Raw genomic sequence first — 144,179 nt, 5'->3', positions numbered from 1 at the left:
CTGTAATGGTGGATGCATGCCATTGTACATTTGTTATACCTATTGAATGTACAACACAGCAAATGAACTCTAATGTAAAAACACGGACTTTAGTTAACAATAATATATCAAATTAGCTTATCAATTATGTGTCCCATGAATGCAACATGTTAATAAAAGAGGAAACTGGGGTGGAGGGAGGGGTATGTTTATAGAAACTCTTCCCACTTTTCACTCAATATTTCTGTAAACCTAAAACTGCTCAAAAACATAAGATCTATAAATTCAACATTATTTTAAAATGCTGTTTGATAGAGGAGTGATAAAAGGGAGTGGCTGGAACTTGTTTAGTAATTACTAGTGCTCTGCCTGGGGATCACCTCTCTCCAAGGGCCACCATAAATGCTAACTTATATAAATGATGCTCTCTAGATTTATGCAATACTTAACTACAAAAATGTATGAAATAACATCTTAATCTCTTCTTAAACTAAGAATGAATACAATCCAGGGCTTGGTTTTTGTTGCTTTTTGAACATAGAGACTAGAGATTAATATCTCCATGTGAACATGAGCTAAATAAGTAGATATCTGGGAGAGATTACCAATATAAAGGAAAAATGACATATACTAAATGAAGCAGATTTTAAATCAAAGGATTAAAAATAACCATGTTATTTAGCCTTATGTATCTAAAGGAAGACACTAGTAATAAGAGGCTGAAATAAGATTTTATTTAAACGTGGATTTTTGGTATATGAAAAATATAATGATTGAAGAAAAGAAAATAATAGATGGAATTTTTAAACATCAGGATTATTACTACTGAAGAAAGAATTATGGATGGAGCTGTAGGCCATTAATCTAAATGAAATAACTCAGAAACAGAAAATCAAATACTACACATTCTCACTTATAAGTGGGAGCTAAACAATGGGCACACATGGACGTAAAGATGGGGAAATAACAGACACTGGGGACTCCAGAAGGGGAGAGAGAAGGAGGGGGTTGAAGGTCGAACAATTATCTATTGGGTACAATGTTCATTATTTGGGTGATGGATGCACTAGAAGCCAAAACTCACCATAATGCAATATATCCACATAACAAACTTGAACACATATCCCCTAATCCATAATAATAATAAGACAATCCTGCAATGACAGGCAAAAAATAAATGAATTCATCTGGGATATCTGGATTCATGTGACCCAAGTGAAGACTGAAATTTATAAAATAATTATTAAGTCTTGCCAAAAAAATTCTTTAAAAAATGATTCTATAGAGGAATTCACCATTTTTGGATTTCCTTTCACCTGTATCTTGGAGTTATTTTCTAACAAGAAATTCACAGGCAAAGGAATGAACATGTATATACTTCTCAAATAACAATCTATTGTGGGAAATCAAGAAATAAAAATAAGGGGATACGGTTTATATTTCTTTATGCCACAGTTGATTTGTAAAATTAACATGTTTTATATTCATGTAATCTATCGATTCTAGGGCAGAGGTGGTACTTAAGACTCAAGGTGTGAGAATCCTTGTCTGTCACAGGGACAAATTCTTACCAGGAGAGGATAGGAAGTGCCTGCAGGGTGGAGTTGCCAAACTTACCAAATAAAAATAGAGGATACCCAGTTAAATGTGAATTTCAGATAAATAATGAACCTTTTTTTTAGAACAGGCATTTCCCAAATATTGCATGTGTTTTTCGTACTAAGCTAGCCCACCACACACCTACTGAATCAGAATTTGTGGGGAAAGGGACTAAGGCATCTAGTTTGTATAAAAATTCGTCAGTAATTCTAATAGGCAGCCAAGGTTGAAGTTCACTGTGTTTAATGATTATTTATCAATCAAACCTCCTATAAGATATATGAAATGACATTTATGAGGCCATGACCACACAACAAATCCAGATATGGATAAACCTCAGCCCATGGGTGTCATGTTGACTATGATATTCTGCGTTGGTTGAGGACTGATATCAAGTTTTCAATTTTATCTTGGTTTTCTTTTTCATACATTGGAGAACAAGCTACAAGCCCCAGTACCCCAATAATTTCCTCATTTTCAAAGTCATCAGGGAATGTGTGCACAAATAAAAATAATGCCTGCTATAAAACTGTTTAACTACTGTGTGAAAAATTGAATTTCCAATATAATGCATATTATGTTTCATCTCATAAAACATGAAATGGTTGAAGATGCTAAATATGGCACAGTGGATAGGAAATTGATTATATCGGGGAATCTAGTCATCTGTTTCCTGGCTATGCCATTTAACTTCTTTGGGCCTCAATTTCTTCACCAGTAAAACTCATGTTTTTCTTGTTGACTGCCCACTTTTAAAATTCTGTAAGATTTAATGTTTACAATGTCTCTTGGAAACACTAAGGTTCGTATTCATAAGTTATTAGAAGGTCAGTGTCTTCTGCCTATTGTTTTAATAAGAATGTTGTAGAAAAAAATAGATTATCATCTGTATTTATGCCCTATATTTGTCATTGAATTCAAGTATATTGCATTGAATTCTTACATGCAATTCAATGTAGATTACAAATTTGCAGTATATAATTGATAATCACACTGTGAACCTTCCAGGATATTGAAACTCTATTTTAGAGGAAACAAATGTGTCTTGCTTTAAGCTTACTTGCAGAAATAATCAATACCCTATTTAGGGTCAGGAAGCAGGGACAACAAAATGTTCATGAATATTAATTGAGATTTAGCTTGCACAATGAACACAGAAACATCTCTCTGATACTGCCCATCTTTGAGGGACTGACACTAAATTAAGGCTTTCATTTAAATAATATTTAATAGACTAATATACTCTTTTTCCTTCTAATTTTTAAGCTAGGATAAGTGCATTCCACATTAACAAACTGTTCTCTTTAAAAAACTTAACTGCATACGGTGGTGATGGATGATTACTTTTCTTCATTTCAAATTTATTGGATCTATCTCCTAGTTTATACATATGTTTTAAGCAATGCACCTGATTATATTAATCTCAAGATGAAATAAATGTTCCATTAAAGTCTGTATGTAAAAGAATAGTGGTAAAGTTATGAAAATAGGCCAGTTCTCAATTACATATAATTTTTGTTCACCATTAAGTAATTTATCACTGGTTCATTATAGCCTACTTGTATATTTAGTATTTATGATTCAAGTACATTACATTAGTCCTTTCTAATCTGGAGGTTGGCTTTCCATAGTTAAATTACACACAGGCAGCCATCTTCTCAAAATATTAAAATTTCCAGAAATAAGCAATTCATAACTTTTAAGTTGCATGCCATTCTTAGTAGTGTGATGAAATCGTGCACTGTCCTGCTTGGTCCTGTCTGGGATGTGAATCATCCTTTTGTCCAATGTATCCACACTGTAGGCACTACCCGCCTATTAGTCACATAGCAGCCATCTTGGTCATCAGATTGACTGTCATGGTATCACAGTGCTTGTGTCCAAGTAACCCTTATTTCAGTTTTATTACAGAATATTGTTATGGTTGTTGTATTTCATTACTAGCTATTATTGTTATTCTCTTACTATGCCTAATTTATGAACTAGACCTTATCATATGTATATATATAGGAGAAGAACATAGTATAATTAAGTTTCAGTACTATCCATGGCCTTCAGTCATCTGCTAGGTGTCTTACTGCCATGGAGAAGGCCAAACTACTCTACTGCATTCAATTTATATCTTCATTATGTGCTAAATGAAAATGATGATTATTATTTCTTTTGAGATGGAGTCTCCCTCTGTCGCCCAGGCTGGAATGCAGTGGCGCCATCTTGGCTCACTGCAAGCTCTGCCTCCCGGGTTCACGCCATTCTTCTGTGTCAGCCTCCAGAGCAGCTGGGACTATAGGCGCCCACCACCACGCCCAGTTAATGTTTTGTATTTTTAGTAGAGACGGGGTTTCCCGGTGTTAGCCAGGATGGTCTCGATCTCCTGACTTCGTGATCCACCCACTTCGGCCTCCCAAGGAAAATTAATTTTAAGAAATGTCATATAAAACTATATTCACATTCTCTTATGTGGCTTTGTATATCTAAAAATATTATAAATATTGTGCTGATACACAAATACAAATTGTAAAATGTGTCCTATATAAATAAAGATGGAAATCAGAATTCAGCAATATTACAATGGTATGCCATTTAAAAATACACATGTATAGTCAATGAATACAATTTTTAAAATGCTATATTTTTTTAGCCAAAGCTTTTGTCTTTCATTCGAGATCTTAAAGACTGTCAGCAAATTTCAAAGTCTTTAATCATCCAAAGTTTTTTTTTTTTTTTTTAACATTCCAAAGTATTAAATATTCCAAAAGTAAATTTGAACTTTCTTTACCCCAACTCTGCTTTAGGAACCCAAGTTTGGTCAATGATTCCCAAAACTGAAAATTATTTTAGAAGCAGAAAGTCTTCTTTGAGATAAAATTTTTTAACAAAAATGTAATCAAAATATGACTTTTAAATGTTATCTGGAAGGGAGAATATGGTATGTTCATTATAGAGTTTATGTACATATTTTGAAGCTTACTATAAACTTTGCTTTTATTTGTTGATAATTATTATATGTGTTTAACATTAACTATCCCAACACTTATTTTTATAATTCTTAATATTATTTGTGATATCTTTCTAATCAATATTTTTTAGTTTTACCCATTTTTGTCGCATTGCCTTGGTTTTCTTTTTTGTTTCTAGTAAATTTATATTCATTGTTTATTTTTGTTAAATTTCCTTCCTTCTACTATCTTTAAAGTAATTGTTTTTTCCTGATTTTTAAATTAAATTATTAGTGTAGTAGTTTTATATACTTCATATATATGTGCATGATATAAGATCCATTTCCTATAATTTGATTTTTATTTTGTTAAGCTTTATTAAGATTTTTTAAATCTTTGTATTTGGTCACAAACTCTAACATTATTGCACTGTGAGCAGGTAATAAGGTCTGCTAGCTATCTTGCTTATTATATTCCCCCTTTACTGGAATTTAAGATGTCTGAGGGCAGGATTTTTTGACTGCTTTACTCATTGTTATGTCCTATGAACCAGAAGAAAGCCTGGCACATCATAAACCTCAGTAATTACTCGTTGAGTAAATTATTTCATTCTAGAGGTTTCAGCTATCTTAGACCAATTTTTATATTACTTTTTTTTTTCTTGCATTTCTATAACAAATGACAGTGTAAATTCAAGCCATCATCCACTTTTCATACAGACTGGCATTTTCAAATTCTGAATTTTTTTTCACCTCCACTTATTACTTGTGTTGGATAGTAAGTTCTCTTAATATCAGTATTACTTTGTTCTGATATGCAAAGCGGCTGTAGGTCTCCAGTTCACAGACTGTAAAACCCTTAGATCAGTTGTATTCAGGGCCCATTTTCTTCTCTCTGACTTGGGAGAACACCAGATGTCTTCTGTTTCTGTAACAGTCATTAAAATCCTGTCCCAAGCTGGACGTGGTGGTTTTTGCCTACCGTTCCAGTTACTTGGGAGACAGAGCTGAGAGGAACTCCTGAACCCAGGAGTATGAGGCCAACCTGGGCAACATAACACCTCCATTTCTAAAAAAAAAAACAAATAAAAATAAATCCTAAACTGCAATTTCTGGAAAATGTTCTAATGCATATTTAAGCCTGTTACTACTTCAGTTGCCAGTGTTTCAGCTAAAATATACAATCTGTCTTTAATTTCCTTTTTATTTCTAGCCCTAGGGATTTCTATTTCTTTCTTTTGAGCTTAGTTAAGTTTTAAAATTTTCCTTATCATGTTTTATCTAGCATTTTTATGTGTTTGTACTAATCAATCTTGTTTAAATCTCACAGTCTTTAAGTCTTGATTTAAAATGAATATAGCCAAATCTTGCTGGACTAAAACTGTTTCATTTCTTTGAGAAAATGTGAACAAATTAAAAGGTCATTTTCTGAAAGCAACCATAATTTTCTTATTTCAGAATTCCTACAGCTCTTTGTTAGACAAAAAGATTGAGCACCACCAGGTCAGAATTTCTCATCTTAAACATATGCTTCCTTATTCTCATGAAAACACTCTGTCTTTGTCCAAAGAGATTGTTCTTAGGATCCCAAAATAAACATGGTTCACCTTCTGAAACATATTTACAGTCTCAATAATAAACATCATGTAATAATGTCATAACCTGATAACTACCAGTATAGCCAAAACCAAGATTATTTATTCAAAAAATATTTGTTGCACTTTGATTATTTGTCAAGCACTATTTGTTATGATGTTAGGTGCTGGAAGTATACATTTAAATAAAGTAGATAAAATCCTTGTCATCATAGATCTTATTTTCTGATAGGGAAAACTGTCAAGAATAGCAAATCCAGGCTAACCCAGACCCAACTGAATCTTTCAAAATGTCAGTAAATACTTCTGAATTTCCTCCTATGTACCAGTGTGTCAATGAGCAACAAAATAAGAATTCCTATTGTGTGTATCTTATAGTCAAGTAGGGAATAATGGCACTAAAATCTTGCAAAGAATTAAGTAAATAATTGTAGCTGTGCAAGGTATAGACTGAGAGAAAAATGGAGTGTTTTAGAAATTCTAGCAGAATGTAACCCAGGTTTTACAATGAGCCCATCTAGCTTACCTAGACTGAGCTCTGACCTTGAGACTTGGTAGTCTTTACTGGTTATACTTCCTTTTTTTTTTTTTTTTTTTTTTTTTGGTTTTAAGAATCAGAGGATTTAATACGCAAAAAGGGGCAAGAAGGAAGGAAGAAGGAAGAAGCTCCCCTGTACAGAGAAAGAGGGGTGTGTGTTCCAAACAGAACCCTAAGTGGGGCGGAAACCAGCCAACTGTATATATAGAAGCTGGAAGAGGCAGTGTCTGATTTGCACAGGGCTCAGGGGATTGGTTTGATCAGGCATATCATTCACCTAGCCAGCGAAAAATCTGGCCCTCCCACTCTAGTCTTTTAATATGCAAATGGGGGCACCATGATGTTCTATACACATGGGGATGTGGGGGCAGTCATGTTGCCAACAACATGTGGGGCAAGGGCACTGGTTCTACTTTTTATCATGTTATTCATTCTATCTCTCTTGACCACCATACTGGGGTCCCCACTGGATCATATTAGGTAATTTCTAATTACTGATCTTGATTCTCAGTTAGTCCAGGTTTACCTCTCAGAGCATCTAGTCCAAGTGTTATCTGTAAATCTTACACCCTTCTTCAAAACTTAATGTCTCTCAACATGATTTTATAAAAAAAATTATTCTTTCCCCAAGGGACCTGACCTTGGCATGGTAGACTGTTTCTTGGTTAGAAATTTAGCCTTCTTTGGAGCTACTCTAGTGATAAATCCTGGGGCTGGCACTCAGCTTTCTCTGACCTCACTCTGAGGAGATGAGGCCCTTTTCACATGCTGCCAAGATAGTTTGCTGACTTTCACTCTTGGCTTTCAATTACTTGTTAACCACCCTTAGCATTTTGTTATCCTTTTTCTAGAGGTCAATATCCTTTTCTAGTTTGGCAATAGCATGCAATCCAATTGCTCTTGAAGTTACTATTTCCCTCACGCTTTTCAACATCAAACCAGTTAGTAGATTCCTCTTTCACTGATATACCATCCCAATTCACCACCAGTGAAAGTTGCATGATTGTATGACTCCCTCGTGCCAGTAGAATCTAGTGTTCATGTGCTCAGTAGTGCATTCCTCATTGGCAGCTAGGCAATGAGAGGTCTAGCTTAAAGAGTACTTTTATCACTTGCATTTTCAGAAAAACTCCTGACATAAATTACCATATTTTGGATTCATTATTTGATTCTTATACATGATTGATTGTTTGGGTGGTATAAAATTTGAAAGACATTTTCCCTAAAGTTTTGCAGGCATTGTTCCCTTGACTTATGACTTCCAATATTATACTTGAGAATTTTTACTTATCCTTTGCATATCATTTTTTAAAACTTTGTTGGAGAATTTTTGTTTTTTCTCTATCTTGAAATGCTCAGAAAATATTTTCTGTTTTCATTTGAAAATTTGAAATGGTCTCACATTATTCTGATTTTTTCCAGGCCTTTGTTGAGTCCTTCACAGTCTAAAAATGAATGAATTTTAGTTTCAGGAAACAATAATGAATTATTCCCTTTTACTTCCTTATTCCTGTTATATCTTTCTGAAATATTAAGAAACAGATGTAAACTAATAATATGTCTATATATTATGTATAGATAATAATACATATATATAACATTTTATAATATATATAAAAAGTATAAATATTTTATTAATTTTCTCATCTTCTCATTTTACTTCTGTGTGGCTTTACTTTTGGGGGAGAACTTGCTTTCTGGGAAATCTGCTTAATTTTATACTGCAAGCTTTCTCTTTAATTTTCAATTTTTTCCTAAGCTTTCAGTTTAGAGAAGCTCTTTTTCTGTATCTAGGTTTCCTTTTTACATCATGCCCCTTTGTAACTGTTGTTTTTAAATAGGTGAATATGCTGCTTGTCTGAGTATAATAATTATATTTTTTAAGTCTTTTTTCTGTTTCCTACATTGCTTACAATTTCTCCCTCTTTAATGTTTCTGAGTTTTTTTGTTTGTTTGTTTTAAGTGTTAGGAGATTTATCCAGAGATCTAACAATCCCAATCTGTCTGCTCATACTTAAGAATAAGAAACTAAATATAAGATTGGAAGTTATTTAGGCATTTACAGAATTTTAAGGATCTGGTACAGATTAAGGTGACTAAGGAGGGATCCGGCTGTTTCAGTAATGCCTCTGACTTTTAATTTTTCTTTCCCTGAGGTAGGGGGACTGGTCCTACCTACGGCCTGGAAATTAGAAGCTTGAGTGACTGTGATTTGGCAGCTGAGTAGGAAGAGAGGTGTGGACCTTCAACACTCAGTGTGTAGACCTCCATTAACCCCAATTTCAACATGGCACTCCCACCTCTAGTGGTGCCTATTGTTCAAAATTGCAAATTCCTTCCATTTTAACATTTCCAGAGAAAAACTTTTCAAAATGCTTCTTAGGTGTCCATGTGTATGTTTGTTGCGTGAGACATGGTATAGGGGATAACAATGCTTGGAATGGAGAGTGTATCCAGGGGTCCAAATGCCTCTTAACACTGATATTCAAGTGACTTCCCGTTTCAGTCCATCCACAACCTGGCCTTAACAGGCAGCAAGTGCCTCCAATTCTCCATCTTTTAAAGAGTTCTTCAATGGCAGTTTCATTTCTTCTTAATTTCTTCCCCTGTTGTCGCTTACTTCTCTTGTCTGCAAACTAAATTACAAATGGGCATTTTTAATCACTTAATTAACATCTTTTCTCTTGTGACTTCCTGTCCTTGTCTCTTCTTTGCTTTATGGAATTATGTTTTTAAGAAATATTGTAATCGTTATTTTGTAGTGTTTGTGGAGTTTGTAGTGGTAAAGACGTGTTTAATCTACTACTTGTAACCCAAAACCCATAAATCACCTCAATAAGGTGACTGCAATTGTCAGCCTCTCATTCAGCACCCCCATCCAGTTATTCAACAACTTATTCAATTCAAACACTGGAATATATCTCCAGTCAGCCCAATAATCTCCATTCCCTATGCTACTATACAATGTCAAGCCACTATAGTATCTGACCTAAGTTACATTTCCTGTCTTATCCTATTCTATTTTCAACTGAAACAAATGTATTTATCTTCCTAAAAAACAAATGTATTTATCTTCCTAAAATGACTGTTATTTTCCTTCTTACAAGATTTTTAACAATTTTTCTAATTCCTAAGAATATTTTCTAAACTACTTAGTAATGTACACAAACTTGAGACCCTGACTCTCAGCCATCTCTCTTTGTGCCTGGATTACATTCAGTTTATGATACATCCTTCTGCCTTTCTTAACCAGAGGAACATGAACATGGGGCGAAGCATGCACACACACTTTCTCTCACATACACACATGCTAACATGCTCCATCAATATTCATGTACTTGCAAGTCTATAAACATGCAAGAATTTTTTTTATACTACACTACCAACCACCAAATCCTCCATTAAAATCATGTTTTTCTTCATATTTTTAATATCATAGTTTAGCTGTAACCCATACCAAGGTGCCCTTCCTGATTCTGTGTTAGACAATATGTTCACATAATACTTTCTATTTGCCCCAAATTATCATTATCACATTATTTCAAATTCTCTTTCTCCATCCCCTGTACACCACTTCCTGTGCTCTAATCTCAAGACTGTAAGCCTTTTTTTTTTAAGACTACTAGCTCTTTAAAGAATCCTTGTGTCTTTTCCTGTATTTAATTTTAATTTCTGATGTACTACACAGCACAGCAGATGCTCAGTAAGTATCTCATAAGCCAGATCCAAAGACTACTACAAGGAAAGCGATGGGTTTCTAAAGTTGTGTCATATATATATAAATGTCAGAAAGCTAGGGGAATATGAATAATCTTTGTTATAACTAGTTTGTAGCGGGAAGCAATATATCATTAGATTTCTTCTTCTTTTTTTACAAGGAAGATAGAACAAATAAATCCTTATAAAAACAGCTAATAAATCATTTATCATCACATTGATTTTCTCACTAGATTTTTTTTTTTAAGAGAAAGTTTATTTGCTGGAAGAAACAGGAATATTTTTTGCTTTGCTTTCGTCAGTAAAAACAACTGAAAAGAAAAGAATAGGCTGTTTGTTTATAGTCACCAAAAAGACTGCAAAAAAATGACAGAAAGTAGGGAATTAGGTCTTTAAATATCTTTTCAAATTAAAGAGTAGAATGGATCTATGAATACCAAACCTCAGCGGCATGTAATTTACCCATGTCATAAATCTGCACATATATTCCCTGAACCTAAAAGTTGAAAAACAAATAAAGTATGGTAATTATGTATAGCATTTGAATGATGACCAAATCAAAGATGAATTAGGAATTCAGTTAGTTCAATCATAAGACATGAAGGAAAAATACGTGCATCTAACAATTAGCAATCACCAGATGAGATACAGAAAAAAAAAAAAACTTGTTATGACTATTTTTATTTCAAATAAGTGACTGAAAAGAAATAAATTCAGTGGGATTTTTCCAATAAAAGTTTTATTGCACTAAAACCAAGACAAATTGCAATAGAACTTTCATTGTAGATTTTAAATAAGAGTAAAATCATCCGACTCTGGTTTCATTAAGGCCAAATGTAGACAAAGGAAATAAGAACATGATCACATTTTATTCTCATCTGTTTCTTACTTCTGTGTAAGGCTTAACTTGTAGAAGTGTTATCATTTCAAAGATACAATTGCTGGTATGTATTTGAAAGGCAAAGTAAGAACAAGGTGGCATATTATACAGAAGCATTATTTTTTTCTTATTCTTTTTATTTATTTACTTATTTTGCATTTTTCTTAATAGAAGAAGAATGAAAATGCGGGAAAAAATTTTCTCTCTACATGATTTTAAAACATCTTGCAAATTATACTTTAGAGTTCATTTGCAAAATTATGAACAATATTTAACATGCAGTTTTTCACACGCTGAAAACATCAGTTTTTACTTAATCTCCTTACGCTGTTTCTTTCTTCCTTCCTATAGATGAAAGCCTAAAGTGGGTTTACATGGATTACAGCTTTTCTCATTCTCCTTTCATCATAGCTCATTGTTTTGCATAATGAGCATAAAATAAGTGTAATATATCAAATCCATTTTGGCCTCAGATCAGAACAAGTATTTAACTTTTACAAGTTCTGTAAAAGTTTGCAAATTTCAGTCAGCAAGACAAAAAAAAAATATACATTCTAATGACTTTTAATTTGGTAAATAAATGTTAAAATTAATACATGTGCACACACACATACACATACATTAGTTGTTTCTTCATTAAGACCTAAAATTTTCCATTTATGCACTATTTTATTCACACAGAAAGGGCGTCAAGCACAAGGTACCATAAAGTTGTTTAACTTCTCCTTAATTGGGAAAAGTAAACTCAAAATATCTAAAAGGCAACTTTAGGACAGAATAGACATCTACTATAAAAGCAACATTTTCATGAGTATTTAAAATTGTATCTACATTTTAGTAGCTATTTGGACAGAAATGTGTAACCAAAGAGAAAACTTAAGAGAAAGGCAGCATGCAACATTGAATCAGTGATGAATTAATTGTTGACAGCAACTACAACTATTTTTTTATTGTTTTGCAGTTAAAAATGTTTTAAATGTGTGTAAAAAATGTAAACTAATAAATACGAATTGCTTTAAATACCTAATTCAATGTTTCCTAAGCTTTAGACACATATTAAAGGAAAAATTATGCTATGCCCCACAATATTGCATTGAATTATTTCTAGAATGTCATTTAAATTAGAATATACATAAAACATGGCGTTAATCCTACATATGTCTAGTTTTTATGGAACCATATGACTGGAACAAAATTTTAATATAGTATTCATAGAACTACAAAAGTAACGAAGTTTAAAATAATAGTGCTATTATGTGGTCCATAGCATTGTTTTCTGAATGAAAAACCATCACTCACAACATTACTATGATATTCATCATCCTAGTGCAGGTTCTGTTGAGCTCATCCTGTCTGTACTGCATTTTTTCCTTATAATGACTCAATTTTCTCACACTTTTGGGTATTCAAATTACTGTTAAGCCTTTATTCATCCATTATGGTATGATGTCAGGTGGATATAAGTTGGCTCCACTTTTAGATATACATATTAACCTTGCCCAAATTATTTCCTATTAACTTCTAATGATGAAAGTAACACCACTAGGCAGCAATATGATGGTAAGAAGAAATGTGTCTGTAACTCATAATGTTCTGGATCAGCATTAGATCATATAGTTACAACCCAAATAGGAAATACTTTTTAAGACATGTATAAATATTAAAATATAAACCTTAGATTGTTACTGTGGAGAAGTTTTAGACACCAAGTTTATGATCATGGGTCTGCATTTTAAAAATAGTACCAAAATTGTACATGCTGTGACAGTTAGTTTCTACCTAAAGTTAAACAGTACCAAACTGTGAAGAGTTAATTTTTAAGATTAACATTAATTTGGAGTTCTACTATGAGATCAATTGCCATGGAAATATTGAGAAAACATAACAAAGATATGATTAATACCTAAAACTACAAAGCACAGGGAAATTCAAATATTTTAGGTAGATAAATCTGTGTTCAATGCAGCAAAAGCAGCATGTACCCTTGTCCAAAAGTTGTTTATTTATTTGCCATAGTAAGCTATTATATTGTACAATGTCAAGGTAAGAATGAGTTTCCAAAGGAGGACTCCTTTCCGTCTCGGACAATATCAAAAACAATCTCGATGTGTGTGTGTGTGTGTGTGTGTGTGTGTGTGTGTGTGTGTGTGTGTAAGATGTAACATTAAGGGAAGACCTTTAGTAATTATGACTTTGTTATGGCTGATTTATTAGAAGAGTATTTCCAAATATCCAACATATATAGAAATTCATAATTATATGGAAGCATAATTTTTTATGCATATTTCAAAATTGATGTATGAAAGCCATTTAGCTAATTAATGAGTCAGAATCTCTTCCTACATTTGCATTGCTACTTGTCACTCTATGACTTTAGAAAGAAAGCCACCTCCTAGTACTAGTTATAAGAACAGATGGAATATGAAGAGTCCAAAAAGAGATGATTCTTTACTGGATATTTTCAATAAGTATGTAATTGGCTTAACCTTTTTATTTATTGATATAAAAGAATAAATTCCAATTGTAGCTAATTTTAGCTATATTCTACTACATGTTTTGGGTAAATTATATGCTATAAAATAGTTGAAAATCAAAAATTTAAGAATTTGATAGCTAAAGTATCACAAAATTTAAAAAATTAAGTATGATCTGAGAGGAAGAGTACTGTGCAGTCCTTAGGAATGCCCTAATATCGAGGATCTTAAGTAATAGTAGGGAATGTAAAAACATTGAGTTCTGTTAGTAGATGAATAAATGCTCAAATGCATATTCGATAATTTTACCTAAATGTGGCTTTAATACACAGTTGTAAATTTGCTGTTGCAGATGTAACTAGATCACTTGCTAGACCTGATCAAAAATACATTAAGTGTTGTAGCTACCTGTTCTTATTAACAGTTTCAAATTCAACGGCTTGAGTTTCAGGAATAAATATTCCAGTGAATGTCATTGCTCACAGTTGATGTCCAAACACTATAATACATTTCCTCTTCTTCATCTGTTTTATTACATAAGTTGAAATTAAAAAAAAAAAATGTTTACAAATGTCTTTATGAACAATTACTTTTCCATCTATTTTTTTCTGTTTGTTTTGTGGTAAGAATATTTAGCATGAGCTATACTCTCTTAGCAAATTTTTAAGCATACAGCCCGGTATTTTAAAGCACACAATATTTTTAACTCTAAGCACAATGTTTCCAGATCTCTAGAACATATTTATTTTGTATGACGAAAACTTTATTCCCATTGAACAGCAGCTCCTCATTTTTTTCTTGCCCCAGGCCCTGGTTAATCAACCATTCTACTCTCCGTTTCTACAAGTTTGACGATTTTGGATACCTCATATAAGTGAAATCATAAAATATTTGTTGTTCTGTGATTTGCTTATTTCACTTAGCATAATATCCTCAAAAGTTCATCCATCTTGCAACATATGGCAGCCATCCCACTTCAGGGTATTTAAACAAAGGAATTGAAATTAGGATCTCAAAGAGAATTTTTTACCTTCATGTGCATTGCAGCATTATTCATAATAGCCAAGCTGTGGAAACAATCTAAATGTCTGATATGGTTTGGCTCTATGTCCTCACTAAAATCTCATATTGAATTGTAACTCCCAATGTTGGAGGAGGGGCCTGGTGGGAGGTGACTGAATCATGGGAGCAGACGTCTCCCTTGTTGTCATTGTGATAGAGTTTTCACAGTATCTGGTTGTTTGAAAATGTGGAGCACCTACCCCTTCTCTCTCTCTCTCTCCTTCCCACCATGTGAATATGTGCTTGCTTCTCCTTTGCCTTCTGCCGTGACTGTCAGTTTCCTGTGGCCTCCCCAGAAGCAGAGGCCTGACCAGAGACAATTAAACTTCTTGTCTTTATAAATTCCCCAATCTCTGGTATGTCTTTATAGTAGTATGAGAATGGACTAAGACAGTGTTCATCAACAAATGAATTTAAAAATGTGGCATATACATACATAATCAGCTTTTTAAAAGGAGAAAATCCTGCCATATGTGGCCATTGTTTTTTATTCCTTGAAATGGAACAATTTAAATAACCAATTCCCATTACTATGATTTTCTGAAAAAAAAAAAAAATCACAGGATACATAATTGAGATACAGACTTCTATTATACCCCACCAAACACCCACACACATGCACACTGCCCAGTGCTAACCATTTGTTCTTTTCTGTATCTTGGACATTTATACTACAGGGATAGAAATAGACATTTCCAACTGGGTGCACTGGCTCACACCTTTAATTCCAGCACTTTGGAAGGCCGAGGCAGGTAAATCACCTGAGGTCAGGAGTTTGAGACCAGCCTGTCCAACATGGTGAAACCCTGTCTCTACCCAAAATTCAAAAATTAGCTGGGCATGGTGGCAGATGCCTATAATCCCAGTTAGTCATAAGGCTGAGGCTGGAGAATTGCTTGAACCCAGGAGGTGGAGGTTGCAGTGAGCCGAGATCATGTCACTGCATTCCAGCATGGGTAACAAGAGCGAAACTCCGTCTCGACAAAAAATAAAAATTAAAAAAAAAGTAGGCATTGCCTTTTATTTTGAAATTATACATGATATTTGTGTTTCCTCGAAGTAGATAAAGCAAGCAAATATCATTGAAGAAAAGCAAGATGAAAGGAGTGGTTGAAGATAGAGAGGAAGTAGATACCCCGAGTGTGAGAGAAGGAACACCATTCTTGGTTGGAGAAGATATCTATAATTGTTTTTAGTAGGATTGTTTTATGTTTCCACATATCATGCTACATTTTCATGCAGTATGAAATTTTGAGGACTGCTATTGGGTACTTCATGGAATTGAATTCTGAGGACCAAAGTCTTCAACTTCTTCATGATTAATCTCTGCATCCAGGATTGGCATCAAACTTTGTGACGTTTCATGCTCAAGGGACCGTGTAAACATAGGTGAAATACCTGGAATGACCAGAATATTGTTTCCTGATTGTTCTTGATTTAATACAATTTTTGACACTTTTAATGAACTATAGTGGGCAGGTAAACTCAATGGCTGGAATTTAGTATCCCCTAGTGAGCTGTGACAGAATTTTAGATTAGATTCAATTTGATTTGGAGAAAAATAAACAAAGAGTCGTACTTTTTACAAACACATACATGCTCAGATCTGCTATATGTGAGGACCTCATCCAGATGTGTGCAGAGGCTTTACTGAGGGTTTATGCATTGTAGAATGATAGCAATCTACAGAAATTGAGTGAGATGCTTTTGAGACAAGAGTGTTGACCCAGTTGCAGGACTTTCATACATGGATGAGTCTACACTGAGAAGTAACTACTGATTTGGAGTGTAGCACTAACCTATGCTGAAACTAAGTTGATTAAAAACTGCTTATGCATGAAACAAAATAAAAAAGCATACATCTGGATGTTGAAGCAGTACTGAAATAAAGAAGACAATGCTTCTGGAAATCCAACCTATATCCAACTCACATAATTATTTATTGATACTTGTCCCACAATAGAAGATTATGCTTTTAACATGGAAGTAAACTATCTCTGGAATCCTTTAGTGCCCCAAATTTATATGTAGCTACTGGGATGGGCCATACTTTAAGAGACTTATAGGTTTACTGATGAAAGGGGTTGTAGAATAAATAGTGAGGAGAGAAACATCTGACCAATTGCTTTTCTTCTACTACTACTTCCAGGAAGAAAAGACTAGCAGTGTGTTTTAATAACCCATTAAGGGGAGATGATATAAGACAGTCCTGCGGGAGTAGGAGACAAGAGTTAGAGATTTAGTAGGGCAATCAACCACTTAAAAAATTTTTAGCATGAATCCCAAGTTATTTGACATATAGTTGAGTTTAAGGCTCTGAAAATAATGGATACCGGCTTCTAATTCCTCCAATTCTGCTGGAGAAATAGCAGAACCACAGGGAGAAATATCAGACCGATACACACAGAGGCTGTATTCTGAGGTATCCGAACTTCCGTATTTGGCCAAGTACTGTACATTGAACCAGAAAGAGCAGAGCTGACTTTCCTCAAATTAATGATGTGGAGTTGAATATGAAAATTTCTATTAAAATAAAGAGTTGCTCTTTTGCATATCCTAGACACCATTTAAACCTCTGGTATTTTTGTGTGACACAAAGATATGTGAGGGATACCAAAACATATTACTGAAGTTCAATTTTACACCATTCTTGTAATTTGGGGCTTAGGGATAATTTAGAGAAATTAAGCAATGTAGATTATTTTTCACTGGGTTGCAGTGAAGGAAAACTTACATTAGTTATATTTTCTTAGTGAGTGCTTCCCATAGTAGTCACAAACACATCCATTTCTCCAATATATTGCGGAATTTCAAACAAGGAGAAAAATCTGATGGATTTCAGCTCCTGCCTATCAAATTCTAATCAGGTTAATCAATATCAGCCAGTTCTACCTTCAAAATACCAAATGTTGGGACATATGCTATGCAGAGTTTGGCAGCAAACAATTGGCCAAAAAAATAAGTAATGGGATCAGATGTGAGGAAAGAAAGAAGAATAAGTATAATAGTAAGAATACCTGTACTCTTTAAGAGGTAAGGCAGAAGAATTAAACATTAAAGGCACAGAAGGGATTGACAAAGAAAAAAAAAACTGACATTCAGGGAAGGTTCTCAAGTCAAAGATGTGAGATTATTGTTCACAGACACTTTATGCCTGAACAGTTTATTATCTAAATACATTTTCATATACTTATAGGTTTGAAATTAAATGGGTGAATTTTCAGAGAAATCCTTAGTTTTCCCAGTATTGATGTCTCCCCAAAGAATACTATTATTATGTTTTAAAATAAATGATAAAAAGGGTATATTTAACACTTCATATATTATAGCTCACCTTATTGACCAATTGCCAAATAAAGCTTATCTCCATTTTTTACTGAGTTTAGGATTATACTTATAAAATAAAGATGACTATAAAAATATGTTTTTATTTCCCATAAATACTTTTGATAAGACATTTAAAGCAGGTTAAAACCACAGTGCCTGGATAAAAGTGCTTGAATCTCCTAATCCTCCATGTAAATTTTAAATAAGCAATATACCCGTGAGATCTTTAAATCCACAAATGCAAACTGTCTATTCATGTTGCCAGCAAGCCAGATGGCATTCAAACTTAAAAAAAAAAAGAAGAGCTTCCTCAATACCCATGAAACACCTGCTTGCTCCAATTATTAGGTTTTCAAAAGAAACACTAAGTAAAGGATGCTATTTAATATCTCATATATTATATACATTTTATGGATAAACCAAGGTATATATACATATATGAAAACCATTATTTTCTTCATTATATTCTTTATATTCGTATTGATATAAAGTAACAAATAAATATTAAGTAAAAAATTCAGAAGTAGATCACGTTTTTCTAAAGGAATCAGAAATTATCTCACACCTACATATGCCTGCACAGTGTTTGACTTGGAATGATACAAAAGTCTTTAATTCATCAATTACACTATTAATTTTACTCATATCTCCCTCAAGATTTTCAAGGTTGCTTATCTTCTTTTTCATAAAGATATTAAAACATAATTAATGGCTTGGTGAATAATTTTAATCCATAGGGATATAAGAAGCTTAGGAGATACCAAAAAATATGTTTAAAAATAAGCTATTTATGGATCTACAGAGTCCTTCCCATATGTTTTAAGTTACATTAAGCTTTTAATTCTTGAAATATGATTAATCTGAATAAAAATAAAAAGAAAGAAAGCATATGTGACGGATGCCATGTTATCCATGTAGTTCTGTGGATATTAATTCTAAAATTGACTGTGTTCCTAGGTCTACAGACTTGGTTTGAAGATTCATTCTGCCTGTTTCTCTGGTTTTTTTTTTTTTTTTTTTTTTTTTTTTTTTTTTTTGCATCGTTAGCTTAAAACCAGTGAGTTAATAACTCCTGGTGAGTTGAACTCCTCATCTCCAGCCCAAGTGGAAGAGAGCCTCAGTCTCCTTCCTTCCATAACTCTTTTCCCACTTGGACAGGAGATGATGATCATTGCATAAATGCTCAGGATATTTTTGCATTTGAATCCACATAATTACCCCAGCCTAATTAAAGTAGTAATCATAGACTTTTCATTCTACTCCCACATTTAATCAATAGCAGAATATTGTATTTTTGCCTTCCAAATTTTCCCTGGATCCTACCCTGTCTTCTCCCATTATACTGCTTTTGCTGGACTCACATTCCCCTCACCTTGATCATTGCAGTACTTGGTACTTTGTCTCTTTAAACAGATAAATGTCTCCCAAAAATTATTTTTCTAAAATACAAATTGGACCATTTAACTCCTTTACTTACAAACTTTGAAAGTTACAGACTTCAAAAGAACCCTCTCTCATTGTTTATAGAATCAATTTCATCAGTTCAATAAGCATCTTTTACAAGTTTCTGTAAGGTCTGGCTCCATCCTACCCTGCAAATCCTATTTTATTTTACCTCTACTATTTTTTTTTAATTTAAATGATGATTGCTTGTAATCCATCAAATCTCATCTTTCTTTACTTCCATTTTTTTTTTTTCTTATGCTTTGATACCAAATATATCAATGTGATGAGTTCATCCTTTGAGATTGAGGTCAAAGCATACCTCCTGTTGAAGCCTTATACAATCTCTCAAAATAGAGTAGGTTTAATCTTTATTTTTTCACTGAAACTTGATGTATTTGTAGTGTGTCGCTCTTACATACTCTATTACATTTGTTTACACACTAAAATATTGTAAGCTTATTCATTTAAGAAATTTTATCTAATGTATTCATATGTCTTTAGCATATGTCAGTTTGAAAGCATCTAACAAATATCCATTAAGTAAATAGTTAATTAAAAAAATTGATCTATGTAGAGTAGACCATATATGATGCAATATATACCTGTGCAATTCTGAATATATGATATATATTATATGTATCTATAGCATATATAAGTACATATATACTTAACATATTTATATCTATGTGTGTATCTCTCTATCTCAAATAAAAAATGTTACAGGAGCCAAAAGAAAACATTTGTAGTTTTAAAATTTTTCACATATTTAAGTATCTGAATACCTACATAAATAAAGTATAATTGGACAATTTAATCTGCAGTTTTTTGAGAGTAAGCAAAGTGAATATCTTTCTATTTCTACAGAAATGGGAAATACTAATAATATTCTCTGACTGTCTTTCTTTGTCTCTCTATAATATACATGCTCACACACAAATACACAAATACATTGATCTTTCAAGTTAAAAAAACTCAAAATATAATCCTTTTTATCTTCCAAAATATCACTATCAGGTTTATAGTTCTGCTGAACTGAAAAATTTTGCAAGAAGCTTGGAAAACTTTTATGGATAAAGAGAAATCAAAATCCTGCTTTTAAAATTGGAAAGCAAGAAGAGTTTTCAGCTATATAAATTGGTCTACAAAAGGTATTGCTAAAGAACTAAAGTATGCTGCAAATGTACACATGCCCTGACCTGTGGAGATACAGTAATTCCACTGACAATAAGAAGCATGAGAATTTTTTTTTTCTTTCCTTACTGCCCAATGTCTTTGATGAAAAAGTACTATCAACCTAGACTACAGAATGTGGCATTAAAGTGTAATTCTCTTCAATCAGGTAGGCAGAGATCAAATTCTGACACTGGCTTTTACTGTGGAAGAGTTAGAACTTTCTGAAAATTTCTTTTAAACCATTGAAGCAAACCAAAAATGTTATGAGAGCCAAAAGAAAACATATGCAGTTTTTTTTTCCCACATATTCAAATATCTCCACACCTACATAAGGAAAGTATAACCAGAGAGTTTAATCTATTTTTTTCTAGGGGAAGGTTTTTTTTTTTTTTTTTTTTTTTTAAAGTTTAGTCTTGCCCCTCATTTAACTCTTTAGATTCCTGTCCTGTTTTTGCATTAACACAATTGTATGAGTAGGCTTTCCTATAAATTAAAACATTAACAGCAGAAAAGTAAAATACCATATAATTCCATACACTGACATTAGCTTTTTTACTTTTTTACTTAAATAATAAAAATAAATAATCATATCGATAGAAAGCTTTTTGTTTTCAATGTGAATAGGACTTATTCAGTGTAGCTAAAATTTAAAAATCTAGCTGCAAGCATGGGTTACATTTTTGAAAACAATGAACAAAAGGATCTGAATTTTGAACATTTTTTTTACAATTGCACATGTCAGATTAATCTGCCATAATAGAAACACACATTAAGCACAATAAAGAATCAGTGTTCAAAATTAGTATTTCTTTACCCCCCTCTCATCTGAATGAACTGTTTTTCTAAATAATGAGACATTTATCTCATTGTTTCTTTTAACTAATTCTACTTCAATTTTTATAACTTTATAGTTCTGAGAAATACATCCTTACTTTCAAAACAGCATCACTTCCAGAAAACATCTGAATGTTTTTAAAAAATCATCATTTTAGGGCCAGTCATAAGTTTAAAATATTGAAAAATAGCACATGCATATTTGCAGAAGTCAATTTTTTTTTTTTAATATATATATAGGGCAAGCATTAAGCACTAAAAATAATTTAACAAAGATCTACTTCTGAAGAAAAAAGAAGTGTTTATATTTTTCTCACCACTGATAACTCAAATACAGACTAAAAACCACACCATTCTAAAAAGAATTGCTAAATTATATACACAGAAAAAAAAGTTTTTTATCAATTCATTCAAATAATATACTATACAGATTATAGAGAAATGCAAATCAAAACCACAATGAGATAGCATCTCACACCAGTTAGAATGGCGATCATTAAAAATCAGGAAACAACAGGTGCTGGAGAGGATGTGGAGAAACAGGAACACTTTTACACTGTTGGTGGGAGTGTAAACTAGTTCAACCATTGTGGAAGACAGTGTGGTGATTCCTCAAGGATCTAGAACTAGAAATACCATTTGACCCAGTCATCCCATTACTTGGTATATACCCAAAGGATTATAAATCATGCTGCTATAAAGACACATGCACACGTATGTGTATTGTGGCACTATTCACAATAGCAAAGACTTGGAAGTGGCCGGGCGTGGTGGCTCAGTCCTGTAATCCCAGCACTTTGGGAGGCCGAGACGGGCGGATCACGAGGTCAGGAGTTCGAGACCATCCTGGCTGACACGGTGAAACCCCGTCTCTACTAAAAAAAAATACAAAAAACTAGCCGGGCGAGGTGGCGGGCACCTGTAGTCCCAGCTACTCGGGAGGCTGAGGCAGGAGAATGGCGTGAACCCGGGAGGTGGAGCTTGCAGTGAGCTGAGATCCGGCCACTGCACTCCAGCCTGGGCGGCAGAGCAAGACTCCGTCTCAAAAAAAAAAAAAAAAAAAAAGACTTGAAAGCAACCTAAATGTCCATCAGTGACAGATTGGATTAAGAAAATGTGGCACATATACACCATGGAATACTATGCAGCCATAAAAAAGGATGAGTTCGTGTCCTTTGTAGGGACATGGATGTAGCTGGAAACCATCGTTCTCAGCAAACTATCGCAAGAACAGAAAACCAAACACTGCATGTTCTCACTCAGAGGTGGGAATTGAACAATGAGATCACTTGGACACAGGAAGGGGAACATCACACACTGGGGCCTACAGTGGGGAGAGGGGATGGGGGAGGGATAGCATTAGGAGATATACCTAATGTAAATGACGAGTTAATGGGTGCAGCACAGCAACATAGCACATGTATACATATGTAACAAACCTGCACGTTGTGCACATGTACCCTAGAACTTAAAGTATAAAAAAAAAAAAAAATGGTGTGGAATATTTCACATCCAAAGTTACTTATGTATAATTTAACATGTTTTTGTATCCACTTTTTAAAAGAGGAAAAAGCTGCTGAAATTGTTACTCTGGGTTGATGATAACTGACTCTGTAAATTTCTACCTTGTTGATTAATTGAACATTTTACAGATATTTAGCCATTATGTGTTTTTCCAATCTTTTTAAATGTATTTTATTAAAATTCTTTTATTTAAAATGAAAAGGCTATTAGGTGTGTCAGAATTATATCAAAGAAAAAAGAGTACAAAGAAGAGACAAAATCATACGATAATTTTATTCGAATTATTTCATAATCACCTATGACATAGATTGGCAAGCCAGGCTTCATGAGGAGAAATAAGGAAGTGGAAAGGATAGAAAGAAATGTACCACACCTGTCTCAACTAGTTGCTGAGGAGAGATTCTCTAAACAAGTTTATCTTTGCCAATTTATCTTTGCCTGCCTCATGATGTTCCCTGCCACATTCTGATGAACACTGGATTAACATTCTGATTTCACACTACTAATTTATCTAAAGTGTTGGTGCAAAATTAGTGTAGACCATGCTATTTAATAAATGAGACTAATTTGTTATGAGAATTATAACAAATTTCTTTTTAAATTTTTTATTATTTATTTATTATTGTTTTTTGAGACAGAGTTTCGCTCTGTTGCTCAGGCTGGAGTGCAGTGGCGCGATCTCAGCTCACTGCACGTTCAGCCTCCCGGGTTCACGCCATTCTCCTGCCTTAGCCTCCTGAGTAGCTGGGACTACAGGTGCCCGCCATCACTCCAGGCTTCTTTTTTTTTTTTTTTTTTTTTTTTTTTTTTTTTTTTTTTTTTAGTAGAGATGGAGTTTCACCGTGTTAGCCAGGATGGTCTCGAACTCCTGAACTCGTGATCCGCCTGCCTCAGCCTCCCAAAGTGCTAGGATTACAGGAGTGAGCCACCGCGTCCGGCCGAGTTATAACAAATTTCTAAGCTTCCTAAACAGTAACTAAACAAGGTTTTTGAATGTGTAATTCTTTCCGTTCCAGTACCCTTGCTCTTTCCTGGTAACCTTCTCTTATCAAATGAAGCAGACCTATAAATATTGTAAATGGCTGCCACCAAAACAAAAAACAAAATAAACTTAATTTTATATTATCCTAATTCATAAAATTCTTTTAAATTGATACTTCTTCATTCATATTTCATCTTTTCACACTACTAATTTATCTAAAGTGTTAGTGCAAAATTAAAATATGCAGGTAAGTTATTTTTAGCATCATCCCTTCTCTGTTTATTCTCTATTAATTAAACTATCTAAAGATGAAGGTTACCAGTAAGTTCCCTGGTCAAAATCAGTTATTTGCCAGTTTGATTCATGTAAAGAGATTTTATGTATCATCTATCTATGTGTCTAATCATCTGTCTATCATTTATCATCTATTTATCTCTTAGTGAACATCTGCTGAGATTAAACTGATTTGCCACAATTATTTGGCTAAACTGATGGTAGCTGCAAGCCCTCTGGAGTGGCTCTTGTGAAGACACCAGCTGCTGTGGTGGGGTGGGCAGCTCCAGGCGCTGGCACAGATGCCAGCTCCATGCAAGGCTACAGCTGGACCAGATGTACTGCACGTAGTTCCCACTACAGGCACCCACATCTGGACGAGGGGAATGCAGTGGTTCCCAGAAGCTTGGAGATGTCACGTGGTCCTCAGAAGCTTGGAGAGGAGCTTCATTGAGCAGTAGAACAGCTCTTAGGAGAGAGACACGAAGTGGGTAGTTCCTTTCTGCAGGCAGGTTATCCCAGGAGACCCAGAACGGGTAGCTCCTTTCCAGCTCTCTGCAGAGAGAAAATCTGGAGTGGGTAGCTCCTTTTCATAGGCAGGTTGTCCCTACAAGTCAAGGAGACTCAAATTGGGTAGCTCCTTTCCACAGCTGGTCGTCCAGATGTCTCTCTGAGTCTGGCTGAGTAGGGGGACTGAAGGTGTGTGGCGGGGGTGGTTTATAGACTTCAGAAGGGAGGAAGTGTGTGCTGATTGGCCGTGGTTGTGTCTGGAAAAAGCACCATGAGTTCTAAATCCCGCAGTAGACTCCACCCAGAACTGACAGTCTGGACCCATGCTTCAGGCCTTCCCTGGCTTGAAGGTGGGGCATCAATGGGGACCCACCCCTTCCTGCCCAGAAGCCTGTCTGCCTTCCGCTACCATCAATCATGTTGTCCAAGGCACTCAGGCTGTTCTTGTGGAGGGGCATCTGCGGGTCCACAGGGAGCCACCCTCAGCATCCCCTTGGCCTCCCTCTTGTGCTTGTCAGCACCCAAAGTCTGGAGGGGGCCAAGGTGGCAGAGGGCTGGCATGTCAGCATAACCCCAAGCATGGGCACACCTGGCCGGTCCTGACAGCACCTAGGCTTGGCCTCAGTCTTGCTCCAAAATTGGAGCAGGTGCCAGGAGTGGGGAGAGTCCAGGCAGCAAGAGCAGGTACTTCCAACACTGTGGGGCCATGGGGTAGGTTTCCCAGGGCCCCCAGAGCACAGGGATGCCTGGGTTCACAGCCACGGCTGGGTGGCTGCAGCTGCGCCCGGGAGGGCAGGGCTCCCACCCAACAAACTTGGAAAGGGGCGTGGTTTCTGCCTGTTCTGTGGAGGGTAACCCTGGCTGTGCCTCACCTACTGCAGCTAGTGTCTTTGCAGTGGCTGGTCCAGATGGGCCATACCTACAATTAAAATTATCTGGAGGTATGTAATTTATTACAGTAAACTTGTTATTGATTAAAGGCATCACATTTTGCATTGAGACAGCCATTTGATATTTATCAGTTAAAATAATTTGAACTCTTTCTCTAGAAAATTCAGTATACTTGGTATAACTTGTTTAGTATTATTAAAGATTAACTTTGATAGGAATTAGTAAAGTGGTATAGCAATTAATAGTAAAGATAGTAGAACTGGACATCAATATTTACTTATTTTCACAATCTATTTAGTAAATTAAAAGAAATGTGACATATAACAATTCACTTTTATTCTTACCAAAATTTAAATGGTGAAACATTTTTTAATATTTCTCTATCTTGCCGCAGAAAACCACCAAACTCATTAACTGTCTGGTAATTATGCCAAACAAACTATCATAAAACCATAATTATTAGTGTCACAACTCTCTTTAATATGGTTAAATTGTTTATTTTCCTTCATTTTTCCTTTTGATTTCAAGAAATACAGAATTGTAATTAGTCATGTTTGATCCTATGGATCATATATGCTCCTCTTTGGCTCTTGGAATCTGACGATATAGTAAAGCAACCTATGTTTGATTAAAGGTGTTTTAAACAATAGAAACTTATTTCTACTTCATCAAAGGAAAGGAATTTGAATATATCTGTGTATTTATTTGTGAAGCAATCACAAATATATTTTAATATACACAAAAAATTCACATATTTATGATTGGAGACTAAAACTAATTTGTAATTTTGAATGGACATAATCATCCTATTAAAATATATCACATACATATTTTCTTCTGCTAAAATCTATTTATAAGAACTTCTGAAGGAAATACAGGTACAGCTATGATTTCTCAATTTTCAAATTCCAGCTGTAATGATTTTTTTGTACATAGTAGTTTTCCAAGAAATATTTGCTGAATTAAGTTATAAAATAATTAGATGAAACATGATATTAACTTTTTAATCTTATTTTGAAATCAGTTAGTTGCCTAAAACAATACAGCAGTTGCCAATTTTCAGTATAATTTTATGTGGAAATCAAATACTCTTTAATGTAAATTCACTTGGTGAATTAAATGAGTAGTCTCATTTTATTTTCTACTTATGGTAATAAAGTGATCTTAATTGTATCCCCAAATGGAATAAACAGATGTATGTTTAAAATTGAACTTGATGCTGTTGAGCAAACACTGTTTGTGTTTTATAGAATAAAATCTATTATATTGAATGCACAGGCTTTTTCTGTTACTCGTTTAAATTTTTGATTGAACATGTGATCACTAACTGTGGTTTACCATCACAGTTAGTGCAGTTGACATTTATTTTATCTAGAAAATAATCTAGATTTACCTTTCAAGAGTAACAATTTGATCATAAATTATTGCCAGGTATTTTGAAAGGCAAACCATAATAAATTCTCACTACTCAAAATATATTTTTATTTATTTATCTATGGAATGACTAAGAAAAGTAGAAATCATAACAGGACTAAACAGGAAAGGTGTATAAGGTATTATATTCAAAATCATTTCCAAAGGTTATGCAAAAGCTGGAAATATAAAAATTTTAATGCAATTCTAATTTATTATTTTATAATAATATGTATTTAGTAAAATTATATTTTAGATTGATTCAATTTGTTAATAATATTTGAAAAATCTGATAAGTATTGCAAAAATTCTGATTTGGAGAACTAAAGTACAAAAATACATAATTTAAAAAATCCTAAGGAAATTTGAAATTCTAGTAATTTTATTTAAAACATGAACAAAGAAAAATATTCAGTAAGTAATTATAAGTAATTATCACATATAATTATATTATATGTGATAGTTTAGGAGGTCATCAGAAAAAGATTTCATTATTATGAAATGAAATTATAAAAAAAATCTTACATGTGAATATAGGAAAAGGCCTACTAATTTGATGGATAAAATATAATTTTAAAATTACAACATAATTACTAATAAGAATACTTTATATTAAAAAATTAAAATAGGTTGATGTTTTAAATTTCAATCTCTCCATGTTGTGAAGTAATAATTTAGTCATAAATTTAGAGTGTTACATGTTCCATCTTTTATTTTTGAAAACATAATCTCTATTTAATAAAATGTCACCTAAACTACGGCTGTTAAAATACCAACATCTTTTTTCAAGTTGTAAAACTAATTAACTTCATGCTAAGTTGATTAATGAGAGTTGAAAATGGATTAGTGTACAATCAATATCTCTACCCTGTAACCATGATAAGTTACCTAACTTCTCTTAGCCTTTATTTTGGAGTTTTTTATCAAAGCATATAAAAAAATAGCATCTGTCCTTCCTCAGTATGATACCAGTATGGATTACTTCTCTCAAATAGTTTGTTTAACAATATCATAGGATATTGTTGTCCCTAAGAATATATAATTAAAAATAATTCTCTTTTACTAATTTTCCTGCCATCTTTTTAAAAAGAAACTTGAAACTGTGAGGAATCAAACATTAAAGCTTACTAATCTTTTAATATATAATTACTGTGAATTAATTATGCTCATTTCAAGGTAGAAAGAGTAATAAAACTTAAGTAAATAATAAGGACAAGAACATGAAACACCTAAAAAATATGGAGATAATGACCAAGGAGAATCAAATCTGGGAAAAAAATCATATAAGATTAAAGGGAAATTTGGAGCTGGATGGTGGGAAAGTTGTGGGGATGGATGAGGACTCTGTAAGGCAAAGGCAGAGAGCACTATGGAAAAAAAACAAAATGCCTGGAACGGGGTTTAACATATTAAAAACAAACCAACTATCTTTGTGTCTCAGTGCTTTGTTTTATAAATTATTTCCTAAATTCTGTGTGATCTACAGATTGAAAAAAGTTATATATAATGTTTTTGCTTATTTCTGTAGTCCTCTGCTGTGTGAGCTTAATTTGAATTTTAGTGTAATTTCAACATAGTTTTTATAGTTTAATAAAACTTACATGCATTAAAATGCTATTAAAGTGTTACACATGGTTAATAATACTTACGGATTTTTGAAAGCAGACATTATTACACTGAACAAAGTCATTAATGTCTTTAAACTTTGCACCAGGAAATAAAATGCAATATAGATGTTTAACTGCAAGGAGAATAGTCATGATATCTGACTATAAATATTTCTTCTCTTTTTACCATATATTTTTTTCTCTTGTATTTCATATTTCAAATAAAATATACTATAATAAAAATAAATAAGCAATGCATTGAATTCTGGTATTGACTTTCCCACTGATTCTGACTTCAGTTTTGATGATTGACAGAGTTCAAACCTCTTTAGGCCTTTGCCTTGTCACCTATGTAATAACTAGGACACTAAAGGTAATCTCTATAATCTCCCTCAGCCCTAAAACTCAATTGAGTTTACAACTAGAAATGAAATCATCAGGTATTATATTTTCTGCACAAAAATATTTTCAATTATTTTAAATTAAATACAGTTTGGGAACGGCAAAGACTTTGAAAATCTTATCTATTATTTGTCATGTAACTTTTCTCTACTTCAGATGTGCATATTATTAGATTGGCATTTCTTCATTAAGTAATATAAAGTCAATCACTTAAATGTTTGGATTGTCTAAAACATATATTACTAAAAATAAGTTAGGTGTTTAAAATGTCCATTCACTTCTCTATAAATCACCTGAAATATGGTTATAGAATGATATGTTACTGCACACCTAACATCTAAGTAACTGTTTATCTAAAAGAAATACTAGCTTATTGTGCTTGAAACAGTTAGCTTTTATTTTATTTCAGTATGCAAAGCAATACTGCCTATCTATTTGTCCACAGTAATAAGGAGACTAACTATATGTCAGTGGTTCATTCATTTTACTATCCAGAGTCACTTTCCAAACAGTCAGGCTTAAGTCCTTCCTTCCCTTCCTTCCTCCCTCCCTCCCTCCCTCCCTCCTCCTTTCTTTACTTCTTTCCTTCCTCCCTCCTTCCTTCCTCCCTTCCCTTCTCTTCTTCCCTTCCTTTCCTTCCTTCCCTTCTTCGCTTCCCTTCTTCCCTTCCCTTCTTCCCTTCCCTTCCCTTCTCTTCCCTTCCCTTCCTGTTTAAAGAATCTACCTATGATCATTATATAGCACACTAGGGATTTACAGTATGGAACATGCTTTGGAAGAATTATATTTTCAACTGGCACACTGAAGCAAGGGGACACTGACATAGATAATGTCATAAGGTAGCAACATCAGAGTGTATCACATTAAATTAGCATTTAATGGTAACAATTCAATTAGGCTTATAGCTTTCATTGAACTTTAAAACTTTTTTATAGTTATATAACAACAATAAATATAATGGGTTTATACCTAGCTTTATATTTGTATATATCAAATACATAATTTAACTGAGACAACATGAGGTTTATTTTGCTTTGAAAGGACTCCATATAAATCAACTTATAAATTTACAAATCTGTTGCACAGAATATAAATTCCTAACAGGTTCAGTGGCTCTACATGTGCCTGAGAACATTAGACAACACCATTGAACTCAAAGTGTAAAAAATTATATCTAATCTGGGTTTCTTGGTAATTTTTTTTCTTCCTGCATCAAAATAAAACTCTTCTGTATGTATATCTGTGCTAACTACCATAACAAATGTATCCTTGCCAAAAAACAAAAAATCTACCTATCTTTCAAAATTTAGTTACTGCATTAGGAAGATTTTTTTTTAAATGAATACTAGCTATCTTAATTATGTACCATTTTCTTAGTTCTAAAATAATTTAAAATAACAAAATGTTTTCATGAGAGAAATCAGCAATGAACGAAGTGTAAATCTGATACACCTCTGACCTGGAGAGGTCCAATACTCAAAATTTAACAATAGAGGAAGATTATTAGACTCATATTTGTGCAGTAATTTGATCCTTAGACTCTGGCAACCACAACACATGTAGTAAAAATAGGCTTTCATGGGTGTTCCTGTGTATTATTAATGCTTGCCTCTGCCGAGACACTTAATGGTTCAGTCTTATCATTTAAAATAGTCTAGGAGACACAGAAATAATTCAATAAATAAGAATCTGGCAAATAGAGTTAGGATATGAAAGTGGTCTTCTGATATATCTGGGTAATGACCATGAAGATCAATAAAGCAGGGATACAAAATGGTAGAAACCGACACTCTGAGTCAACGTAATTCTGTAACCATAAAATGATGAGTTCAGCTATATGAACTTTGAAAAAAATCGAACTCTTGGAATAAACTACTTTGTAAACAGAAGATAATAATGTGGCTTTTTAAGTGGGTGTTACATTTACAATGAATGGAAATAATGAAAAACTAAGGTGCATTAAAAAATAAAAGAGTCTAAAATAAGAAAATTTCAGAAAAACTGGATAAAAGTTTGAGAAGTAAATAAAAATGTGAGAAGGAACAAAAATATAAAGACTGAAAAAAGTGAAATACACGAAGGACAGAGTTTTAAGTTGTGTTATTCACAATAACAAGGATATAGAATCAACCTAGGTGCCCATCAACAGTGGATCGAAAAAAGAAAATGTGATACATATACACCATAGAGTACTATGCAGCCACAAAACATAATGAAATTATGCCCTTTGCAGAAACATGAGTGGAGCTAGAAGCCATGATCCTAAATGACCTAACACAAGAACAGAAAACCAAACACCATACGTTCTCCATGTAAGTGGGAGCTAAACATTGAATACACATGATCATAAAGATGGGAACAACAGACAATGAGGATCACTAAATGCAGAAGGGAGAAAAGGGGACATAGGCTTACGGCCTAGGTGATGGGATTTTTGGGATCCCAAGTCTCAGCATCAAGTAATTTACCCCTGTAACATACCTGTATATGTGTCCTTTAGTCTATAATAAAAGTTGAAAATTTTAAAAAAGGAAAAAAAAAATTTCATCAAAGAAACTTTTGTAACGTGTGATATACAATATGTAAGCAATATTGCCACCCAAAGTAGAATGCAGAAAGAGTGAATCGGTATCAATCTGCATAAGACAAATAGAATAATAATTTAAAAAAATTCTCCCGACTTGAAAAAATAAATAAGAGAAACATATGACACCACATATTTTGAATAAACACTTAAAACTCCAGAAATAAAAACAGAAGGGAATTAAATTATAAGTTCTCTATATGTCAGTCATTGGAATAAATATTTTCTATATGGTTTTTAATTAAATAAAAGTCATGTTAACTTTTGTGAAAGAAGTGAATCAACTGAATTTATAACATACAGCATTCAGGAAAATAGACCATTCCTTGGTTTCATTTTTGTAATGATGGAGATGAAAGCAAACTGACAGCATTTACTGTATCATCCTCAGTCAAAGATAAGATCTAAGAAATTTACATTTCACCAAGTTAAAATTAATATGTGAATCTTACAACACGGCAAAATATTTTAGGTTGGGAATTAAACAAATTACAGGCAATTTAAAAGGGTAGTGCAGTCTTTATCTTTTTTGTTTGTTTAATGTCATTCAGTGTTAAACTTCAATTGGAAACAAATTCTAAAATAATTATAAGAATAAGCCTATGGAATATTCTGCAGGTCATTAAAGGCTGAAATATTTTAATAAAATAGTTTTCCTCGCAAGTAAGACCTCAGGATAAATATCCTTAAGGTGCAAAGTTATAAAGTTGAGTAATTTTCCCAATTAAAGTCAACAAACTTTAGCAAACTCATTAACAAACCAGCAACAAGAATGAAGACATTAACTTTTACTATGATTGGCATAAACACTGAAGCAAAAATAGTATAAAGATAATAACAACAAAATATTTTACCAGGTTTTTAACAGTGACATGATTCTTTTTAATTAAATTTAGAGAACACAAAATAGGACTCAGAACAATAAGTTCAGTTTCCTTTTCTAAATATCAAATAATAATTTTGTTATGATTTTACATAAACATATTATAGATTAACCCTTAACCCATGAACAAATCTGATAATTTAACTTGAAAAGCACTACCTCCTAGAATATGAGTTTTCTTTGGTAAGTAAACTATCTAAGGACTGTGTTGACTTGGCACCAACTGTAGCATGGAGTCCCAATAGAAACTGCACCTCCCAAGGCATTACCATTGACAGATCTTCAGGGGATTTTAAACACATTGAATCAGCAATGATAATTTTGGAGACAGATGACTCATATTTAAATACAATTTGAATAACTTTATAGCAGTAATGAATGCCCATGCTTGTTCCTGGGAAATATGCCAAGAAAAGAAGCGGGCATCTTCAATCTGAATTCCACTGGCTTCATGCTGTAAAAAAAAAATGAACCTAGCTAGCCCATAAATAACTTTTCCCTAAAAGGAATATTTATAAAGGAGCTTGCTATGGTTTAGATGTCCACACCAAAACTCAAGTTGGAACCTTAATTCCTAGTGCAGCAATGTTGGGAGGTGGTGCCTTACACAGTGAATAGACCTTTAAAATAGATTAAAGTGTTTCTCATGAGACTGGATTCATTCTCTCAAGAAGGGATTTGTTCTGGTTAGAGTGGGTATCAGAAAGCAAGGTTGCCTCTCCTGTTTTGTCCTTTTTTCATTCCAGCTTCCACATTCACATCTCTGCCATCCTATGGTGCAGCATGAAACCCTCACCAGAAGCCAAACAGATGCCTATGCCATGCTCTTGGGCTTTTCAGCCACTTGAAACATAAGCCAAATAAACCTCTAGTCTAGTCTCTGTTATTCTGTTATAGCAACACTAAATGGACTAAGAGCTCTTACAGTGCTTGATTTAACAAATACTAACAGATTGTAAAAATACACATTTTAGGTTTATGTTTACTTATTTTGATAATCAATTTTTTTTAATGAACAAAATGTATTTCCATGAATTGAATTCTGATTTTTAACACTGTATCCATCAGAAACACATGTTCAATTTATGATTAATGATTTAGTCCAGGCAATTATTAGGTTATAACCCTGATAATCCTTGCAGTGGTCATTTTAATAATTTTGTTTTATATAATTTCCATTTGTATAAAAAACATGTTTATTATATTTTATCAAACTATGAAAGTACAATAAACAGAAAGCATGTTCAAAACACAAGATATGAGAAAGAAGGATTTAAAATACACACATAGGTACACACACATGTCTGGCGCATGTGTATAACAAACAAAAATGGCATGTTAGGCAATGTGTAATAACTAATATCTATGTCATAATAATAAATAAACATTGTTTGCCTATGCTAAATGTAAGTTAATATTCTTGAACTTATATGAAATTAGCATCTATGTGTGTCTTACTAGAGATATATACCAAATAAAACGATACAGTAGATATCAAAATATAAAAATAGGCAAAACACTCCTTAGATATTGAACAAAGAAAATAGGGAAGAGACAGTACTGTATAGAAGACAGAATATATTAGTGTCTTAAAAAGAAATAATAAAATATTGAAATGATAAGTATACTTTACTAGTAAATAACTATATATCAAGATATACATGGCAAACCTGTCAGTAATTTAAGATATATGACAGAAATACAGTTCAAAAATTTTAACTTAACATCTCCTGGCACAAATGAGACTGAAAGGAGGTAAAGTACGTGTGTATATTTTTTAATACCTGGGTTCAGTTATTATTTTACAAGTTGAACAGATAGTGACTAAATTCTCAAATGACCAATCAATTGGATATATTATATAATCAGAAATAACAAAGGGAAAAATATTCATCTCCTAAAAAGTTAAAAACTATACCTTTAAAAAGTGGTTTAAAAATATAGTGATAGAATAATTCGCTTTTATAACTCAAATAAAATTTTTATAACTTATTAAGATCTCAAGAGATAGGCATAGTAGTAACAGAAATGAATCTCTGGCTAGGAATTATGCTATAAATGTGAAATATTAACAAATCATTCATTTGGTATAAAATATTAGAGAAAAAGGATAAAAACCCACTTTGAGAAAGGAGAAGAGATAAAAACAATTATAAAATGAGGGATGATTTAACTGGGAAAGGAAAACATGGGCGTGATATGAATATACGATATTTGGAAAATATAAGCAATGCCATTTTGTAACTGTTATTTTCTAAGTTGTGCATATATAGATATATATATGAGATAAAATCTTACTTGAAACCTTAGTATTTACATTGCAGAGTGAATTACTAGTGGGATGTTTATAAGCTCTCCTAAATATATATTTACTTACTTGTGGGTAAATAAATACTGACCTGCAGTCAAAAGTGTGTCCAGGGCCATCAACACAAATCCCTCCATTAAGACAGATGACTGAATTAAGTTCAGGCTCAGCACAATTATCAATGCTTTTTTCACAATATGCACCAGTGTATCCACGTGGGCAAATGCAAATAAATCCATGTGCTGACTTCTGACAGAAGCCTTCATTCATACAAGGCATGGATGTGCAGTCCTAGATTAAGAAATAAAGAATCAAATTTGATTATTAGTATAAGGCTGACCATTTTAATAAAATTATATTTTTATTTAAACATAATCTAAAAAACTGATGTGCAAGTTTGTTTGACATTTCCTTCCTCTGTTAATTGAAATATATGTTTATAATAGTGTTTTTTTTTTTTTACCTTTTATTACCAGAAAGACTCTGTCAAATATTCTATTGCTGATTTACCAAGAAAAAAATCATTATTAATCTTTATAAAAACATGTATCATGTCAGAGAACTGCCCCTGCCCCCAATAATGGTGCTAAAGCAAATTTCCTCTGCAGATAATAACAGAATTCACTAGCCCTTAGTGTCTATCATACCTCTGAGTTTTCCCAAAACAGCCCCAGTTCAACTCTGCTCTCCTAGGGTAATGATTAATAGTACTTCCATGAAATTTCAAAGGATTTCTGGGCTTGATCACATACTTAGAACAAACACTTCACAATAGATTTATGTCCATGTAAAATACCTAAAACTCCTGTAACAGCTGAAGTTTGAATCCAATCATAATCTTTTAATTACCTACTTTTTCCCATGCATTTGTCCAAATGTATGTCCAGCGTTACTGACACCTATAGCTGCAGAAGTGTAAATGTCTTGTAGAGTTAGAAGAATCTGGATAATACCTATTACTTTTTATGCTTAAAAATATTTTAGAATTTCTCATAGCTTTACTTATTTATTCAACAAATGGTATTTTATTTATTGTAACTACATTGATGTGCAAAATGGCGATAATATCACCCACCTCATATGGTGTGCTATGAGACTTAAATAAAATAATGGCACTGTGTCTTAAACATCATATGTGATCAGTAAATATTATCTTTCTTTCTTCTCCACTCTGAAGGCCAAGGGCTCAGTCAGCCTCTACTTCAATGTTTTGGCACTTAATTTGAACAAGAAATATGTTTCTCTGTATATTTAGCTTCTACCATATCATACCATATGCTTTTAAGTTTACAGTTTAGGGTGTGTGTATATATATATATATATATATACACACACACACACACACACACATATATACACACTTACATTGTAGAAAACACATGTCATAGTACCACAAACATGGTATGACATTATTTTTCATAATGTAAACTGAAAAGATTTGCACCCATAATTCTGAGAAATAATTTATGGAAAGTTATGACATCATTAGTAAAACTGATTATTTTCAATGAGTTATCTAAAGATATCTTAATGAACCTAAACCAACTTGAATCATTTTGCACTCTAGGTCTTGAGTTCTTACATTCTCAAGGATAATTGCGTATGCAAACATAAAATACTTCCTCAGCATTTTACCTTGAAAAGTGATAATTTTCTAGAATTATTATTCATTAATTAACACCTATGCTTACAAATATTTAGTGACTTTTAAAAAGTGTTAACAACAGAAACTCATACTGACAAGACTATTATGGATGCCATTGCATTAATATCATTTATCCACTGGAAAATTAGATGATGTTAAAAATAATCCGAGAGATTAATTAGTGTCATCCTCAATTAGAAATGAATTGGGCACTTCAGTATAATATTCCAGTCATGCCTGGAACTTAGATAGTAATCTTGTACACCCCCACCCCCCACAAGTGATAGAATTAAGTATGTTTTTGTAAACAAATGCTATGATATTTGTTCCACTTTTGCTGAAAATTTGAACTTGTTAAGAAAAACCAAGGGCACATAGTAGACTATCCTGTAGGTATTGCAGTTTTATTTATGGAATAGAAATGCAGAATTCCACAGGGAGTGTCATGGAAACAAGTTTCTCCCTTAGCTCTATTTCCAGATATGTATGGAATGACTTATTAGAAAACATTACATAAACTAATTGAACTGTATCTACCACGGGAAGACAGGGATCGTTTTTAGACTGCCAAAAGTTCTGTCTCCAGGGTTTCAAGAATCTTTTACTAAATTAATTAGAAAGCTTAATGGGAAATACAAAGGCAATTTCTTTTTAGAAGAAATCAAATTGTCATTTAAAGTTCTTGATCTTTCCTGGTTTAAAAATTTAAAAGGATGCCTTTCCTTTTGTTCATCATCATTTCTATTGCTTTGCTATATTCTATTTAATATAATAAAGTGCTTTCCCAAAGAGTTCACTAAAGTAATTTCAGAAAATAAGATATATAAAAGGTTGAGTATTTAGAGAAAGAGATGGAAGCCGGGAGGAATCCTGCAGACCAGGGCAATCTAGACAACTGAGCTTGACCCCAGTGATATATTCATTCAACTTGTACTGAAAATATTATGCCAGGAAATGTACAGGAGCATGAAAGGAACAGGGCAGTGATATATTCATTGTGAAATTCTTAGACAGGGCAAAGTACTAACTGGGCTAGTAAATGTGACAGTTACCTCACTGGCTCAGATAGTTGTGTTCTTTCTGAGGGATGTGGTTTAGATCCACAGGGTTGTCCTGTGATCTCTGAACTTCCTAGAAAAGGAAGTTACCCAGTGTCATCTTTAGCATAACACTTCTCTCATGGCATCACGTTTTATCTTTTAGCATTAGTGTTTTGAGTAGTGGAACGCTTTCCTCAATTAAGATCTTGGAGAAAGGGAAACAGATAGAGAGAGAAGTACAATTTGAAGAGTGGGAACAGAACAAGGTACCTACTAAGTCCCTGCCATTCCCCCTGCAAAGGGGGGATTAACCTTCACAGAATTCCGTGAACTTTGGCCAGTTCTGAATAAGAACTGCTAGTGTAGTCAAGTGTTTTTAAATGTGTATATTCAAAAATCTCATTAATTCTGTGGGTTTTTACTTTGCAAGCTACAGGGTTGGGCAATCCAAAAGACTGAGAACACTTCAATCAGATGTAACTACGGAATCTGTAGCATTGTAAGTGACATGTGCTTGCTGCTGGTAGTCAAAAGAGGCTGGAAAAGGAAATGCAACTTCTCTTACCCCCACTTGTTTTACTCTTCTGATCCAGGTTTGGGCTCACTTTTGCTGAGTATTCACAGGCTTTCCCTAACTTAGGGATTCAAGATTTAGGGACGAGGGCAAATAGTGGAATAGCTAGAGGACAAATACCTAGAGAGCATAGTGGCATTTATTTAAACAAAGGATGCATATACCAAGAAGTAATATTCACATTTTACCAGAACAAATACATAAGAAAATATTTCTAATAAACACACAAGTATGGTAGGGCACACACAAACGAATGAGCAAGAGGGGGTCCTAAAATTAGTGCTGATTATTTTCTGCTATGAAATAGCATAGAATGAACTCAAGCTTCGGCACCTAAAACACAGAAAGAATTTTAAGAGCAATAAACTGTCTTAAATATCAAAAAAAGGGTACTGATTAAATATGGTACTTCCACACAATAGAATATTAATAAGAAGAAAGTAGAATATATGGTAGTATAGAATATATATAAAATATGATATAATATATATTTTATATATATAAGAATAATCTATGGTTGATTAAGTGAAAAAGCAAGGTACTCTGTGTGTGTGTAATAAATGTTCCCATTTTGCAAGATCTTGTCTATTTTAAGGATTTGTTTCTAATTAAAGGATAGTGATATTCTCTAAAATAATTTGTAGGAAAAAGCTGACCATTTGTTGAGGGGGATGGACTCAAACTCAAAACTCAAACCCTCTCCTGGAAAACATTCTGATGGTTCAATCATTTAATTTCAAATAAAAAGAATGAGAAAAACTTGTTAAATAAGTCCCTTTTAAACCTGTCAAAAATCACAGAACCTTTAGAGTTCTGTAATAAAGTAATTTTGGATACATGAAAATAATTTTCTGAATGCCAGAATCCACTATGTACTAGTGAAAGAATAACAAAAAATAGAAAAACATACATGATATACATGGCAGACAAAATGTAAATTATATTAAATTAAAAGCTCATAAATTACAGTTCACACTCAGAGAAACACAAATACATGCACTCATGTGTGGGTACTTAGTTTTTTACATGCAGGGGACGCATGTGCAGTCTTGTTACACGGGTGTATTGCACTTAGGTAGTGAGCATAGTACACAATAGGTCATTTTTTTGAACCATTGTCCTCTCCTTTCCTCTACCTTCTTCTAGTCCGCAGTGTCTATTATTCCCATGTTTATCTCCACAGTTGTTGAATGTTTAGCTCCCACTTATAAGTGAGAACATAGGGTATTTTCTTTCTGTTCCTGCATTAATTACTTTAGTTTTATGGACTCCAGCTGCATCCATGTTGCTGTGAAGGACATGATTATTTTTGATCACTCTGTAGTTTTCCATGGTGTATATGTACCATATTTTCTTTACCCAATCCACCACTGATGGTCACCTATGTCGATTCCATGTCTTTGCTATTTATACACAGTTCTTTAATTCTTTCCTTTTTATTTAGAGAACTCACATGAGTCCTTACTTTATATTAAGTCTGCTCATAACAATATATTCACTAGGAGTTAAAGCACACATTCTTTTATTTCTACTTCATCTAAGAAAGTCATGATTTTTTTTAATTCTGCAGTTAGTTTTTTTTTCCATTTTAGTTCATAACATATATATTTATTATTTGATATCTTAAAAATAATACTGCTTCCATGTACATACACACGGTGCATGAGGATACATGCCATCCTCCTAAGTCTTATCAAACTTGAAAGAAAAATATCTGCTTTCTATGCTGCCTTTCTCACTTTTCTTTTCTGTTTGTGTGTGCACATCCAGAACTTAAATTACATTTTTTTTTCACTAGTCATAGCATATGTTCTCTCCCCAGGCATGCATTTGCTTTTCTCCAGCATTAATTCTAATTTTTAAAGCTTCCCTCTAATTGTCACTTGGACAAAAAACAAAACAAAGTGTTTCAGGTTTCTCTAGAAAAACAGGATGAATAGGATAGATATATATATGAAAGGGAGTTTATTAAGGAGTACTGACTCACACTATCACAAGGTGAAGTCCCACAATAGGCCGTCTGCAAGGTGAGGAGCAACGAAGCCAGTCCGAGTCCCAAAACCTCAAAAGTAGGGAAGCTGATAGAGCAGCCTTCCATCTGTGGCTGAAGGCCCGAAAGCCCCTGACAAACCATTGGTGGAAGTCCAAGGGTTCAAAAGCTGAAGAACTCGAAGTCAAATGTTTGAGGGCAGGAAGCATCCAGCATGGGAGAAAAACGGAGGCTGGAAGACTCAGCCAGTCTAGTTCTTCCACATTCTTCTGCCTGCTTTATTCTAGCCTAGCTGGCAGCTGATTAGATTGTGCCCACTCAAATTGAGGGTGGGTCTATCTTTCCAAGTTCACTGACTCAAATATTAATCTCCTTTGGCAACACTCTCACAGACACACTCAGGAATAATACTTTGCATCCTTCTGTCCAATGAAGTTGACACTCAATATTAACCATCACAGCAATTTTGCTTGTGTTGCCCATCCAGCCCTAATATAAACTATATTTTTTCCACTCCTAAGGAACTTCACATATAACACCTTGCCCTATGTTGACTCGAGTGCACTTTTCAGTTAGTACTGCCTATCTTTCTCCATTTCTCTTGCGTCTTTAGCCTTGAAAAACAGTTCATGAATCTCCTTCAGAGTGTGTTATCTAAGCATTGTACCACAGAGAAAGTTAAAAGAAATAGGTCAGCTAGTAAGTAAGATAGAGAGATACAGCACTAGAGAGAAAGAGATGTAGATCATTTTCCATGTGGAGCTGGTGAGGTAGGAAGTATATCTAATGATTATTATATCTCAATTTCTTATAGACATTCAATATCTAAGATTCACAGAGTGAGCAAAATTACATGTAGAGTACACTTAATGCATTGGTGAAACATGACAAGATTTTTAAAAAATTATTAAGCTATAATAATTATTCTAGATGGTACTAGTACAAATGAGATAAAAAGTCAAGAAACAGAATAGTCCAAAAACTAACCCATATATAGAAATCTACTATATGAAAAGCGAAGCATCCCAAATCAAGAATTAAGAGACCCTTTGATAAAATTTCTTGGAAAAAATCATTATGCTTAAAAGAAACCATTAAGTTAGATTTCTAGTTTTTATCAATCATAATGTATTCACTATGAGTTAAAGCACTAAAAGCATCATGAATTCTATAATTGTAGTTAATGAGAATATAAAAATATATTTAAGGTATTACAGTGTGAAGGATTTCTTTGGAGAGTGACAAAGCCCATTTAGGAAGGAAAAGTAAAGACAAATATGAAAATCTCACAATTCGTAAGCTGTATAAAGTAAGGGTGTCCAGACTCTGTAAAAGATTTGCATTTTTTTCAGAACCTAGTAGATTTTATCTATAATTTAAACTAATATATACAAATCAAAAAGTAAAGGGCAAGTAAGCAAAAAGAAAAAGGGCTATAAGTAGGCAAGACACAAAGAACTACAAATGACAAATAATAGTATAGAAAGGTGTTCAATCTTGATAGTAACCTAGGAAAATGTAAATTAAAATAATGACAAACTGCATTTTCCTCATGAAGTTAGTCAACACTTTGTAACAAGTGATTTCATTTAATAGGATATAGGTAAGCTGGTGTGCTCGTACTCTCATCAGGTAAACATGGTCTTCAATGTTTATTTGGAATACTTTATAGCTATTAAAAAAGAATGAATCAAGACTCTTTGCATTTTAATGGAATGACTCCTAACATATACTTCTAAGACAAAAATATCACTGAGTATAATGAGTTTGCTCTTATGCTAAAATAACAATATTAGGAAAAAATCTAGAAGCATTTAGGTAGAATTTTAACAATTGCTCTCATAATATTGGCTGTGTATGTATGTATGTATATGCATACATACATACATATGTCAAAAATGTCTATTTACTGATATTTTAATTCAAAACAAAGAATATGATATTTGTACTATCAAGAAATATGGTGTTAGAGATTACTTCAGGCAATATTTGTGGTAATGCAAACAGGATGTATGGTTCATTCATTCTCTACCAGGGAATTTATTTATTACATTTCCTTTTCCGCATCAAGAATGGCTTTCACAATCCAGAACAAAATAAACACAATATCAACAGATAATTATGCTTTTTAAAACTGTGTCAGAAAATGTGCTAATTGTTTTACATGCATTATCTCATTTAATTCTTGCAATAACCTGAGGTAGTTACTGTGATTACTTTTATTGAATAGTCAAAACATAATTTCAAAATAAATGTAATTTGAGAACACACAGTAGGTAAGTAGCAATACAGAGTTTCAATCCTGGTTCTCATTTAACTACTCCATCACCCGTCTCTGAAAGGGCCACTTACTGAATAGCTACTGTGTTTCATGAGCATTCTCACACATGATCCTGTGATGTCAGAACTAGTATAGCTATGCTTTACTGACTAGGGAGAGAGACACAAAGAATATAATAAAATATCCATGGTTTCACAATGACAAAAGCTTTTAGTTTGTATGCATCCTCCCTTTACTATGTTATTGTCAATCAAAAATGATTTGGAAGAACTCCCAAGGATTCCAAAAGGCTCACAAGATTCTCATCTACCAAGAACGGTCACAATCTTCAGTCAACCAACATTTCTCAGCAAATGATGCATCCCATATAAAATACCATATGTCAATCACACCACATGAGACTCCTGAAGATTGAAAGACATATCCTGAGAATATTAAAGGTGTTGCCCACTTCTTGATATATACATCCAGTATTTGTTGTGATATCTACATTAATTGAATCCTATGTCATTCCTACATATCCACAGATACCTTGTGATATCTACATTAATTGAATCCTATGTCATTCCTACATATCCACAGATACCTCTGTCTCCTAAGACCAGAGAGGACGAGGCAGATGGTAAAATTTAAGCCATCTGAGCAACTGTTGATAATGGATACTTCAAGGATTTAGTTTGGTGGGGCAGTCGGCAGGAGGGAAGGGAATTGTGGAATTTTGTAACAACAAAAGACAAAGAAGGAAAAGGTGGAAAAAAAAAAAAAAAGCCATGATTTGTAGTTTTGTTTGGAGCAGCCAAAGAATAACACAGAGGAAAGATGAGAGAACAGTAAAATCATCAACTGTGGGAGAAATGACTTCGAAATCTACAGCAAGCAATTTGATTTTTCTTTTAAATTAAAATTTTTGTCATATAGCTTTAATAAAATTATAAGACTTACATTAATTTTGATCTTACATTGTATGCTAGTCCCATCTGCATCACATGAACATGGATATTCATTAATAGGTTCTGTGCACCTGAAACACATAATTAGAATTAAATTTTCAAATAAGTAGATGTTAAAGCATAACTTCAAGGGAGTTTCACCATTTAAACTTTTCTTTCCTAGTTCAGGTGAAAAAAAGCACTCCCATGAGCAATACAAAGCAGAGTTTATTCCTGGGTTTCTTATCCTTGAAGGTGACTGGACTGAAAAAATGGATCAATTTTCATTTTTGCCATTTTCCCCATGGCAATGAAAAGAATGAACAGTTTTAAAAGATAAAAAGTATGTCTAGGGCTTATGTGAGAAACTGAAGTTAGCTATGGCCAGGCTGCATTGCAATGAGCTGCCAACCTTCTTTCTCCCTTCCCTGCTTACAAAGTAGGTGGCAGAATTAGAAAAGAAAAGTAACGCAGAAGCAAGCAGCATGGTGCATCTGTGATATATTCTTCTTTGCCACCTGCATCTCCTAGAAATACCTTCACTCTAGATGTGTATTAACCAATATTTTATCCATGATCAGAGGAGTTATTACACAGATTCATAGAGTCATAAAATACTTTTCATACACATAGGGATGAAAGAACCAGTTTATTTAGGAACATTTTAAATACTAAGTGTGTGGTATTATCTCTCCATAGAGCAAATAATAGAATGTCTCATCATCTTACCTGCTAGTTCTATTACCATGAGCAGTTACCTTTAAGTATATTAAAGTCTAATTAATCCACATTTATAGAAAATTACTTTATGCTAATGAACAGAAATAAAAGAAGGGCAGAGATAATGTATCAGTACATTGCATTAGCTAAAACTGGCAGCATCTGTCATATTAAACGTACTTAGCTCTTGTTTTATGAAACAGCATAATTAAAATTATCTTTATCAACTTTCCCTTGACAATAAGCCTTAAATATTGTGAGTTAAATATATTTTCATAAAGCTAATAATAAAAAAAATAAAAATAGCTACCTTCCATGTAGACAAGGATTTGAAAGGCAATCATTTGCATTTGTTTCACAGTGTGTTCCAAAAAACCCACTCTTGCAGTCACAGGTATAATGGTTGATGCCGTCAATACAAACTCCATCATGAAGACAGGGCTCTGATAGGCATTCATCAAGATTTATTTCACAATTGATACCTATGTGGGAACAGACAAAGCAAAACATGAAACCATTTAAATACAAAACTCAAAAGTTTGTTCATTATGGTAAACATCTCCAAGAAACAAAGACCTCTCTCTATAATGATAACTTGATATTCGGTAGCAAAATAAAACATTTTCCAAGGTTGAATATATTTAGGTCTGTGAACATCCAGATTAATAATTTAATGTGAATGACAAAAACAAAGCACAAGCTTAATATACTGAGGAGATTGTTTTTATTGTAATGTTTGTTGAGAATATTAGTGAAGTAATGAATTATATCAAGTTGTCACTGTGAATACTAATTCATAATTTTTTTTGTAATGGTGTTTGAGAGTCAAACATTTATTACCTATAAGAATTAAGAATGAGTTTGAAGTTTTCTAAATTTGGCTTTAGTGAATCCATTAATGGGCTCTCTGAGATTTCTAAATGAAATCTAAGTTTGGCTACATACTTGGGATTTTCAAAGGCCAAGTAGTGAATATTTTTAAGCACCTACCAGGAACCACTTCTATGCTCAACTAGAGGTACCAAACCAAAAAATAAACTTCCTGTTAACCCAAAAACGTTGTTAAGCAGGCAATAATTTACAGATAGAAAACATCCAGATAATAACATAAGCAGAGCTTAATAGAAAGCAAGATTGTGTTTCGTATGTTTGAAATATCTGGAAAGAGCACAGAACCATTGTAGAATTGTTAGAATAATTTATTTGCCCATTATATCCATTACTAGCAAGCATCTACTAATAAAAACTAGCATTGATTGAGCACTTATTGGTGTGCCCTGCCCTTAAGGCTTCCTGCACATTATCTTAGCTAATGCTTATCAAACCGATAAGCAGATCTCATTAACCTTAACTCACTGGTGAGTATTCAGAGTGTAAGTAAAACTTCCAGGCCACACAGGCCATAACAGCAAACAAGAATTTAAATCATGTTTCCTCTGACTTGTGCTTCTGATCATTACTTTAAATTACCTACCCTGCAGCTACTCTGATATGTGCATAAGTTGCTATGCTGAGTAATGCCGTAGATACCAATTGGAAAACATGGTTCTTGTAGCCAGTACATAATACCTAGTTGTAAAAAAAGATAAGTAATAAGCTTCTTATGATGAAGAAGACAATGAAAATAGCTGACATGTGGGGCTCTTACTATGTGCCAGGTATGCTAATTTCAGAGGTTCATGACACAGTTTTATTTCCCACTCACTCTCTATTATTAGAGTGAGTTACCGATCCTCTTTACATTATCTTCACTCTGAGACCAATGTTAATGAATCATACTCTATCTGGGATATTGACATCTGTGTTTAAGAGGAAAAAAGACACTTCTCTTTCATGTTGGGCTTGGTCATATGACATAAAATGTAAGTGACTCTTAAGTCTTTCACCTACAAATCAAGTTATACGACTAAGTCCAACAGAAATGGAATGGGAAAGAATGTTTCTCCCCCAGGAAAGGGCAGATATTTGTAACAATAAAATTTAGTACAAGCATAATCAATCAAGTTTCCCACTTGTAAATTGGTACATCATAGGTTTATTGGGTTGATAGAGTATAGGCATGCACCAAAAACAACATAGCCAAGGTCTGATACATGTTTAACATTTTATTACTTTCAGGTTCTTGATTAAAATATCACAACCTCATTATATTTAATTAGTGATTTGGACAGTTCCAAAGACACCACCATACCAATTAGGAAGATAAGTGAAAAGTCTCTGTATCGCTATGTAGAGTGTTGGCAGAGTCAGTGCTGAAATTTTCAGTTAAAAAAAGATAGATGGTCAATTTATAACAAAAGTGTGGGGGCAGAGACAGAAAGTGTTAAAAGAGTTTGGGACAGGATGCATCCAGCAATGTTGGGAGATGAGGAGATTTGACAAAAGACACTCCACTCTGTTGAAATGTTCTCTCCATAAAAGGCAAACATGTCTCAATTTAGCTAGAGATAGCATCATCAAGATTATATCAGGATCTTTTTTTCCTAATGTTTTATTCATTAATTAAAATTGTGGTTATAATTTGACTTTCTAAGTAGCCTCCAAAGAGGATAAGAATGGAATAACTAGCCAATGTGAACATTTTGGTCTCTATAAACCATTCTCATTTTTAACATTATAGTCCTTCAGAATCATACATATCAAAGTCCCCTTTACCTTTCTAACTACATCTTATTTTAACCTCACCCTTGACTAGTCTACTTTACTTACATTGACCTCCTTATGTTTTCTCAAAAGTTTTGGGCATGCTATTCTTATAAGACCTTTGTACGTTTATTCCCTTCCCAAGAAATCTCTTCCAAATATTTCACAGTCTACATCTTCTTCAGGTTTTTACTCAAATGTCACTATCTCAATGAGGACTATTCAACCACATGATACAAAATTGCATTCTCGTCTTAATCCACAATTGCCATTATCCTGCTTTATGTTTTCCTCCTATAACAAATAATCTCCTTCTAGCATTCCATAAGATTTATTCATATTATTTTTCATTTTGTCTGTCTTTCTCCATGATAAGCTTAGCTTCGTAAAGGCATAGATTTTGTCTGTCTCATTCAAACCGCATACATTCAAATATTTGTTAAAAAATAAATCCTTGTCGTATACGTGTGTTTGGGTTTATATGTGCATGTTTTTGTATTTTGTTTTACAGATTTCTGTTGTTTTCTCAGAAATCCCAGCCTCTTCTCAACCATGAACAAAGCAGTTCTTGAGAATCTGGGGAAACTGTTAGTCCTTGCAAAAGTGAGAGTCAGAATCCAATGAGGTGATGGTGATGCCTCTGAGGCGCATAACGAAAAGAGTGTCTGTGCAGCCAACGGTAAATATTTAATGGGACCCCTGCTTTTTCCCACCTTCCAACAAAGACATGTTCATGTGTAAAAAAAGACACACAGTTGTGGAGGGTCTTGGACTTTGGTTCACAATGATCTCCCACAAATAATTACCAACCTATCCAAACTCTAAGTTATTTATCTGTAAACTATGAATAAAAATATCTCTACTGTAGCATAGTAGAGAGATGTTCATAAGTATGCATATATATAAAACAATACATATGCTACTTTATTATTACAACAATATTGTTTATTTTCATAGGATAACAATGCTTTGACATAGCACATCTAAAAAAAATAGTATTTATTAGACATGATCAAAGCCTTGGCTGAAGTGTCAGTCTCAGTTTTTTGCCTACATTGCCTTATATACCAGGTATTTCTTACTGGTCATTAATTTATCTAATGCATATGTATGTGTTAGTCACAGTTCTAGACTCCTTGCATAGTTCCCTTGACCTGGCATTCATCACTGCCACCTCCATCACAGCATAGCAGATGATTTTCACAAAATCTAATGATTTCATCATGGACTTCATTTGACAAAAGAAGAGCCATGATACATTTTTTTCTTTTTTTTTTTATTTTGTTATGTCTAACATATTGTTCTTTCCACCTACCCGCCTGCCTGCTTTGGAGCTACAACAATAGTTTATGTTTGAAATAATTTTCAGTTTGTGGTTCTAAAGTTTTTGATTCATTCATAACGCAGGCAATTCCTTTTTTAAGCAGAGTGGAAGGTTACCTGTGATATTTGAGGTTTTTTCTATGATCCCACTTATGCAAAAATCCTCTTTACTAGTCCGCCTCAACATCTGCCTCCAGAGTGAATATTTTCACATTGGAAATTACACAATCCTTTTAGAATCAAGCCATTTAAGTTCATAAACTGACAGGTTTGATCAGCAAAATATTTTCATGCATCAACAATATTATAATAGAAATTATATATATTCCTATATATATATGATTACACACACACACACACACACACACAGAGATATATATATCTGTCAATCAGCTGTCTTTTTTCAGACTGTGTTTTTGTTTTTCTTACTTTCTCTTCATTCCCTTTTTACCCAACTTCTTCCCATTGGTCAGTGTTACATGTTCAGACAAGTTTTTCAAAATCACTTTCCTGATTCTTATTTTTTTTCATTTCACATATGAGAACCTTGAAACATACTTTATGAACTCTCCATCGCCCCCAGAAATAAATATAGTCTCCCTCGCCTAAAACCAAATTCTCTGTTCCAATCTTTCCTTTCTTGTTGCTGCTCTGACTGATATTATCAGCTACTCTCATCTCCTGGTTTATAAACCTGATTGAATAATACAATCAACTGTGGAGTTTTTAAAAATACAAAATACAAAATCTGAATCGCTGAGAAACAGGACTGAAAAGCTATATTTTTTAAAATCTCTCTAGATGATGGTAAATCATAGCTAAGGACCGCTGCTTTTTTATCAAACTGGCTTAAAATTAAACATTCTCTATATTTTCTCATATCCATGTTAGCTCCTGATAGTTCTGCCCAAAATGTCATTTCCACATCTCTGTTTGCAATCTGTTTTTTTGTTTGAGGTCCTACAAAATTCTAGTTAATTTTAATATTCCTTTCCATGTCTCCCAATGCATATCAGCTAATATCATTTATCAGAGTCTCCTTGGAGTTTATTTATTTGAATTATTGTCTTATCTTCAAAACTTTATTACTAGTTATTTGAGCACAGGGATCATACCTATTTACTTTTATTTCATGAAAATGCCAAATACAAAACTTTTCATGTAGTAAATGATCAAAATAGTCTGCTTAACTACTACTGAATACATCCAAATTGTGATAATATTTTGAAAATGACTAAAATTTACATAATGGCATGATATTTACAAAGGACATAATCAAGTTAATGCAGGCATATGATAATTGCATAATTTAGGGACTTAAGAATCAATGACTTTAAAAATTCAAATTCATATTTCTAAACATTTTGAATTACAAAATTTAAAAATATCATAAGAGCTCCAAAAGCAAAATGAAGTTTTGTAAAGGTTTCTTACTTTGAACAATATTTAAATTAAAAACAAACAATTTTAACTGTCATATAAAAGATTTCCAGATAGGCAGTCCAGCAAATGCTATTCTATGAGAAATAATCTAAGCAAACATGCAACCTTAGTGTTTAAAGGTATATCAATCAAAAATTATGAGATGTGCAAAAAAATCCAGAAACAACAAAAAGTGGATGGAGTAAGAATAAAGCTGACAGAGAGATTAAAATGATCAGAGAAGGAATTTAAAATATCTATTTAAAACATGACTGATATGTTAAAAATATATCATAAAAGGTGGACAGATAACTGAATCAATAAGGAATATCAAAAGAGATGAAAACTATAAAAATATTCAAATTTAAATGCTGGGAAAATTAATTTAATGAGCTTATCAGTGGACTGGACATAGGAAAGAACCAATGAACTTGAAGATAAGGAAGTATAAATTAAGCCAAAGGAAACCATTGGAGGTGAAAAGATTAAGAAAACAGAAAAGAGCTTCTAAGAGATGTAGAATAATATTGAAGGTTCTAACTGACTTGCAACTGGAATCCCTAAAGTAAAAGGGAGAGATAGTATAATAGGATAAATATTTAAAGAGATAATGGACATGAATTTTACTAAATTAATGGAACTCTGTAGCAGTTTCAGACAGTGTACAAGCTATTTTGCTGTTTGGCCCACATATCTTAGAAGCCTAGTCTATGGTATTAAAGATATATGTAGTGGAAAATATGATGCATACTATTTATAGTAGTGCCAGAGGAAGAATCATAGACCGAGACTCTGGACCAAAACTAAGACATATATAGCAGATAATTATCCTGAAATTGAGAAATTGTTTCTGGCATAAGTCTGGGTAAGTGGTTAAGATGAAACATCTGACCATGAGACATCAAGTATCCATAAGTACAGGACTTCCAATGCATTTGGCAAGACCAGTAGCAATCTACAGTAGGTAGAACATCAGGAATTGTGTATGAGTATGCCAGAGATCACAGATAGTTGCACTCTTAAGTTACGTACTTCTGTCACAAAAGAAGCTCATCCTAAGTTCATACTATTTTTGTATGGGCCCTCCCTGGTGGCCATCTGAAGGAAAAATAACAAGTCTGAGCTTGGTTCATAGATGGGTTGACTTGGTATATGGGTATAAACTGGAAACGGACTGCTGCTTCCTTAAAGCCTTATTAAGAGGTTGCCCAAGAAGATAAAGCAAAAGGGAAATCCTTCTGATGGGCAGATCTTCAGTCATGTGACGTGGTCATAATCTTTGGGTAGAAATAGCCTAAGATAAGAATATGTATGGAGTTTTAGGTAGTGGCAAATGACATGGCTGGCCTGGAAGGTAAAATATGACACTATCTGGGTCAGGGAAATTTGAGAAAGAGGCATATATTGGACTAATAGGAGTGGGTATGAAGTGTGAAGGTCTCTGCAATGCATGTTAATGAAGAAGAGGCATTAAATAACCATACAGAAAGAACTCAGCCAGAACTCAACATCTGTCCTTCTCTGGCATCAGCCACCACAATAGTGGTACAACAGGCATGAACAGAGTAGCTTGAGTGGCAAATATGGAGGCCTGTACATGGACCCAATACATGGGCTCCTATGTCCCAAGACTTAGTTAGCTACTGCTTCCCTCAGATATCCAATCTTCCAGGAACAGAGACCACAGCCACTACACACTTAATGGTCAGCCTTTCTTGTTTCTCTGTCAATAGGTGTTTGGCCAGCATTACTACTCAAGGGCTTATGTAATGTTGTTCCATCAATATGAGAGCTCTCATAACATCTCATTGGACCAAGGAAGCTACTTTACAGCAAAACATGGTAGCAATCAGATAACGATGGATCTGTTGGTTTTATGATGTAGCACACCAACCAAAACCTACTAGGTGTAACTGAGATGTCAGTTTGGAGATGAGATATTTTGGGGATGGAATACCATCTTATAGAATGCAGTATGCATTCTACATCAATAATCTTTATATGATGCTTTATTCCCAATAGGTATAATATATGGAATTGGGAACCGGGGGGTAAAAGTAAGTGGATCATGTGACATCCTTCTTTGTGAACAATTGGGAAATTTGTGCTTTGCGTTCCTGAAAACATAGGCTCTAGTAATCTAGAGGCACTGATTACCAGGGGAGAGATCCTTGTGCTAGAGAATACCACTAGAATTCCTTTTTGAAATGTATGGCTGTTGCAGGCTCTTTGTGCTAAGAAACTATCAGTCAAGGAAAAAAGTTTCTTATTATGATAGGGACTGAAATGTTTGTGATCCCTCCAAATTCACATGTTGAAATCCTAATCCCTAAAGTGATTAGGTCATAAGGGCACAGGCCTCATCAATGGAATTAGTGCCCTTATAAAATAGGCCTGGGGAAACTTCCACCATGTGAGGACATGGCTAGAAGGCAAAATCTATGTACCAGAAAATGACCTTCACTGGACACCAAATCTGTTGCCGCCTTGATCTTGGACTTCTCAGCCTCTAGACCTATATGAAATAAATTTCTGTTACTTATAAGTTACCCAGTCTACGGGATTTTGTGATAGAAGCTCAAATGGACTAAGGTACAGGGGTAAGTGCTGCTGATAATGCAGAGGGGGGAAGTAGGATGCTGTTATAAAGTAGGGACAAGGATAAAAATATGTGGCAGTAAGGTGATCTACTGAGCAGTCTTCATTGTCATTCATGAACAAACAAAAAAGTCACAGCCTTACTAGGAGATCAACTCTCAGGCATGAGTTTCTAGATTAATTCACCAGGTAATCCAGTAGGCCAGCATATTTTCTATCCAAAGATGAGGGTAACATAATTTGCACAGGAGAGGAGAAAGAGAAGTATCAGAAGCTTAGTACCAAGACCAACTTTGGTGAAAGAAATTGGAGTTCTTCCCAGTAATCCCTGAAAGTGATCTTGTCCATTTACCTAGGAAGAGGCAAATTAGAATTTTGTGTATCTGTTTTCAGATTAAGTGTACTTATTTTAGAAAGCAGGCAGATCTGAGCAGCACAAAGCGTTGACTAGAGTAGATAAAGTAATGAGCATTCCACGTCCCCATTCACAACAGCAGCAACAGAACCTCCTACCAAGTTCAGAGTGAAAATTTTCCCCAGGAATTGAATATCGCAGGGCCAAAGGGGTCTGCCTTGCCCAAGTTTAGGCCTCCCCTCTGCTGTGCAATGAGTGAAGGTGACTCAGTATGGATCAATAAGGGGCCATCCCCATTTCATAATTCCTGGAGGGATCAACTGAGGCTTCTGTTGTAACGACAACTTAGCTCACCATCTTCCTTTCCCAGTCCTACTTCTCTTTCCCCTCACAGGCATTACTGTTGAAAGTAGTCACCGATAACTCACCTACATGTAAAGTTCAGTCTCTTTCTTAGGAAGCCTAACATATGAAAAAGTTCCTTTTCCATAGGAACACTTTTAAAATATTTTCTGTCAAAAAACTTAAAGAAAAAAATATTGAAAGTGTATGAAGTAGTTACTAGGAAAATGTATATCATTAATAAAAATATTGGCAGTACATATCAAGTACTGGATTAAACCAGCACAGATTTGGCATTTGATTAACCATCATTTGCTAATATTCCCATTGTTTGGAAATAATTTATTAGAATATTATATCTGTTTGCAAAGGCTCTCCAAGGAACTTTTATTCACGCTTTATTTTCCTGTCTGTAAATATCCCAGGTTTGGATAGAGGCTTTTAAAATTCATTACAGTAGTCCTTAAAGGTTTGGAAAAGGACAAGTATCAATAAATATTTGATGATAAAAATGATGATGATAATGATGTTCATTTAAATCTTATTTATCCTTATACTTTCCTACATCTTTTATGAAAAGAATGGGAGCAATTGACAATTAAATGAAGTCTTCTCTCCTAGACTTCGTTACCACAGGAATGTGGCCAGATGTTACAGGACTTCACAGTTTATTGTAAAAGTCATAAAAACAATTACTATGTCATTATAAAAAACTTTTAAAGAAGACATTCAAAATATCCTTCACAAAATTGCTAAGACAAGCAAAAACAATATTCTGATTCATATTAGTTACTCATTGTTTTCAGATCACTCTGAATGAGTCAAGAAAGCTATGTGAAATAAGGCACGTGTTTAATTAGGCAACTATGTTGAGAGCTTTGGAAAGTGAGAAGTTGTTCAAGGTGAAGATATACAGAATATATCTAAGTACAAACAGGCATATGAGGATTGATTAAAAATGAAAGATATTAGACAATAGAAGTAACAGTTTATAGATGACTTCTGTTCTAATGAATAGATAATTACTTATTACTTGAGGACCCTGTGTATTAACTCTGATTAACATGTTAAAATATTGTCAAAACTTATGAACTTCACATATTCATATGAATGTACATGGCTATAATTTATCAACTAACATAAATATTAATACAATCAGGAAATTTTACTTCAAACAAATGATTCTAACCCTTGCTAATATAATGCAGAAAATAGCTCATTATTTAAAGTACTGTTTAGTTCCTAGGTTCTGTTATGATTAAAATAAACACTGCATGATTCTATCTGTATGAGGTATCTAGTCATCAAACGTATAGACACAGAATAGAATGGTGGTTTCTAGAGGGTGGGAGTGGGAGAAAATGGGTAGTTGTTCAATGGGCATAGCATTTCATTTATGCAAGATGAATAATTTCTACAGATAAGTTATTAACTATAGTACCTATAGTTACCAATATATTATTGTTTACTTTAGAATATTAGGATAGGTTGCATGTTAAATGTTCTTACCACAAACACACACACACACACACACACACACACACAAAGAATACTAGAAAATTTTAGAAGGTGATGAATATGTTTATTATCTTGATTTTGGTGATAGTATCATGGATATATACATATGTCAAAATTAGTCGAGATGCATATATTAAATATGTGTAGCGTTTTTGGATATCAATTGTATGTCACAAAGCTACAAATGAAGTCTTATTAACCACATATGTTATAATGATTTCTATCTCATAGGGCTAATTTGAGGATTAAATGTGTCTACTTTTAATCCTCAGTAAAAAGTTACTGCAATCAAAGTATTTCAAAGGACACTATTTAGGGACAATTGCTCTAAGCTTGTCTAAATCAGTGCCTCAAATATTCTTATGTGCATCATTGAGCTCCAACAGTAGACCCTGCCACATTCCCCATTCCAACTCATAAGAATGAGAATTGAGATCATTAGGATTAATTTTATGGCTTATTACATATAAACATTGATGCATATAACTCTATTTCTGAGTATGCATACCTTATTTGTTGTACTTGAATACCACAATATCATTTCAGTTATATGTACATCACAATCTTTACATGGTAAAGTATTTCAGTAGGACTACACTGAATAAGATTAAAAATCAGCTTGCCATCAAAACGATTCTTTAAATGAATAATGATTTCATGAAAATATTTGGTTTTAGGTAACCTGTGTGTAGCTAGGAAAACATTTTAATTATGCTTAAAATGTGAATTTTAGGACAATTTTGCTTGACATAAAGAAAGCTAATAATCAGTGCGATGTACCGGCATGACTAGTGTAAAAATATTGAAATGTTCTGTAACTAACCATTGGGTGTTGCTGTTGCTCACCCTTCTTAGCAGCCCCAACATTTCTTCTGCAACTATCCAGACTGTATGAGCCATCAAGTGAGGCATAGAAACATGAGGTTATACATAGGTCAAAACAATCATTACATAATTTTATTATTACCTCTGAAGATAAATATAACAATAAAAATGTTTCTCATATCAGTGAGCTCATGTTTAAATTTTTTGAATCAAAGTAGCTTGCATTTTTTTGTATTTTATAACAATTAGAAAAGAAATAATCTTTAATTGCCATTATTTGTTAAAATTATACTTCTACCTAAGGAAAATACATCATAAGCACTGAAATCTTTCTTTTATAATCAAAAAAATGTAACATTGAATGGCCTAAAATTATGTGATTAGAAGATGACAAATGGAATCACTTTTACAGAATCCTGGGGCTTTGAACAAAATTTGGGACATTTTACAATGTATGTTTCTCTTATTTCTGACAACTCTACCAAGTAACCGGAGATCAACGAAAAACTCTAATTTTAATTCTTCATTTGAATGGGTTCCAAACCAGGGCCTTGATGAAATTTAAGGATTTTGTTTATCCCCTCCAGGTTAGGCACAGACACATTCTGACATAAAGATTGATTTAGGTTCAATGAGTCAATCGAACACATTCAAGAAAAACCCTTTGGGAAAACAAAGCAGACCTAGCAGTCACTGAGACCAAGCTGTGAGCCAGAACACTCAGAGTGGAAAATAAATGGTCTTTATCAGAACCAAAAAGCGATCTGAAACTTATACAATTTTGGAGGTATTCTTTAATTTAAAAAAACACTCATGATTACAAATATAAAATAAGGCACAATATGTTAGAACAATCCCTTCTATGTAAAGAGGTTACACTTTAAACATATTAACTTCATAGCAAATTCATTTCTAGTCGCTATTATTTTTAACACAGAGCTGCATGAAAAATGGAAAATTTTGAAATTAATATAATTTCAACTGTTCTCCATATGGCTAATTCCATAATTTACTTAGGTAGGAGGCACACTTTAATTTTGTCAGAGAAGTAAAAATCCATGATTAAAAGTATCCAGTGACCTAGTTAATTTGAGATTTAATTTTCCAAAATTAAGAAAACATCTTATTGGAGGTGCTTGCTTTAATCCTTAAATCAATAGCATAACATTTTATTTATTCAAAGGTATAGACAATGGCTTATAAGCTGCACCTAATTCATAGCTTGATAAAAGAGTATTGTTTCTAGAGTGTGATTTTAAAAATAATAAATTTCTATAATGCTTAATTTTAAAGGCCAGTGGAAATAAAATGTTAAGTGATAATTACAGGACTTTCTATATTGTGCGTTTTGATTAAAAAACACAATTCTTAGTTGCTAATTTGATTTATGCATAAACCAACCTCTTAAGTTGATGTTAACCACAGGAAATAGATAAGACAAACTGATGGTTGTACTACTGAAAGACAGTCCAATATCAAATAATAGTGAAAATAAGTTTTGAAGTAACATCTTCTGATTTAAAATGAGTGGCCCAATGTGTGTTATGCAGAGGTCAAATAAGTTTAAAGATGTAAAGTTATAGTTTCGTACTAGTAAATGTTTAACTGGCTCCTGGAAGAAAAAAAATCAGGAAGCAAGCGCCTATTTATAACATAGTTTAATTCCCTGATGCAGTACTCCCACCTTTTTTTATTTCAATGTCCCGAAATTACGTCTACAAACTCACAAAGTTTATAAAAAATTAATATTCAGCTCTCATGAGCACTATTAGCTTTCTCCATCACACCACTGGATAGGTACTTTCCTAAGTATTAATTTGTGGTTGAGCAGAGTATTAGAGAACTAGAAACATGTGCATAATAAGGATTGGGAAAGGCAATAGAGGCTGTTGTTGAGGGAGCTGTTGAAATTATAGGAGAAAGTATGTGGTGTATGTCTGCATATGTGTGTGTAGCAGACAATTCCTCACAATGTTAACAGAATAATACAGTCACTAATTAGCATAATGTGGCTGAGAAAAAAAAAAACTTGGGGCAAGATTTTAATTACAAGATGACAATAAGATTATTTTATTATCAACACTCACTGAATCATATGTACTAGATAAGCACTGGTGGTAAAAGCATGGCACCAGACTTAGATACCAGTTGTGTCCTTATTTTACATAACAAAGATAGCCACAGGATAATATACAACCTCTTGAAGATCAAGCTATTGTTAACTGGGTTAATAGATCTGGGTTTCAACACAGAGAGTCAATTATGAGAATATTCACTGCTAAACATTTGAATCAATTGTGTATATATTATAACAAATTTAAATTTTATTCTATACAAATAGAATGAAACAACATTGAAAACTACGTGCCAAGGCTAGAGACAATGAGTGAAGTAATGTGGAAGTATTATCAGTTCAGCTGTGAATCGGTAAGGCCTAAATTAGAATGATGATGGTAGCAATAAAAATAAGTGACGTATAAAAAGACATCTCTACTTCTTTTGGGCTAATGGTCAAATGCCTCCACTTCCTCCATTTTTATTGTAAAAACATATTAAAATGTTTTCAGTTGAGTAAATAAAAGCAAACAAAAATAACCTCTCAAATCTCATAATCGTAATATTTTATGTTTTAATTTTTTCCATATGCCTCCATACATACATACATTGGCACTTTCTCAATGTAAAAAATAATTACTTAAACAATTATAACATGTCATTATTTTTTTTTTCATTTGGCGAAATGGTCTTCAGTCATACCATTTCAATTACTGCAAAATATATACATTCTTCTATGAGGAATATGTGTCATAACTGTTATGATTTATTTTATATATATACACACACTATAAATATATGGCAATGTATTCTTCCATGAAGAATATATAAAATAATCTAACTATTATCAAAATAATGGTCATTTGTTTCAACATTTCACCAATATAAATAACTAATGAAGATCTTTATACATACACATATATATAGTTTTGGGGGTAATCTCTATAGACAATTTATGCAGGGAAATATTTCTTCCATGCAAAATTTTCATGTCAAATGAGTATTTTAGCTCACTAGTGTTTACCTCACTAGCAGACAGTAACATGCATATTAAAACAGTGAAGCATAATTTTTTGCAATTTTTTTTAATGAAAGCTCTCAAATAAGCGATTTTATTCCTCTCCATGATTGCAGACATTTACAAAACCATAACATCTGAGTTCACCTTAAAAAATAACTTATATAAAGCAGTGATATACACAGCACAAAATAGTTCAGGGAGGGGGCAGGAGCAACTTGTAATAATTAAAATGTAAACGTGAAAAAAAGGATGGAATAAAAGTCCCTACTTGTTTCTACTTAAGATGTCATGTGATAATATTTTACAATGTCCTGTGGGTCAGTGTATGTATGTGTACATGTCTGTATAACATACACATATACAGTACATTCTCTTTCCCACACATATACATACACACATAATTATTTGCAGTTCAGTTTAGGGCAATTCTAATATGCCACTCCATACAGTTGTTTGAATCACGTTTGGACCCGCTTTCTTCACAAAAGAGGGGAGAGAGCAGGAAATAAAAAGGTTGGTTTGGTGTGACTGAGATTGCTTTGTTTAACCGTACACTGTGATGAATAATTTTCTTCCGTAGTAGTTCTGTGAAGGGCTGACTCACTGTGGTTTTCATGAGGAGACTTGGTAATGGATCACACGCTCATTGTCATGCTAGGGGAGTAACTCTCACTCTGAAAAGGATTTAAGAAATTTCCCCCCATTTCGCCATCATCCCTTGGAGTGCCCGGTTGATTACTCAGGCTCATATTATTGGGAGAATTCTTGGAAATACTGTCCATATCTCCTGAGCCTAAAGAGCCATTCATGTGATGTGACTCCATTCCTCCTAATCCACCCATGGGACCATCTGACTGGGTTGACAGGTGCGTGACAGTGGGAGCTGCTCTTGGCACAAGCATGTACGGCAAAGGTAAGAGTAACAGCAGCGCCGTCCCGTCCGACAGCCAGGCCCGGGAGAAGTTAGCACTCTATGTATATGAATATCTGCTCCATGTAGGAGCTCAGAAATCAGCTCAAACATTTTTATCAGAGATAAGATGGGAAAAAAACATCACATTGGGGGAACCACCAGGATTCTTACATTCTTGGTGGTGTGTATTTTGGGATCTCTACTGTGCAGCTCCAGAGAGACGTGAAACATGTGAACACTCAAGTGAAGCAAAAGCCTTCCATGATTATAGTGCTGCAGCAGCTCCCAGTCCAGTGCTAGGAAACATTCCCCCAGGAGATGGCATGCCAGTAGGTCCTGTACCACCAGGGTTCTTTCAGCCTTTTATGCCACCTCGGTACCCTGGAGGTCCAAGGCCCCCATTGAGGATACCTAATCAGGCGCTTGGAGGTGTCCCAGGAAGTCAGCCATTACTCCCCAGTGGAATGGATCCAACTCAACAACAAGGACATCCAAATATGGGTGGGCCAATGCAGAGAATGACTCCTCCAAGAGGAATGGTGCCCTTAGGACCACAGAACTATAGAGGTGCAATGAGACCCCCACTGAATGCTTTAGGTGGCCCTGGAATTCCTGGAATGAACATGGGTCCAGGTGGTGGTAGACCTTGGCCAAACCCAACAAATGCCAATTCAATACCATACTCCTCAGCATCTCCTGGGAATTATGTAGGTCCTCCAGGAGGTAGAGGGCAACCAGGAACACCCATCATGCCTAGTCCAGCAGATTCAACCAACTCTGGCGATAACATGTATACTTTAATGAATGCAGTACCTCCTGGACCTAACAGACCTAATTTTGACAATATTTTAATATAAAATCATAAAAATTTTCTATTAAAAATAGCAATATCCAGTAGTGATGACCATGCAGTCAAATGAGCACATGCTTACAATCTTGATTAGTCTACAACTTGTAAAAACTTGTCAAAATGTAGAAAATGTCATAATTTAGAGAGAAATTTAGGGAAATGCTGTAAATAATCTCTTTAAATATGATAAAAGACAAATATAACAAAAATTTCACAGATTTCTTTGAAATTTCACTTTAGAAATGTGCTTAGAAAGATGATTATTTCAGTGGTTTGAAAAAAAGTGAGAAATTGGAAAATATATAAATGTATAAACTAGAGACTCATTAATTATAGTATATCCTCATGATGAAAAGTTTGACCATTAATATAAAACTGCTGTGGAAATTTAATGAATGGCATGGGGGATTTCCAGAATACACTGTTACTAAATAAGAATTCATGCAATCAAATCCTATGAACTGCATAAAACTAATAATAAATCCATCTTTAACATGTTACAGCACTATACAATTGTTATTGTTCACTTTTTGTGGTAGGTATTTTGTAATCGTTACTTTTTATGTTTTTCTGCAATTTCCATTTTTCTATCTTGCACATGTATTGTTTTTAATGAGAAAATTATATTTTAATGTGTTAGACTCTAGATGCTTAAAAAGCACTTAATGATATTTGACATCTCTTCATAATAAAAATCTTCAATAAGCTAGGCATAGAAGAAACACACTTCAGCAAAATAAAGGCCATATATGACAAAGCCATAATTAACAACATATGAAAGGGGGGAAAATTGAAATCCTTTCCCCTAAGAACTGAAACAAGATGACGATGTCCACTTTCACCACTCCTATTCAAAATAGTACTGACAGTTCTAGTCAGAGCAATTTGATAAGAGAAAGAAATTAAAAGTATCAAAATGAAAAAAGAGTAAATCAAATTGTCATATATATATATATATAGACATTGAAGGAGGAGAGTGAGGGATAAGAAATTATGCAATGAGAACAATATACACTATTCAAATGATGACTACACTAAAAGTAAGACTTCACCACTATGCAATATATGCAATAATAGAACTGCACTTATATCCCCTAAATTTATATGAACTTTTTAAAAAGAAAAAAACAATGAATATTTTTGTGTCCTTTATATATAACCAATTTCTTTTAAAAGAATCACACTGATTCTTACAGTAATGTTACTATTTCTGCTTCTTTTGTTCAAATATATTAATGTATTATTGCTTAGTCTTTTATTTTTAGTGTTCCTGTGCCATTTAGTTTTATATGTGTTTCATAAATATAGCATAGTTTGGGATTTGGCTCTTAATCTGTTCCAATAGACTTTGACTTTTAGAGAGCAATTTAAAGACATTTATGCATGTTTGGGATTTATTATGTCTGGCCCTGCATCTGACAGAATTTCTTTAATTTTTTAAAACAATTTATCTCTTTCACTCCCCTCTCCTCCACATTCTTTCTCTTTCTCCCTTTTGCTCTCTCATTTTTATTTTTTCTGTTCAATTCTTTCACTAATGTGGGCACTCCTTGAAGGCAAGGACTTTATTTTTGTGTCAAACACATGTACAAAACACTGTAATTTCTGAATGAATAAATAATTCTATAGCTTAAAATTCAAATAGCTAATTGTCAATTCTGTCACACAGAATTATCTTATACTTTACTTAAATTCACAAGAAATGACTGAATATTGATATAATTTAAATTATATTTTTAGAAACATAAAAATCAAATACAGAACTTTATATGAAGCACTGTTGTTTCATTTTATCCATCCATATATCACTTAAATTTTTGTCTGCAACTCATGTCATTTTCCAAAAATATTACTTTACCTTGTACTATTTCAGAAATATGGAAATAATTAAATTTTCACCCATAATACTAGTGATCTTTTTTATTTAGTAATCTATTTACTTGTATCAATAACTGCACTAAGACTTAACCTAGCAGGGTTTTTTTTTTACTATAACATTCAAACTGAAGTATTCCATTTCTTGTTTAGGCTGGTAGTGTTTTTAACATATTTCATGGGTTTTATTTTGCAGGAAAGAAAGCCTCTGAGCTAATGTGTCCTCTGAGACCATAAATCTGAGAATACCTTTTTGTGGCTTTCTCAGAATATGACAGTTTGGATCCTGTCTTTTTGACACCGTGAGTTAAGTGATTCCCACATCACTGTTAAATCAATTGTTGAAAAAGAGGAGAAAACATAAAGACATGGTGTTTTTAACTCTTCTGAAATGGTTCCAGTCAAAAGAAATTCTGAGTAAGCTGAAGCTGATGATATAATAGGTTCCCCTATCTTATCCGATTTCTTATTGAAATAAAATTAAATTGATGAGCCCAAAGATTGAGAACTGACTTATCAGATCAAGAAAATAAGATATAGTTTGCCAAACTTAATGCTGATGTGCAATGCTTTTTACATTAATTCCTAGTGTCTGAAGACCCAGGGCCAGAAGTTTATAAGGCTAGCATTTCAAGTGGTATCTGGTTCTCTATATATTATTTTGCCTAAGGATGCTGGTTAAATGAGAGTAAAACAGTATACACAGCATTTGCAGGCTTGCCGATCTGATTGAAATTTCTGTCATTAAATATTTTCATTTGGAAATTAAATGTTTTGTTAGACTAAATTATATGTAACAATATGGCTATAATATAGTGAGTCTTCCTCTCTTTCTGTTTCTCTACACACACACACACACACACACACACACACACACACACAGAGCTGTTATTTGATAATGTATATCAAATTACTGCTTATGTGATTTTATTTTATTAAATAAATGCTATCAGAATTGGTAGATGTTATCTTTCCATAATTTTCCTGTGGATTAATTAAAAATAAACTTCCTGGGGATTTGTAGAACTGAAATTCATTCACTTTGTTTCCTTATGCTCCACTTACAACATTTTTGTTTAATGCTTGACTTGGTTAGTGTTGACTCAATACCTATGATGCATTTTTTTTGCATTTTAAAATGAACCCTAAGCGACTAGGAGGAGCTGCAGCTCCATGGTAAATTGTAATCTGTACTGAGAGTTCAATATTAAGAAACAGTTTAGAAAAATATGTGACATATAGAATTTAAGGTGCAGGCTTAATTTTACCTACTTCTCAACTCTTACCAATTATATATTCTATTCATAACACAAATTCTGTCATTATTCTTGATGATTAATATCTTGTAATTAAAAACATTTTGCTATACTTTTGAGATCTGCCCTTATTTCTGCTGCATTGATCCAATGCATTCATATTGAATTAATTTTTGCTTGAGCAGTTCACTATAAATACAATGAAAATCCATTACTTCATTTTGAAAAGCTAGATTGGATACATAAATTTCATTAGTCATTAGATAATTATCAATTCCACAGGTAATTTTTATAGATCCAACCAGATACATAATAATTTTTATTAAAAATTTACTATAACAAAAATACCCCAAATTTCATTACATGGTCTTTCAGATTTTGTGTACTGTGACTCTAATACATTTTACTTCTGTATAGCAGTGTTCTTTTACAGTACAAATTTACAGGGAAAATAAACTTATCATTAAAAAGTTGCTGGCAGTAAGACACTGGTTCAAAATAGTTTTTAACATATAGAGTTGTATTTAATATGTTTAAAAGCTTAGACTATGAAGCAAGTTTTCCCTTTTTTTCTCCTAATATATAATGTCTTAGTCTTTTTGTACTTCTATAACGATATACTTAAGCCTAGTTGATTTTTACATAAAGTAAATTTATTTCTCCCAATTCTGGAGGCTATAAAGCCCAAGATCAAGGTGCTGACAGGTTTGGTGCCTGGTAAATGCTGCTCTCTGTTTTCAAGATGATGCCTTGTTGCTGCATCCTAGAGAGGGGAAGAACCCTGTGTTCTCACATAATGGAAGGGATGGAAGGGCAAATAGAAAGGGCCTACCTTCCAGCCCTTTCATAAGGCACTAATTCATTCATGAGGGCAGAGCCCTCATGATTTAATCACTTTCCCCCAAATCACCACAATGGAGATTAAGTTTTAACACATGAATTTTGGGGGACATTCAGACTATAGCATATGCATATGGACATATGTGTACATGGAAGATCATTCTAAGTAGGGCACTTTAATTTTACTCACGTGATGTGTAACGCTATATAGTTGTTATGAGCTCAAATATGGAGTCAAGTAAACCTGATTAAGAACTCGGCTTTTGCTACTTATTAGTTCATGTGACCTTAATTTCGCTACAACAAATCCGTAAAGCAGTCGTAATATCTACTTTACATATTATTGCTATAAGACTAATTGTCATGATGTTTAAAATGGTCACACACTGTTATTATTATCTAGGAATGGGATAAGATAATTGGTGTCCCAACTTGGAACTTGTGCAATAAAATTTACCCATAAAAAGTGAAATAATAAAAATGTAACTTGTGGTCTATGATTTCTGAGTGTTCTGCAATTCTAACAGAGGATTATATGAAAATTAACAATAAAAGATAGGATTTGAGAATTTCTTCTTCTTTACATTTGAATTAATGGGTTGATTCCCAGCTAACAGGCCAAGTGATGGGAGGAGAACATTTTAGATTCCTTCATATCCACGTTTTCAATTTCCAAGGGAAAGATGGCACAGGACTTCCAAACTAATGGATAGCCCTTAAATGTATGATTAGTTTGTTGTGGATAACACAGAACCCTCATTGTTCTTTGAGAATTAAAGGTAAATCCATAGGGTATAGAATCATAAAGCCACTGGTATCAAATATTTTACTATAAGAAAAAAAGAATGTAGATGGTAACAAGTGTTAACTGATTGCTTAAATGATTTGTTTTATAATTGACCTTACCCCATTAAATATGATCTTTATCACTATAATTTAGAACTGTGCTGTCCAATACTACAATTGTTCAGCACACACATACTTAAATTTAATTAAAAGTAAATTGAATTTAAAATTCAGTTATTTAGTCAGACTAACCATTTGAACTGCTCAATAGACAAAGAACTACACAGCACGCAGCAGAATATACCCATCATAACAGAAAGTTGTATTAGACAGCATTGATCAAGACCACTGTTCTTCAACCTTTATTTTTTTCTTATTGCTCCTGTACATAGCCTTTTTAAATATTTTTTTCTAATCACTTCTCATCATCAAATTTTATAGCCAAATATATATATGTTTTATGTACCTGTGTCTAATACATAAAAATAATAAGGTCCAAGAAACTCTTGAGAATGCATGATGTAGACCTATAGAAAGAGAAAAGAATCAGTCCATAGATCAACACCATGAAGGGCAGAACAACATTTAATCATCTGTTAATGTTCAAAACATCTATAAACCACTTATTAAATTTTACCTTCCTAAATATGCAAATAAATGTAATTACAATAAATATGTGGAGGTAAATTTAAAATAATATTTAACTCTATTACTGTATTACTTTATTAATATGCAAGTGAAATTACCATGAAATATTTTTCATGCCAAATGTAAAATAACAAGATTAGATCTGTGTTATCTTTCTACCATCTTCTTGTGAGTATCTCCGGTACCAGGAAATGTGGTTGATACTGGGAAGGCTAAAGGAAATAGAATAGTTCTTGGCCAACAAATTTTAAAAGACTGGTGTAAAGATAAGGTAAGTATCTAGATTTCCCAATTCCAAATCCAGAACTTTTTCTACTAAATTATATTGTTTTGATACATCAACTGGAAGTGATGTGCTGGGTCCAGTTAACACCAACTCTCAAGGGCCAACTGTAAAATATTAAAAGGTTTTGGGAGACAATTGGTACTATCACATTGGTAGTTTAATATCAGCTATAGTTAAAATATATGCTCCTTGGACGTGAGAAAGAAAACTATGAATCAGGGGTTTTAATTTGCCTTCAATAAATGATTGTTAATCATTTGCGAACACATCACTGTCAAACACCTTTAACAAAAGAACAAGATTAACTTCTCAGACCCAATTATCCTAATTCCACAGCCTTTATTAAAACCCTGGAAATCAAGCAAGTGATGGAAATGTCAATAAGCCCAATTTCTTCATAAATTCCAGGAATAGATGGCTTCATCTATTAGAAAACCTACTGAAAACTCACCTTAAGTGAGATTGTAATGATGTTTGGTACCAAGTATCATCCGTGTTTGCTCTATCTATTACTGTCTATCAGTAAAACTAACATACAGGGCATTAATGCTAACAGTATTGGTTTTACAATTAACACTGAACTAAACTTCATGAAGATAAACAAATTTGTGAGGAGCACATAATTTACATAAAGTCTGGAACAACTTTTCACGGTTTCGGCCAGCAACATGACAGAAAACTAAAAGACATTGATCTGGCATGCCATTATATGTTTTTTTCTGCTAAACCAATTTTCCAATAAGGTTACTGCTGATAATACTGGTTGATATGGTTTGTCTGTGAGTCCCCACCCAAATCTCATCTTGAATTGTACTCCCATTAATTCCCACGTGTTGTGGGAGGTACCAGTAGAGTGGGGCACAGCTGAAAAGATACCCAAAAATGTGGAAGCGACTTTGGAACTGGCTTTCAGGCAGAGGTTGGAACAATTTGGAGAGCTCAGAAGAAGACAGAAAAGTGTGGGAAAGTTTGGAACCTTCTAGAGACTTGCTGATTGGCTTTGACAAAAATGGTGATAGCGATATGAACGTTAAGGTCCAGGCTGAGGTGGTCTCAGATGGAGATGAGGAACTTGTTGGCAACTGGAGCAAAGGTGACTCTTGTTACATTTTAGCAAAGAGACTGGTGGTATTTTGCCCCTGCCCTAGATATTTGTGGAACTTTGAACTTGAGAGAGATGATTAAGGGTATCTGATGGAAGCAATTTCTAAGCAGTGAAACATTCAAGCAGTGACTTGGGTGCTCTTAAAAGCACTCTGTTTTAAAAGGGAAAGAGAGCATAAAAGTTCAGAAAATTTGCAGCGTGCTGATGCAGAGAGAAAACCCCATTTTTTGAGGAGAAATTCAAGCTGGCTGCAAAAAATTTGCATAAGTAACAAGGAGCAGAATGTTAGTTCCCAAGACAATGGAGAAATTATCTCCAGGGCATGTCATAGGTCTCGTGGCCACCCCTCTCATCACAGGCCCGGAATCCTAGAAGGAAAAAATGGTTTCATGGGCTGGGCCCAGGGTCCCCATGCTGTGTGAAACCTAGGGACTTGGTGTCATTTGTTCCATCTGGTCCAGCAGATATATGGAAATGCCTGGATGCCCAGGGAAAAGCTTGTTGCAGTGATGGGGCCCTCATGGAGAACCTCTGCTAAGGTAGTGTAGAAGGGAAATGTGGCGTGGGAGCCCCCACACAGAGTCCCTACAGGGACACCACCTAGTAGAGCTGTCAGAAGAGGGCCACTGTCCTCCAGACCCCAGAATGTTGGATCCACTGACAGCTTGCACAGTGCACCTGGAAAAGCCTCAGACACTCAATGCCAGCCTGTGAAAGCAGCCAGGAGGTGGGCTATACCCTGCAAAGCCACAGCGGCAGAGCTGCCCAAGACAAAGGGAACGTATCTCTTGCATCTGCATGACCTGGATGTGAGACATGGAGTCAAAGGAGATCACTTTGGAATTTTAGAATTTTACTGCCCCATTGGATTTTGGACTTGCATGGACCTTGTAACTCCTTTGTTTTGGTCAATTTATCCCATTTGGAACAGCTGTCTTTACCCAATGCCTGTAACCCCATTGTATCTAGGAAGTAACTAGTTTCCTTTGGATTTTACAGACTCATAGGCAGAAGGGACTTGCCTTGTTTCAGATAGACTTTGGACTATGGACTATGAGTTAATGCTGAAATGAGTTAAGACTTTGGGAGACCGTTGGGAAGGCATGATTGATTTTGAAATGTGAGGACAAGGGCCTGGGGTGGAATGATATGATTTGGCTGTGTGTCCCCACCCAAATATCATCTTGAATTGTATTCCCATAATTCCCATGTGTTGTGGGAGGGACCAGTGGGAGATCATTGGATCATGGGGATGGTTTCTGCCATACTATTCTTGTGGCAGTGAATAAATCTCACAAGATTTGATGGTTTTCTCAGGGGTTTCTGCTTTTGCATCTTTCTCATTTTCTCTTGCTGTTGCCATGTAAGAGGTACCTTTCACCTCCCACAATGATTCTGAGGCCTTCCCAACCATGTGGAACTGTAAGTCCAATTAAACCTCTTTTTCTTCCCAGTCTCTGGTATGTCTTTATCAGCAGCATGAAAACGGACTAATACACTGGTGTTAATTGGTCTCTCCATATTAAGTGAATATTCTAGATTAGTATAAAGTAATTTTGTATATATCATCTTTGTTTCTTAAATTTCTTTTTTCTCTAAATAGCCTTTCTCACCCAGCACTATGATAAATGAGTGAGACTAAAACCATGTAATTTAGAGTTTTATGCTGTTTTTTTTTTTTTTTTTAGTAGAAGCATAGATTCAGTGCTTGATACCCAATAATGAATTATTTCTCAAAATAATTTCCAAATATACCAATCATGAGATATTGCTGCCAGAAACATTTTCCTGGTGATATTATATTTTAAAGATTTTCTGAGCAACTAAATCTGTCTTTTATCCACGGGTAACATCTTTCTTCAATATTTAAATTTTTGTAGACCCTTCTTTCAACTACTGGTTCTAAATGAAGTATAAGGCTTCTTGGTTTTCTCCTGATGATACCAAGCTTTTTGAAACCCTCTTCAGGGGAAGCTGATATTTATTTTGTTTGGACAAACTCAAATTAACAGTGGAAATAGATGAGTAGAGTTCCTGTTCTAACTTTGGACTTTTATACTAACGTAATCATTTAACATTATTTTCACTTTGGAAAACAATGCATTCAAATATATTTCCTTCTCCCAACGTTATTTCATGGTAATTTCAAAAACCATTGTTTTGGGGGTGATGTTCAGATCAAAGTTTCAGCCTCTTCCATCTCAATTAATTTTTAGATGACTGATATTATAGCCATCTACTCACTAGTTATTACACACAGACACATACCCTATGCAACTCAGCATTGTAAATTGTTCTTTATAAAACACCTAATCAAATAAATCGATCATCTTACAGAGGCAGTTCCTGTAAATCTACTTCCTTGCACAGTCTTTCAATAGTTCTCTGTTTATCTAAAGTAAAGTAGATTTTAGATGTGTCGTGGCTCACAACTATAATCCCAGCACTTTGCAAGGCAGAGGCTGGAGGATTGCCTGAGCCCATGAGTTGGAGACCAGCCTGGGCAATATAGTAAGACCTGGTCCCTACACAAAAAATTAAAAATTAAATGATTATGGTGGTATGCACTTGTGGTTCCAGCTACTCAGGAAGCTGAGGTGGGAGGATCGTTTGAGCCTGGGAGGCAGAGATTGTAATGAGCCAACATAATACCACTACACTCCTTCCTGAGTGACAGAGAAAGCTCTTATCTCAAAAAAAATTTAAAAAAATTAAAAATTAAAAAAAAATATATAATTAGAATCCATTCTTGGCTTCTCCCCTTTGTGTTTCCTAAACATGCTAAGTTTCCTTGATTCTAATATACACATCTTGGTCTCAGAATCTTTCTTCATCCTCCATGGTGCATAAAATAATGGTGAATCCTATCATTTATAGCACATTACATTTGTTGAAATACAATTGATTTTATTCAAGCTTCTTCCAGCAACAAAAAAATCTGTTTCTTGTTGTCATTTTAGCCTACTCCTAGGCCTTTTTTCTCTCCCTGTTTCACTCTGTTCACTCCTAACTTCTTCAGGAATTTCTTGACTCCACATCCTGTCTATACAGGTAACTCACGAAAATTCATTTGAAGTCATTTCTTTCTTCTACTCGTCAGATCTTCTTTTTGATGACTTACTTGATATTCCATATTCTTTTACTACTTTTAAGTTTAAAATTAAGTTTTTCTCCATCACTCCTTCTAAGCAACATCTAATTCTCCTGACTCAAAAAGTAAACTTCCCTCTTCCTTTTCTAAACTTTCCTCCCTATGTAAATTATCCAGGCTTAAAACTGTAGAGGTAAGTTCAATTTCTACTACTTTTATAAGTCTGCTGCTTTAGCTAACTTTTTTCCTTTCTGTTTTCACTGGCATAGGTCCAGACCAGGCCTTCATTTATATTTAAAATAATATAAGAAACTCTTCTTTTGTTTTCTTCAACTTAACATATGTTTCCAAATTTTTCAAATCAATCATCTTACAGAGGCAGTTCCTGTAAATCAACTTCCTTGCTCAGAGACTTTCAATAGTTCTCTGTTTATCCAAAGTAAGGTAGAATCCACATTTCTTATTTCTGATTAATACTGGAAAAATAAGTCAAAACTTGTCCTACCAATAATGGGTTTTGTGGAAGGAAAACATAAAACAAAGTAATTATGTCAAGCCTTTCATTAAAACATTACAATGTGAAAGAACAGCTTTAAAATGTGTATTCTGCAGGGAGATAACAGATTGGTGAAGGTCAATCATAGTTGAGGTTATTCCTAGAATTGAATACTGTTCATGTTATCAGGAGTAATGGGAAACTGAGGCTCTATTAGTTACAGAATAGAAATAAGAGGCAGCCAGATCGAGGTTGTACTTTAGTAGCTTTTGGTTATAAAATTTGAGTTTAGCAAGAGGGGTGGAGAAAAACAAATGGGGTCTAAATTATTTCAAGGATTAGAAGAAAAAATTTAGTTTTATTGGGGCTGTTATTTGAAATCATAGTTGATATAGGATAGACAATATAATATTATTCTCAAAAGACATGCAAAGGCATTTCTTAGCTTTACTTTCAGCTATCTGTTATATATTCTCAAAGCAATTGTTAATTAACATTTCAGTGAGAAGAATTTTCCCAATATAAAATCTCATTGATTTTAATATTAAGGTAAATACATTGTATTAAGAATTGCTTGATGTGGTAATGCAGTGAATTTAGGGGAAGTAGTTCAGTATATATATGCAACTATTATGAAATAAATTATTGTTTTTTATTAGTTTACTCAAAAAGTTAAATAAGGCCACATAATTAATCATTGCATGTGTTCACTTGACTGGACTTCAGGGTGTTTAAATGTCTGGTTAACAACTATTTCTGGGTGTGTATGTGAAGGTGTTTCCGGGTGAGATTAACTCCCAAATCCATAAACTGAGTAAAGCATATTATCCTCCCCAATGTTAATGCACATCATCCAATATATTGAAGGCCTGAACCAAACAAAAAGGCAAAGATAATTCTACCTGCCTGTCTGAAAGCTGGAACATTGATTTTCTCCTGCCTTGAGACTTGGACTTGGATTGCAACTTATGCCATTGGCTGTCCTGGTCTAGGCTTCTCATCCTCGTCTAGGCTTCTCATCCTCTGTAATTGCATGAGATAATTCCTTGCAATACAAAATTCCCATCTCTCTCTCTCTGTATAAATATATGTATATGTGTGTATATATATATATATTTGTGTGTGTGTGTATCCTATTGGTTCTGTTTCTCGGAAGAACCCTTTCAAATACAGATTAAATGTTAATGCCAATCAAAAATGAATTTATTTACAACAATCTTAGTAAATATAGTTACTATACTTAAATGACTATAATGGCAAGCAAATATTCACTTAAGTAGTTAATATTAATTGTTTTATATCTCATATTCTCATCTTTATCTTTTCAGCAGCACAGTTTAGAAAAGTCTGAGTAATCTATGAATTCTTACATGCTATATCCAATTTTCCTAAAATATGTCTTGTAAGTCCATCTCCATTTCCCTGGCAACTGCCTGAGCTCACCATTTCACTACAACCCAACAGTGTTTTAAAAAGACTCATCAGGTCAACAATATCCTTTTTGGATTTACATTAACCCCTACCACATCTATTCATTTCCTAAAACAAACAAACAAAAAACATACTTTTTTTTTGCCTAATAAATTCCAATTATTTTCCCTTTTCCCAAGGGAAAAATAAATCTTTATCACAGACAAGGCTCTTTGATTCTTGTTTACCTTCCTACCCTCACTGTGAACAATTTGGAGAGTGGAACACTAATCATATCTATCAATGTTGATTGGAAAAGTCACGCTTGAAATATCATGGGTGCTTCTTTCCTACCTTCTCCAATTGTGAGAATGTATTTTCCTTTGAATCTGAATATGTATGCCTTTCTGTTTTTGAATATTTTTCTAATACAGTTGTACAGTTTATCTATAAATATGTTTTCATAGCTAACACATTGGATCTACTTATTTATTTTTAAGATTCTGAGATCATTAGAATCCTCTGTCTACTGCCCTAATTCCTGAACAAATGCTGATCGCCTTCTCTTTAACATATGTGGAAAAAAATGATTTTGATTATGACAGCTTTCAATAGATAATTGAGTGAATGGTTCATGTAACTTTCCCTCTTTCCTCCAAATTTTGTCTTTTATTTTTTCAGTCTTTAAGAATAATCTTCTTTTATAATTTCTAATAACAAGATTATGCTTTAATCATTTAAAAACCAAATGTTTATATATATTTCAGTAGTTCCTCTTGAAATGCAGAGTAGGTAAACAACAATCACGCAGAAATTTGAAAAATGCATATGAGTTAAAACTGCTTTGATAGTAAAGCTAGTGAAAAGCAAGAGGCATTTCTGGGGAAGTTTTCTGTTAACTGCAATGCTAGGGCATTGAATAGAGAGATTGATAATGACAGGGTGATGTTTTCAAACAATCAACTGACACTGGAGACAAAATTATGACATATAGTTTGTTTCCAATGATAATGGGAGGGGCAGTATAGCAGATCAGGTGGATGAGCTGAAGGATAAATGTCTTAGTTGTACTGAACAAGAGAATGCAGCTGGTGTAAATAGCATGGTCTGAGTAATAATAGTGCACAGAACAAGTGTAGGAAAGAATGATAAATTTAGAGATTGTCACCATGGATCAGAATATGACTCCATCTAGTGTTAAATTCTTCCTATGGCAATAACCAATATTTAATGTTCCAAAGGAAGATGAAAACTCACAGACTGTGCCTAGGCAATTTATTCAACGTTATTTATCAGATGAGAAATTTCTATATCAGTCCCATATGAAATCGTTGAACAACTTGAATTATGCAGTTTGAATATCCTAATATTTTTCTGCTGGCAGAACTGTACATCATATTGATGAGCATAAAGGTAGTGAAGCTTTTAAAATAATCCCTGAATAATCCCTCCACACTATTCTATTCTCGTTTACCATCAAAATACAATGGTTATTCACAGCTAGTGCAATATATATACCATTTGAATGCATTTTGATATCAAGCGTGGGTCACAATACATTTAAAAACATGTTAAAGAGAAAATGCTTCAGTATTCATGTAGCCAATACAATACTAGCCCGCTTTACAGAATGTTCATGTTTACTTACTTTATGTTTCTACATTTTAAATTTTTTAATTAATATAATTTTTAAAATCTCTGAGATTCTTAGAAATATCCAGTTGGTTATATAACACAATTCTACTAAAATAAATAAAAGTAGATTTTATTAGAACTATAGTCAGAGGTAATGGAGTGGAAAAAAGTTGATATTTGAAGCTAGAAATGTCTTGGGCTTTAGTCTTTCTGTTGTCACATTTTAGATGAAAAATATTTGGGGAGTCACTTATCCTTCAGTAGATTTCTATTTCTGCATATTTAAGCAGATTTAACAGCTAAAACACCATCAGTTTATTAGCTCACAGTTTTATATATTAGAAATATAAGTGGGCTTGACTGTTTTTCTCCTAAGTGTCTTACCAGACTAAAATTAGTTGTTGACCAGACAGATCTTGTCTGGAGGCTCTGGGGAGGAATTTGTTATGAGCTCATTCAAGTGGTAGGTAGAATACAGTTCCTTACATGTAGATTGAACATGCATATTTCCTTGCTGGGTGTTAATCACAGGTTACTCTTTGTTGCTAGAGGCAACCTGTATGCCTTCTCATGTACTGCTCCCCATCTTTAATACCATCAAACAAAGACTTCCCCCTATGTTTACCATCTGGACAAAATTTTTTGCTAAAAAAAAAAAGGTATGTGATTAGATTAGACCCAGCCAGAGGAGCCTCTTTTTTATATAACAATTTAATGTAATCATGGGAGTTATATCTCATCACATTAGTAGGTTTCACTCACACTCACAGGGAGAAGACTACACAAAGGCAATATTTATGGGAAGTCATTCCTACAATTTTGCTTATTACAGGAGCCAATTTTTTTATCTGAAAAAACTGAGATTAATTATATCTTCCATGAACAGTTGTTGGCAGTAGTAGAAGAGTTAATGTTTAGAATCACTTGCCACATCATAAACAGTGAAATTACTAATTGTTCTGATAAACATTTGACCCTCATGGATGCATATTTTATTTATAAACAAGAGTATATGTTAGAACATTCTTTCTATATTAACTCTAAATCTATCTCCTTATAATTTCCCCTAGACTTTGAAGTCAAGCAGATAATATGTAATCTCTCATCCGTGTTTATTCACTCTGTGGCACTGGTCCAGCACTTGTAGAAACTCCATTTAATGTAAGGCACTCAGTTCTCGGGATCAGTGAACCAAAATACATGCCCCCCGTAATCTCAGAGGGTCCTCCTTAGAAGAAGTAACTTGAAATGAGATATTGTAGAAGTTAATTAGGTGAATGGGGAAAGAATGAGCCTTTCAGAAATAAGCATAGGGATATTAGAAAGAGAAATAATACAGCAGGAGAAAATAAAAACAGCTAGAAGACTGGAAATTATTAGAAAAGTGTATAGTATTAGATAGGAAAAGTAGGCAGAACTTGTTACAGGTAGATGAGAGAGAGAGGGGGAGGATGCAGAAAGAGAGAGAGAGAGAGAAGACAGTATTGAAAGCCGCTAAAGTTTTTTAAGCATGAAGGTAACATAATAGACATTAATTGTGAGAAGGCAATTATTCTATTTACTATGCAGATGAAGGCAAATTAGTTCAAAAGTAATTAAGAAGACTAATCAGATAGAATATTAGACTAGTTTTGTGATGATAGAGATAGACATGATTTATTTTGAAATAGCTAGATGACAACCAACATAACTTTATCGTAAATGTAATATAGTAGGGAAGAATCAATGGATATTAGGGATTTCTTTAAGATACCTACTTGGCCTATGTTGATAATTTGTGTATCATTAATTGTTTTAAGTTTAAAACCCAGCAGTTAAAACTTGTGTACATTGTGGGGGTTTGGCAGTATTTAAAAGGAGATGTCAATTAGTCTGTTTAACAAGGTCTGGCATTTAGAGTGGAGCAGAAACTTGAGAAAATAACATGGAAGCGACTGCACATAGATGAAATGGAGCTGCCACCATTCGTGGAGAACGTGGAGTCTCTGACTCAGAAGTCACCAAAGAGAGTTCAGAGTTCTGAACATCAAGCCAGAAAGAATTACTTCCTATGACTTGAGGCAATAGAGTTTTCCTTGATGACATTTGGACTTGTTGAAGGCCAGTGGCTCCTTTGTTCATGTTTCTTTCTTTCTTTCTTTTTTTTTTTTTTAATAAGGACATTCATGCCTATCCCACCATAAAATGTCAGAAGAAAATAACTTATGTTCTAACATCAAAGGTTCACACATGGAGAGAAATTTTGCCAGAGCTTCATTCATACCTGATTTAGATGACTTAGGTAATACTTTGGACTTATTGATTTGATGTTATTTAGATAAATTGTAGACTTACAGTTGGTGTTAAAATGGATTAAACTTCAGCCTAAATGTCCATGAATAATAAACTGGATAAAGAAAACAGAGTACGTATACACCGTGGAATACTAGGCAGCCATAAAAAGAGAATGAGATCATGTCCTTTTCTGGGACATGGATAGAAGTGGAGGTCATTAACCTTAGAAACCTAACACAGAAACAGAAAACCAATTTTGCACGTTTTTATTTGTAAGTGGGAGCTAAATGATGAGAACACATGGACACATACAGGGGAACGATACACACTGTGGCTTTCCAGAGGGTGGAAGGTGGGAGAAGGGAGAGGATCAGGAAAAACAACTAATGACTACTAGGCTTAATACCGGGGTGATCTGTACAAGAAACCCCCATGAATAAGTTTACAGGTGTAACAAACCTGCAAATTTACCCCTGAACATAAAATAAAAGTTTAAAAAAAGATTTGTGGATTGTTGGGGTAAAGTACATTTATATTGCTTGTGGAAAGATCCTGATTTTTGGGTAGCCACAAGGTAGACAGTAGTGGGTCGAATAGTATCCTCCAAAACTTGTCCATCAAGAACCTGTGATTGTTCATTTTCACAGTTTCATGCTGTGATTGTTAGTACTGAGAGTCAACTTGATTGATTGAAGGATGTAAGCTATTGATCCTGGGTGTGTCTATGAGGGTGTTAGCAGAGGAGGTTAACATTTGAGTCAGTGTGCTGGGAAAGGCAGACCACTCTTAATCTGGGAGGGTACCATCTAATCAGCTGCCAGTTTGGCCAGGAAATACAGCGGGCAGAAAAATGTAAAAAAGCTAGACTGTCTTAGCCTCCCAACCTACATCTTTCTCAGATGCTGGATGTTTCCTGCCCTCAAACATCAGACTCCGGGTTCTTCAGCTTTGGGACTCGGACTGGCTTCCTTGCTCCTCAGCTTGCAGATGGCCTATTGTGGGACCTTGTGATCTTGTGAGTTAATACTACTTAATAAACTCTCTTTTACATACATATGACTAATACACATGTCTACCATAAACCCGTGAATGTAAACTTATTTGAAAATTGAATGTTTGTAGATGTAATAAAGTTAAGATGAGGTTATACTGAAATAAGATCACTCATAAGTCCATTGACTGATGTCTTTATAAGAAGATGGGTGAAGACATGGATACACAGATACAGAGAGAAATGGCAAGTGTACATGGAAGCAACAATTAAAGTAACATGTGCAAACCAAGGAACACCAAGGTTTGCTGGCACCCACCAGAAGCGAGGAGAGAGTCATGGAACAGAGTCTTCTCTAGACCCTTCAGAGGGAGCATAGTCCTTCTGAAACCTTGTTTTTACACTTGTACCTACCAGAATGGTAAGAAAACACATTTCCATTGTTTTAAATTGCCCAGTTTCTGGTACATTGTTACAACAGCCTTAGGACACTAACCCAGAAAATACAGGAAAAGATAAGGCAGACCTATAGTGATAAATGAGAAGTTTTTTTTTTTTTTCTTGCCTTTTCTTCACACTACGAAATTAGAAAGACCCAAGGTATTGTATGATCAATGTGTAGAGTTCAGTTGAATAAATATAGATGTCTCTTCTAAAGATCCTTTCATATAAATAACAATGTATTATAAGTTTTAAAACTTACGTAGAAATAAAACTTATGACAATGATAGCACAAAAATGGGAGAGAAGAAAAAGAAGTATACTCTTGTAAAGTCCTTATCTTATGTGACGTGTGTACTAATGACAGTACATTGTGTAACTGTGTCGTTTATTTGACATAAATATCAAATATTTGCAGTATGCTAAACAAAAGGGAAGGTGGAAAGTCTATGTGCCATTAGATAATTTTGTGTCCAGGGCTTTCTTTTTCCATGCAGAATACCAGGTTTCCAAACTTCACAGCTGACTATCAGAAGCTTTTGTTATAATTTTTTGTTCAAATTTGCCTCAACCAATTGAGATTATTTTGCAAGTACAAACTTTAATAATTACTACCAGGATTAATTTGGGTCTTTTGAAAAGAGAGGACAATTAAGCAAGAAAAATGCTAAGGGTTCAAACTTATCTCATTGGAGAGGTAAAGCAGCTTGGTATTGGTAAAGCTTTTGTTAATAAAAAGTAGAAAGCGTATCTTAAAATTTAAAAAATTATTGACTCCTTTGAAAGATAAATTTTTTGTTATTACTATATTAAATGCCTAAAATTTTTAAATGAATTGATGAAATGCCTCACTTGTGCTAGAATAGAACCCCCATGAAGTAAGATGGAACTTTGAATAGAGAATGATTGTTTATGAATACATTTTTAATTTTCAAATAAAACAAACTTATACCAATTAAGTTTCCATGGTTTATCTATTAAAATTCTGGAAATTTATGGTAATGTTTCTACTGTTATTGCTGATGTCTGAGACTAGTTGTGGATGTTATGCCTTGTGTTCCAGTGAATCCAATATTTAATATTGAGAAACAATTTCGTATATCAGGTGGCTGTGTCATATTGTTAGAAGTTTTCAAGTATGGGTTAGATGAAACTTGGCAAAATTTTCTAGACTTTATTTGAGAATTAAATGGATCATTCATTTAGTTGAGTGTTAATGTATACTCCAAGTCCAAGCAATACTGGCAACGTAAGTTTTAATAATATAATTTTATATTTTACAGATACCTAAAAAACTTTTTCATTCACTGGTTCCAGTTTAATTTTCATAAAATATCATTTGAAAAATCAGTAATGTAAAATCAAAATTTTATAGAAAATATACTTAAATAAAAGAAACATATAGGAATTTTAACAAGAGAAACAAATATGAGAGTTTACTAATTGCAAACTCTATGGAAAATGTGTTTCTACATACTTTACACTATTAAGAATCACATTTTGAAAACTCTTTATCTGCTAGTATAAATTTAAGCTCTTAAAATTTAAGTGTTTTTGTTTTAGCAAATGTGATAATTCATTCTTACTTATAGTAGTTATTGGAAGGCTACATAACAGTCGTGTTCTATTTTTGGACTTCTTAATACTTCCATTTTGGGATATGAAATCCCATTTTGCTTAAAATGATTAAGTTGGCAATGGGAAAAATAAAAATTCTGGTGAGTTAATCTATAATGCAGAAAAGATTGGAGTATCTGAGTAATAAGAGAATTACAGAAAGCTTCCCATAATCTCTTTCACATAACTTAGAAAATGTATTTCTCTTTTACTCACCTTCATTTTTTTTTTATACCTGATACCCTGTTTCTTTTTAAGATACAGGTTTCTGTTGGGTATCATACTGTTTCTGGAGGAAAACAATTAATATGTTGTGAAGTGATAGTCTGAAGATAATGAATCCTTTTGGCCTATTTTTCCTTTAAAAGGTATTTTCATTTAGACTTTTGTGTTGACAGTTTTTTAAATATCATTACTTTAAAAGGTGTCACTATTATCTTCTGGTTTGCATAGTTTCTGACAAAAGTCAGCTGTTTTTATTATATTTTTATTATATTTTCATACTTTCTGTCTGCCTTCAAGATTATCTATGGTTTGCATCAGTTTTACTATTTGTATTTAGCACTCTCTCTCTCTCCCAACCCCCACCGTGTTTGTGTGTCTGTGTCTGTGTCTTTATGTATGTGTGTGTGTGTTGTACTCATCGTGCTTGAGGTTCTCTGAGCTTTGTGGATTGATGTATGTTTTTTGCTGTTTTTGGAGAAATCTTGGCCTTTATCTTTTCAAAATTTCTTCTTCCTTGTTTTCTCTCTATTTTTGCTCTGGAACTCCATTCATATTTATGACTGACTATTTTATATCTTTTCATGGCTCTTCAGTGTTCAGTTTTCTTTTTCTCTAGTTTTTTCTTATTTTTCACTTTTATTCCAAAATAATTTTCCATCTCTGATACTGTCATTTTGTATTGAGTATACTATTTTTACAACGGTTTTGTATTAGTTTTAGAACAGTTTGGGGGTTTACAGAAAACATTTCCCCCATACACATTTTCTCCTATTATAAATGGCTAATATTAGTGTGCTACATTAGTCACAATGATGAACCAATATTGACACATTATTAACTAATGTTCATAGATTATATTAGGGTTCACTCTATGGGTTACATAGTTCTATGGATTTTCACAATTGCATGAAGTCATGTATCCACCATTCTAGTATCATAAAGAATAGTTTCACTACTCTCAAAATCCCGTGTGCTTCACCTCTTTCCTCCCCTCACACATTTAATCCTGATCCTTTTACATTATTTATAATTTGTCCTTTTTCATATTGACATAAAGTTAGAATCATACAGTATGTCGTCTTTCCAGATTGGCCTTCTTCACTTAGCAATATGCATTTAATGTTGTTCCAGTTATTTTCATGGTTTGATAGTTTAATTTTTAAATCATTGAGTAAATTTCCATTTTACTGATATACTGTTTCATCCATGCACGTATTACAAGATGTCTTGGGGCTTCCAGCTTTCAACAATTATGAATAAACCTGCTATGAACAATTATATACACATTTGTATGTGATGTACATTTCCAACTCATTTTGAGAACATAATTGTTGGACTATATGGTAAAATTATGTATAGCTCCGTAAGAAAGTGCCAAACTGTCTTCCAAAGTGGTCATGCCATTTTGTATCTCCACCAGAAATAAATGAGAGTTCCTGTGGCTTCACATTTTCACTAGCATTTGGTATCATCATTTTTTCTTTTTCCTAGAAAGGGTCTCTCTCTCATCACTGAGGATGGAGTTCAGTGGCACAGTCTCAGCTCACTGCAGGCTCAACTTCCCAGGCTCAGGTGATCTTCCCATCTCAGCCTCCCAAGAAGCTGGGACTACAGGTGCATGCCATCATGCCTGGCTAATTTTTTGCATTTTTAGAAGACGGGGTTTTGTCATGTTGACCAGGCTGGTCTTGAACTCCTGGACTCAAGCAATCTACCTGCCTTGACCTCCCAAAGTGCTGGGATTACAGGTGTGAGTCATGGTGCCTGGCCCGCCCATTTTTTAAAGGACATTTTTTTCTTATTGTTTCATTTAAGAGTTATTTGTATATAAGTTTCTTAACATATGCATGTTTCACAAACATTTTCTCTCATTTTGTGCTTGTCTTTTTATTCCTTCACAGTCTCGAACAATAGAAGCTTTGAACTTATAAGTTTCCAACTTATGTTTTTCTTTCTTCTTTCGTGGATCGAGCTTTAGATGTTGTATTTAAAAACTTCATGCCAACCCAAGGTAACTTAGGTTAATACACACTAAGATTAATATTTCACCTATGTTAATTTCTGGAAGTTTTATAGTTTTGTGTTTTACATTTAGATCTATAATGCTTTATGAGTTACTCTTTAGAAAATGTGTAAAGTTTGTATCTAGATTTATTTTTCCTTGTGAATGTCTAGTTATTCCAGCACAATTTGCTTAAAAGACTGTTCTTTTATTGAGTTGCCTTTGCTCTTTATAAATGATCAGTTGATCATATTTGTATGGTTCTATTTCTTGGTTCTCTAGTCTGTTCCATTGATTTGTCTATACTTCCAGCAATACCATAATAAAGTATAGCAAGTAGGCTTAGATTATTGATTTTAGATTATTTTATCTAATACACGCACTGAATGACATAAATTTCCCTATAGGTATTATTTTCACTGAATCTTACAATTTTTTAAATCCCTCCCTCCTTTTGCCCAACCTCTGGTAACCACTATGAGTTCAACACTTTAGATTCCATATGCAAATGAAATAATGTGGCATTTGTCTTTCTGTGCCTGGCCTATTTCATTTAGCATAATGTTCTCCAGTTTCATCCATTTTATAGCAAATGACAGAATTTTCTTTTATAAAAGGTTGAATAGTATTTCATTGCATATGTATAACACATGTTCTTTATCCATTGATGAAATTCATTCATGAAGACTTAGGTTGAGTTCATATTTTGTCTATCATGAATAATGCTGTAATGAAAATGGAGATGCAGATATACTTTTAACATATTGATTTCCATTCTTTTGTATATATTCAGAAGCAGATACGCTGGATCATATGGCATTTCTATTTTTAGTTTTTGGAGGAACCTCCATACCATTTTCCACACAGATTTACTAATTTACATTCCCACTAGCAATTTACATGAGTTCCCTTTTTTCTCCATGTCCATGCCAACATTCGTTCTCTTTCTTTTCTTGTTTTAAATAAAAGCCATTCTAATGAGAGAAAATTAATTGTGGTTTTAATTTGTATTTTCCTAGTTATTAGTGATGTTGAGCATTTTTTCGTATACCTATTCACCATTTGCATGTCTTCTTTTGAAAACCTTCTGACTTTATTTCACATTTTTAAATTAGGTTGTTTTCTTGTCTTTGAGTTGTTTCAATTTCTTAAATATTTAGGATATTAACCCCTTATCAGATGTATGATTTGCAAATATTTTCTCCCATTCTTTGGGTTGCCTCTTCACTTTATTAATTAGTTCCTTTGATATGCAGAATTTTTTAGTTTGAAGCTATCTAATTTGTTTATGTTTGCTTTTGTTATCTGTGCTTTCAGAATTATATTTAAAAAACTATTGGCCAAACCAATGTAACGGTGATTGTCAGCTTTGTTTTCTTTCAGTAGGTTTATAGTTCCAGGTTTTATATTAATTTTCAAAATTCATTTTAATTTTTGTATGTGGTATAAGATAAGGATCCAATTTTATTCATGTGTGTTTGGATAGCCAGTTTTTCCAGCATCACTGATTGGAGAGACTATTCTTTATCTATTGTAATCTTGGCACCTCTGTAAAAAATCGATTAAGCATAAATATGAGGGCTTATTTTTGGGTTTTCTATCCTGTTCCATTGGTTGTTGTGTCTCTCTTTTTATGTCAGTACCATGCCATTTTTATTATAATTACTTTATAATGTGCTTTGTAATAAGAAAACATAATGGTGTCAGTTTTGTTATTGTCACTCAGGATTGTTTTTCCTATTCGGAGTATTTTGTAGTTCCATCCAAATTTAAGATTGTTTTTCTATTTTCAGGAAAAACACCATGACTAAGCGGTATTTGTGTTGTTTCAAGTATGATTCAATGTACACAAACAGTAAATGCAGGATACAAATTAAATAAAATTAAGAATAAAATTATATGAAATCATCTCAATAGATTCAAGAAAAGCTCATGTTAAAATCCAACTTCCCATAGTGATAAAAATAAAACTTGCAAAATATTAAGCATAAAGGGAATATGCCTCAACACAGTTAAGGTGAAATATAACAAACATATAGCTAACATAATTCTCAATGACAAAATGTTGAAAACTTTTTCTCTAAGATCAAGGACAAGCATATCCATTCTCACCACTTCTTTTTAACATAGTACTGGAAGACATAGCCAGAGCAATTAGGTAAAAGAAAGCAATGAAAGGTATTCTAATAGAAAATGAAGAATTGAACTGTCTCTATTTGCTGACCTGATAATCTCATATATAGAAAATGCTAGAGATTCCACCAAAAAATTATTAGAACTGATAAATGGGGTCAGTTCCAAGAAGACCAGATAGGAACAGCTCCAGATTACAGCTCCCGGCATGAGCGACACAGAAGACAGGTGATTTCTGCATTACCAAGTGAGCTACCTGATTGATCTCACTGGGGTGTGTCAGACAGTGAGTGCAGGACAGTGGATGCAGCCCACAGAACAAGAGCCAAAGCAGGGTGAGGCGTCGCCTCACCCAGGAAGGGCAAGAGGTAAGAGAATTTCCTTTCCTAGCCAAGGGAAACCGTGACACATAGCATCTGGAAAATCGGGTCACTCCTACCCTAATACTGCAATTTTGCAAGGGTCTTAGCAAACGACACACCAGGAGATTATATCCCGCGCCTGGTTCGGAGAGTCCCATGCCCACGGGGCCTCCCTCATTGCTAGCACAGCAGTCTGAGATCTAACTACAAGGCAGCAGTGAGGCTGGGGGAGGGGTGCCCACTTTGCTGAGGCTTGAGTAGGTAAACAAAGCAGGCAGGAATCTCGAACTGGGTGGAGCCCACTGAAGCTCAAGGAGGCCTGCTTGGCTGTGTAGACTCCACCTCTGGGGACAGGGCATAGTCAAACAAAACGCAGCAGAAACCTCTGCAGATTTAAATGTCCTTGTCTGACAGCTTTGAAGAGAGTAGCGGTTCTCCCAGTACGGAGGTTGAGATCTGAGAACAGACAGACTGCCTCCTCAAGTGGGTCCCTTACCCCTAAAGTAGCCTAACCAGGAGGCACCCCCCAGTAGGGGCAGACTGACACCTCACACGGCTGGGTACCCCTCTGAGATGACGCTTCCAGGGGAACAATCAGGCAGCAACATTTGCTGTTCAGCAATATTCACTCTTCTGCAGCCTCCGCTGCTGATACCCAGGCAAACAGGGTCTGGACTGGACTTCCAGCAAACTCCAACAGACCTGCACTGAGGGTCCTGACTGTTAGAAGGAAAACTAACAAAAAGAAAGGACATCCACACCAAAACCCCATCTGTATGCCATCATCATCAAAGACCAAAGGTAGATAAAACCACAAAGATGGGGAAAAAAAAAAGCAGAAAAGCTGAAAATTCTAAAAATCAGAGGGTCTCTCCCCCTCCAAAGGAATGCAGCTCCTTGCCAGCAATGGAACAAAGGTGGACAGAGAATGACTTTGACGATTTGCGAGAAGAAGGCTTCAAATGATTAAACTTCCCCAAGCTAAAGAAGGAAGTTTGAATCCATTGCAAAGAAGGTAAAAACCTTGAAAAAAGATTAGATGGATGGCTAACTAGAATAACCAATGTAGAGAAGTCCTTAAATGAACTGATAGAGCTGAAAACCATGGCATGAGAACTACATGGCAAATGCACAAGCTTCAGTAACTGATTTGATCAACTGGAAGAAAGAATATCAGTGATAGAAGATCAAATGAATGAAAGGAAGTGAGAAGATAAAATTAAAGAAAAAAGAGTAAAAAGAAACAAACAAAGCCTCCAAGAAACATGGGAATAGGTGAAAAGACCAAATCTACGTCTGACTGGTGTACCTGAAAGTGATCGGGAGAATGGAACCAAGTTGGAAAACACTCTGCAGGATATTATCCAGGAGAACTTGCCCAACCTAGCAAGGCAGGCCAGCATTCAAATTCAGGAAATACAGAGAATGCCACAAAGATACTCCTCGAGAAGAGAAACTCCAAGACACATAATTGTCAGATTCACCAAAGTTGAAATGAAGGAAAATATGTTAAGGGCAGCTAGAGAGAAAGATCGGGATAACCATAAAGGGAAGCCCATCAGACTAACAGCAGATCTCTCGGCACAAACTTTCCAAGCCAGAAGAGGCAGGGGCCAATATTCAACATTCTTAAAGAAAATAATTTCAACCCAGAATTTCATATCCAGCCAAACTAAGTTTCATAAGTGAAGGAGAAATAAAATCCTTTATAGACAAGCAAATGCTGAGAGATTCTGTCACCACCAGGCCTGCCCTACAAGAGCTCCTGAAGGAAGCACTAAACATGGAAAGGAACAACCAGTATCAGCCATGGCAAAAACATGCCAAAATGTAAAGACCATTGATGCTAGGAAGAAACTGCATCAACTAATGAGCAAAATAACCAGCTAACATCATAACGACAGGATCAAATTCACACATAACAATATTAACCTTAAATGTAAATGGGATAAATGCTGCAATTAAAAGACACAGACTGGCAAATTGGATAAAGAGTTAAGAACCATCAGTGTGCTGTATTCATGATACCCATCTCACGTGCAAAGACACACATAGGCTCAAAATAAAGGGATGGAGGAAGATCTACCAAGCAAATGGAAAACAAAAAAAGGCAGGGGTTGCAATCCTAGTATCTGATAAAACAGACTTTAAACCAACAAAGATCAAAAGAGACAAAGAAAGCCATTACATAATGGTGAAGGGATCAATTCAACAAGAAGAGCTAACTATCCTAAATATATATGCACCCAATACAGGAGCACCCAGATTCATAACACAAGTCCTTAGAGACCTACAAAGAGACTTAGACTCCCACACAATGATAATGGGAGACTTTAACACCCCACTGTCAACATTAGACAGATCAACGAAACAGAAAGTTAACAAGGATATCCAGGAATTGAATTCAGCTATGCACCTAGTGGACCTAATAGACATCTACAGAACTCTCCACCCCGAATCAACAGAATATACATTCTTCTCAGAAACACATCACACTTATTCCAAATTGACCACATAGTTGGAAGTAAAGCACTCCTCAGCAAATGTGAAAGAACAGAAATTATAACAAACTGTCTCTCAGACAACAGTGCAATCAAACTAGGATTCAGGATTAAGAAACTCACTCAAAACCACTCAACTACATGGAAACTGAACAAGCTGCTCCTGAATGACTACTGGGCACATAATGAAATGAAGGCAGAAATAAAGATATTATTTGAAACCAATGAGAACAAAGACACAACATACCAGAATCTCTGGGACACATTTAAAGCAGTGGGTAGAGGCAAATTTACAGCACTAAATGCCCACAGGGGAAAGCAGGAAAGATCAGAAATTTACATGCTCACATCACAATTAGAAGAACTAGAGAAGCAAGAGCGAAACATTTAAAAGCTAGCAGAAGGCTAGAAATGACTAAGATCAGAACAAAATTGAAGGAGATAGAGACACAAAAAATCCCTTCAAAAAATCAATGAATCCAGGAGGTGGTTTTTTGAAAAGATCATCAAAATTGATAGACCACTAGCCAGACTAACAAAGAATAAAAGAGAGAAGAATCAAACAGACAATAAAAAATGATAAAGGGGATATCACCAACGATCCCACAGAAATACACACTACCATCAGAGAATACTACAAACACCTCTACACAAATAAACTAGAAAACCTAGAAGAAATGGATGAAATCCTGGACATTTACACTATCCCAAGACTACACCAGGAAGAAGTTGAATCCCTGAATAGACCAATAGCAGGCTCTGAAATTGAGGCAATAGTTAATGGCCTACTAACCAAAAAAGTCCAGGACTAGACGGATTCACAGCTGAATTCTACCGGAGGTACAAGGAGGAGCTGGTACCATTCCTTCTGAAACTATTCCAATCAATAGAAAAAGAGGGAATCCTCCCTAACTCATTCTAAGAGGCCAACAACATCCTGATACCAAAGGCTGGCAGAGATACAACAAAAAAAGAGAGAATTTTAGACCAATATCCCTGATGAACATTGATGCAAAAATCCTCAATAAAATACTGGCAAAACTAATCCAGCAGCACATCAAATAGCTTACCCACCATGATCAAGTGGGCTTCATCCCTGGGATGCAAGCCTGGTTCAACACACGCAAACCAATAAACGCAATCCAGCATATAAACAGAACCAAAGACAAAAATCACATGATTATCTCAATAGATGCAGAAAAGGCCTTTAACAAAATTCAACCCTTCATGCTAAAAACTCTCCATAAATTTGGTACTGATGGAACGTATCTCAAAATAGTTATTTAGGAAAAACCCACAGTCAATATCATACTGAATGGGCAAAAACTGGAAGCATTCCCTTTGAACTGGCACAAGACAGGGATGCCCTATCTCACCACTCCTATTCAACGTAGTGTTGGAAGTTCTGGCCAGGGCAAGCAGGCAGGAGAAAGAAATAAACGGCATTCAATCAGGAAAAGAGGAAATCAAATTGTCACTGTTTGCAGATGACATGACTGTATATTTAGAACACCTCATCGTCTCAGCCCAAAATCTCCTTAAGCTGATAAGGAACTTCAGCAAAGTCTGAGGATACAAAATCAATGTGAAAAAATCACAAGCATTCTTATACACCAATAACAGACAAACAGAGAGCCAGATCGTGAGTGAACTCCCATTCACAATTGCTTCAAATAGAATAAAATACCTAGGAATCCAACTTACAAGAGATGTGAAGGACCTCTTCAAGGAGAATTAAAAACCACTGCTCAATGAAATAAAAGAGGACACAAACAAATGGAAGAACATTCCATGCTCATGGATAGGAAGAATCAATATCGTGAAAATGGCCATACTGCCCAGGGTAATTTATAGATTCAATGCCATCCCATTAAGCTACCAATGACTTTCTTCACAGAATTAGAAAAAAAAAAAAAAAAAAACTAGTTTAAAGTTCATATGGAACCAAAAAAGAGCCCACATTGCCAAGACAATCCTAAGACAAAAGAACAAACCTGGAGGCATCACACTACCTGACTTCAAACTATACTGCAAGGCTACAGTAACCAAAACAGTGTGTTAATGGCACCAAAACAGAGATGCAGACCAATGGATCAGAACAGAGCCCTCAGAAATAATACTACACATCTACAACCATCTGATCTTTGACAAACCCAACAAAAACAAGAAATGGGGAACGGATTCCCTATTTAACAAATGGTGCTGGGAAACTGGCTAGCCATATGTAGAAAACAGAAACTGGATTCCTTCCTTACAACTTATACAAAAGTTAATTCAAGATGGATTATATACTTAAATGTTAGACCTAAAACCATAAAAGCCCTAGAAGAAAACCTAGGCAATACCATTCAGGACATAGGCATGGGCACAGACTTAATGTCTAAAACACCAAAAGCAATGGTAACAAAAGCCAAAATTGACAAATGGCATTGAATTAAACTAAAGAGCTTCTGCACAGCAAAAGAAACTACCATCAGAGTGAACAGGCAACCTACAGAATGGGAAAACAAATTTGCAATCTACTGATCTGACAAAGGGTTAATATCCAGAACCTACAAAGAACTCAAACAAATTTACAAGAAAGAAACAAACAACCCCATCAAAATGTGGGCAAAGGATATGAACAGACACTTCTCAAAAGAAGACATTTATGCAGCCAACAGACACATGAAAAAATGCTTATCATCACTCGCCATCAGAGAAATGCAAATCAAAACCACAATGAGATACCATCTCACACCAGTTAGAATGGTGATCATTAAAAAGTCAGGAAACAACAGGTGCTGGTGAGGATGTGGAGAAATAGGAACACTTTTACACTGTTGGTGGCACTGTAAACTAGTTCCACCATTGTAGAAGACAGTGTAGCGATTCCTCAGGGATCTAGAACTTGAAATACAATTTGACCCAGCCATCCCATTACTGGGTGTATACCCAAAGAATTATAAATCATGCTGCTATAAAGACACATGCACACATGTTTATTGTGGCACTACTCACAGTAGCAAAGACTTGGAACCAACCCATATGTCCATCAATGACAGACTGGATTAAGAAAATGTGGCACATATACACCATGGAATACTATGCAGTCATGAAAAAGGATGAGTTCATGTTCTTTGTAGGGATATGAATGAAGCTGGAAACCATCATTCTCAGCAAACAATTGCAAGAACAGAAAACCAAACACCGCATGTTCTCACTCATAGGTGGGAACTGAACAATGACAACGCTTGGATACAGGAAGGGGAACATCACACACAGAGGCCTGTAATGGGGTGGGGTGAAGGGGGAGGGACAGCATTAGGAGATATAACTAATGTAAACTACGAGTTAATGAGTGTGGCACACCAACATGGCACATGTATACATATGTAACAAACCTGCACGTTGTGCACATGTATCCTAGAACTTAAAGTATAATAATAATAATAATAAACTGATAAATGCACTTAGCAAATTTACAGGATATACTTTCAACAGAAAAAATCAATAACATTACTATATGCTAATAATTAACTATCCAAAAGAATATTTAAAAATATTTATATCAAATATATTATATCTTTATTAAATACATTAATATATTTATATTTAATTTTATAGATTTATATTTATAATATTTAAATATTCTTTTTTATAGCATAAATTCCATTTACAGTAGCAACAATAAAATTATTCCTACATGTAAATTTAACCAAGGAGTTAAACGACCTGTATACTGAAAACTTACACTCATGAAGGAATTGAATAAAACAAAAAGAAATGGAAATATATCCCATGTTGATATGGTTTGGCTGAGTGCCTATTCAAATCTCATCTTGAATTCCTACATGTTGTGGGAGGGACCTGATGGGAAGTACTTGAATCATGGGGACAGGTCTTTCCTGTGTTGTTCTCATTATGCTGAATAAGTATCACAAGATATGATGGTTTTAAAGAAGAGAGTTTCCCTGCATAACCTCTCTTCTCTTGTTTGCCACCATGTGAGATATGACTTTCACTTTCCACGGAGATTGTGAGGCCTCTCCAGCCACAATCTTGTAGAACTGCAAGTCTGTTAAAACTGTTTCTTTTGTAATTTGCCCAGTCTTGAGTGTGTCTTTAGCAGCATGAAAACAAATTAATCCAAATGTTATTTATCGAAATAATGAATATTGTGAAAACATTCATGTGACTCAAAGCTGTCTACAGATTCAATGCAAGCCCTATAAAAATTTCAGCTTTCTTTTGATTAGTCTTAGCATGTTATATCTTTTTCTATCTCTTCTATCATTCACTTTTGAAAACATTAATCTCACTCATTGAAATAATAACTGCCAAATTTGTAACAGTTCTCTATTTGTGGAAGTTTTTCCTTTTTTCTTATTAAAAAAAAAAATCTCCCTTTTTTCTGCCTCTTCTGGATCTAGTGGTGCATCTTATATAACTCCTTTTGATCTCTCTTTGTGTATACTATTCTTTCTTTTTGAAAAATATTGATTGCTCTAGAGCTTACAATATGTATTTACAATAATCCAAGTGCTATGGAATCCTTGGGCTGTCACTTTGTCAGCTGGAAATCTCTGTGACCAGTGGTGCCTTTGCCCAAGTCTTGCTCGGGGCCAATGGACCCACTTGACATGGCAGGTCGTGCTCGGCTCATGCTAATGGCCTAGATCCCATGCCTGCCAAGGGTGAGAAGAGTGGCAAGGGGTTTGTCAGCAAGCGAGTGTGGGGTCAGGCCACTGCACACAGCCAGGTGCACTGGCTGTAGCAGGGCTGGCAGCTCCAGGCACCGGTACAGGTGTCGGCTCTCTGTGTGGCTGTGACTGGGCCAGAAGTACTGCAAGCAGCTTCTGTGACTAGTACTTGGGAATGCAGTGGCACCTGGAAGTTGGAGACACCAGGACCTGCAGATCCCTAAAGAGGGTATTGCAGCCCTAGCTTGGGGAGCTCCTAGGTCCGGGCTCCCTGAAGTGCCACAGCTGTTTTCTCTTTCTTGTTCCCTGAAACATGGTGCGCAAGGGGTGTGTTTCAGCCCTGTTTGTGTTACAGCTCTTTCAGCTCTGCCATTCAGTGGGTCCCAAGTTCTTGTCCCATGCCCAGGAAGAATGAGGTATATAGACCAGTGGAGGATGAGCAAGCTGAAGAAGAGCTTTGTTGAGCAACAGAACAGCTCAGAAGAGACCAACAGTGGATAGCTCCTTTTAGCAGGTAGGTTGTCCCGTCATGTCCTGGAGCCTGGTTGAGTTCTGGGTTTCTGCCTGCTTCAGAGGAGAGGAAGTGTGTGCTGATTGGACCATGGGTGGCTATAGGCAGGCCCAGAAAAAACACTGTAAGTTCCTGCTCCACTCTACAGTACTGACAGCCCAGACCCCAGGCTTCAGGCCTTCCTGGCTTGAAGGTGGGGCTTCACTGGGTACCTGCCCCTTTCCACCCAGGAACTTGTCTGCCTTCTGCCACTATTCATGGTGTCCAGGCTGTTCATGTCCATAGGTTCCTGCAGGCCAGTGTGGAACTGCCCTTAGCCCCTTCCTCAGGTTCCTTCCCGTGCTCATTGGTGCCCAAAGTCCAGAGGGGCTGAGGTAGCAGGGGACTGGCATGCCAGTGCTCCCCTGAGCATGCACACACACAGCTGGGTTACAACAACACGTATGCTTGGCCTCAACTCAACTCTGCTCACTGGAGAGGACACAAGGAACAGGAAGAAGTCAGGCGGCAGTAGCAGGCACCTCTGAGCCAGTGAGGTCAGGGGGGCTTGCTGGCCCCAAGAGTGCAGAGATGCCCAAGTCCACAGCCATGGTTTGGGCAGCTGCAGGTGCACCAGGGAAGGTGTGGCTCCTGACTGCTCCCAGTCCCCAAGAGCACAGTGATACCTGGGCTAACAGTCATGGTTGGACAGCCCTAGAAAAGGGCGGGGCTTCCACCCGGTCCTAACTCCTATCACAAGTCCACTTTTAAATAAACTTTTTCAAAGGGATTTTCTGAACCTTATAATATAACATTCCCAATTCCTCCCTCTCATCACTTATTACATAGCTGTCATTCATTTCACTTATCCATAATGTACCTAATACATCTTTGCTATTATTAACAATTTTAAGAGTTTGAACAGTTTTAAGAAGATATTTTGTTTTACCTTCACTTACTCCTCTAATGCTTCTTTCTTTACATAGATTTCGGTGTCTGATCATGTTTCTTTCTTTACGTAGATTTCAATTTCTGACCAATATCATTTTTGCTTCTCTCTGAATAATTTATGAACATTGTTTGCAAAATAGTTTACTGGTGACAAATTCTCTGCTTTATTGTTTAAAGAAAGAAAGTATTTCTCTTTAAGTTTTGAAAGGTAATTTTGCTAGACAGTAACTTCTAGGTTGGTGATATTTTTCTTTCAACACTTTAAATATTTCATCTCACTCTTTTTCTACTTGTATGATTTCGCATGTGAAGCCAGGTGCAAAGGCTATTCTTGTTTTTCTATAGGTGAGGTGGTCTTTCATTTCCCTCTCTGGGTCTTTTTAAGAGTTTATCTATGGTTTTCTGTAATGGATTCTGCTTCTGTTCAGCTGCAATTCTCTGTATTCATTGGTTTCTCTAGTTTTGTGTATGAAGGTTTGTCTTGTCACCTCAATTATCTGGTGGACTTCAGTTGTTTCCCAGTTTTTCATTTTGTTGTTGTTGTTTCAATGAATATGGGAGTGATGACCTTAGCTTTTTACATGTAAGAGCAGAAACCAATTTTTGATATTGCTTAATATTTCTAAATTGTCCATTTGACTCTTTCTTATTTCTACATTTCTGCTATAACTGTCTATCTTTTCACTTATGTTATCTTTCATTTCCCCAAGATCTTCTAATATATTAACTACAGTTATTCTTAATTTCCTATTAAATAGTTCCAACATATGGAGTAATCATTCAGTCTTGTTCTGTGGATTATTCTTCCTCTGCGCAATGGTTGAGGTTTTTAAAATTATTTTTTTTGGCAACTTCAATTTTTATTGAATGCCAGACATTCACAGGGAATGACACAGACTGAGGTGAATATTCTTCATAACTGAACTTGAATTTTTTTTTTTTTAATCAAACTGTTAGTATGGGCAGTTGAGTCAATCTACTTAGGAGCTGATCTAGACCTTTGCTGTTGTACCAGAGGATTTAAATTGGTCCTGCACTGGGCTTCTATTAACTTCAGCCTTGTTTGAGGTCTAGTGGGCTGGAGAATTTTCTCGTTGTCACTGCTCAATCATCACCTTTTGGCAGTTCCTCTATGTTTTCATTAATGACAGAGTATTTTTGTACATTCTTTTTCCTCCTCCAGTGCATATTGTTGCAGGTTTTTACTTTATGCTATGTTTCTGTTGTGGGATAGTTTTTTTTTAATTGTTCTAACCTGAATCTTAGGAAAGTCCTGTGTGCCTAAGTCTAGGAAGTTTATTTATTTATTTTTAATGTATTTCTCTGCTATTATCAGTACTCTATAAGCAATTAGAAATACCTAGAAGATTTTAAATATTGTGACACCCACGTTTTGACCTTAGAGTTCTTAAGTAAATGATCTGGGTATGGGTCTTGACATTCGTATTTCTTAAATAATTCCGGGATAATATTAAAACTGCCAAAAGCAGTGGGTTTTTTGTTTGTTTGTTTTCAAGATGGAGTTTTGCACTTGTTGCCCAGGCTGGAGTTCAATGGCAAGACCTCAGCTCACTGCAATCTCCGCCTGCTGGAGAACCAGTTTTTTATTATATCAACACACTGGTTGACAAAATAAAACTAAAATAACAGGGATTCTGATTGACATGTATGAATCATTAGATTGGTAAACTCTTTTCTCTTAGTTCTTTATTAAAAACTGTTTTATATTTATTCTCAAAGAATGTTTTCACTAAATATAAAATTTTATATTTTTTCTTTTAGTATTTATAATATATTATTCAGCAGGGTGCAGTGGCTCACGCCTGTAATCCCAGCACTTTGGGAGGCTGAGGTTGACAGATCACTTGAGGCCAGGAGTTTGAGACCAGCCTGGCCAGCATGGTAAAACTCCATCTGTAGTGAAAATACAAAAAATAGCCGGGTGTGTTGGCACACAACCGTAGACTCAGCTACTTGTGAGGTTAAGGCAGGAGAATCGCTTGAACCTGGGAGACAGAGATTGCAGTGAGCTGAGATTGTGCCACTGCACTCCAGCCTGGGCAACAGAGCAAGATTCTGCCTCAAAAGTAATAATAATATTAAAATAATAACAATAACTAAGATAAACATATTATTCAATTTTTTGCTAATTTACATTGTTTCTGATAAATCAAAATTAATTCTTGTTTATATGTATATATTCAAATACACTTTGGCTACTTTTAAGATAGTCTCCTTATCATTGATTTCCATGAGACTTCGTGATGTATTGTCTGTATTTATTCCATTTAAAGTTGTGTTGGATTTTTGGATTTCTGGATATATTGTTTTCAGCAAATTTAGAAAAAGGATTGGCCAATAGTTTTTAAAATACTTCTTCTGCTCTAATCTTTTAATCCTCTCAAATGTTAATTCCATTATTCTTTTATTAGCTCATGTAATATTGTCCCTTAGGTTACTGGGTCTATACATATATTTAATTTTTTCTTCTCTCTCTGCTTTAATTCAAAATTTGAATATTCAAATTCCCTCATATTTTCTTCTTTGCCATGCATTGTCCTGTTTCTTTTATCCATTTTATTTTTAGAAAGCATATTATATTTTCATTATCAAGAAATTCTTCTGAGTTCCTTCCCTTTCTCTGCTGAGACTTTTACCTATTTGTTCATTATTCCCACTAGATTCTTTACATTTTTAAACATTTTTGCAATATCTGTTTTAAGTCGCACATGGCAGCTCAAATGTCTTTATTCTCTGGATCTGTTTCTATTATCTGTTTTGCTGCTCCCAGATATAGATCACACTTTTTTTTTTCTTCACATACTTTTTAAAAATTTTGTGCTGAATAGTAAAGATATCACAGTATTGAAGGTTTGCATTTTTTATTCCTTTAAAAATTGTTCACTTTGAGCTGGTAGGCTGTTAATTTGCTAGTAGCCTGACTTGTTGCTTATCAAGCCTCCTTTGGGTACACTTAGAATAGCTCTCATTATATAGCCATTGTAGCTTTATTTTTAAGTCATGATCATCTTTCAACTCTGGTTAGTCAGATATTCATCTTTCAGTACTCTATGGACTCTAAATCTGCCATTTATCCCTTAGTCTTCCAGTAATTTTCTGAAAACCCTCATAGAACGTTGTCTGTGAATGTGCAGGTTTGCATTCAACCAAAAATCTAGGGCTCATGCATATTTTAAATTATAATTATTTTTTTTCCTGCGAAGCTGCCTCATTTCTAAGGCCTTCCCAGTAAGTCCAACTTTCCAAAATTTCCAAATGAAACCTGCACTCTGATTTCTATTATCTATATGGATTCTAATTCCCTATGCTACATTTTGGAAACTAGCTCTAGAAAGCAAATTTGTTTCAATGTGACAATCATCTCATGTGTTTCTCTTGTGTTATACATCATAGCCCTGCAGTTTGTAGGTCCATTGAAAAGCCTTTTAAAAATATATTTTATCCAGGTTTTATTTGTACACAGCAGAAGAGTAAGTCCAATGACTGATTATCAATCGGATCCAAAAGTCTGGTTACCAATCATAGGCCATACATACATCTATTAAACGGGATTTTGCTAAATGGAAGGATATGTTTTTGTGACCTCATCCACTGTCCCCCTTGGTACTGGCTAAATTATATTTTTAGATTTATATTAAAAGAGAGTTTCATAGGCCAAATCAGAACTAAGTTGGTACATGTGCTTTTGAGAAAGCAAAAATAATTTTGAGAAATACAGAGGTGCTATAACTTCTTCTTTGCTTTTTTTTTTTTTTTTTTTTTTTTTTTTTGACAGAATCTTGCTCTGTCACCAGTCTGGGGTGTAGTGGCGCAATCTCGGAACACTGCAGCCTCCAACTCCCTGGTTCAAGCAATTCTCCTGCCTCAGCCTCCCGAGTAGCTGGGATTACAGGCACATGACACCATGCCCAGCTAATTTTTGTATATTTAGTAGAGATGGGGATTCACCATATTAGCCAGAATGGTCTTGGTCTCCTGACCCCGTGATCCACCCGCCTCAGCCTCTCAAAGTGCTGGGATTACAGGCGTGAGCCACCGCAACCAACCCAGAAGTGCTATAACTTCTAATGGACTTGTCTGAGATTGAGAACTTTAAGTTGACTTAGAAAGGTTAATAATGGGCCAGGCACAGTGGCTCACATCTGTAATCCCAGCACTTTGGGAGTCTGAGGCAGTTGGATCACCTGAGGTCAAGAGTTCAAGACCAGCCTGGCCAACATGGTGAAACCCCGTCTCTACTAAAAATACAAAAATTAGCTAGGCACAGTGGTGGGCACATGTAATCCCAGCAAATCAGGAGGCTGAAGCGAATTGCTTGTACCCGAGAGGCAGAGGTTGCAGTGAGCCTAGATGGCGCCTTTGCACTCCAGCTCTGAGCAACAAGAGGGAAACCCCATCTTCAAAAAATAAAATAAAATAAAATAAAGGTTAATAATGTTATTTGAAGATATCAAGATTCTCTATAGACCTAACTTTTCTGTCTTAGAATACTGGTTACTTTATAAAAATTTATATATTTATTCAAAAGCCAATTATCTAGGGATATTTCTGGGCTGTGAACAAAAATGTCTTTCTACTTTCAAGTAACTCAAATACCAAGATGTGGAAATTAAAAAAAATATATATATACACACACACACACACACACACACACACACACTCTAAGAAATTTCAGATTATGGTAAGTACTGTTAAGAAACTAAAAGAGATTGTATAATAGATATTAAATCAGTTTATAAAGAGGATAAGACTATAGGAAGTGATTTTTAAGAGGGCAATATATGAGCTGAGATCAAAAGAAGCCAACCATGTGAATGCCGTTAGAAATGCACCCCAGGCATAGAGGAGAAAAAATGAAGTGTTTTCTAAGAAGGAGTGATTTTTAGATATGTTAAAGGAAACAAACAAGATAAAGTTTAACATAGATGTGCATTGGAATGCATATATTTAAAAAGTTGTCAGTGTCCCAGTCATATATGTCTTTTTGGCCATGTTAAAATTAACTTTTATTTTAAGCACAGCAGGAAAATCACTGAAGGGTTTATAGGGGTAAAGTTATTTATTAAATGTATATTTAAAATTATGTTCATTTTTTTCTGCTATCTGGAAAAGGGAAGATAAGAATATAAAAGCACAGATATCTGTTGGGAATCTAGATTTTAAGACTCAATGAATGATAATGATACCCCAGACTGACGTAGCCGCAATAAAGGGAAGAAGTAAGCTAAGTAAGATTTTTTTGTTGTGTAAACTAATAGAACTTTGTGATGGATTGGATGTGGGAATGAAGTAGAGATCAGAATCACATATGACTCTAAGATTTATGGCTTGGTAGGTATGGAAGCTTTTACTGAAATGGAACAGAATTGAGAAAGTTTTAAAAATTAATTACAGACGATTTGGAGATTCTTTAAATTGAAAGTGTTAAGTAAAAGATTATGATTTATTACCTGAAACTACTTATTGTTTATTTTTTGATTCTCATAATCTTATTTTTATTACCATATTACATTTAGTAATCTGCTTAAACCTTATAATCCATTCTTTGAATGTTCATGAAAATGCATGCAATCTGTCTGGGGAGATAATAAAAGTTAATCAAATCTTTATCATTATTATTTGGAATTTACTGATACGGGATTTCTTTCACTTTAAAGAAAATTGCCTCTTTCTATTTTAGTGAAATATTTAATACAGTCCTACTATAGTTGATTAATTGCATCCTATAGGCAACAACAAATTTGAATGTCTTTCTTAGACCTTGAGATCTGTTTCAATCACCAAAATTATTTGGTTGTCATTTTATAAAGTAGAGATATAAAAATGAATAGCTTCTCAGGTTTTTTTCTTTAAATGTGCCAATATAGGTCACGTTTTCCTATGGTTTATTATTTATTCAACAGTCTTTAAAATATTTAAAGCAAGAGAATTTTTCTGCCTGTATTGAAGGAATATTAAATATGCTCAAAAGGCCTCTAGTTAGATATCATTTTTATTATTCTCAAACTGTGTTTTTTATTTTTTACTTATCTTTTTCTGCTATTAGATTTCTACCATTGAATTAAGTTGTTAGACAATATTTGTAGTTCTACTTTATATTAACAAAATACATTTTTATCCAAATATATTGTTAAAGATGAAACCTGTATTTTTTTTCAGTGACAAGTTATGCTATAAAACACTTTAAAGTGACTCCACTGTCCTGAGAATGTTAATTTTCCAATTTGAAAAAAAAAGTGCAGATGATTATCATGAAGAGTGATGAAACAGGAGAAATAAATGGTTTTACAATAAAAACTGACAACAGACTCAGTTCATCATTAATTACAAGTTACACAATTGATCTATCACCTTCATATTCCAAAAATATATACATATGCCTGATAAGAAGGTAAAATTTATTTTCTGGGTATGGAATACAGAAGAACTTTTAAAAGAAAATACTTTAGAAAGGAGAACTCAATATGCATAAATAAATTTAGAATATAGCTATCATTCAATAAATGTTAATTAAATCCAGATATTTAATTTGAGGCATAAAAATATCAAAGGCACCATGTATCTTATTTTATTTCCAGCTTTAGATGACTGATTTCCTACAATGTTATAATTAAAAGTTTATAGAGAATTTGTACATTTGTTTGTTTTTATTTTGGTTTTCTACAGATGAATTGTTTCAGAAAATGCCAATCCTGAATTTCAGTCTCATATCATTTACCATCTTTTTCACCTAATACAACTTATTTAAATTTGTCCTGTCTCCTCAAGTGTAAGGTGGCAATATGCTTAAATCCGAATGTTGAGATATCAAATGACAAGTGCCTTCAAATATGGTCCACAGTAGGAATTCACAAATATTCTATCTTTTTCCTATTGCTTTTCTTGACTAACCTATCAGGCAGGTGATCCTATGACACACAGAGCAAAAATCTGTCCCTGTCTTCAAAAATCATTATCAATGTTCCACTGTCAGTGAAATCTGAGTTCTCCATAGATGCTTGTCTTCTTAGCCTGTTTATCTTTGATGGCAGGTGTTGTTTTCTAGATGTTAATTGTATTATTATAGTATGTGGTCCAATATTCATTTACTAAACTGAGCTGTTTTTATCTCTGAATTTTCTGTAATATTGATGAAAACTTCCTTTGCTTGAACTTCCAGAAAATTCCAAGTCTATGTTAGAAAGCCATACAAAATTAAATTCTACTTTTCAAAACAAGCCTTCAGATTAAGTGAATTGTAATTACTTGTGTACATTTCCTGGTCTTTTATCTTCAATTAACACTTGTTATAAAATGAACTTTCATTAGACAATTGACATTAGACAAGCTTCACTAAAAGCATCATCAATTTTGATTTTCTTTCTTAAATAAAAACCCTGTGGATAATTAAAACCCTTGTATATAATATAGAAAAAGCTTTAATACTATAGATTGTTCCAATACTCATAAAATATATAAAGAAAAGATGGCATATTTCAAAATCTTGAAAACATTGTCTCTATTAATTCATTTACATATCATCATTTTAATCTTATTTAAATTATATTTTTATATTTTTGAAACAAATCCGATGCTAGTATTTGTTTGTTTGTTTTAAAATACTTATTGAACCCTTCAAATGTGACAAGTGTGGTTTTTAATCCTCAAAATACATTTGTGAATAAGCACAAAGATTTCTGTACTCATGTAGAATTGAATTTTTTTTTCTTATTTTCATAGTGACAATTTGTTCTAACTTATTAAAACATAAATGCATGTTACAAAATATTAATGGAGAAAGCATGTAAAATGCCACATGCCACTAAATGTAAATTTCCTGTTACTGCCTCCTTACACCTAAATACATAGCCAATGTTTCCAATGATTATGTAGTCTTATGTAACTCCATCATATTCAATTAACCATGAATTAAACCCTAATCTATGACTTATGTGGCCAGAATATTATGCAAAATATTTAGGTATTATTCTTAGAATTAATAAATTTTTGTATTGGTTACTTGATAAAATTATTGCTGTATCAACTAAGTGGGTAGGATTGTTTATACATAATAATCCAAAGTATTCCAGGAATAATCCAGGAATAATCCATAATCCTGTCTCCTTATGGAAGGAGGATATTCAGAAAAGTTCAAAGATGGGCGAGAATACTATTTTCTAGGAAAATTAGCATTGTATCATTTCATTACAGGAACATATTTTTCTGAAGGTATTGATTAAATTATACAAACAGGCCATCATGTTATAAAGAATTACAATCTGAGTAATCCCTTTGGAATTTTTCTATCATTCTTTACATGATTACTGCAAATGGACTTGCATGAAACTTTTTAAGCTCAGTGTTCTTTCCCTTTTGATTTTCCCCAGTAAATAATATTTCACTCTCTAAAGACTTCAGAGTAAATATACTTAATTGAATAAGATCCTTTTAATCCTTTAAGATGTAATCTATTAATTAGGTAATATGCTAGAAATTGAGTTTTCTTAGATCTCAGTTGTGACTTCTCAGTTATCGTTTTATCATATCTTAAATTTCATCTTGTATTTTATATGATAGGATTCTCTTATCTACTTATCACTCAGATACATCCAGGGAGTGACTCTGTCTTGTGAGCGTAACAGAAATAACTATCGTGTTCCATAAACATGAACATTTGTTCAGACTATTATAATCCATGTTCAGTTGTTTCTATTTACTGTGAATTTACTAAAAATACAAGTTCCTCAGTCTCATCTACTTCTTGTTTGTTTTCAACAAACATGTTTTCAGCATCTCTTTTATATCTGGACCAGGGGATATAGGGAAAATCCCTGTCCTCATGGAAACTTGTTCTCAAGGGAAGACAACTAACAATCAAAATAATAAATAAGATAATTACAAATTAAGGTAATGAATGAGAAGAAAATAAAAAAAGATGGCATAGTAAAGTAATTTGGGGTTATTTCATCGTAAAGAGTTCCCTCTGAAAAGAAAAAAAAAAATCTTAGTTGAGACCTGAATAGAAGGAAATGGCCATGTGCAGATCTGAGGAAAGGATATTTCTGTAGAAGAAACATGATTAACAAAATCTCCAAAGGAAAATAGGGTAGTGTGTTTGATAAATAAGCCGCAGCTCCTTAAGTTGCATGATGAAATAGATAATGTTTTGATACAATGTTGAGAGGCAAGCCAGAGATAAAGCAGATTGTAAAGGATCTTGAGTATTAGGTTAAGTTTTGATTTTATTCTAACAAAAATGAGAAGCCATTAAATTATTTTAAGTGGGGAGTTATAAGATCTGCTTTATTTTTCTTTTTTTCTGTAAGACAAGTCTGTAAAGAATTTATTGGAGAAAGGTAAGACTAGAAGTAAGGAGGCTGATTGAGAATATCAGTGCAGTCATACAAAAAAAGAGATGGCTATTATTTCAACTTCAGTGATAACAGTGAAGAAAGAAAAAGACATTTAAGATGGTTCTTAAGATGGAACTGACAGGATCAGGCACGGAATAGGAGAGTGAGAGTGAGAAAACAATCAATCATAGTTTCCATGTTGTTTTCTTGGATCATTGAATGGATAATGGTTTCTTTACACAAGATGAGTAGGACCATAGAACACTGAAATTCCACTCTTAGGTATACACCAAAGAGAATTGAAAGCATGCATACACCCCAAATCTTACACATAAATACTCAGCAATGCTATTCATAACAGTTGAAAATGTGCATATTAGAAAGTGATTGTAAATACTCAACCAAAAGTCACAGGCTTAGAAATTACATGAGAAGAAGTTTACAACTTAGGCTGATCTTTGACAAAGAGTTAGCTTACAACAATTAAAAAGCTAATAATAAACAAAAACAATAATGTCCCTACCTTCTACCCCCCAAAAAACAAAACCAAACAAAACAAACCAAAACAGAACAGAAAAAGCTGGGAAGTGGGAGAATCTGATTTGCAGATTTACCACATTAGAAGATTCAAATATCCACTTGTCAATAAACATCACAAGGCACAGTGAAAGAAGGAAACAGGAAAAGATGGACCATTGAAACGGAAAAAAACAAAAAAGAAAAAAAAAAAAGAAAATCAACAGGACCTTCCTAAATAATACCTGGTGGCAGATCTACCAGACAACAATTTTAAAATAATTGTCTTAGAGATGCTCATGAAGTAATAGAGGATGTGGAGAATGTAAAGAAAATATATGAACAAAATGGAAATATCAATAAAGAAATAGCCTAAATAGGAACTAAGAGAAATTCTGGAGCTGTAAACTACGATAACAGAAATATAAAATTCACTGGAGGGACTTAAAGGTATATTTGAGCAGATCAAAGGAAAAAAATAGTGAATGTAAAGATAAGACAATAGAAATTATGAATTCAGAAAATAAATAAAGTTTGAAGAAAAGTGACCAAAGCCTAAGGGACTTGTCGGATACCATCAAGTGGACCAACATACACACTGTGGGAGTCTCAGAAGAAGATGAAGAGGAAGAAACACAGAAAATACTTGAAGAAATAATGGCTTAAAATGTCTTACATTTGACTGAGTAAAGTCAAAAATATGAACATCCAAGAAGCTGGCTTATTTCACTCAAAATGAAGTTTCTAAGATTTTTCTGCTGTTGTGTGAATTATAATTATTGTTATTATACAATCATATAGACATTTAATAAATGTGTTTTACATAATATTATTTGTATAACATGCCATTGCATAATATTCAACGTTCCCATTAAGACTCTAAAGGATGTTTTAAGGAACAAGACATCATTAAACTATTTTTCTGCTAGATTTTCTCACAGTTGCTTCTCAAAAAACAAAACAAAACCAAAAAAACTTGTTTTGGTCACAGAGTGGAAAGGACCTATAGATCTACTTAATTTCCCTTTGGAAAAGATTAGGAGGGCATTGTGGTAATACCAATTGTGGTATTGGAGTTAAATGTCTCTAACTGACCAGAGGTAACACATGTTTTCTTTTAGGCCTGAAATTAATGCTATGTTTATATAACTTCCTAAATGAAATACAATACTTTGGAGAGGAAAAAATGTCATCTCTTGCTCTTAAAGAGGACAACAGAGTAAAATAAATGTTCTGAGCTGATAAATAAAGGTAGGTAACTATGTCCGCTCTCTTGGAGTCAAAATTTTCTCAAAGGTCAACACAATACTAAACACAATGCTAAAAACACAATTACTAAAATGCTAGTCAGCTCTTCCCGAGCTCTGTACCAATTTTGCAGATGCAGCTTTGATTTGTTTTACTCCTCTTGAGAGAAGGTAGGTTTTCACCAGAGTATTTTTGTAAATAGTCATTTTCCTCAGAAAATTAAATCTCAGCTGTTTAAAGGTTAACAGGGTCTTTCTGTTATAGCTCTAAAGGATAAGCCAACCAAGGACTGACAACAAAGAATATGAAAGAGAAGGCAACCATTCATTTGCCAATAGAAAGAGCAGAAGGCTGAGAAGTGATTGTAAAAGTCTTTATCCTGAAATAGATAGATAACTCTGGACTAAAGTAGCAAATGAAGGGAGTGGATCTATTAAAGATGGAGAATCTTGTTTTTACTGTCCTCTGAAGTTATGGTGGTAGCAAATTCAAATGTATATAGTGGCCAGGTAAACAGCCTAAATAGCTACAGTTGATAACTCACATGAAAGAGACAGTATATGTCCCATCTGAAAGAGGCAATGGCTCCTCATAGCCAGCCTGTTGTTACCAAAGTGAAATGTATGCCCAATGTCTACAGGTCTTCTACATTGTAATAAGAAGCAAAAATTAAGGGTATCATGAAATGATCTAACTTATAAATATTATCTCATCTTTATAAATTATCTTGCCAAACAAAACAGTTCCAGACTGTATTCAGCCTGTGGGCCACATTTAGCAAGGTGCCTAATAATTAATTAAATGTTGAAAACCAGTGGTTCAATAAGTCAAAACCCTTATCTTCTGATGATAGAAGATCTGGCTGACTGGCGATTTCTTGTTCAGGACATAGGATCCAGCCCAAAGTTTCTGACCACAAGACATGGAAGTGGAAGTCAAGGTGCAGAAGGAGGAGACCATCTCTTATAGCTCCTCTGCTTCCAGGGAGTAGTAGTTGACTCCCCTGTGCTTAGAGATGAGAAAATACAAATCAATATCTCACCTTTCCTTAATCCTCACCCACTTTAAAGCCTCAATTGAAATCTAGAGTTCCAGCATCATCAAAATTATGATAGTGAGAGTAAACACAAGAAAGATAGATTATCTTAGAGTCTCAAAGGAACATAAACAGCATGGAGTCAGAAAGTCTAATGTGTTCTGTGCACTTCCCTCAGTAGCTGGACAAGTTGGCACATTGTAGGCGCTCCATAAATGGACCAGGAAGGATAACAGTAAGTTCAGGAGTGCAATCACACTTAGAAAAGTATGACTTGATCAATATGCTCACATGATTAAATTTGTTTCAGCCAGATAACAGCAGGAGCTGTTATGGAAAAGACTTAAGAGATAAAATGCTAAAGAGACTAAAACAAGGTAAGATCTAGAAGGAAAATAATGAGGAACTAAGATAGAGCATTGTATTAGTCTGTTTTTACACTGCTGACAAAGACACATCTGAGTGGGCAATTTAGAAAGGGAAGAGGATTATAGGACTTACTGTTCCACATGGCTGGGGAGGCATTACAATTGTGGCAGAAGGTGAAAGGCACATCTCACATGGATGGAAGCAAGCAAAGAGCTTGTGCAGGGAAACTCCCATTTTTAAAACCCTCAGATCTCATGAGACTTATTCACTATCATGAGAACTGCATGGGAAAGACCCATCCCCATGATTCCATTCCCTTCCACCGGGTCCCTCCCACAACATATGGGAATTCGAGGAGAAATTTGGGAGGGGACACAGCAAAATCATATCAAGCAGTGAGATTAATTTTCCACTACCACATCAGAGGAAAGAATCCTTTCAAACATGGGAGACACTTTTATGTGAAATCTAAAAAGTTGATTCCATAGAAATGGAGTTAAAAGGCAGTTGCCAGAGGCTGGAAGAAGGAGCAAGGCGGAGAGAGGGGTGATATTGATCAAAGGGTACAAATTTTTAATTAGAATAGAGGAATATGTTTTTGTGACTTATTGCATTGTATGAATTTCACAGTTAATAATAATGTATTGCATATATTAAAATTGCCTAAAAATAGATTTTTAACATTCTCATTACAAAAGAAATCCGTTGTTGAGGTGATGGATATGTTAATTAGCTTGACCGAATCTTTCAACAATGTATACATAGATGAAAACGTCATATTGTGCCTCATAAAATATACAATTACTATGTGTCAATTAAAAATAAATAAATACATACATTTTACAAATGAAAAAATACATGGGAAGCATTTTTTTTCTTTTTGCATTAGAAATATTAGGACCAAGATTTCAAATTGCAAATGTCTCCAAAGCTCTTTGCTTTCTAATGGATTATATTTCTATTTATTTCTTCCATTAAAAGCCACAATTAAATGACCTGGTAGTACTTCAAAACTTTGATTTTTAAATGTCTTTAAGATTTCTTTAAATTTGACCAGTTTGTATGAATCCACAGCATATTTCAGTTGAATAATGACAGTGCAGGAAGGCACTTTGTTACAGATAAAAATCATTGACTTTTGGAGATGCCATCAATAGTCATTTACAGACTAGAATACTTCAGTCTCAAAAGTAAAGATATTTTCTCCTTTATAGGCAGCACATTGCATTTTATATGGTTGTTAAGATTTATAGATTCATTCTCTAGTTTCCATAGGTGAAGTAATTTCAGACTCACATAACCAAAAGAGGTAGAATTTCATTGTATCGAATTCTCTTTCCTTCCCTTTCTACCTAATTAGTGAAAATCTGTTTTTCAAATGGTAATGTCTCAGATACTGACAGTAAGGATTTCCATACTTTAAAAAGTGCACAGTATGCTCCATACCTGGGCTTTGGGCACCTCAGTCAGTGAATATATCTAAAAATAGAAATAATGAAGATCTAAACAATTATGGGATCCACTAATATTAAGAGAAAACAATGATGAAATTGATAATTGTGGAAACATGGAGTGCAAGTTTACAAGGTATTTTACATAATCAAAATAGGTAAAACGCTACTGATAATATGACTACACTGTGGAAAGAAAATTTGCCTTTGAATTTGGAAATGGAGAATAATTAGTGACCTGCAACAAGAAGAATATCATTTTAATCTTGGGATTAAAACATGATTGGAAGTGGGATTGAAAGAGAATGGGGAATAAGGAAATGGATATTCAATATAGACAGCAGGTTTCATAATTCTTTCTTTTTATAACAAATAGAGTAGTAGTTTAACACTTTTTACACATTGTAAAAAGGAAAGATTCAAAAATGAAATGAGAAAGAGGTAAATATTTATTCATATGCTGATAGTAAGTGATATAGTATGGAGAGAATAATTTATGCTGAAGAAAATAAATGCAGGATAAACATTTCTTAACAATAAATGAGGCCAGGTACGGTGGCTCATGCCTGTAATCCCAGCACTTTGATACGCCGAGGTGGGCAGATGACTTGAGGTCAGGAGTTTGAGACCAGCCTTGCCAACGTGGTGAAACTCCATCTTTACTAAAAATACAAAAATTAGCTGGGTGTGGGGGTGAGCACCTGTAATCCCAGCCACTTGGGAGGCTGAGGCAGGAGAATCGCTTGAGGCGGAGGTTGCAGTGAGCTGAGATTGCATCACTGCACTCCAGCCTAGGGGACAAGAGCGAGACTCCCTCAGAAAAAAGAAAAAATGATAATAATAATGGGGAGAATCCATACAGCAGTAGGATAGTAGGGTTGACCATAGACAGGAATGTGGAAAAACAGAAAATGTAGTCTATGAATGCAGATGCATGTGGTTTGGTAGTTGTTAGTGTGAAGATAAATAAGTTTTCTTCTGGTGGCTTTTATTTTCTCAGGGATATAAGAAACAAAGACAGTTGAAATTTTAATAGAGAAAGGATTGATAATGGTATAAAAAGATACTGGAATAGTAGACTAGGATACTCGGAAATTCAATTGATTCAGAAGCAGGACTGCAGGACTTGGCAGCACCAAGGGCTTTCCTGAGATTTGTGGTCAAGAAATCAAGGTAAGAACATTCTCTCTCTCTCTCTCTCCCTCCCTCCCTCCCTTCCTCCTTCTCTCCCTCTCTCTCTCTCTCTCTCCCCGCTCTCTCTCTGTGTTTGTGTGTGTGTGTGTGTTTCTTTAAACACATGCATTTTTTTTTTTCTGAGAAGTAAGAGTGATTTTAATAATGAGTCCTATAATGTAGGCTGGGAGCATGGGAAATAAGGATTCTTTTTTTTTTTTTTTTTTTTTACAAGAGTCAAAATGGGCAGTCTGAAAATAGCATTAATCAACAATTCTTGGAAGACGTGTGTGTTTCCTACTCATCTCTTCAGCTAATGTCATACCAGCCTCTTGGTCATTGCTCTGTGCTTCTTTCCTGCTGCAACTTCTATCCTCCCGGTGTTTTATTTTGTCCTGTGCTAGAAACTGCACTGATATTTTACTCTCTAAAGTTCCACTAACACATTCTTTTTGCATTATAGACTTTCACTAAGGGTTTGAAGTAATAATTTAGAACACATTAAAATAAATAAGTTGACTTTTATGTGTAGACCTTTTAGCAATGTGTTGGCTTTTTTGAACAGAACTATCTAACTTGTCCTTGGGTTCTGGCTCACCAAATCTTGTCAAATCTATTTTCTCACTGTGTATGTCCTCACCTCCATCTCCACCTATCATTTTCTATGAAGGGGAAAAGACCGACCAATAATGACATTTCAGCTTTTTAAAATACAATAGCTGGCTTTGATGCTCACTCACAAATAGTATCAAAATCACCAGTCCGGCATTCCCATTCATTCAGATTTTTCAATTAGCATTTTGGTGGTTCTCTCTTAGATATTAACTGATATTCAAGGATTTTCTCATATTAAAAGGATACTTCTAAATAAACAGATACATAAACAAGAAAATAGCACTTACACACAGAAAAAAAGAAATCTTGAAACACTGAGGCAAGGCAGGGGAGAAAAACATACAAAAAGCTTTATAAATATTATTTAAATAAAATACAAGATATTTTGTTCATGAACATTGCAGAATCTACTAAAAATATTAGGTAAGATAGACAGTTTTAGGGAACTGAAATGAAAGTTAAATATTAGCAATGCAATAGAGGCACTGGAAAAGAAGATGTAAGTAAATCTTTCCTCAAATGAGCAAAAATAAAAATAAAATTAGAGAGGAATATTGATATGGTTACAATAGTATTAACAATGACTTCTGACTAATAACATTTTTTATATAACTGTGAGGAGGAAGGAGTAAGAAAGCATATGTGGTTAGGGGGATGGTGATAAGCAAGCCAAGTTTTAATTATCCGTAGAAACAATTAGATATGTGAAACACAGAATAGAAAAGTTCAAGAAAGAGTAGCATAGTCATGCCATTTAGGAATATAGAGGTAAATAGCAGAAATAGTTAAGAGTGTTGAAAGAAGTTGCTTCTGGAAGCAAGTCTTCTGTGTTTTCTATATTGGAATATTATTCTCCCACCTCCTCACTCCTGCTTTATACAGGCAAATCATACCTTTTCCAGAGTTGTCACTGGTATAACACCTCTTTCTTCCTAGTGCCATTATAGAGTTATTTACCTGATTCTGTAACTGTTAAGTATAGTCATTGCTAAGCACAGGGCCCTCATTACACATATGCAGAAAAAGCAAAGCATTTTGAGGAATCAGTGAATCTGTAAGTCCTTTAAAACCAGATTAGTCTTTGTACATCGTGTGTTTTTTTCTTAATACCTCAGACTGTAAGACTGCTAACTATAGCTAAAATTTTGAGGTGCTTCTCCTATTTAATTCATGACATGATGATGCTTTTTTTATATAATCATATATACATGCTATGAAGATTCTCATGTCCCATAGACATATCAAAGCTTCTTTTTTGCTTTACTCTCTTTTTCTAATTATTCTATTACATTAAAAAAAATAAGTATCAGTTAGTAAGGAACTATTTTATCTTTACATGTAATTAAGTGTAATTTTGGTTCTTGATCTCTCTCTGTATCTACCTACCTCTCCCTCTCTATATACATTTGTTTATGTGTGTTCGAACCAATATATTATAGGCATCTTGAACCCAAACCTAACCAACTTTTTACATAGATTCCCCTTAATGTTCCATTGAAATTCACTTCCCCAACTCCTTACCTTCATCCTGGTCCCCATAATCATTTGTTTTTAATTTCTTTCTATAATTTTTCCCATGGAAAGTTAATGTCATATATAGCAATTAGGCTATTATATCTCATATATATCTATATAGACATATTTATATATATTTATTTGTAGGTTTCTGTGTATATTTTATACATATAAGAGATTTTATATATATACACACATATATATGTATACAAACACTCTAGTATATATATTATACTGGCCTTATTTTATATATTTATATACACATATAATATATAAAATATGTTTTATATATTTATATACACATATAATATATAAAATAAGGCCAGTACAGTATATATATTAGAGAGAGGTAAATGTGAATAAATTATTTTTTATGGTCATAGCTTTCTGTCAGAATTTTGAGAGTTAAATTCTCCAACCCTTCTAGGAGGCAGTATTGCCAGTCTCTGACACACCTGGCCTGAATTGATGCCTGAATCAATTGAGAATTTACTGAATCTATTGAGACACTTTGTCCATTCTGATTACTGCATAGCAAGTTCACCTTATGTCTCATGTTACTTCATTAATCCAGGCGCAAAAACTACCCCCTAACAACTGTATGTGAGCTGGGTTTTTGTACCCTTATCATATTTTTTTGAAATTAAAAACAAAGCTCATTTCTTTCAATATGAGAAGCCTGAAACAGAGTTAACTGAAAGTCATACACATGAGGACAAGGTATTGATTGTAGTGGCAGGAGACTAAGGTCTGAATGATGTTGTATAACAGATTCACTGTGCCAAGTCTAAACATCTGGAATGTCATCTGTGGGAAAATTCAACTTCTTAGCCATTGTATTTTGATATTTCAGCGTTTCTTTGTTAGCAATCTGAATGAATATATTCAGTTATACATTTTGTTCATATCCTTTATAACTATCACCGATTACCTTACATATTTAGTTGGATTTTGTTCAATATCTCTCTTTACCGGAACATAAGCTCTTTTAGGGTAGCGGACCTTCTCTGTTATGTTCACCAGACTTTACTGAGGGCTTTCAACAAGGCTTGGGACATAAGAGGCACATGCACATTTGTGACATTAGCAAATAGAAAATGCAATTGTATTCTGCATTCATTAGTGGTTATAACTCAATAAAGTAAGATACTGGCTATTAACATTTGCATCTGGATAGTAAATCTAGAATATAAATCTTCAATAGTAAACCCTGTGAGTTTTATTCCTTCTTTGTAATTGTTCCTCTTGGCATTTAAGCTGATATAAGGGCTTACTTAAATAAACATTGTTTTAAGAAAAGCCAAAGACAGTCTATAAAATAAGTTAATTAAAAGTACTATTAATGTTTGTAATTCAAGGAAATAAACATCATTTTTCAAAGTGCAATTTCAATGTGTAAGATCCAGCTTTTGATAAAAGAGAAATGGATTTGAGAGTTCTAAGTGATAAAGGCAATTTTATAATGAGGTTTTGGATTTGAAATGAGGATGAGACAGCTTGGACATAGTGAGCAAAGCCCATGGAAGAGACCATGGAAGTCAAGAGTCTATACCAGTACACAGTACCCAAACACCAGGGATAATGTCTTTCTCCATTGCGTCCAGATTAAACAGAGCAAAAGAGTGACGGATCTCTGAATAAAAAAGATATTCAACTTCAAAACTGATATAACTGAATTTTGTCTTGAAAAAGTCACATGTTGACTTGGCACATTGACATTTTCTTCTGTTAGATGGAATTAGACCCATACATTATATGGAATTCATTATGACAGAAATAACATATTTTTGCACATTTGAGTTGTGAAAGTGAATTTTAAATCTTGTCACATAAGGGAAAAGTGGTTGAGCACAATTCAGTTGCCTGTTTAATGTAGCTCCTGCCTACACTAACAGAAAAAGGAAATGGTAAATGCTATGTTAATAATGTTGCTGTCCTTGACAAAGAGAAGTTATTACTATTAATCTAAAGCTAAATATAATCAAATACCAAATATTTCCCAAAATGTTTATGTCTATAGACTTATAGTTATCAATCAAACAAAAAATAAACACTAAACCCTTTGTGTTTAAATTATTACAGATGCATAATATGTAATTAGAAATTAGAAATTGTTTTTACATCTTTTATTTCCCATTCACTTAATTATCTTTTTATTCTATTTTAATACATCTTGTTAAACTAGGAACTCAGGTGACAAATTGTACCAGAGTAGACTAAACTTTGATGGAGAGAAGAGATAAAATGGTGAGCAAGTAGAGTTGGGGAGTCTCCTCAGATGAACTGATAACTAAATCAGAATTTCACAAAACTATAATAAGTTCAGTGGATAAAATGGGTGATATAGAAGAAAATAACAGAAGCCAAGAGTCTAAGAAAAGATTCCTATAGAAAGTTGCATCTGAGTTATGGTATGAGGGTCAGTACTTGCAATAGGATAAATGGAATATTTTAGGCAGCAGAAACAATATGATAATAATATCTTTACAGTAACCAAAAATGTACAATTGGTCAATTGTCCATATTTTACCAAACTATGCTTCTTTATCCATATACTCAAAGCAGATTGTTTTACTTCTTATGTAGATTGGACATTTGGCAAAAAATATATTCAGAAAAAAGCTTATTTATCTCAAGCAGAAAATATTATAACTGAATATAGTCATATGTTTGCATGTGTATACGAAACATATCCAAGAAAAAACATGCATCACTTAGAAGCAAACATAATTATATTTTATTATTCTGAACTATTGAATTGTATATGTTTTCTACATGACATTATTATCAAAGTTATTATTTCTAAGATAGGACTTAGGCATTTTAAAAATATTTATACTTTTCTCGCAGATATATAAATATTATTATAGATATAAACACAGATGTAGACATGACTACATGTAATCATATTTAAAGTCCTTAAGCACAAGTTCGTAAACTTTTATCTACAGATTAATAATATATAACTGTGTCTAGTTAAGAGGCAACTTCTTGCTAAATGAGTGAATGACTATTTTAGAAAGCAATGTAAATTTATTGTTTATATTCATCTTTCCTAAATTTAAATCACTAATAATTAAAACTCAAATTCATAAGCCAATATTCTTTAGGAAAGACAGTTAGACAATACTGCAAATCTACTGATAAACTGATTTATATATTTTGCAAAAGAAAACATAAGCCTTTGATTATATGCCATCACTTGTGTACTTCCTGTTCATTAAATTCAGTCAACTCACTACATGTGTAAATTTGGACTATATTTGTGATAGTGTTTAATTAAGAATACTCTAGATAAATTAATTATAGAATGGCTTTAAATAGTCAACTTTGTAAATGTTTATTATCTTTTCCCAATTCTAGATACCACAAGTCTCCATAAGAATAAGAACCATGTCAGCCTTGATCATCACAAAATCTCAACAGCTAATAGAATACAAAGAATAAAATAAAGAAGTATTGAGTTAATCATTGATAGCTTGTGTACATATCATTTAATGTGTTCTTTAAAGAATGCTCTGATTTAGATAATTAAGAATCATAAACTTTCCTGGTCAGAGTCTTGAAAAATTTATATCCTTAATAACTTGGTTAAGTATATTCATAGGTGTAGGCAAAGCTAATTTTTTCTGAATAATATATTTGGTTACCAAATTTTAACCTATTTAATATTGTATTTAACATTATTTTATCTTTCTTCTATATCACTAATACCATTTTATTCAAATTGTGTTTTTTTTCTGATGGAACAAAGCTAGAGTAGAAATAAAACTGGAATAGAGAGGGATGTATATTTTGGTTCTGGCTCTGTCACTACCAGATGTATGATCTTGAAAAATATACAAAAGTGTAACATCCTTGTGTTTCAAAGTTTAAGATTCTTCAAGTAAAACCTTGCAGTGTCATGACTCTCTTGAAATGGAACAACCTAACAATGAATAGATTTAAACATCTCACAAAACAGTAATGCTTCAGGAGCCTTGGGAAAAAAAAAAAAAAAAAAAAAAAAAAAAGATTTCCAGAGAAGGCTAAGAAAAATAAATGCTATTAAGTGTCTGAGAATAAGGAAAAGCTTTATCTGTCCATGCATGACAGAGAAGGTCAATTTGAATGTCAAAAGAGCATGTACAGAAAAACAAATACATGTAACTTTCTTGAGGCGGAAAACTTATTTTTGAATGTCCAGTCATATATCTTTCTTGGTTTGAAACCAAACTGTAACACATATTTCATAATATTTTTTCTATATTCAACTGTAAATTCTGAAAGTGGTACACTTTTAATTTCTTACCTTCCACTGAACCTAAAAATGAACATGTGAGTCAGTTTTGCTCAATGACATATTAGCAGGTTTTAATTGTTATTCAAAAAAGGTTCTCCTTATATAAAGACTCAATGCAGTTAGCACCACTCTTTTCCTTTGACTCAAGTGTAGAAATAATGACTTAAGTCATTGCAGCAGCAATTCTGAATACGCGAGCCTATAATCATGAATTGTAAACTAAGAAAACCATTACCCCATTCTGGTACTATCAAGTCGCTGGACCAACAACCAGTAGCTGTCTACCTACAGAATTCTTATTATGTAAGAAAAAATGAACCCTATCTATTAAGGACAATAATTAATTGAGTTTTCTTTTACTTGTAGCTGTACCAATATGCAAACATATATTAAAACATCTTAAATGGTAACATCTTAGATAATATCATTTTAAAACAATGCTAAGTACCATATTTTGAAATGAGAGAGGTTATTACAAGAAAAATAAAGAACATGTTAATCTTTCAAATGTTAAGATATATTTAAAATATCAGAGCAAGGTATTATAACAAATAATTTTACAAAATGTGTTTCTTAGTCATGTTGAGCTCAGTGTGTTATTTTTTTATTTTAGCACTTCTAGCAGCAGTAACAACAGCAAGGTGAATGGTACTGCTAAGTGGATATATATGGTTCTACAGTGATAGCTCAATAATTTTGGAGATAATAGGCAATGTGAAAGCACATTGTTTTATAGCTGAAATTTAATGTGTCTTATTTATTATATGTAATGAACTTTGCAGAAAATGATATTTTTTAGGAAGTATTAACTTAATCTGATAGTTTTTGTGTATATAAGATTTGTAACCAAGATAACCTCTGAAGGCATCAAGATTTCTCAGAAAAGACACCTGCATAGTTCTTTTTAAGGTCATGTAACTTTCTCTCACCTTTTGATAACTTATTCTCTGGAAATACTTCTAGTTCCTTACCATTTTTGCTTGCCAATATAATTTCCATTTGTCTAGTATTATTTTATTCCCACTGGCAGAGAACCTAATATTAGATGTATTTAACTACTCATCCCTTAGGATAGAAATCCATATGATTTTAATGCTGCACAAATCAGATGTTAATAAACTGAGATTTGAGATTTAAATACATTATCATAGTATCTGTGGGAATCGTGTGAAGAAAATAAATATGAAATAAAATAACACAAAAACTGTATTATTGTTAGTCCCACATCATTAATACTAGTATGCCAAAACTAAAACAATATAGCTTTTTGTATTTTGTAAATGCAATTTCTCACCAGAAATTTAGAGGGCTAATGCCTCTACCTTCTATGAGCTCCTTGATGACTTTTGCCTTTATGTCTGGATAAAATTTATATCGTGAAATAATTGATGTTGACGGCTAATTCCAATCTTCTTTTGCTTTACCTTTGAATTTACAATGGCTGTCTTTTTTATATAAATGTTTTTAATGCTAAATGTATTTTAGAAATGACAGTTGTGTAACAGATATAATAATGTTATTTCTCTCAGATTATCCATACAGAAATACTTTTTCCTATATTATAGCCACGCAAACATACTAAATTAAATTTACTGTAAAAGATAAAAATGTAAGATAACTTAAAATCTAATCTTAGGAATTAATAAATTGAAAATAAAACACATAATTTTACTTCTTATTAATTTCTTTTATAAGAGACAAAGTATCTCTTGACATTTTTACCCTGTTTGCATCTGGCAGGTTATTTCAGGTTTTGGAGTATAAATATGAGGTTTCCTTTTGCTTGCAGACAGCAATATGTTGTTACACAGGGGCAGATATGGATTTACCTGTATAACCAGGGGCACAGAGGCAGTTGTATCGATCAGTCCTGTAGACACAATTTTCTTCATCTAGACAAGGTGAGATTTTACATTTATTTACTTCAAGTTCACAGAAGGGCCCATGGTACCCAGGTTCACAATTACAAAAAAATCTGGAAAAAAGTGGAAAAATTAGAAATATCCATGTAACAATGATAATCATTTATTATATATGATTCATATTTGTATTTTAAATGTAAGACATTTGACTTAATTGAAATAAATAATATATATATTTCATGTTTTCTTTGAAAAAATATAGCAATTCCCCTTGCAAAATTTTGTTCTGCTCAAATGTTCTTGATGTGTGAAATTTTGAAAAACAATGTGTTGGGTAAATAATTACTGTAACCTGATGAATACTAGTATCAAAATATAGAAATAATTTCCAAAGGATATATTAAACTGATCAAAACTGTATACTTAGCAAAAATATCTCTTCATACTTTTTCCTTTTAGAAGTCTAGATAAAGAAGCTCTAGAAACTTTCCATAAAATGTTTTTGAGCTAGATTTTTATTTAGATTTTTTGAGGAAACTCTTCTTAATTAACTTCTTTCATCATTTTATAACCACAGAAGTCTAACATCCTCCAGGCTCCTTCTTGTACTTCTTCAACCGACATTAATTAATTGAGCACCAGGCATTAGGCATTAGTCATGTACCCATATTCAAGTGTAAATTAAACTTGAGCCTGCTTTTGAAAGTCTCAGGAACAGAACAGGAATACAGATGTGAAAACATTACAGTAGATACATATCAATTGAGACAGGTCTCATGAAAGCACGGCTAACTGCTAGAGAAGAGGTGACAGAAAAGTTCTTACTCAGTATTAATAAAGGAGTGGGATCAGGGTTTTAAAATTCTGTATATGAGTGAAAACATGCAGTATTTGTCTTTCTGTGCCAGATATATTTCATTTACAATAATGTCCTCCGGGTTCATGTATGTTGTTACAAATAACAGGAATTCATTCCTTTATATGGCTGAAGAGTAGTTCATTGTTTACGTATACTACGCATTTTTTATTCATTCATCTCTTAAGTAAAATAAGCCAGACAGCAGGGAAGAGGGGATAGGAAAGGTTGATTGATGGGTGCAAAGTTACCCTTAGAAAGGAAGAATAAATTTGGTGTCCTATCGCATAGTATAGTGACTGTAGTAAACAGTAAGGTATTGTATATTCAAAATAGCTAGAGTAGAAAATTTTGAATGTTTTCACCACAAAGAAATCATGAATGTTTGAGGTGATCTCTATGCTAATTATCCTGATTTGTTCATTACAAATGAATGAACAAATCTGCTGTAATACAATATATTATGTAGTATAATGATACAATGTATTAATGTATCAAAATAGCACAACACATAAATGTTATAATTATGTGTAAATTAAAAATAAAATTAATAGAAAAAGAAACAGTAAGGAATCTTTGTACCAGTTGGACAGAAGGCATTAAAATGTCATGTGCAATGGGATACTGGGTGAAAGAATAGAGTATTTCCCAAGAGTTCTTCATGTGACTAGGGAAATTACTATAATCACCTTTTTAGAGTAACACTAATCCAATTACTAACTTCTTGAATTTTTGTTCAAATAGTCAAACTGCTTTTCTCCATCTTATTTATTTTGCGAATATCTCCCCATCTAGTGAGAGGTAATGTAATGAACCTACCAAATGCCTTACTAAAATCAATAGATTTGTTAATAATACTGTCTTTGACTGCTACTTTGTGTTCTCACTGAATTAATGATGATTCCAAGGAATCACAGAATAGATAGGAATTGGACACAGAATTCTCAAAAATAGTAGTGAAAAGTATCTCAAGAAATGATTTTTTTTTTCATATTGGCAAATTTAAAAATGTTATATTGTTATAAAAAGAAATAATGACTTTCAATTTATGTATTTCTTTCATGTACTTCTAACAGTTCTATTATATTTGTAGAAGTTTCAAAATCTAATTTATATTTTGAAATATTGAATACTAGAGAATTATTTTGAGATATCTTGCTTTTTCAGTGTTTTATGATAATCACCACCGATTGTCTCAATTTTTTCTAAATAGTAGTTTACTCATTTACTCTATAGAATTTTCTCTCTCTCTCATTTTGAAAATCAGAAAATCATAACATATCTTGTCTTTTGCCACCCAAATTTTGTTTTCTATTAATACAAATGATTCTTTAGTAGTATCATGATCAATCAGTACCCAAGTACCCTAAAATCTGGAAATCTGGACCACTAAAAAACCAGAGATGCTCTTCATTAATGATTCTTGTCTGAGTAAATTTTCTCCATACTTTTTGCCAAATGGTGCTTTTCTTTTTTTAAAATTATTATTATTATTATTATTATTATTATTATACTTTAAGTTCTAGGGTACACGTGCATAACGTGCAGGTTTGTCATATATGTATACTTGTGCCATGTTGGTGTGCTGCACCCATCAACTCGTCAGCACCCATCAACTCGTCAGCACCCATCACCTTTGTGCTTCTTTTACTAGTTTACATTCTACTTTTAGAAAGAGTATCTTCATTTATTCATTCATTTTTTCAATGATTTTGTATCAATATGGACTCATGGATTTTTATTTTCTCAATGGAAAAAATATGTAATAATTACTATTTATTTTAATGTTTAATTTGTCAGAGATTTAGCTAAGGGAAGCTCTTCAAGCTGGCTTCTCTTTTCTTTCCACATATCCTCATTCTTTGATCATTCCCACTTTCTAGCACAAGATGTTCCAGGTTTACCTTAATGCATTCTCTGTCCTAGATTTGGCATCAGGCATTTTTTTCAGGAGCCCTGGTTTCTTTAAGTGAAGGATATTACTTAGAAATTAAATTATTGATACGTCCATCACTATATGTATAAATATAGCTACATGTATGGATACATTGGCATATGTATGTACACATATAGTTGTATGTATATAACTGTGTTTGTGTATACATACATAGTCTATTTCTGTATCTTTGTGCATGTTTGTGTTTGTGTGTGTTTTAAACACATACATAGGAATGCATGAGCTCATACCAAACACTCCAATCATAATTTAACACAACAGGGTTCATTTTAATCCGGTCTATTTCTTTATCTGAAATTACTTTTTTAAATAACAAGAAATATTATTTTCATTATCTTAAATGTAGTTACTTACTTGTTCCATAAGTTAATGGGCAATTTTTGTGAAATGTCTTTTTGTCATGATGAAGATGTAGGTTTTGCCGAATGTTAATTTTTTTTGTCTGTATAGTTATCTTGAAGATACACCAAGAGATTCAGATTTTGACACCTACCCCGAATTCTTGTTTTTTTCAATTATGATTTCCTTCTGAATTGTGCCTTTTGAACCCTTTGATAGTTTTTACTAAATGTTATATGCATTTTTTGCTTCCATCGCCATCCTTCAAATATATTTACCCTAATTTAAAATGAACTTCTGAAAAAGTTCTGCTTTTTTGTTTGTTCTTTAACATTTATCGTGTAACTTATTTTATGAATCTCAAATACATACCTTACACTTCTGATTTTGAGAGTGATGTCACACAGTAAATAAACATACATGTACTATCTCAAGACTTACAGAAGTTTATTTTTCTAAAGTTTTTGGCATACAGATAACTATGTGAAGAATTATTTTTAATAATAAGAATGATAATGATCCTTTCTTCAAAGAATGCTTCGCTTCTATTTCAATAACCTTTCTTTCCTTTTTGCTCTCATTCCAAGACTATTATTTTTTCTCATTTTCTAAACTACTCCTGAAATCTGAACTTTTCAACATAGCAAAAATATGCTTTACTTTTACATAAAATAAATTCCAAGCATTATTAAATTTCAAGATTCTGTTAACCCACAGATGCCTGTTCAACTGGAATGTTGGGGGTCCCTGCTTTGTTAATAATGATGCGAAAAGGCCCTGGGATTCCAGAGTCCATTTGGAAGTTTTCTGAATGGCATCTAAAATTTTGTAGAGATCAAAGAGAAAAATCATCGACCCACTATTAACAGCAGCCCCGGTGAAACAGTTTACAGAAAATATTCAACTTATGTTTCTTACTTTCCAACACGCTAAACAATATGAGGGCAAATTTGTGTGAAAATAACATTTGACTCTAGAACAGAGCATCTACCTTTAATCCTTGTCTCTGCTTTCCCAGAAAAATGTAAATGTTCGCATTTTCTCTTTCTCCTTGCCTCCCTCCACCTGCCCCACCCTGCTCTCTTCCTGTTCCCTGTCTCTAATAGGAAGGGCAAGCACAATGCTGGAGTACCTGGGACGTTTTCACTATGCACTTAACATTGGCCCTTCAAAACGTTAAAAAAAATAAATAAATAAAAGTGTATAGGGTATGTCTGAAAACATCCTTACCAAATTTTTCCCCCTAATGGCCTCTGACTATAGTGTGCAATTACTTCAGCTTTGGTATAATTTTCCTTTCACTATTACCTGCTGAGGGTCCCTTGATGTGAACCGCCTCTAATAAGGCTAGAGAAAAATTAAAAGTAAACCTGATTTTTATTAATGTCCTAAGGGATCCAGTCAAATGTACGGTAAGTATTGCATTTTATGTTAAATGTCCCTAAAGTATATTTTCCTTTGATAAACTCAATTTTAATAGCTTTTAAAATATACATATATAATAATGTCTTCTATCTTGAGAGAACAATTAAGACCATGAAATATGTATTTTTGTTGAAATAAACATTTCTCATTTAAATAAAAAGCTTTCACTTCAAAAGTTTTACTAGAATCGAACAAATATATTGTCAAAGTATTAAAATTATAATTCATACGTTTAATTTGGCATTGGCCTAAACTTTTTCAAATAGGTGTTCAAGATACTTTTTCAATCACTAAGATACATTTAAACAGTGACTTCTCAAGAAAATTCAACATATTAGAGATAAGGAAGAGTAACTATAATTTGCATAAAATGATATTGTCAAACTGAAAAAAGATGGAAAAATGCAAGATAATCACACAAATTTGTAGCCCCCAAATTAGCCACGATTACATTTAATTTGCATTATTCTTGTATACTTTTGCTCTTATTCCAGATGGGAGAGGAATTAATAAGTAGATGTGCTATTTGTATGCTTCTGAAGTTATTTTAAAATGTAATTATTAAATAGATTGAATAGTATTACAAAATCCAAATATAGAACAGAATGTTTAATAAGAGTTTTGATTTTAAAATGTAATTGTAATAAGATTAAATCATACTTGTTTGAGTAGATATTTTTTAAAAGCTTACATTCATAGGTGGGAACTGAACAATGAGATCACTTGGACTCAGGAAGGGGAACATCACACACCGGGGCCTATCATGGGGAGGGGGGAGGGATTGCATTGGGAGTTATACCTGATGTAAATGACGAGTTGATGGGTGCAGCACACCAACATGGCACAAGTATACATATGTAACAAACCTGCACGTTATGCACATGTACCCTACAACTTAAAGTATAATAATAATAAATTAATTTTTAAAAAAAGCTTACATTCTAAAGAAGAAAATGAAATTATAAAGTGTCACATGTGAAACTTTCTGATAAGGACTTTTTAGCCTATGTTAAAGCAATTCTAATTTTGAAAGAATTTATTTTACATTTTAAAGCATTTCTACTTTTTTTCTTGTGATATTATAACTGCATTCATGAACCACACTTCTTTATAATTAATTACAATTTTTACTTAGAACATGAATAATCTATTTTATATTTGCAACATGTCTTTATTGCGTTGTATATAAATATATGTCTACATTATTTATCATACTCACAACATGTCTTTATATGTTTTTATTATAATTGCATGTGGGTGTGAATCTGATTTGAAAGAGTGATGTTATAGTAAATTCTCTAGTAGAATAAACATCATTAGGATTGATGACTGTTTCTAGGCAAACAATTACAGAAGAGTAAACAGATTTTTGTCTTTTGGTGAAATGCATATTAACTAATCACTTTTAAATTTGTAACAGCGAAGAATTACTCAACTTGTGAACATCACAAACTGAATGGTCACAATATGCTTGTTGATAATTATCTGGCTATGATAATCACATCAGCCAGGCTTTTGCAACATTTTCTTCTATGTTTTCTTTAAATGGACTAGCCACTGTTACTGTAATTGTTCTTGCAAATTCTATTTAGTTGTAAATTTTCAGTAGATAGATACTATTGTGAGTGACCTAAGTGAACTAGTAGCAATGACTTGAAAAGACATTAGTTGTATTGGATAACATATGCTATGAAGTGTCAGAAAAATGTAAATTCCAGTGTTCATTTTTGCAATGGATTTGTATATTAATTGGGGCTGTCATTCATGTGTCATTATATCTCAGCAAACTCATCTTTAAATCATGCTACTATAGGTAAGTCTTAATTGTTGCAGGCCACAGTTTCAATAACCACAAGAGAGAATAGAATAGATTAAAAACATGAATCTAACTATGAGGCATATATGTAGTAACTCTTGTTTTTAATATGTTTTTGTTTATGTGGCAACAGTTTAATTTACTTTGAACTAACTATAAAATTATTTGTTTTAAATTAGTTGGTAGATTACTTGAAATATTTTTAATGAGTACTTAATCCATAGATTAAGTTTTTCAAAAAAATAAAAATTACTTTCTTTAAGAAGAGATAAGAAAATCAAATGTGACTACCTCATTTTCAGCTGCTAATTGATTTTTAATCTTTGAAAGATTTTAATTCATTGAAAATGGCTTTTATTATACTAATTTATACCAGGTAATTTTCTAAGAATAGAATACTTAACACCTGTATGCCCATCACCCATATTTAACTCATCTTAGTATTGATTCATGTTGCTGAAAATTTTTTAAGGAAAACACACAAAACGTAGTTGATCTGTCACATATATGATATATATGTATATATATATATATGTATATATGTATATATATATATATGTATATATGTATATATATCTCTGAGATCTGTGATAAATATGTATGCACACATGTATAAATGTATGAAACTCCTATGCATCCATTCAATTAATTATCCTCCATTCCTCTCTACCGGGAGAAAATTACTACTCTTAAGATGCTATGTATTTTTTAAAATATGTTTTAATACTTCACTAAATATGAATTACATATCATATTATTCTGAGACTTATTTTTTCAATCATACATTTTAATAAATATTTAAGTGATATACTTTTCTATAATTTATTCACAGTAAGTAATGTATAGATGCTTATGATTATGTTGCATTGTATTTCTTTTGTTTTCTAATGTTTACCAATGTCAAGATATTGGAAAGGAATCACCTTGTTCATATATCCTTGCTGACAGTGCTGAATGTTGCCATGGAATTGGGTTTCATGATATTAATTAAAATAGATCTAACAATGCATAGACTATTGGATATGCTTGACAATCAAATGCAAAATGAGCAAATAAGCATATAAATCAGAGAAACAGAGTGGACATCAGTGGACTGATTCACAGATATCTATGGCAGAGGCTAATTGATGATGGGGTTTTAGAAATGAAATATATAAACAGTCTAGTTATGGTGCTGCCTCATGTATATACAATGAAATGTCTAGTTTTGGAGGACAGAGACATAATTCAATTTGGCTTTGTAGGGATTCTCTGCCTCTTTCACAATTCCAAGACCTAAGCTATGTCACAGACTCAGTTACTCAACTGAAAATCAGGGTTTACTCTCTTAAGAGGAATCTTTAATAGAGTAATAGGTATTTTATGTATCTTTTTGAAGTCTTCCTCAGAGGTATCTGAGGCTATTTACCAGTAGGACTGTTCTCTGGTGAAAGAAAGATATTCAGACCTTTTAGGAGTTGCTGAATACTGGTTCTGAAAGTATACTTAACTTTACAATGCTACTAATCCACTAGTAGAAACAAATTATTGAGGTCAGTTCAGATGAGGCCACAAACACATCTTCTCTTTGATTTTGTTTTTTACCCATAGTTCTTGAATATACAGTGTAGTTGATATATTTAGTAACAGCACAATTTCTACATTACAGTAAGAGCTATTATGGAGAAAAATCCAATTGGAAGATCTTGTCCTGCCCCTATAGACCCATGGAGATTTTAAACTGATGGCAATTTTGTATTCCTATGGTACTTGTAGTGATTGGTGTCCCCTTGAAAGGAATGAAAGTTGTAGGGGTGGTGTTTCCAAACATCTCTACTTATCTCACCAGATTGGACAATGAGAAAGCTAGATAGGGCACAGAAAATGAGAGGAATGATAGAGTATTGTTGGAAACTTAAACAGGATCTGATGAAAATTTCACCAATTCTAAAGTTTGGATCTCTATGAAGATAGATAAACAGAGCTCCTGGTACCTGAGTCCAACTATGGCAGAGAAAATTAGTTATTTTGTAATCTAATTAGTGCAGCTCCACTTGAATTTGTCAGAATGCCTTTTTAAAGATATTTCAAAAGACCCTAAATAAATAGAAAACAATTTTTCTTAAATTGCCCTACACATTCAATGAAATTCCAATCAAAATTGCTTGTTTGAACGTATAACCAAAACAGCATGGTACTGGTACCAAAACAAAGATATAGACTAATGGAACAGAACAGAATCCTCAGAAATAATATCAGACATCTATAGCCATCTGATCTTTGACAAACCTGAGAAAAACAAGAAATAGGGAAAAGATTCCCCATTTAATAAATGGTACTGGGAAAATTGGCTAGTCATAAGTAGAAAGCTGAAAGTAGATCCTTTCCTTACTCCTTATGGGAAAATTAATTCAAGATGGATTAGAGACTTAAATGTTAGACCTAATACCATAAAAACCCTAGAGGAAAACCTAGGTAATACCATTCAGGACACAGGCATGGGCAAGGACTTCATGTCTAAAACACCAAAAGCAATGGCAACAAAAGCCAAAATTGACAAATGGGATCTAATTAAACTGAAGAGCTTCTGCACAGTAAAAGAAACTACCATCAGAGTGAACAAGTAACCTACAGAATGGGAGAAAATTTTTGCAATCTACTCATCTGACAAAGGGTTAATATCCAGAACCTACAAATAACTCAAACAAATTTACAAGAAAAAAACAACCCCATCAAAAAGTGGGCAAGGGATATGAACAGATATTTCTCAAAAGAAGACATGCGTACAGCCAACAGACACATGAAAAAATGCTCGTTATCTCTGGCCGTCAGAGAAATTCAAATCAAAACCACAATGAGATACCATCTCACACCAGTTAGAATGGCAATCATTCAAAAGTCAGGAAACAACAGGTGCTGGAGAGGATGTGGAGAAATAGGAACACTTTTACACTGTTGGTGGGATTGTAAACTGGTTCAACCATTATGGAAAACAGTATGACGATTCCTCAAGGATCTAGAACTAGAAGTACCATATGACCCAGCCATCCCATTACTGGGTATATACCCAAAGGATTATAAATCATGCTGCTATAAAGACACATGCACACGTATGTTCATTGCGGCACTATTCACAATACCAAAGACTTGGAATCAACCCAAATGTCCATCAGTGACAGACTGGATTAAGAAAATGTGGCACATATACACCATGGAGTACTATGCAGCCATAGAAAAGGATGAGTTCATGTCCTTTGTAGGGACATGGATGCAGCTGGAAACCATCATTCTCAGCAAATCATCCCAAGAAAAACCAAACACTGCATGTTCTCACTCATAGGTAGGAACTGAACAATGAGATTACTTGGACTCGGGAAGGGGAACATCACACACCGGGGATTGCATTGGGACTTATACCTGATGTTAATGACGAGTTGATGGGTGCTGACGAGTTGATGGGTGCAGCACACCAACATGGCACAAGTATACATGTGTAACAAACCTGCACGTTATGCACATGTACCCTAGAACTTAAAGTATAATACTAATAAAAAAAAATAATAAAATACTAATAATAAAAAAAAAAGAATACAAGTTGATTCTAACAGAAGAAATTGCCGCAATATCTAAAGCTGCCTGAAGATTAAGTAGCCCTACTAGTATTGAGATATTTCAAAGGTAAGTAATTAAGATTCATGACACTAGCACATGGATGAGTAACTGAACTAAAGCAACAGGACAGAAATAGAGAAATAGACATATTCATATGTGGAAACATGATCTGCAACCAAGAAGGCACTACAGATCAGTGAGTAAATGATGAACTTATTTATATAAAAAAATAAACTTAAGAATCTATGTTTGTTTTTTAAGTGTGTAAAGAATGAGATAAGAATACTTTATACCCATACTCATACATACAATATGCCTGATGCATCTACATATAAAGAACATTTTAATTATTTTAAAAGGAAATATAGGGGAAAAATCCTTTCATCCTAGTGTAAAGAAAAGTTAAATAAGATGAAACTTGCAAACCATATACTAAGTAATAGATTAATTCAAATATATTAAAATTAAGTTTTAGTACATATAACTTATAAAGGTGAAGTGTCTCTTTCAATAAGAACTTATATTCAATAAATACAACTAAGAAAGACATTTAAAAAATCATATATAAGGATTCTTACAAAGCAATAAGAAGAAAAAAACATTAAAGAGCAGATGCTGACTCAGCAAGATGGCGGAATAGGAATTGCTCAGGTCTGCGTCTCCCAGAGAGACAAATGCAGAAGGCAGATGATTTCTGCATTTCCAATTGAGGTACCCAGTTCATCTCCTTGGGACTGGTTAGATAGTGGGTGCAGACCACAGAAGGCAAGCAGAAGCAGGGTGGGGTATTGTCTCACCTGGGAAGTGCAAGGGGTCAGGGGCCTCCCTCCCCTAACCAAGGGAAGCCTGGAGGGACCTTGCTGTGAGGGGCAGTGCTATCTGGTGCAAACACTATGCTTTTCTCACGGTCATTGAAACCCACAGACCAGGAGGTTCCCTCAGGTGCCTACACCACAAGGACCCTGGGTTTCAAGGAAAAAACTGGGTGGCCATTTGGGCAGACACCAAGCTAACTGCAGGAGTTTTTTTTTTTTCTTTTTTTCTTTTTTCTGTATCCCAGTGGCACCTGAAACGCCAGCAAGACAGAGCCCTTCATTCCCACGGAAAGGGGACTGAAGTCAGGGAGTCAAGTGGTCTTCCTCAGCAGATCCCACCCCTACAGAGCCCAGCAACCTAAGATCCACTGGCTTGAAATTTGCACTGCCACCACAGCAGTCTGAAGTCCACCTGGGATGCTGGAGCTTAGTTGGGGGAGGGGCCATTACTGAGGCTTGAGTAGGGAGTTTTCCCCTCACAGTGTGAACAAAGCCCATCAGGAAGTTTGGACTGAGGGGAGCCCACCATAGCACTTCAAAGCCACTGTAGCCAGACTGCCTCTCTAGAAAACTCTTCTCTGGGCAGGGCATCTCTGAAAGAAAGGCAGTAGCCCCAGTCAGGGGCTTATGAATAAAAGTCCCATATCCCTGGGACAGAGCACCTGAGGGAAGGGACGGTTGCTGGAGCATCTTTAGCAGACTTAAACGTTCCTGCTTGCCAGCTCTGAAAAGAGCAGCGCATCACCCAGCACAGTGCTCAAGCTCTCCTAAAGAACAGACTGCCTCAAGTAGGTCCAGGGCCCAACAGGGGTTGACAGACACCTTATACAGGAGAGCTCTGGTTGGCATCTGGCGGGTACTCCTCTGGGATGAAGTTCCAGAGGAACGGGCAGAAAGCAATATTTGCTTTTCTGCAGCCTCCACTGGTGATACCCAGGCAAACAAGGTCTGGAGTGGACCTCCAGCAAACTCCAGCAGACCTGCAGAAGAGGGTCCTGACTGTTACAAGGAAATCTAACAGACAGAAAGCAATAGCATCAACATCAACAGAAAAGATGGCCATGCAGAAACTCTCTCAAAAGGTCACCAACAGCAAAGACCAAAGGTAAATAAATCCACAAAGATGTGGAAAAACCAGCACAAAAAGGCTGAAAATTTTAAAAACCAAAATGCCTCTTCTCCTCCAAAGGATGACAATTCCTCACCAGTAACGGAACAAAACTGGATGGAGAATGAGTTTGACGAATTGACAGAAGTAGGCTTTAGAAGGTGGGTAATAACAAACTCCTCCGAGCTAAAAAAGCGTGTTCTAACCCAATGCAAGGAAGCTAAGAACCTTGATAAAATGTTAGAGGAATAACCAGTTTAGAGAAGAACATAAATGACCTGATAAAGCTGCAAAACACAGCACGAGAACTTTGTGAAGCATACACAAGTATCAATAGCTGAATAGATCAAGTGGAAGAAAGGATATCAGAGACTGAAAATCAACTTAATGAAATAAAGTAAGAAGACAAGATTGTAGAATAAAGAATGAAAAGGAACAAACAAAGCCTACAAGAAATATGGGATTATGTGAAAGGACTAAACCTATGTTTGATTGGTGTACCTGAAAGTGACAGGGAGAATTGAACTAAATTGGAAAACATGCTTCAGGATATTATCCAGGAGAACTTCCCCACCTAGCAAGACAGGCCAACATTCAAATTCAGGAAATACAGAGAACACCACAAAGATACTCCTCGAGAAAAGCAACCCCAAGACAAATAATCATCAGGTTCTCCAAGGCTGAAGTGAAAGAAAAAATCTTAAGGGCAGCCAGAGGGAAAGGTCAGGTTATCCACAAAGGGAAGCCCATCAGACTAACAGCAGATCTCTCTGCAGAAAACCTACAAGCCAGAAGAGAGTGGGGGCCAATATTTAACATTCTTAAAGAAAAGAATTTTCAACCCAAAATTTCATATCCAGCCAAACTAAGGTTCATAAGTGAAGGAGAAATAAAATCCATTACAGTCAAGAAAATGCTGGGGGATTCTGTCACCACCAGGCCTGCCTTACAAGAGCTCCTGAAGGAAGCACTAAATATGGAAAGGAAAAAAGGGTACCAGCCTCTGCAAAAACAACCCAAAATGTAAAGACCATCGACACTATGAAGAAACTGCTTAACTAATGGGCAAAATAACCAGCTAACATCATAATAACAGGATCAAAATCACACATAACAAAATTAACCTTATATGTAAATGGGCTAAATGTCCCAATTGAAAAGCACAGACAGGCAAATTGTATAAAGAGTCAAGAACCATCAGTGTGCTGCTGTATTCAGGAGATGCATCTCATATGCAAAGATACATATAAGCTCAAAATAAAGGGATGGTTGAATATTTACCAACAAATGGAAAGAAAACAAAAATCAGGTGTTGCAATCATAGTCTCTGATAAAACAGACATTAACCAACAAAAATCAAAAAGACAAAGGATGGCATTACATAATGGTAAAAGGATCAATGTAACAACAAGAGCTACCTATACTAAATATATATGCACCCAATACAGGAGCACCCAGATTCATAAAGCAAGTACTTACAGACTTACAAAGAGACTCCCACACAGTGATAGTGGGAGACTTTAACACCTAACTGTCAATATTAGACAGATCAAAGAGACAGAAAATTAACGAGGACATTCAAGGCTTGAACTCAGCTCTAGACCAAGTGGACCTAATAGATATCTACAGAACTCTCAACCCCAGATCAACAGAAAATATACTCTTCTCAGCACCACTAGCACTTATTCTAAAATTGACCACATAATTGGAAGTAAAACATTCCTCAGCAAATGCAAAAGAACAAAAATCATAACAAACAGTCTCTCAGACCACAGTGCAACAAATTAGAACTCAGGATTAAGAAACTTACTCAAAACGGCACAACTACATGGAAACTGAACAACCTGCTCCTGAATGACTAATGGGTAAATAACAAAATCAGGCAAGAGAAAGAAATAAAGGGTATTCAAATAGGAAGAGAGAAAGCCAAGTTATCTCTGTTTGCAAACGACATGATTGTATATTTAGAAAACCCCATTGTCTCAGCCCAAAAACTCCTTAAGCTGATGAGCAACTTTAGCAAAATCTCAGGATACTAAATCAAAGTGCAAAAATCACAAACATTGCTATTATAATAGACATTAATAGACAAACATTAATAGACAGAGAACCAAATCATGAATAAACTCTCATTCATAATTGCTACAAAGAGAATAAAATATCTAGGAATACAACTTACAAGTGATGTGAAGAACCTCTTCAAGGGGAACTACAAACTTCTGCTCAAGGAGATAAGAAAGGAAACACAGAAAAATGAAAAAAAAAAATTCCATGCTCATGGATAGGAAGAATCAATATGGTGAAAATGGCCATACTGCCCAGAGTAATTTATGGATTCAATGCTATTCCAATCAAGCTACCATTGACTTTCTTCCATTATTGGAAAACAAAACAAAACAAAAAACAAACAAAAAAAAATACTTTAAATTTCATATGGAACCAAAAAAGAGCCCGTATACCCCAGACAATCCTAAGCAAAAGCTGGAGGCAACATGCTACCTGACTTCAAACTATACTACAAGGCTACAGTAACCGAAACAGCATGATACTGGTACCAAAACAGATATATAGATCAATGGAACAGAACAGAAGCCTCAGAAATAATGTCACACATCTACAACCATCTGATCTTTGACAAACCTGACAAAAACAAGCCATGGGGAAAGGATTCCCTATGTAATAAATGGTGCTGGGAAAACTGGCTAGCCATATGCAGAACTCTGAAAATGGACACCTTCCTTACACCTTATACAAAAATTAACCCAAGATGGATTAAAGATTAAAATGTAAGACCTAAAATCATAAAAACTCTAGAAGAAAACCTAGGCAATACCATTCAGGACATAGGCATGGGCAAAGACTTCATGACTAAAACAACAAAAGCAATGGCAACAAAAGTCAAAATTGACAAATGGGATCTAATTAAACTAAAGAATTTCTGCACAGAAAAAAATAAAATAAAATAAAATAATAAATAGATAAATAAATAAATATATATATAAATCATCAGAGTGAACAGACAACCTGCAGAATGGGAGAAAATTTTGCAATGTATCCATCTGAGAAATGGCCAATATCCATAATCTACAAGAAACTTAAACAAATTTACAAGAAAAAAAAATCCCATCAAAAAGTGGGTGAAGGATATAAACAGACACTTTTCAAAAGAAGACATTTATGCAGCCAACAAACATGAAAAAAAGTTCATCATCACTAGTCATTAGAGAAATGCAAATCAAAACCACAATGATATGCCATCTCATGCAAGTTAGAATGGTGATCATTAAAAAGTCAGGAAACAACAGATGCTGGAGAGATGCTGGAGAAAATGTGGAGAAATAGGAATGCTTTTACACTGTTGGTCGGAGTGTAAATTAGTTCAACCATTGTGGAAGACAGTGTGGTGATTCCTCAAGGATTTAGAACTAAAAATACCATTTGAGCCAGCAATCAATTACTGGGTATATACCCAAAGGATTAAAAATCATTCTACTACACAGACACATGAACATGTATGTTTATTGCAGCACTATTCACAATAGCAAAGACTTGGAATGAACCGAAATGCCCATCAATGTCATACTGGATAAAAAAGGAAATGTGGCACATATACACCATGAAATATTATGCAGCTATAAAAAAAAGAATGAGTTAATGTCCTTTGCAGGGACATGGATGAAGCTGGAAACCATCATTCTCAGCAAACTAACACAAGAACAGAAAACCAAGTACTGTATGTTCTCACTTATAAGTGGGAGTTGCACAATGAGAACATATGGACACAGGGAGGGGAACAGCACACACTGGGTCCTGTTGAGGGGCAAGGGGATAGCATTAGGAGAAATACCTAATGTAGTTGACGGGTTGTTGGTTACAGCAAACCACCATGGCACATGTATACCTATGTAACAAACCTGCACATTCTGCCCGTGTATCCCAGAACTTAAAGTAAATAAATACATATATAGGCAGATGCCACAATTAGGCATTTCTAGAAAGGCCAAATTAAACATCTCAAAATGTACATAAAATTGTTAAACTTCATATTATTATAAGAATGCAGGGAGACTACAATAAGATATAACATTACATAAAGCTTAAGATGGAACATTCTGAAAATGCCAATAAAAACATTTATTCCCTGCTAAGAGTACAAAAATTGTATTTTTCAAAAGAAATGAAAAAAATATATAGATGTGATTTAGCAAATGTGACCATGTTTACCCAATGGTTCAACAATTCTATGTATGTATCCTCGGATATACTAGTACTTGTGTATTTAGAGAAATATTTGAAAACTTTAATATCATTGTAGGTAAGACAAAAGAAGCAAATAGTCCAAATATCTATAATCAGTAGAAAAATAAATTTTGGCATATATTTAATATGAAATATTCTATAAAAGTTAAAAATGAGCAACAGATTCATGCATCAACAGGAACGACAAAATATGTTCAACAACAATTTCCAGAGACTATACACGATATTGTTTTGCTTCTATTAACATGGAAACTAAAGAGCATTTTGTTCAGGCACACATACAAATAGTACTATAAACTAACAGCAAGAGTGGTAAATAAAAATTTGAGATTTTTGACATAAGTGATTGGATGGGAGAAATGAGGATGTACTGGTACAAGCACAAACGTATCAGTAGTGATCTGCTGCCTTAGTTATATAATGGGCACATGTGTGCTCACTTTATTATTTGCTGAATTACACATGTCAAATAATTAATTTAATAAAAAGTAGCTTCTCACCTGTTTGTCAGATCCACACATGTCCCATTATTTTTGCAAGGTTCAGAGGAACATTCATTAATTTCAATTTCACACAGAGATCCAGAAAACCCAGGTCTGCAAATACACCTTTTAAACAAAAAATTTAGTAACTCCATTAGTATAGATGTATAAAATCAATGCTTCAACTAATTGTAGTGTGGCAAGTTTTTAATAAGTATAAATGTTGCTTAATTCACCAATTAAAGTTCTATACCTATATATACATCTAGACACATAAACATGTATCTAGATACTTTTTAGTTTTCTGTACCTGAAATTGTTGACCATATCTTCACAGTCACCATAATCCTGGCAGGAAAGGAAGAGGCACTCTTTCACATCAATTTCACAGTGTTTACCTTCAAATTCTGCAAAGAGTATGAGATGAGTATGGATGAGCAATCCTTGTTATAGAGTAAAAAAATCAGAATCAGTGGTAGTCTAAAGAATACATTCATAATGGAGGTTAAAAAAAAAAGAAAATAATCTCAAGCTTCTCATAAAACTCCATTTCACATAATGTGTGCATAAAAACATACCAGTTTCTAGATTAATCAGTTTGAATGAAAGATTCTAGGGAGGAATACTCTACTAAATCCTCTGAGAAGGTAGAGATGTTGCTAATGTTGCTGTTGTTTTAAAGTATTTAAATGTTTGAACAAGAAGAACTGAAATGATCCGGAAAGCAAATGAATTAATGTGATGACCAATCTTAAAGTAAAATTGAGCTTCAATGATCAAATTTATTCAAGGCAGTTAGCAGATGAGGCAAATTATTTAATTGCTTTTTAGATGCAAGTGATTCAAAGAAAACAAATTATTTTGATTCATAGCTACATAATCAGTCATCCATTTAAACACACACCAGTTATATTTTTAAAAAAATGTGAAAGAAAATTATACAGGCTGATAAAAGAGGCAGTTGTAATTATTTCAACTCATTTGTGTCAGAAAAAAACCTGCATGTAATCACTTTTTACAATACAATGAAATATATTAATATTTATAATAAACAGTTAAACAATTCTATGGTTATATATTGACTAAGTATAATAAAGTATATGCTTAAAACTATTTTTTCTTGTTCATATTGTTTCTGTACTAATTCAAACATGTAAGAAACAAGATTTCCCTTTATTTTGCTTTTTCGGTGATATTACTAAGCACTAAATAAGTTCAGCCACATCATACAATATTCTAAATGTCAATATGCAATCAGGCTAATTTAGTTTGAGGAACAAAGTGTCATTCAAGTTATTTTAAGGAAACTGTATTCATTGTTGGCATACACATAGACTGGAATTGGAACTAAGAAGCATTTAAAGGGAAGCATAGTCTAGCTATCCAGGAATGGCTGTCTTCCTTTCATAGTACCTGTCCTTTATCCTTCTCATATCACTTTTTCTTCTCTTTCTATCACAAATATCTCAACATGTTCAGTTTCAAATCACTTGTAATGTTGCCATGCAAATGATATAGCACAGTTTTCTTGGTCTCTGTCTATATTATGATATTTCAGCTTCAGCACCAACTGTTCAATAAAAAATTCCCTCGGTATTTCGTCACTCAGATTCTCATGATAGAACATGGAATTTCTGACCTACTTCATCTTTTCATATCATACCATGCCACAGTCAATGCCATTCTCTGTGGTGTCTACCATTGGATCAAACTCCAAACTTGCCTCCCGTTGCAATTTAACAGGGAGCTTGGTGTTACACCTTATGAAATCTGGCTGCCTCTTTGGTAGGATATAATATGGAAAACTAAAAGTTACATAATCCAAAAGAAAACAAAAAAGAAAATTAAACAAAGTACAGATATAACAAAAAACAAATAGCTAGATGGTGTATTTATAGCCACACATATCAAAAATTATATTAAATATGATTTTTAAAATCTCCAATTTGAAGGTAGAGGCAGACTAAATAACAGAAGAAACTACATGATAGCTAAAAGAAATTTATTTAAAACATAATAACAATGATAGGTAAACATTTAAAAGATGGAATGATCACACATTATGAAACACTAATTGTTAAGTAAGCTACAGTACTTATGTGGCTAGCAGCCCAGGTAGTCTTCATGACAAACAATATTTTTAATATGCTGTATTTTTCTTACTCAATTCTCAGAGCCTACAAATGAATCTCTGAAGTTACACTTTTGTAGTTCGTTCATACACTAGATGTTGTATCCTCAGCATTAGAAACAAAGTTAAAATGAATTACTTCCAAGTTAATACGGCTCTCCTCACTTTAGGTGAGCAAGTTGTAATTGTTCCAACATGCAAGATGTTTAATTCTTTAAGTATTTGATTGAGGTTAGATTTTTCACAAGTTAAAAATTTAAAAAGTTGGCCGGGCGCGGTGGCTCACGCCTGTAATCCCAGCACTTTGGAAGGCCGAGGCGGGCGGATCACAAGGTCAGGAGATCGAGACCATGGTGAAACCCCGTCTCTACTAAAAATAGAAAAAATTAGCCGGGTGCAGTGGCGGGCGCCTGTAGTCCCAGCTACTCGGGAGGCTGAGGCCAGAGAATGGCGTGAACCCGGGAGGCGGAGCTTGCAGTGAGCCGAGATTGCGCCACTGCACTCCAGCCTGGGCGACAGAGCGAGACTCCGTCTCAAAAAAAAAAAAAAAAAAAAAAAAAAAAAAAAATTAAAAAGTTGAGTGCATTTCACCATTCCTACTTTAAGCCTGGTTAGTTTTCTCTGGGAGGCAGGGCATTTTGACACTAAAGTGATTCTTAGAAATGTTCTTTTGAGGCAGTGGAACTCAGGGGCACTGACTGGCTATAAAGAAGTGTGAGTGAGCCTCCATGATTTCAGCTGTGCTGATGAATTATAACACTCAAGGCCCAGGACCTTGGGTAGCTCACAGGATAACCTTGTTTCCCGTGATTTTGTCGTATTCATTAAGTTTGACATTTCTGAGATGGAGTTTTGTTACCAACTGGCAACATATGTCAATGGGTTGAGGAAATGAGATTGCGGAAATGCAGTAGACACTGGGAGAAAAAATAAAGTATATGTGGATTGCATTCAAAATAAAGCAAAGCTTTGCTGAGAGAGCTTATGTTTTAGGGATTTTAAGAGTGAAGTGTGCATACAGTCACGTGCTGCATAACAACATTTTGGTCAATGACAGACCACATGTTTAGCGACAAGGATCTTTAAAGATTATAATGGACCTGTAAATGCGTAGGGTATCTCATCTAGGTTTGTGTCAGGACACTCTATGGTGTTCACACAACAAAATTGCCTAGTGATACATTTCTCAGGATATATCCCCTTTTTTAAGCAATACATGACTGTATACTTAATCCCAAACTACATATTCTATAATCCTTGGTGTTAGAAGTTACAATTCATTTCTATGAAAGGTTCTTGTTTTGAATATATGAAGTTACAGGTAAGAAACTATCCAAAAAGAAAGTTTAGTATTACTAATTTTATGTTGTCCCCTTGTTCTTTATTCCTACTCAGAACTATTCGGTTGACCCTACTTTGTTAACTGCAGTGAGGATCTTCACATGCATTAAAAGTGAAGCATTCTCAAATGGATACTGCCTTGATCCTTTTCTTACACTGTCTCATCTGTGTATGATAACAAATACACATGAATGGTTAGTGAATGATATTTTTATACTTCTGCACTTATTCTTCGAAAATATACAAAATTAAATTTTAAAGCCTACTGCAGAAATGTAAGATCTAAATCAATCTGGATTATAGGTATTAATTTTTAAAATTAATTAATATTTTTCCTTTCTAACAAATTCAGCCTTTTTGCAGTTTGTGCTCTAGAAGGTAATGCTTGGAACAGAGTACAATAATGAAATTTTCATTAAAAAACCCATTTTACATAACATTTTATTGTTCAGGACTATATTTTAACAATCTCCACTTCAGAACTGGTATTAATTGGAGTAATTTGAAATGAATGTAAATAGGGAAAAAACTAGTGTATATCATAGCATGAATTCAAACAAGGTAGTTAAAAATAATATATTTTAAAATAAAAGCTCACTTAAAAATGTTTTTCTTTCAAAAGTATTAAATGTCTTATTTCTATTTATTCTTAATTAAATAATCTAATTTCTCTGGATTTAAAAACTTGATAAAAAGAAAACAAAAAATGCTTCAGAAGTTTCTCTTAGCAAGTCAGATTTTTTAAAAATATTATTTTATTGAAAAATATTTGTATTCAAATATTAACATTTTCTAAAATAATTAACCAATATAAGTAATTCTTCAAATTTAACTTTAAAAACTATGAAATATGAATATATAGAACTAATATTTCCAATAGTCCCTAATAAGACTTTTTAACACCTATTTTTAAAGTGAACTTAAAAAAAGAAAAGCTAATATTTTAGAATGTAATAAATATTTAACATGTTTTGTTTAATTATGTATGTATTTTCTTTAAGGAATTTTCTAAATTCAAATTTATACAGCTATTAACCTTAATAGGTATGTGCTACAACATGGGTACCTGTTTTTAATTGTCAACAGGAGTAATTTCTAATTTATACAAACTATTTTGTCAAATGACACATTTATTTGGTATTTGTACTTGTATACCTTAGGTAATGTAGAATTAACATAATGATAGTATATATACTGGAGTAATAGACACATTTAAATGCAACTACTTGTCTCCCCTGATACTACAATTCCATCAAGCTTAGGATCACAATTGTAAATCAATAGCACATGTAAATGATCTGATTCTGCTTTCACTACAGCTCCTTGCAAGGTATCTTTGCCACATTTTAATCCTGTCATTTAAAGAAACGTCTGCTTCTTTCACCTTGAAGACATACAAAGTGGCTGTTTTAGAAACTAAGCTCTTTAGATTAAATTAAGAAGCATTTGATAGGGTAATTTTTTGCCTATAAACGGAGAAATAGAGTAATTCAAGAAGAAACAAAAAAAAACCATTCATAAAAAGACCATTAGAAGAAATTATTTAACTCTTGACATATTTCTAGGCTAGACACACACATGCTAACATAATAATTCTACTGTATGCTACAAACACACACATTCTCATGCATTTCATCTGAAGTCCTCTTTATCTTCTTAATCTTCATGTGGTTTTGTTGGTTTTATTATTATTATTATTATTTTATTAGAGACAAAGTCCTGCTCTGTTGCCCAAGATGAAGTTCTCACTATAACCTTAAACTCCTGGGCTCTAATGATCCCTTCTGCTTTACAGTTCTGAGCAGTTAGGACTGCAGACATGAACCACCATGCACTGCAAGTTTTTAAAAAATAATTTGTAGAGATAGATACGTTGACCAAGCTGGTCTGGAGCTCTTGGCCTCAAGTAATCCTCCTGCCTTAGTCTCCCAAAGTGCTGGGATTACAAGTGTGAATTGTTGTGCCTGGCGCTCAAGTGATAAAATTTATATTTTATTTCTACCAGCTTGAAATTGAGACCAGTTTATTCAACCTTTCCCACTCAAATTAACTCTTTGCCTTCACGCTATGTCGTAGCCATTACTCTACTGGCCATAAACAATATAAACAAAAACATGAACTTAGTTAAGAAGTGAGATTTATTGGTAACCCGGCTGAGAGGGGTATCAGGCAGTTCACAAAATTGAAGTAAGAACTGTAAGTTCCTCCAGGATTCCTTCTTTCCCAAACACTTCTATCCTACTATATGCAGATCATCTCCACATGAAGAGAACATGGTCGTTGACTGTACCAATTGAAAACATCTGGCAGAAAGAGAAGGCCTCTTCTCTCAGCATCAATTCCAAAGAAAGGGTCTGAACGCCAATATTCCAGTCACATGCATGCCCAGACTTAGGTAAACCATAGTTACCAGAGGATGGAATTTACTATGTGTCTTAGCTTGAGTTCTTAAAACAAACAAACAAACAAACAAAAAAAGTCTGAGACAATGATTTTCTCACAAGAAGTTTATTTGAGAGGTCATCCCAGATCCCAGGAATTATTGCAAGGGAGTGGAAGATAAAGCAGGGAAGGGAGTGGTTTAATGAGCACATAATTGTTGTGGGCAACTGAGGCTTCATATGCTGGAGACCTTCTTATAAATCATGCAGAACATAACTAAAAGTTGTCAATAGAAATGAGAAAGCAATGTTATGTATCCACAACTTGTCATCCCTTGTACATATTTCTGGCATAAATGTGGAAGTGATGCAGGATTTTTCTCAGCCCATTTGCCAGACTTGTGGGAGGGGTGCCCCATCTACTCGGTCCACTATGCTCAAGCCTTTGGGGGAGGGAGCATGTGAGCCAGTGAGTGCAGGACCTCTCTGGCCACTCCACATGCCGAAACAGGAGAAAGCTCCACACAGCCCCCCCAGCCAGACCAGGTGTGTTGCCTTGTGGGGAACACGGTGGCACCCAGTTGAGTATGTATGTGACATTGAAGCCCCAGAGGGGACATTACAGTGCTCCTTTAGTTCCACCATTCACGGACAGCAGTGTGTTAGCAGCTCAGCTGGCCCCTTGCCTCGTCATATGGTTGGCTGCCCTCTGCGAGGGAGGGCAAAGGGCTGGCTGGACAGCCTTTCTGGGTACCCATACTCAGAGGGTCCCAAGCTCTTGTCTGGTGTCCAAGAAGAATGAGGTCATGCAGATGACTGAAGGGTGATGAAGGTGGATAATTTTATTGAGTGATGAAAACAGGTCTCAGAGGAGAGGGGAGCTTGAGAGGGTATAAGTAGGACAGGTTGTCTTCCTGTACAACCTGAAGGCAGGCTGTCTCTTCCCCAAAGTCAGGCCATCTCGTCTTCTACTGACTGAGTCTGGGGTTTTTATAGACACAGGATGGGGAGTGTGCGCTGATTGGTTTGTGAGTATGCAAAAGTTAAAATGAAGACAAGACTCGAAGGTGGGTACAAAAGTGTGGAAAACCAATTAGGAAAGGGTAGGTGTATGTAAAATAGGTGAAGGGTGGGGATCAATCAGAGGAAAGCACTGCCAAACAGGAAGACAAGTTCTCAATCTGGTCTGAGGATTTAACTTATAGCTTGGCTTTCAGGCTTTAAACTGTCATTGGCTTGGAGGTGATGTTTCACCAAGTACCTATCCTTATCTGTCTAGGCATTTGGCTGCCTCCTGTCACTATCAAAAGCTTTTACAGCATTGTACTTTAATGATTAATTAACTGGTGTGTCTCTCCTTTAAACTTTAAATTCCTTGAGGGCATATCTTCACCATGTTTAATTTTTCCAGAACCTATCTCAAGACTTGACACATCATAGGAAATCAATATGTTTGTTGAATCAGTTAATAATATTTTTAAAATTTCTGGAACACTACCAACATGCAGTTACAAGACAGACATGTATTTGTGTACAGAGTACAGTTTATAAAGGCAGAAAAAGTTGGTTACAATAAATTTCTAGGTGTGTAAATTCATTACATACTAAATAATCAAAGCTAACACTATTGAGGTGTCAAAAATAAAACCCATTTGTTTATAGAAATCTTATAAAATGTGCCTTTCTATGTGTTGTTTTTCTATTTATTAAAGGAATGTTTTTTCTTACATTGTGCCAAACGAATAAGATTTTATATAAAATAAACATATTGAATTATTAGTGTCACATGCTCTTTTGCCCCCTCATTTACTTGTAGAAAATGTTCACTATTCATAGAGACCCAAATAATCACCTCAATTCTAGTCAGAAGACAGAAGCATTGCCCTTTATCTCACAAAGCAGGATCACAATAGTTCCGGTGCTTAACTATACTGATAATTTTTTAAGTAGCTTACTTTGCAAAAAGGATTAGATCATTTTTACTATACATTTCAATCACATTAACCAAAATAGTTTACCTGCTAAGCAAACAGTTTGACATAAACCCAAAAGTATCAGTTATTCTACTTGCTGGTCCTTCAGAGTGAATTTGAATGTCATTTCTAATATAGTTGTCTAACATATAGTCGCATTGTTACTCTGGCTGAAATTTTATCTATACTCACATTTATCTAGTGAGAGACCCTATAGACTGGCTAAAAACTGTGAAAACAAATTCAGAAATACATATGCTGAATCCTTAGCCTAAAGTCTTAAATTTCTACTCTGATGTCCTATTTTAGTCAATTGACAAACACCAACAACTTACAAAGAGATCCAGTGGAGCTTCCAAATCATATCTGTAGATGTTAAGTATTGGAATTCTTTGTAGTTCTAAATGTTGATACTTGTGAGAATTAAATTTGATAAAATATTTTCTTTTAAAAACAATATGCTGGCTTTGACATAGAACCTATCTTAAATAAAGCTGTTAAAGTAACTCAGTCAAAGCTTCTAAAATGTTGCAGTCAACTTCTTTTGAATTTTCTGAAGTAGTTTTTAAAAGCAATGTTACAACCTTTAATTTTTTATCTGCTACAGAACTTAAAACTGCTAAAGACACATTATTACAGTAGTCAGATCTGATTTACAGAAACATACTCCACAATTAGGTTTAGAAAAACATAGATGTAAATTCGTTAAAAAAAAAAAAAATGATGTGCACTTCAAGTATCTCTTTGTACTGAATCGCAATCACAAAGGAATAAACAAATAATTCACTGTGTCCACCTGCCACTCTAGCCAAAGCTCTGATTTGACTTAAGTACAATAATAAAATACTAAGGGGAAATAAGATTTCCTTTATTTAATAATAGTGAAATCTAAATTCTACCCATGACATCTTTGTTAATGTTCAAGGGGACAGCAGATATCATTACTAGTTCAATATATGACTAGAAGGTTTTATAATGTTTCTAAACTTTCTTTCCCTGACCCCATAGCAGGAAAGAAATATCACTATATTTTATAAATTTATTAAATGCACTTATAAATAGCAAATGAATTTTTAAAATACTAAGGTTTGAAAACAATGCCCACTTTGTAGAAAATTATATCTGATAGAAACAAAGGAGGTTTACCTAAAGTGAATAAATATACTATGGCCTTCTCAATAAATATCTATCTAATATTTATGTTGAGATTTTTTTTCTATTTTACTTAGCTACTTACATTCTCAGAAATAATAATGTTATTAAGTAAAAAAAATTCTATGTAGTAGAATGTTTAGTAGAATTGTTCTACTAAATAAATTCACCTCACTGATATTGAATAATTTTCAACAAGTTTCACTCTCAAAGTTTGCTAAAAGGAAAACTATTTACTTGTTGGAATTATGTTCTTCATAATTACTAAATTTGGGCATCAAATGCTCCCCTTGTATTTTTTCTTCTCTATCTTGTTTCACCTGTCTCATTCTTGCAAACATTCTTTCACATGGTCTGTAAAACCCATGCCATTTTTGCAAAATCAATTGTTGATGGTTTTCTAGCTTTTAGTTTTAATCTTTCAGAACACCCAGAAGTTTCTGTCATGTATACAGGTTCAAGGACTTGCCTCAAAATCCTTTAAAAAGATTAATATCTTAAGAAAATTTTAGAGGATTTGCAAAAACAAATGGAAATAGCTTTGAATTAGATACCTATTTAACTAAAGTCATCTAAGCTGGCTTTTTTGAACAGAAGAGTAAATAAGTAATATCCTTATCATTAAGAGACTCCCTTAAGGGCCAGTGAGAGGAAGGAAAACATGAAACCACAGGTGAATATTAGAAAATAACTTGCAGTTGTGGACCTCCAAACACAATGAGTTTTTTATATTATGCTTATGACACATCTAGTTATTCTGAAAACTGGCCATGTGTTTTGGAGCAGAAGCATTTCCATTGAAAATCATAATTGCTTGTGAGTAACCATCAACACATGAACAGTGAACATGTACCTAAACCACTGTGCATCAATGAGACTTTCTTCACTTGCACATGAAGAAACCCCAATCAAGAAAGTTTAATGATATAAGCAGAGTTATTGGCTGATATGACCCAGATAGCCAGAAATATCCTGGCTTTAGATATGGTTGGATCCAGGAGCTCCAACAGTATTATTTGAACTGTTCATTCTTTCTTGCATAGGATTTCTCTTATGAGACTAAGCAGCCACCAAAGTTATGTGATTATAACTAAACAGTCTAAGTAGAAAGAAGTAATATTTTGATAGCTCCAGAATAAAATGTAAACTAAGACATTTCATTACTTTCAATTATACCTATGCCCATCTCTAACTAACTGCTATTGTCATGAACACTGCATGAACAGGATTGTTCAGAAAAGAGAAACTGTTATTAAAGGAGAGACAGCTTCTGAAAGAAAAAAAAAAAAGGCCAAAAAGCTATAAAGCTTTACTCTTTTCCCTTTTCCCAATAGTGAATTCTTACATTAACTCCTTTGGTGTATTTCTCTATTATATTTTTATAACAGGATTTGAAGTTAGATACTCCTCTACCCACAATGTGCATAGGGTTTTTCTAACCCATTTGAAGAGGCCATCAACCCATAGGCACAATAAATACACAAATTAATTAAGTAATTATTTAAAACCATTAAAATCCATATCAGCTCTTACCTTCTCTACAAATACAATGCTGATTTCCATCTACCAAAGCTAAGCATGTTGAGTTGTTTCTGCAAGGGTTATTAAGTAGGTCACAAGGGTTATAGCGTTGGTGGCAAAACTGTCCAGTATAAAGGGGTGGGCACAGACATACAAATTGTCCAGGGATGGTAGATTCATGACAAAGACCTCCATTCATGCATGGATCAGAGTCACATTCATTTATTTCTTCACTACAGTTCTGCCCAGTCCATCCAGACGTACACTCACACCTGAAATAAAATATTAAAATTTTAAGAAGTGTGAACTCGTTTTTCAAGTTTATTTTTTGTATTTTTAATTACTCCCTTGAACTAATAGTATGTGGTGCTTTTAAATTTATAACAGGACTAATAAATAATACATAGCTTTAAAATATTTTTGCCTAATTTCCTGTGACAATATAATATATATTACCATAAAACTTACCACATTGGCTGAAATAAGATTTTTAAAGCATTAGCAAATTTCTACCATAGGCCTCTGAGACACGTCAGAGAACAATTATTGAGCTAAATTACCAATTGAGCAAAATTTTCCTATGAATTATTTATGAAATAAGTTTTATGAAAATTTATTTATGAAATAAGTTTTACAGATGAGATCACTATTTATAAGCCTTAAGTGCTATTTAATTCAGTGTCCTTAGCAATATGTGAAATTCTTGCCATCACCAGAGTATATAACAGGTGTTACTTTATGTTAAGCATCTGTTTTTGGCTTTGTATTTGTTGAATCATTTGAAATGCATGTTTAAAATTTTCTTTTCAAAAATTTTAGATTCAGGGCTTACATGGGCAGGTTTGTAACACAGATATATTGCATAATGCTGTAGTTTGGGCTTTTGTTGAACCCATTGCCCACATAGTGAACACAGAACCCAATAGGTAGATTTTCAACCCTTACCTTTCTCCTTCCCTGCTCACTTTTGGAGTTCTCAGCCTCTATTGTTTCCATCTTTATATCCATGTGTACCCACTGTTTACCTTCCATTTGCAAGTGAGAAAATATGGTATTATATTTTCTGTTTCTGTATTAATTCACTGAGGATAATAGCCTCTAGCTGCAACCATATTGCTGCAAATGAAATGATTTAATTCTTTTTATGGTTTTGTAGGATTCCACAATGTATATGTATCTCATTGTCTTTATCCAGTCCACCATTGATAGACAGCTAGGTTGGTTCCATGATTTTGCTCTTGTGTATAGCACTATGATAAACATATGAGTGAAGTTGTCTTTTTGGTAGAATGACTTCTTTTTATTTGGGTGGATGCTCAGTAGTGGAATTTTTGGGTCAAATGATAGCTCTATTTTTAGTTCTTTGAGAAATCTCCATAATGCTTTCCGTGGGCTGAACTAAATTTGTATTAATATTTGAATAATTTGGGATAATTGAAGGGAAAGCAAACAAATGAAAAATAAAGCATTTGAAAGTTATCTGTATATCACAGGCTTCTAGCTCAGTCTAGTCCTCCATTCAGTATCTGTC

The 144,179-nt window shown here is 33.9% G+C and overlaps 1 protein-coding gene and 1 pseudogene across 1 annotated transcript; one reads left to right on the top strand and one right to left on the bottom strand.

The window, feature by feature from the left end:
• Positions 1-24,493: 24,493 nt before the first annotated feature.
• Positions 24,494-143,389, bottom strand: LOC135970466 (protein eyes shut homolog). Its single transcript, XM_065543108.1, has 8 exons — positions 142,661-143,389; positions 132,460-132,556; positions 132,168-132,275; positions 115,468-115,613; positions 44,429-44,600; positions 43,412-43,490; positions 35,031-35,230; positions 24,494-24,896 (listed from the first exon to the last, which is right to left on the bottom strand). The coding sequence occupies exons 1-8, from the start codon at positions 142,845-142,847 to the stop codon at positions 24,494-24,496; spliced, it is 1,392 nt and encodes a 463-aa protein (XP_065399180.1). The 5' UTR covers positions 142,848-143,389.
• LOC135970372 (single-stranded DNA-binding protein 2 pseudogene) lies at positions 58,275-59,990 on the top strand (annotated as a pseudogene).
• Positions 143,390-144,179: the final 790 nt, after the last annotated feature.

The sequence above is a fragment of the Macaca fascicularis genome, chromosome 4 (genome assembly GCF_037993035.2).
Source record: "Macaca fascicularis isolate 582-1 chromosome 4, T2T-MFA8v1.1".
Taxonomy (NCBI): Eukaryota; Metazoa; Chordata; class Mammalia; order Primates; family Cercopithecidae; genus Macaca; species Macaca fascicularis.
The sequence above is the reverse complement of the archived record's forward strand: the minus strand, read 5'-3'. Positions and strand labels throughout refer to the sequence as shown.

Coding starts and splice junctions, on each gene's coding strand:
- LOC135970466 (XM_065543108.1), bottom strand. CDS start 142,847: ATGAATGGAGGTCTTTGTCATGAATCTACCATCCCTGGACAATTTGTA. Junction 132,557..142,660: donor GCATTGTATTTGTAGAGAAG/GTAAGAGCTGAT, acceptor TACTCTTTGCAG/AATTTGAAGGTAAACACTGT. Junction 115,614..132,167: donor TGTGTGGATCTGACAAACAG/GTGAGAAGCTAC, acceptor ACTTTTTTCCAG/ATTTTTTTGTAATTGTGAAC.